Source organism: Oncorhynchus nerka, linkage group LG13 (assembly GCF_034236695.1).
Source record: "Oncorhynchus nerka isolate Pitt River linkage group LG13, Oner_Uvic_2.0, whole genome shotgun sequence".
Classification (NCBI taxonomy): domain Eukaryota; kingdom Metazoa; phylum Chordata; class Actinopteri; order Salmoniformes; family Salmonidae; genus Oncorhynchus; species Oncorhynchus nerka.
Window position 1 is genome coordinate 64,006,656 of NC_088408.1, and position 144,179 is coordinate 64,150,834.

Sequence of the window (144,179 nt, forward strand, 5' to 3'; positions counted from 1 at the left end):
AAACAATAGGCTACTGCTTTTTAAACGGTAGTTTAATTTGCACATATCCAGATTACATTGTGTTTCTGTATCCTGCAATTGATGATATTTCATTTTACCAAATAAGACGAGGATCCTTGGTCAGGTACATGATTGGAATGACAATTAGTGATAGTGCCTCCATATTTTCTATAGGTCTATATATTCTACAGATTCAAAGATCATTTATATGGTGAATTTAAATGGATTAATTGAGAACTGTTTTGAATGATGAGAGCAATTCGTTTTGAGACACACTTTGAGCCCTTGCAGTTGATTGTCCAAACGCAATTCTTGTGAAATTTAAAACACAACCCGAGAATTGTATCTGGACATCTGTTGCTGGGGGTTCCTTTCACACCAGTGTCGTAAATACAAGTCCTTAGTCTTGTAACCATAGTCGTGATATTTCTTTGTGGAAATCTGCCTTGAAGTGTTGATTATTCGATGTATTCATAATACCACCAATTATCCAAAACGGAGTCACTATTGGTCAAAAGCTTTAGACGATTATGTCAACTAAAAGTCATTGTATAGCCTGCAGTATAGCCTACACGTGTACATTCATTGCATTATAACATTATAAATCAACAATGCTTTATTTAGGACTAAGTAGGCCTACAGTTATTTTGAGAAGAGTTAGGTCCAATCCCCCGAAGAGAAGCTTTCAATGTTTTCCATTTCCCTCTTCCTACTTTCGATTGCCCCTAGGCAAGGATGGGTTTATTGCTGCTCTACTGGTGAGCTTTTGTTGTGGCTCCTAGTGCTGTTTTAGGATTACAATTTGCATAATTCTTAAGGAATGTATCATTTGAATTTTGCTTAACAAACCGTGACCTTTGCAACCTCTTTATAATTTTAAAACACCATTACAAGCCAATTAAGAGGGAATTCGTTTGTACTTATATTTCAAGGTATAGCTAGTTTTACATCATTAATAATACAATTATTAATCTAGGTTTATTCATTTTTTGTTTGTTTTTGTTGATCTTTTTGGAAATATCATTGTTTATGTGTTGTTGATTTCATACTGCATGTAAGCTTGAGTTGCACATGTGTGATATTGAAATATGATGCTTTAAAAAATAATAATAATAAAATTAAAACTTAAACATCATTTCATTATTTCTTGCTTTGACCAGTCATTGGTTTTAACTTAGCATGCAAATGTTTTTGTCACATAGACCTTTCAAATAATTTCTTAATTCAATTATTCCAGTATGTTTTTATGGATATGTGTAAACTCCTGTGTTTATGCCATTTAAACTCATCAACTGTATCAACCCATCATTGATATAAGTGTTGGTAATGGGGCAGACTGGTCAATGCTTTGAAAAACATTCTTGCCTTTTCTTTGCCATTCTTCTTTGGACATTTCCCTTTCAACCACTCATCTCTATACCATCTCATGATAAGGTCATATAGGAAGTTATGAATAACTGCATTATTAGTATGAACAGAAATCAAGTACTAACTATGAACTAAAACCATGAAAATGTCATATTGTTGCTCTAATCAGAGATGCCAGTATGGAATTCGTCCCAAGTCTCCAGTGTGGGATAAACAGACACGCTTTTGCCATCCTCGCTTGGTGATATATTTTGTTTTTTACATCACAATATCAACACAGTTTTGGTAACTACTGCTCTCAGTAATTCATTCATCAAACTCGTCTCTTGTTTCTCTTGTAAGCATGGAACGCAAATATGAGGATCTATTGGAAATGTGTCTCAGGTAAATGGGTGTGATTCAGCAAGGATATTTCTTTATTCAGTTTATACATGAAATAATAATAAAAAGTGGATTATTGCTTGAGACAGACATGTGTGTGGTCCTCTCACTCCCACCCAACACGCAAGCCTAAACACCTTCCACCAACAGCCTCAAATCTGAATCTTATACAACAGAGAGGATGTGACATAGAAACATTAAAGTACATATTTTGAGACATTATTATTATGATTATTTACCTGTATTTAACTAGGCAAGTCAGTTAAGAAGAAATTCTCATTTACAATGACGGCCTACATGGCCAATTCCAGACGACGCTGGGCCAATTGTGCGCCTCATTATGGGACTCCTAATGCAGCCTGGATTCGAACCAGGGTTTCTGTAGTGACATCTCAAGCACTGAGATGCAGTGCCTTAGACCGCTGCGCACTCGGGAGCCCAGTTAATTATATTGCACAGGCATTCTTAGTGATCAGTGTGTATTGATAAGAAATGGATTGATAATAGTCAATTAGTCTTTATGAGATCATGTAATGACTGGGATTATTATCTGATATACTGTACACTATTAGCATGTCTTTTGATGTGATTTATTTGATCTACAGTTCAACAGCAGTGTGTTTCGGATGTCTGAGCCCAGCCCTCTCTGTTGAACACGTTCTTGTAATGATAGAAATACACTTCAACATGAAACAGCTGCAAACTGCTCTGATTAAACAAGTCTTTCAACACCTTTATCAATATCCAACTAGGGTTTATATGCCAGAAAACAGCACTAATTTGACTTTGTATTCCGTATGCTGGTAGTACATTTAGAGGACGACGTACACATGGACAGGAAGTGTATTATTGTGAATGAAAATAAGATGATAAAAGATAAGGTTGGATGTGTTATTTATCTTTATCACAGTTTTACTGCTTTAAACCATGACCTCCTTTGCTGGATCACCATGTTCCATATACATTCAACACACACAGCTGATACTATAGCAGCCTTCATTGTGATCAGGGTCAGTCGCTTCTTTCCTTCCTTCCTCATGTCCCTTGGACACCCCAGTCACGTGACCAGGCTTCTGTGTCTTTGCGATGGGTGACACAACACCACTGTGTAAGAGCAGAGGATGGCGGAGAGGCGGAGGAGCATCACAGGGCTGCTGAGCTGACGTTACAGCCGAATAGCATTATCCACTGTCTGGTCACATAGACTAACTCCTGTGCTGGGTATGGTACAGCACGCCAGGGATAACCTGAAACCCCTCCAGGCTGTTCTTAGATCCTCAGTTATACTTCACATAGATAGTGACACAGTAACATATCTTGAGAGAGACCACCAGGTAATAACACTATGTGTGTGTACATTCCCCCCCGCCTGTTGCTTTCATATATCCCCTTACATCCTAACGTAGTCTGAGTTGCATACCACCACAGCTACCTAGTGATGGCAGAGCTGAGGGAGACAGGGACTGCAGATATCCATATGATGATGTACCACCCCCTTCCGCCTCACCATCCCTCCCTCCCCCCCCCCGGATATGTCATCACTAGCCGCCTATGCCGGATCCAGCCAGTTTTCTCTGTGGTGGTACGCTGTTGTTCTCAAACAGAGAAATTATAAAGAAGTCTTTAGTAAGCTTGCCTTGCATGTGGTTTGTAATATGCACCTATTGTATGCATGTGTGGTTGTGTCCATCCATATACATGTGTCATTGTGCGGTGCAGCTGTGCAGGCAAGCGCCACTAGCCCTTTCTTGGTCTTCCGTCCGTGGCAGCAGGCAGGCGTGTGAGTTCTGAGTGAGAGATGTCTGAGATGTCTGGAGCCATCACTGAGGCTGACTGACCACTCACAGAGCCAGAGCACTCTCAGTGTCCCCTACATCCCCTTTGTCCTCACCACCTCCATCACCACCCTTTGGTACCAAAGAGGAACCCTGCTTTGTTGTCTCTGAGAACAGTGACTCTCTACTCTCCCTGTCGCTTTCTCTCTCTTCACACTCCACCATTGTTCCACCTGTCCATGGAGTCACAGTTACAGACATACTCTGTTTATAGTACAGCTCTGACTGTATAGGAGAGGGATGACATCATTGATTAGAGACAATAACAGCCATGATGCTCTTTTTTTTTTGTTGTTGAGCGAAACCATTTGCCCAACCAGAGGGAGAGATTTTATATTGAGGGACAGAAAGTGAAGCAATCAGTTTTTATTGCCTGTGTCATCATCAATATCTCATCTAATCTTCAGAATTGTTTCAATATTATTACTAAAGGACATTGTAAATACTACAATGAACTTTAGTCAACATGCATAAAACCTTTAACACTTTAGCAGAGAGGATTTAAACCCTAAAGTGTGATGCAGATGTTTCTACTTTGGGTGGCATTAGTCCACAAACATGGCAGGTCCACAGTTGCACGTTCCTTGCAGCATTACCATGATGTGTCGGTGGGAATGGAGTCATTCATCAATCAACAGTGTTGGGAAAGAGACCATGTCAAAGGACAGGGTTGTGTTTGAGCAGCAGCAGGCCTATAGAGATCAGATGGGATGGTGTGTGGTGCGGTGGGGGGTTTGGGAAGGCTGGTTTGTGTGGAGAAAGAGGGGGTGAGGGGTTTGTGTTGTCATTAATCATTCCAGGTTTGAAGAGAATGAGAGGCATCGTGATATTATTCCTCTTCACTCCTCCTCATCCCTAAACCCACCAGGCCTGAGGCCCTCACACCCCATCTGACCACATAGAGGCCAAGGTCAGCCCCCTGCCCCCCCCGTCACCCCCTTTTACCCTGCGCCCCACATTCCCCCCACCGCTCCCCCTTTGTCCACCTGTTGTCGTGGAGACTATAACCACAGAGACCACGCCTTTGTTGTGTGCGAGGGTTTTTGTTGAGGTCAGAACAGAAGCTAAAATAACATATAAACCCACTCTACACTGACCAAGACATGACACCATGGTGGCCGTTCCACCACCCTCCTTCTCCTCCCTTGCACTCACTTGCAACATGCACCCACACAGGAAAAATCTGTGAGACCTTTTCTATCAACAAGGTGAGCAGGATATTTCGACACTAACTTTTACTCCCAAATTAAGTCTATCAACAGAAAAAACAGTCACTGTATCATGATTGAATAGCTAAATTAGTAATTGGTCGGAGTCACAACAGTATCATCCCAATAGTTTCAAATAAGGCCAATGGGATTTTTTAAATTACATGTTTTTATTTATTTAACTAGGCAAGTCAGTTAAAGAACAAATTCTTATTTACAATGACGGCCTACACTTGCCAAACCCAGACGATGCTGGGCTAATTTTGCTCCACCTATGGGACTCCCAACCCCAGCCGATTGTGATACAGACTGGATTCAAACCAGGGTGTCTGCAGTGATGCCTCTAGCACTGAGATGCAGTGCCTTAGACCACTGAGCCACTCGGGATCATGTTACACTCACACTCCATTGGTTTCAATGGTAGTGATATAGCAAGTGTCCATGAAAACCAAACCAAATGCTTGTCCTGTGTCTTGTCTCTGCTGCCTCTGCAATGTCTTGCTAGGAAGCTCACAGGAATGCAGGCAAGAGTTTGGTTGGCCAATCGTCCCAAATGATTGCACACAAAAAAAGGATTTAACTCTTTGTCGCAATTGTCCCTCCACTCTGGCCCACCCTCCTACCCACTGCATCCCTCTCCTCCCTTCCCCAACCCCTACCTTTCCTCTGACCCCGGCCGTGTGGATAAAAGACCCATCAGAAGTATCGCTGGCCACATTTACAAGTGAAAGAGGGACTATAATGGAGCGGTTAGGGGAAGAATAAGGAGACAGAGGGGCACTCACAGATGTGGTGGAGGAGGAGGGGGAGAAGAGGGGTTGGGGCGGCCCATTGTTGCCCAAGGAAGGGGGGGGGGGTGGTACAGTGCCTTTTTAAACCCGATTTGTGATGGAGGAGAGGAAGGGAGAGATAGCCATACAGAGGGTCTGGATAAAGGCTGGGACCCAGGCTGGTCCAGCTGTCCTAGGGGGAGCGTGTGAACGCAGGCCCTAACATGCCCAGAGGTCAGGCCAGGAGTGTTGGAGAGGGATGGGGGATGGGGGGGGGACGGGTCATCCTGGAATTATCTGTGCGTCTTTTTGTCTAGGGATGGTGATACAGAAAAGCCTTTCCTTTAGTCCGGCTGGGGTGAAGAGGCCACTCAGAGCAGTCACCCTTTAGGCCCCTCATCTTCATCACTGACAGGGGCTGGGGGTGGAGAGGGTAATGAAGTCATCACAGTAGGGCTGGGTGGAGAGAAGTGGCATATATGTGTGAGGAAGTCTGAAGAGTCTTAAGACAAGGGTCTCCAAATGTTGTAAGTAGAAACAAGTTGCTGGTTTTAGTGGCGAAGAGTTGAGCTCGACAAGAGAAACTCTAGTCGAGTCTAGTGGCAGTGCTTGTATTCTTCTCTGGTTTTTCTCATTCACACCATGCACGCAAGCACGCACACGCACGCACGCACGCACGCACACACGCACGCACGCACACACGCACACACACACACACACACACACACACACACACACACACACACACACACACACACACACAAACATAAACACAAACCCCAACAGAACCTTTGACACCTGTTAATTTCCTGTAGACAACCCATTCAGTTCCTGTTCTTTTTGATTCATTAGATAAAGGTGACCAGCAGCACTGTGCTCTCTCTTGCCTGAGGACCAGTCTATTTCTGCTCTCTTGCCAGCTCCTTATGGAATTATCATGTCATGTTTGGCATGACATAAGGAGTTGGCAAGAGAGCAGACTGGCTCTCAGGCTATGTGCTCTCACTCTCATTCATTCTCTACACAGTGGGGGGAATAAGGACCGTGCCACTCAGTGTGTGGACAAATGGACAATGAAATGGACTAGTCCCACTGGAGACAAAGACAGAACCATGAATGTAAGGGTCGTTTTTAAAGACTATAATTTCTTGATATCAGTTTCCAAGAACATGTATTTCTGTATAACATCCTTTATCTCAAATATACCCAGTGCTACATTATCCTCAAGAAGTGATCTACAAACCGGGGACCTGAATCAGTCAGAACCCTTTTGATTACATGGAGAGAATCTTTTCGAAAACATATGTGTTTTTTAAAGCAACGAGATGTTCATACACCAGAGATGAAGACCACAAGCGCTAGCTTGGCATTCTAGTGTGGGTATACTGTAATAAGGCATCCAATGTGGGTCCCAGTCTAATGTGGTGTAAGGAGGGGGGATATTGGGAAACATGTCAAATAACCCCAATGCATTCTGAGCAAACAGTGTTAGGGTTCAGACACACCAATAGTGTTTGCTGACCGAGAGAACTTAGCACCTCTGAACTGTGCCGGTGTTGTGCCGAAAATCTCCCCCCTGCCACATTTCACTGATCTTAGTAGCGGAAAGCATTATTATTTGTCCTTCAAGGCAGCTGTCAATGATCGTGTTAGGCTGTGTTTCATTTTTTTTTAATCGCTGGGGAGGCCTAGTAATGTCTGCAGTAATGTCTGCAGTTTGGCTATTTGTTTCAAGTGTATTCGTCTATAAATAAATCTCTTTGACAAAATGTGTCATCTCTCCCATGTCCTATTAGACTAATAGTTGCTCTGAAATTATTGTGGCTTGCCTACATTTTACTCCCTCCTCTATGTTTAATATAACACACCTCCATTGATGATTAATTTCGCTTGCCACAGAAAGTATTTGACTCTAGAGTCAATACTTTCAAATACTTTTGACTCTAGAGTCAATACTTTCTGTGGCACACATCAGAGTCAAATACTTTATATAGAACCAACTTCACGTTCAGGATATTGCAACCGACATGTTTAAACAGAGGGAGTCAAATGTAGGCAAGTAATAAACATTTCAGAACAACTACTAGTCGAATAAGACATGGGAGAGATGACGAATTTTGGCAAATAGATTTATTTATAGACTAATACACTTGAAACAAATATCCAAACCGAAAACTGCAGACATTACTACTACCTCCCCCGCGATCAAACCGATATAAAAAAATATGAAACGCAGCCTAACGTGATAATTGACAGCCGCCTTGAAGGACACAAATAATAATGATTTCTGCTACTAAAATGGGTGAAATGTAGGCTAAACTAACAACGGAGTGAAGAGCAGAAATCTCAACTAGAAAGCAAGTCGCAGCAATGAAGAAAGAATGAATGAAGGGAGGGGGGATTCTGGCAGGGGAAGATTTTGGGCACAACACCGGCCATAATTTGCGAACGGAGTGCGCATCGATTTGACATGTAGTGTTGAACGATCGGCAGACGAATGCTAGATCCACACACCGTGCAATGTGTGCAAGCCTTTAGAACGCGACATTACATGTCAGCAAGTCAGTTTATATTTGCAATGCTAGCCAGATCAAGTCATTCCTATCACTATGGGGTAGTATTCATAAAGCGTCTTCAGATCTAGGTTCAAGTTGCCCCCGTACGTACATATAATCTTATTCATTATGAACCAAAAGGCTAAACTGATCCTAGATAAGCACTCCTGCTCTGAGACTCACTGTGAATACTGGACCTGGTCTCGTCATAACATCCTGGAACCGTGTCCAGAAACGCATCTTACTTAGTTGATAAAGCCAGAGTCATGGTTAATGGAATGAATGAACGTTTAGCAAATTTACATTTATTGGGATGAGTTTTGTCCTGGAGGCAGAGCTGAGCAATTCCTGTTAGATGGGCCAGCTGAAAAGTCAAACTTGGCTTTATTGTAAAAATTCATGAAAACAGAAATGAGCTTTTCGGTATTAATTTAAGCTTAACAGTTAGGCATTAGGGTTAGCAGTGTGGTTAAGGTTATGTTAAAAATCAGATTTTATGACTTTGTGGCTGTGCCAGCTAGTGACCACTCTGCACAGCTGCCTTCAGAACAACGCTAGCCTGCGAAAATTGGAGGAGAACAATTTAGAATCCCACCCATAATCTAATCAAATATGTAAGAGACAAACGTTGAGGCTGGTTGACACAAGACACTAATTTGATCAAAGTTTCTCCCAAAAAGACCACAACAACAAAAGTATTTTCTAACGCATATAGGTGCTCTTTTATTTATTAAAATGCTGACACGTCTCGACCTCAAATCGGTCTTTGTCAATACGTGCTTTCTGGTCCTTGTCAAAACTTGCGTTTTCGCATTTCTGGACATGTGTGTATTTTGGAGCATAATGTCCATGTAGGATTAGACAAACAGTATTTTATTTAAAAATGTGCCTGTCACAAATATCCAGATAGAAAACTTATTTTGGACAAATGTTGGTTTAACAGTCAAAATCTATTTATGAAACGCAGCCTAACGTGATAATTGACAGCTGCCTAATGTTGTTGTAAAGCCTTCTCTGGAGGGAGAAAAATGGATGAAAGCAAAAATAAACTTAGGCTATTAACTTAGACAAATGTATTTGGTGGACCCTCAAAAACTAAAACTTGAAACAGTTTCATTTCCTGATAAATATACAGAGAAGATAGGGTTATGATGTGTTCAGTTTTGTTCTTAATACAGTAAAAATGATATAGTCAATAGTTCAAGTATAAAAATGGCAATGCTTTGACTATCCCACTTCAACTAGCAAACAATTATTGATGACCTACACACTACACAGCCTGCTGTTCAGAGATTACTATGAAAGGACAGACTCCCTCTATCCAATAGTAGTTTAGTAAATAAATAACACATTGCTAGATATACAATACATGTATGGATATCATCATTTATAAACCAACTTCTCGTTCATCTTTGTTTCTATTTTCATCATCAAATAATCAAACATATTCTTAAAAAACATAGTGATTTAAATAATAACAATGAATCTTAAATAATTCAAAAGCACCAACTCTTGAGATGCATTCCTCCTCTTGGCAATTCAAAGACCCTTTACTGCGTTCATTCTGGCAAGAGAAGCAGACTGTCGCTCAGCTTCTACTGGTTGTGGTCCTCTCATCACGATAAGGCTTGATCATTTGACTTTCAAGCAATAACAGATTTTGTTTCAATTTAACAAAACCTGGGCGTTAATGAAATGATACATCCTCTGCAATGCTTACATTAACATTACCTCTGACTTTCCCCTTAAAAGATGGCCTGACTTTTGGTCAGTATTACCTATTGAAGGAAGAGCACCACATTGAATGGTCTTAGATCACTGTTCCATTTTGACAAGATGTAGTGACCAGTCTCCTTTCAACCTGGGTTTAGCTAATAGCAATAATCAACATTCTGAAACCATGTTGCGTTACCCAATGGCCACACTCTGAACTCAATAATGCAATTTGCTGTTAAAAGCAAAGGTTGTTTTGGATTGGAGATAGAGGAGGGCCCTCGGTTCCTGAGCACAATTCATCCCTAAAGCCAACACCTCATTTGGCCGCCTTTCGTTCCAGTACTCTGCTGCCTGTGACTGGAACGAACTGCAAAAATCGCTGAAGTTGGAGACTTTTATCTCCCTCACCAACTTCAAACATCAGCTATCCGAGCAGCTAACCGATCGCTGCAGCTGTACATAGTCTATTGGTAAATAGCCCACCCATTTTCACCTACCTCATTCCCATACTGTTTTTATACTGTTTTTTTATTTATTTATTTACTTTTCTGCTCTTTTGCACACCAATATCTCTACCTGTACATGACCATCTGATCATTTATCACCCCAGTGTTAATCTGCAAAATTGTATTATTCGCCTACCTCCTCATGCCTTTTGCACACATTGTATATAGACTGCCCATTTTTTTCTACTGTGTTATTGACTTGTTAATTGTTTACTCCATGTGTAACTCTGTGTTGTCTGTTCACACTGCTATGCTTTATCTTGGCCAGGTCGCAGTTGCAAATGAGAACTTGTTCTCAACTAGCCTACCTGGTTAAATAAAGGTGAAATAAAAAAAATAAAAATAAAAATGAGGGGATGGACACTCCAGGAAATCTTTCCCACTGTTTTTTAACGGAATCCTGGCCAAGTTTATGCACATTGTTCAAGGGGATACGTCACTAGAGATGCACTGTTAACTCTGACCTTAAGTGCTCAGTGCAGATCACCTTAAAGGTCCTGTTTGAATCTTCTCCTCTCTTTGTAGTGTGGATATAGAGATGATCATCAGTCAGAAGCACAGTTTACCATCTGATCAAATCCAACCCAATCAATCAGTCTTTGAGGTTCAATTCCATCCTTCCCCTTCTTCTAGTTGGCCACAATTCTTTAATAATTTGAGCAATTAAAATGGCTTTCAGTTTATCTCATAGGAAGAGGTTGACTTTGGCTGTCAGACTTGAAGCCGGTGCAACAAAAGTGTTGTCCCTGCTCGGGCATGTAGACAATGGCTCCCCCTACTGCCTCCACAACGTCAGTGCGCTGGCACTCACTCCACTGGCAGAGTTCCCTGTGGGCACAGCGCGCCACGTGGCGCCGGCTCAGGAACAACTTCTCCTGGATTATACTGGAATGGAATAATCAATCTCTGGGAGAAGGGCAGGACTGGTTAGAACGGTTAAACATTAGAACGGTTGGATTCTAAGTGAAGGGGCTGTTGATTGCTAAGTGAATTAGGTTCTGACTTCTGCTGTTGTTGAACATGGCCTGTGAGATGGTGTCCTCCAGATCCACCAGTCTGATCTCCTTGCTCTCCCTGCCAGCCTGCCGAGTCTCCGGGGCCTCGTGGTTAATCATCTCCTACCCAATGGTGCTTCAACCACAAAATATAGCCAGAGTCAAAGCTGTTGGCTTTGAGTAAAGCCAGTGTGTCTATGTATGCGGATGACTCAACACTATACACATCAGCTACTACAGCGACTGAAATGACTGCAAAACTTAAAGAGCTGCAGTTAATTTCAGAATGGGTGGCAAGGAATGAGTTAGTCTTAAATATTTCAAAAACTAAAAGCATTGTATTTGGGAGAAATCTTTCACTAAACCATAAACCTCAACTAAATCTTGTAATGAATAATGTGGAAATTGAGCAAGTTGAGGTGACTAAACTGCTTGGAGTAACCCTGGATTGTACACTGTCATGGTCTAATATATTTATACAACAGTTGCCAAGATGGGGAGAATAAAGTGTTTTTCTGCCTTAACAGCACTTTCAACAAGGTATGTCCCACAGGCCCTAGTTCTATCGCACCTGGACTACTGTTCAGTTGTGTAGTCAGGTGCAACAGAAGGACTTAGGAAAATTGCAATTGTCTCAGAACAGGGCAGCACGGCTATCCCTTAGTTATACACAGAGAGCTAACATGAATAATATGCATGTCAATCTCTCCTGGCTCAAAGTGGAGGAGAGATTGACTTCATCACTACTTGTATTTATGAGAGGTATTGACATGTTGAATGCACCAAGCTGTCTGTTTGAACTACTGGCACACAGCTCAGACACCCATGCATACCCCACAAGACATGTCAGTAGAGGTCTCTTCACAGTTCCCAAGTCCAGAACAGACTATGGGAGGCACACAGTACTACATGGAGCTCTATTCCACATCAAGTAACTCATGCAAACAGTAAAATTAGACTCAAAATGCAATACAAATAAACACACTATAAGCACTTCAATTTCAGAACCACAGTGAATGCTAACTCATAACCTCATAGCAGGGGCTTTGTGAAACAAATCATTTTTACAAATAGTCCATGATATGCCCCTGTAGTTTAAAAAAAAACAACCAGAAGCCATCACACAGAATCACCCTCTCAAGGCACAAAATGAGCTGTACTAGACTGAGCGGCAGTAGTATTTCACTGGACAATAACAAGGAATACCGTACAGGGGATCTACTGAAAAGCACAATGATATTTCAACATCCAAGCCTTGAAAAAAAGGATATCTAGTACAAGTAAGACAGAGTCACAGGTCAGCCAGAAGATGATGAAGAACCAATTACTGGCAGGCCATCTGCATTAGCTACCCGACCAGACATGAACTAGGACTACAGCCACAGGAACACTACATGGGATCTACTGAAAAGCACAATGATAGTTCAACGTCCAAGCCTTCAAATGTTACAGTAACAGTGAGATAAATATTCAGAAAACAGCTTTATCTTCATCAGCCAGCCCCACTACCTGATGTTGAGTTTATATTTTTATTCAGTATACATGTAAGGTATTGGTCCCATGTTTCATGAGCTGAAATAAATTATCCCAGAAATGTTCCATACGCACAAAAAGTTTATTTCTCTAATATTTTGGGCACAAATTTGTTAACATCTCTGTTAGTGTGTCATGTATTCCCCTGGTACTGCTGCTCATTCCGTTCACCAGCTCTGGAGGTCTACGTCACCAGCCTTCTAGGTGTCACTGAATTGGATTAATTACCACCAACCCCGGACTGTCTTGTCTCATTACGCACACCTGGTTCCCATTCCCCCTGATTAGTATGTGTATATATGTGCCCTCTGTTCCCCATTGTCCTTGTTGATTATTGTTCCATGTCCCTTGGTCTTGTGAGTACCTGTGCTCTGTTGTGTCGGCTTACGTGTTAGTGTGCACTTGTTATTACGGGTCTCGTCCAGTGTATTGTTATTATGGGTCTCATCCCGTGTATTTATTAGAGGTTTACACCTCGCTCTTTGTTCGGATTACAGCCCTGTGTTATATAGAGTGGGGAGAACAAGTATTTGATACACTGCCGATTTGGCAGGTTTTCCTACTTACAAAGCATGTAGAGGTCTGTAATTTTTATCATAGGTACACTTCAAAAATCCAGAAAATCACATTGTATGATTTATTAAGTAATTAATTTGCATTTTATTGCATGACATAAGTATTTGATCACCGACCAACCAGAAAGAATTCCATCTCTCACAGACCTGTTCGTTTTTCTTTAAGAAGCCCTCCTGTTCTCCACTCATTACCTGTATTAACTGCACCTGTTTGAACTCGTTACCTGTATAAAAAACACCTGTCCACATGTTCAATCAAACAGACTCCAACCTCTCCACAATGGCCAAGACCAGAGAGCTGTGTAAGGACATCAGGGCTAAAATTGTAGACTTGCACAAGGCTGGTATGGGATACAGGACAATAGGCAAGCAGCTTGGTGAGAAGGCAACAACTGTTGGCACAATTATTAGAAAATGGAAGAAGTTCAAGATGACGGTCAATCCCCCTCGGTTTGGGGCTCCATGCAAGATCTCAACTCGTGGGGCATCAATGAGGAAGGTGAGGGATCAGCCCAGAACTACACGGCAGGACCTGGTCAATGACCTGAAGAGAGCTGGGACCACAGTCTCAAAGAAAACCATTATTAACACACTACGGATTAAAACCCTGCAGCGCACGCAAGGTCCCCCTGCTCAAGCCAGCGCATGTCCAGGCCCGTCTGAAGTTTGCCAATTTTTTTTTTTTTACCTTTATTTTACTAGGCAAGTCAGTTAAGAACAAATTCTTATTTTCAATGACGGCCTAGGAACAGTGGGTTAACTGCCTGTTCAGGGGCAGAACGACAGAACGACAGATTTTGTACCTTGTCAGCTCGGGGATCTGAACTTGCAACCTTTCGGTTACTAGTCCAATGCTCTAACCACTAGGCTACCCTGCTGCCCCAATGACCATCTGGATGTTCCAGAGGAGGAATGGGAGAAGGTCATATGGTCTGATGAGACAAAAATTGAGCTTTTTGGTCTAAACTCCACTCGCCATGTTTGGAGGAAGAAGGATGAGTACAACCCCAAGAACACCATCCCAACCTGTGAAGCATGGAGGTGGAAACATCATTCTTTAGGGATGCTTTTCTGCAAAGGGGACAGGACGACTGCACCGTATTGAGGGGAGGATGGATGGGGCCTTGTATCGTGAGATCTTGTCCAACAACCTCCTTCCCTCAGTAAGAGCATTGAAGATGGGTCGTGGCTGGGTCTTCCAGCATGACAACGACCCGAAACACACAGCCAGGGCAACTAAGGAGTGGCTCCGTAAGAAGCATCTCAAGGTCCTGTAGTGGCCTAGCCAGTCTCCAGACCTGAACCCAATAGAAAATCTTTGGAGGGAGCTGAAAGTCCGTATTGCCCAGCAACAGCCACGAAACCTGAAGGATCTGGAGAAGGTCTGTATGGAGGAGTGGGCCAAAATCCCTGCTGCAGTGTGTGCAAACCTGGTCAAGAACTACAGGAAACGTATGATCTCTGTAATTGCAAACAAAGGTTTCTGTACCAAATATTAAGTTATGCTTTTCTGATGTATCAAATACTTATGTCATGCAATCAAATGCAAATTAATTACTTAAAAATCATACAATGTGATTTTCTGGATTTTTGTTTTAGATTCTGTCTCTCACAGTTGAAGTGTACCTATGATAAAAATTACAGACCTCTACATGCTTTGTAAGTAGGAAACACTGCCGATTTTTCAGGTTATCAAATACTTGTTCTTCCCACTGTATCGACATGTTTGTTTTGGGCTTCGTCCCCGTCATGTTTATGATGTACTCTATTTTGGGGTAGAGAAAAAAAAAGATTTTGTATTCCTGTGCCTGTCTCCTATCATTATACAGCGTGACAGTGAGCATTTCTCCTTTGCCAAGATGATTCATCCATGTCCTACTCCCTTCACAGAATAGTGCAAACTGGCCCTAACCAGAATAGAAAGAGTGGGAGGCCCCGGTGCACAACTGAGCAAGAGGACAAGTACATTAGTGTCTAGTTTGAGAAACAGACACCTCACAAGTCCTCAACTGGCAGCTTCATTAAATAGTACCCGCAAAACACCAGTCTCAACGTCAACAGTGAGTTCCTATGTCAAGTGTGTGTTCTTTTGCCCGTCTTAATCTTTTCTTTTTATTGGCCAGTCTGAGATATGGCTTTTTCTTTGCAACTCTGCCTAGAAGGCCAGCATCCCGGAGTCGCACCTTCACTGTTGACGTGGAGACTGGTGTTTTGCGGGTACTATTTAATGAAGCTGCCAGTTGAGGACTTGTGAGGCGTCTGGTCACAGATGAGAGAAGGAATTAACAAGCAAAGTGATCATGGGGTGTATTCATCCTGCCCATTCTGTTGAAAAACGTTTCTTAAACGGAAGCAAACAGAATGAAATGGGGAGAAACATACCTGAATTTGTCCAATAGAAACTCTCATTTGCAACTGTTGGACTAATGATTACACCCTAAATCAACTGGATGCAGGCAAGAGTTTTCAAGGCGGTATTGAATGTGTCACTGTGTCACCTTGATTACTCAATCTTCTCTCAACCTGTGCACCTACGTTGTAAACTTTAATTCATAGGCTAGGTTGTAGCAACCTCATGATGGATATATGTATTAACCTAAACCTATCAATGTTACATTGAGTTGGGTGAATGGAATATGAGTCATCCAATATGCTGTAATAAAGGACATGCTCATAAGAAAAATAGTCTCCCTCATCTTAATCGGCACCGACCGCCACTGCAAGGTAAGCACATTATGATGACAATAAAATGTGACTGTTGGTGTGATAACTTCCTAACGTTGACTTCGTGTGACAAAGACGTGTTCCAACACCAATAAATGATTTTTATTAAATTATATTACATATGTCATATAGTCAGGTCAGTCACTATATCCATTGCATTTACGTTGAATACATGGACAAATAGGCTTAGATTCCAAACATTTCATTAAATAATTTGCACCTTTTGGAACTAAGATCAGTGCATTGTTTGATAACTGTTCTGATGTAGTACCAGTTGATCAAATTCGTGATAAAATACACTAATGCTAAACACACGTTAAAGACTCATTTTTGTGAATAGCACCAAAAGTAAATATGTATTGCATAGTGACGTATACAGTATCATACATGATTGAGTGGTTGGTTTTCTTGTCTCTCGTCACTGATCACAGAACTAGGACAACAACAAATACGAGTGGCATTATTCATTTGAACACTTTTGCTACATATATTACCAACGTATTGCCTTATAATAAGTTATAAGCAAGTAAATGTTCTGCTTAATGTCAGTAATGTTAGCGTATAAGTTAATGTACACACAACAGAGATGACTATGATGTGCTAAATAGGTTTTGAAATGCATGTGTTGATTGACCATGAATATTACCTGTCTGAAGTGCACTCTTCGTCCTCTGTGTACCATGGTTAATGTAACAGATACAATGCTACTGAGCAAAGAACAAAATTCCCTTCTTGTTATCAGCTAGTTAGTCTCGTAAGGCACAGCCTTCATAAGCAGGCTTATTATAACATACAAGAGCAACATTTATTGATCCTGGCAAAGGATTGACCAAATCTCCTTCAGATTATTCTGACACATAAGGCACAGCCTCATAGGCATTAAGGGAAGGGCAGTGAGACCTTTGCACTCTGTGCAAGGCTGGTCTTCACTTTTATAACAGTGGTATTTGATATCGAAAGGAGCAGCAACAACCCTGAACTGGCCATATGCTAACAGAGCATGATTCTCTGTTTACTATTTCACAGCACAAGTCTGTGTAGTGAAGCACGTTTTTATGTGAAATGATAAAGCAGCATTAGTAGCCTACCTTATTACCCAGAACCATGAATTTAAGCCATATCATAGCATCTCTCAAGAGAACCATAAAGGCAAAAAAAAAAATGTCCTGACTCAGTCTTGCTGGTACAGCCATGTCAGTTAACACGGAGTACTTGACTGGAGTTGCTTCTCATTTCAAGAGACAAAGGCAAGACAAAGACCCATTAAAGTCCAATGTGGGTTGGGGTTAAAGGTCACTGTGCCTAATGGGGGGGCTCCAGTTTGTTGGACAGGGCGGTCAACACCTGGTCAAACTTGGTGTATCGCTCTGCCTGGTTCTCCCCCGCCCCCCGACTCCCCCATAGCAATCTCATCTGGAACTCTGTGAGGAAGAGTTCTAGAACCTCAGCTTGCTCTTGGAAACCTGTATGAACACAACACACAACAACATAAAGAGATCACCATTGAAGCCTCACTAATACATATCTAATTTGTTCATATGTGGTAAATTGTGTTGGTGTCGTGGTGGCAAACTTTTACGAAATACTTAATTTCACAACACGGTTTTAGTCTGTATCTCAACATGTTTTTGGTCTGTATCAACATGATTGTGGTCTGTATCTCAACATGGATTTAGTCTGTATCTCAACATGGATTTAGTCTGTATCTCAACATGGATTTAGTCTGTATCTCAACATGGATTTAATTTGTATCTCAACATGGATTTAGTCTGTATCTCAACATGGATTTAATTTGTATCTCAACATGGATTTAGTCTGTATCTCAATATGGTTGTACTCTGCATCTCAACATGGATTTAGTCTATCTCAATAATTTAGTCTGTATCAACATGGTGTTGGTCTATATCTCAACATGGTTGTGGTCTGTATCAACATGGTTGTGGTCTGTATCTCAACATGGATTTAGTCTGTATCTCAACATGGATTTAGTCTGTATCTCAACATGGATTTAGTCTGTATCTCAACATGGATTTAGTCTGTATCATCATGGATTTAGTCTGTATCTCAACATGGTTGTAGTCTGTATCTCAACATGGTTGTGGTCTACATCTCAACATGGTTGTGGTCTGCATCTCAACATGGTTGTGGTCTACATCTCATCATGGTTGTGGTCTGCATCTCAACATGGCTGTGGTCTGCATCTCAACATGGTTGTGGTCTGCATCTCAACATGGCTGTGGTATGTATCTCAATATGGTTGTGGTCTGTATCTCAACATGGCTGTGGTCTGCATCTCAACATGGCTGTGGTCTGCATCTCATCATGGTTGTGGTCTGCAACTCAACATGGATGTGGTCTGTATGTCAACATGGATGTGGTATGTATCTCAATATGGTTGTGGTCTGTATCTCAACATGGTTGTGGTCTGCATCTCAACATGGTTGTGGTCTACATCTCATCATGGTTGTGGTCTGCATCTCAACATGGCTGTGGTCTGCATCTCAACATGGTTGTGGTCTGCATCTCAACATGGCTGTGGTATGTATCTCAATATGGTTGTGGTCTGTATCTCAACATGGCTGTGGTCTGCATCTCATCATGGTTGTGGTCTGCAACTCAACATGGATGTGGTCTGTATGTCAACATGGATGTGGTCTGTATGTCAACATGGATGTGGTCTGTATCTCAACATGGTTGTGGTCTGCATCTCAACATGGTTGTGGTCTGCATCTCAACATGGTTGTGGTCTGCATCTCAAAATGGTTGTGGTCTGTATGTCAACATGGATGTGGTATGTATCTCAATATGGTTGTGGTCTGTATCTCAACATGGTTGTGGTCTGCATCTCAACATGGTTGTGGTCTGCATCTCAACATGGTTGTGGTCTGCATCTCAACATGGTTGTGGTCTGCATCTCAACATGGTTGTGGACTGCATCTCAACATGGTTGTGGACTGCATCTCAACATGGTTGTGGACTGCATCTCAACATGGTTGTGGACTGCATCTCAACATGGTTGTGGACTGCATCTCAACATGGTTGTGGACTGCATCTCAACATGGTTGTGGACTGCATCTCAACATGGTTGTGGACTGCATCTCAATATGGTTGTGGTCTGTATCTCAACATGGTTTTGGTCTGTAACTCAATATGGTTTTGGTCTGTAACTCAATATGGTTTTGGTCTGTATCTCGATGTAGTTTTGGTCTGTATCTCGACGTAGTTTTGGTCTGTATCTCGACATGGTTTTGGTCTGTATCTCAATATAGTTTTGGTGAACATAGTACAAAGACTTCCTCCCACCCTGTAGCTTTTTCTCTGCGTTGGTGCAGTAGTTGCCCCCCAGCTGTGCCATGGTACGTGCCGCCGCCAGATGACTCATCACCACATCCATCCCCGCTTCCACCGTCTCCCAAGGCTCCGCCCCGTCCACCACCGCCACACTTTTCTCCAGGAGGGATAGGAGGGGCACCACGTGCGGGAAAGATGTGTTAGAGAATGCACAGCTCTCTTAGAAAGAGAGGAGAGGAAGAGGTCTATTAGGCATTGCATTTGACACACTGTATACTCTCACTAAGGTCAATATTTGCATTCACTGCTTTTAGGGGGTGAAACAATGCGTGTATCAAAAATGGCACCCTATTCGCTAGGCTCTAGTTAAAAGGAGACTATTTAGGGAATGTAGGCTGAATGTCTTTGGGGATAAATTAGGATGAAGTACCTTTCCCATCGTTCATGCGCTTCATGAAAGGCTTCAAGGTTTTTTCATAGAGGATAGCGCCCTCTGTGTGTCGCTGGCGTAACACCATCCACGTCTGCTCCAGACGGCAGATCTAAGAGGCAAAGAAGATCATTTCTCATAAATGCACTGATCAGTATAACTCATGCTTTACCTCCCCTAAATGTAACCTGCTCCACATACTAGTTACAGTAGTTATGTATGAGTAACTTTGCAGTTTCAATGCCCATATGTATGTGCTGTACCTGTGGCAGCTCTAAGGTTCTCATAATGGCGGCGAAGCCAAACATGTTTCCCAGGTTGCTCTTGAGCTCAGCAGCCATTTGGATGGTTTTGTGCAGTAGGGAAGCTCTCTCCTCAGTGCTGCCTGTACAGCCCAGCACCTCCACAGCTAGCATGATGGACATGGTCTGGAACCTGGATGATAGAGGGATAGTCGAGGCACAGAGAAAACAGAGACTTTACAAAGACATGAATTAAACTGGTGAACTTAGAAATACAAGGAAGCTGACACAGAAATACCCCAAAATCTGAAGAACCAAAAAGTGTGTGAAGTAATGTGAAAAGTAATGCCAGTCCTCACCTTTCCAGCAGGTCCAGACGGAGTTGGTGACCGTGTGGGAGGGTCAGTAGCTCCATCCCAGAACTTACACCCATCTTCCTCTGCATCTCCGGAGTCACGTTCAATATTCTGGCGACCTGAGGACCAGAGACATGGTAAGAAAAGGATCGGTTTGGGTTGTGCAATGAGGGAGTGTGTGTGTGTGTGTCAGTACCATGCAGTCAGCCTTGGTGATGTGTTTAGCCACTGTCTTGGCATCCACCTGAGCTAGCAGCTCCTTGACCCTCCTCAGCACCCCCACCTCCAGGGGCCTGTTCTCCTTGGGCATCAGTGGGGACTGGTACCTACTAGGCATGAAGGCAGAGGCTGTTTCCACTATAGGGACCTCATACACATTCTCCTCCTTCACAGGGTCTACAACACTCTGTCCCTCATCCTCCTCCTCCTCCGTACACAGCCGCTTCACATAACTCTGAGCTGGTGGGGTGGCAGGACAGAGCTGACTGTAGCTGCTGTCTGTGTCTGGAGTCAGATATATGTGGGTTGGTGAGGCCTGGGCTCTGGTGGTCTGTTGTGTGTTGTTGTTGGGTGAGGGTGAGGGTGAGGGTTGGGTGCTGCTGCTGTAGCATCTAGAGACAGATGGGGAGGGAGCCACCTCTGGCACTCGGATGACACGTGGACTCCTGGGCTGCTGGGTGACTTCAGATACAAGCAGAGGAAATTCACAATAATGAGTTACACAATGTCACACTCTGTCACACTTCATAAAATAAGGGTTGAAAATCAAATTCATATTGTCAGTCCTTTCCTATGGAAGTGTTTCATTTGAAACTTAAGTCACTGGGAAGCAACTGAAGAGTTTTTGTGTGGCACTCTCACAGTGCAGATATTTGATCATGTGCTTGTGATGCTTTGCTGTACAAAAAGAACCCCATACTCACTAAATGGTGAAGAGAGAAGGTTCTCTCCAATAGGTGAAGAGGGTTGATGGATTTTCTCAATCTGATCCATATTGAAGCTACAGCTCCTGACCGCCTCCCTGTGGTGAACAGTAGAAGGGCTGTGCGCACGCACACACACACACACACACACACACACACACACACACACACACACACACACACACACCTTTAGTCAAAATCAACAAGCTATATTTGAAGCACAGCAAAAAAGCACTGCTCACAGACAAACTGGTGTTGTAGTCAAAAGAGCAGAGGACCGTGCAGATGAGAACCAGTCTCACCTAAGCGGGCAGATCTTGTCCATCCCATTCCCACTCTGGGTCTTGACCAGAGCCCCTTTCTGACAGGAGGGAGAGTTCAGATAGCCCTTGTGGTTGGCCAGAGGGAAGGCTGCCTCCAAGTAGTGTAGTGGTAAAGTACGATTAACGGGACTGTGGATCTGAGCCCCACTCTGCTGAGTCAAAACCATCCTGTTCCCCACGTAGAAGTGAACCAAAGCAGGCACGGAGTCGAAGGCCTCTCCCTCCAGTGTGTACTGGACCCGGGTGTAGGTCTCACTGGTCTGAAGCAGGACCTTGCTTATTAGGAAGTGCAGGGTATGGTGGTTCCAGCGGTTGGTCAGCACATAGTCTTCCAGGCTGGAGAGAGAGTCTCGGATGAGGAAGTCCCCATGGTGCAACACCAGAGTCTCTGACACCTGCCAGTCAAAGGACACATCAGTTAAGTAGAGCTAGAGATTACTACGAATGTCATGCGTGTGTACGTGCGCATAAGTATGTCTAGATGTTTGAGGGAGCAGGGGAGCCTCACCTCCCAGGGGATGTGTCCATGGTACCAGCCATGGCTCAACAGGTTGCTGCTGCTTAGTTTCAGCTCTTCCTCCAGCTCCCTGCGCAGCTTCTCAGACGGGACGTCCAACCAGAACCTCTCCTTGGAGAACTTAAAAGACATAGGAAGCAAAGGTAAGACGTAGAGAAGAGTTGAAAATAAAATACATTTCAACTTCATAACCCCTGTGAAACAACAGTTACAGCATCTGCGTAGATTCAGCGGTGGAAACAAGTCACTTTGTTGCCTTTCCCCCGGTTAGTCTGTTGTGAAATTCAGTAGATGGAGTGAAGCAGGGAAGGTTAGAGAACAGAAGTCAGGCATTCCCACACTGGCATGTCACCAGAGAACAGTCTTGGGCAGGTTGTTGCGGTAACGTTATTGTGTAGCTTAGCCATTAGTCAGCCAAGCTGTCACCTATTTACACACAGTCTCCCAGACAAAGTAGATCAAGCACCCTGACCCTCCAATCACCACTTGTATAAATGTTTCTTGGAATTCATTTTAAATGGGCGGATCTGCTGGTCCTAACGACTGTTCCCTTCCCAAGCCTTCAACTACAGTAGGTGACATGTTGTTTTCTCAAACAACGTTTCCCTCTATTTAATGGTTTGTCCCATGGACTGATTGACACTGCTCCAAAAACACTTACAAAATGAAGAGGAGACCTACAGATCTCATGAATACTTTGGATTGAATTAATAACATACCGGTTTGTTGCATCAAGATAATTTAGCATTTCAAGGAGGGAAGTGTTAATTTGAAATACAAATTGAATGTTTGACAGTCAGATTGGGAATTTAGCCAGGACACCAGGCTTTAATACCCAACTCCTACAATAATGCCATGGGATCTTCAGTGACCACAGACAGTCAAGACACATGTTTAACATCCCATCTGAAAGACAACACCTTACATAGGACAATGTCCCCAATCACTGTCCTATAATTTTTTTTTAGACCAGAGGAAAGAGTGCCTCCTACTGGCCTTCCAACACCACTTCCAGCAGCATCTGGTCTCCCATCCAGGGACTGACTATGACCAACCCCACTCAGCTTCACAGGTAGGTCAGCAGTGGGATGCAGGGTGGTATGCTGCTGGCAAGTGGTCTTGCTTTTTGGAAAGTCACTTTTTTTTTGGGGGGGGGGGGGGGGCCTTAGATATATAATGTAATATATATTGATAAAATAAAGCATCAAATAAAGTTGATTTAAAATGTAGAATCAATTGTATGGTTGTAAAGTTAGAGAGGATCCAATGAATGAATGTATCTGAATTCCTTCAGTCTTTCCATCTGCACTAGGCATAACCAGTCATATCCAGATCAGGCTCAGTTGCCCACAGTTACACAGTCGTCTCTAAACTATTCCTCTGGAATGGGCAGGCTTCCCAACTCTTTTATGTCACCGAACCTAATTCAATTAGAGCTTGACCGCTGCGCACACTGTGATCCCCATCACAGTTCTCCTGGTTCCACCACAAACACAGCAAGAGAGAGACTTCTAAAAACAACACACTCTATAGGAAGAAGTAAACAAGTCTCCTTTTTGTTGTTTTGCAATGCTAAACAGGCACCTCAGAGTTGTTCGAGAGAACGTCTCAAAAGGACCACTTATTATGAATTGATCCATAATAGTAGTGAGGAGGAGGTAAAAGATCTTACCTTCACATATTCGCCTTTGCTTTCAATGGGATCCAATTGGCTGGAAGAGAGAGGGGGAAAACATCATGTTAGAATGGAAATGTATGTTCTTCATTGTGATGGCTCAACATTCAGGGCCTTGTCCTCTGTGTATGTACTTCTCTATGTGCCTCGGCTAGGGGGAAATAGGCCTATTGCATAACAGTCTAGTAGGAGTTCAAATCTGCAATACCTCCAAGATATGTACTAATATGACAACTCCAAGCAACAGCCGGTGACATTAAACAAAAACTATCGTGGAAGACGTGAGGCATGTCAGGAGCTTTTGAAAAGTGTTACTTTGGACTTTCTGTTGTTCCTCAGCCAGAACGTTTCCACAAGAGTACTGTCAAGAGACATGACCTCTTGTTCCCATGAACTCAATCTCTCTCACACACACACACACACATGCACGCAAGCACTCTCACAGCTGCTCCTCGTCCTCCCCAACATACCATTCTTCCCCCCAGTCCTTCCTTCCAGCTAAAGATACATTCACTAACAAACACACATAAATGGCCCACAGGGGTCCCAAACGACAATAACACAGACTGAGATAATGATGACAAAAACCAGCAGTAGAACTAGCTTTCATTATCTGACAAGAAGAAGAATCTCCAGACTCATTTCCCATGTTTCTATGATGCCTAATAAAGCCAAGCTCCTCTGACCGCCATTTCAGTTTGAGCTAAGGAGCCTCCCTATTCAGTACTTGGCCGGATGAGTTTCCCTAGATGAAGATCCATATTTACGGCATAAGCTAACATCATCAAACAGCCATGAGGCAGCTGTGTATGGGGGAGACACACACAAACACACAACCCCTTGAAGTGGGTGGTGGCTCAAAACAATAAGAAGAATCACATACAGTATGACCTGCAAACACTGAACATTGTACACTGCCCATCTACATAAGGAGGACACAGTAAGTAGTTTATGACACGGTTTATAATGGAGCAGTGTCATTGTCAGCAAAATCGAGGAAAGAGCGAGGTTTCACAGATCACACTCATGACTATGAAAGCTACATCCTCAGTGAGTCCTAGAGTTTAGAGCTTTACACTAAAGACCCTTGACCAGTGCCACCTCTGCCTATACGCAGACTACGCACTGAGCGCAAGGCCCCGTGGCCACTAGGGGACCCCGCCACCACTGTTTTCTGGGGGGGAACTCAGTCAGGGTCTCAACTTACTGTTGGGAGTATGAATAGTAGAATACACAAGGTAGTAATTATTAAATTTGGTAGTGCATCAGCAGTTTTCCTCTTGTTATGTCACTCACTGACAGTCACTCAATTAGCCCATGTCAGCTAATGTTTTATACACTGTAGATTGCTAGGTAACTTAGTCTGGCCAGCTATCTAAACCTTGTAGTAATCATGGCTGAATTACCGACCGGGCACAAAGGGCAGGGGCCCAGGGTTCCTGGCCTACAGTGGGTCCCCATTGATTTTGTAAGTCACCCAGATATCGTATGAACATCGCATAAGTCAAGGCAAAATGTGTGGAATTGCTGAAAATGTGCTTTAAAAAAATGCAAACGTTTCTCTACTCATGGCAAAATGTGTAGAATTGTTGGAAATGTATATGATATTTTTTTTCTGCTGATCAGGCAAAATGAATCACTACTGACAAGCTGTCTATTGACCTCAGCATAGAGTAAAATGACCCTTGATCTGAACTTCCAACCTTCACATTTTCACTTTCATCTATACCAGCGGCATTTCGCTCAATATTGTTTCCTCTCTTCTATAGACTAATATGTAGTATAATCCCGGTCTGCACATAATGTCTATAGGACAGGGTTCCCAAATATGCGGGTGATCCCCCAGGAGTGATGGTTGTTTTTGAACATTGCTGCAAAATCACCAGGAAATGAGCTCAAAGTGATTTTAATTGAGGAAATCTGTTCCAAAGTATTCCCACGCATAAATAGAGAGGCATATGTGATCGTATCGCAATGTGGTCAATGATTTAAATTATTATTGTCAAATACTATATCTGTTTGGGATTCTTGTGGTCAATTTGCAGTGTAAAAATGTTTTTAGAACTATATTCCAGACCCGACCATCCCGCTAAATGTAATTGGGGACCCCTGGCCTAGGGGAATGTCAGTGAACATAAGGTCAAGTTCAACTGGCTGAGAGATCAATTACTTCCACTAGCTGTTAGGACAATCAGAAGTCAGTCTCGGCCATAGACTGTATGGTCGCCATTCACTGGACAAAGAGCAGTAATAATGTCATCCTTTCGCTGAAATGAAAGAAAACGCCCAAATTCCTTAAGCAATAGACATTACATAACCCATATCCCAGGCTCCCCAAATGACAGACAGACACTATAGGCGAGGCTATTGTAGGACATTAAACCCAGAGCTCACTGTCCGAAGCTGAACATTTCATGCCAATTGGGTTTATTAATGTTTCATAAGAAAATAGATGTATTCATGTATATCAAGATATACTGTGTGGAAGTATGTCACTTCAGGACATCGTGCAGACAATGAATATAATTAACTAGGATGGATTAGTTGTTTGTGCAGTGTGCAGGCTGCAACTGCAAGATGTTACCATGTAAACACAATGACATTACCTGCAACATATGTGAATGTTACAATGTCCAAAACATAAAAACAGTTTTCAAACGAAAGTGCTCAGAGAGAACATGACTATGCAGTCCAGGCAATAAACAACCTACGAACTAGAACCTGAACTTATCCATCAAACGTACATCCACCATGAAGTGATGGTATTGTATTATCATAAGAAATATAGAAATCTGAAATCTCACCTTATTCCCATGGTAGTAAATACTCGAGACGGAATCGAACGGTAGCCTATATCATGACTTTCGCACATCTCTAGCAGTGTAACGATCTCAAGTCATAGCGCTGAGTTGAACTACAAGCGGAGCAAAGGGTGCTCTCGTCCACGCGCAAAAACCGTGCAGGGGAGGGACCTTCGGCACCAGGCATGTTATTGTCGGAGTCGAATTATCGTTTCACTATTCTACAAGACCTTTCAAATTCAGGTTTGTGAGAACATCCAATTTTAAAGACGAGTAATTAAGCGTCCTTAATGACCACATACACATTTCATATGGTCTAGTTATACTCCACATTGTGGTCAGAAAATCCTGGCTCATGGGCCACATCAAACACGTAATTCCTATTGGAATCCAGCCAAAGGGAGGATTTCTAAGAATTTGAATATTTTACCATCCACAACCTGCACACAGAATGACTGCTATTGTGCAGTATTTCAAAATCAAAACTAGCTAAACTAGAAAATCTAAACTGGAACAACCATCTCAGTAACAGGTGCAATAAGTAAAACCCCTTGCAGATTGGATTAGTTTAGAAAAATCTAAGTTATTTATCTTAGTATAGTATAAGATCAATTAATCAATTGATTAATGTGCATGAGAAAACACAGATATTAAAACAAACTATTCTAAAAATCAACCTGCAACAAAGCATGCTGGGAAATATGATAATCAGGCCACTCTTTTTCACTCAGAGTTAACTGAAATGAACTCAACACACCACGCGATGGAAAATATTTATTGAATCAAATGTCCTGTTCCGTTGTGCTGAATGTAGGTAAGGTGACAGACATTCCTAACACTGATCTGAATAAAAGGCATGGAATTTCTAATGACTAAATGCACTCTAAACAGAACGATGGGAAATTTAACACTAGTGTTTAAAATAGGTGTTTTCTTGGTTGGAAACTCACTGGAAAAAGCGGACTGTCATGTTTAGTCATTCTAAACGCCTGTGTTTAAGGTGAGAACACTTATTGAAAAATCGAAATGCCTGATGTTTAAGTTTAAAACACTAACGTTTAGGTTATAAGCATGTCACATGTTTCATGGTTTTACAGTGTAGGTTGGCTAATGCAACTTCACTTCAGAGCACTTTTGCAGGATAATATATGGCACTAGAGTTCATTCCGGACATTAAAACATATATCTGTCAGTTACAAATTCTTGAATTCAGAGATACAGATACAATTTTTGATATTTTGTTTGAAAAAAAATATATATAAAAGGTTACATAATGTATCAATTAATCTCACACACATATCATCCCTTGTGTTATGATAAATCAGTTTCTCACCAGTCAAATGTCCCCATCCTCTGTGAATCTCCCAGAGTCCTGCTTCCATCATCTTGTGTCTTCTCCTCTGTATCTCTGCGGACCGCCTGTGCTATAGGGTCCATCACCTCATACAAGTCCTTGGTAAGCGCTGTGGGTGACACTGGGTCAGAGTAGTACTGAGTGCTCTGGGAGGAAGGCATAGTGGCAGGGTCAGGCACACAAGCATTGGTCCTGGCTGCATTGACCCTTGAGTGGTCCTCACATGTCAATGGTGGATCTTGATTTCCTGAGGGTTTATTAAGTGCTGAGGACTTGGGTACTTCATGTGAGCCTTTACGGGATGGCAGTGTATCTGTGTCACAGCTGGGTGAGGGAGAGTGAGTGGGGGCCTGAACCACTGGCAGTGTTTTCCCTGTAAGGCCACCAGGCAATGACTTCTCTAAAGCTGAAAGATGGGTACTAGACAGGACACTCAGAAGAGGAGAATCTCGTACATAGTCCCCATCCTGACACTGGCTCTGCCCTCCACTGATCTGACCTTTGCTACTACTTTTTTTCTTTGACCCCTTGCTGCTTTTCTGCCTCTCCTTTCGAGCCACGGTACCTACGTGTGTGTACATGTCACTGGAGCGAGCATAGCCCGGGCTGTGTAAGCAGTTATCCATGTCATCAACTGAGCTGGCCCCCAAAGTTTTGTCACTGTGGCTCCCATCAGGCTTCGAGGTTATCTTGGGGTCTGACGAACGGCGGATGGAGAGATTGGAGAGACTTCCAAACCACTTGAGACCTGGGGAGAGAGCGCAAGATTTCCTTACTGTATCCACTGTTGCCATGGCTCATTTGATATCCTGATACATTGGTGTTCTATGGTAGAGTATGTGCTTTGAGTTGAGATTTCGCTCTTAATTCTTTATCATGTGAAAAATGTTATTTGTGTACTCTCTGCTCAGTCATGCCTGGAATGTTTTCACATGCAAGCCGAACATGCTGAATCCCTCACCGGATTAATTTCTGAACTGAGAGCTGAACTCTGTGGTTGTTTAATTATGTTTCTTCCCTGCGGACCCATTAGAGCATGAAAACTTGATTCAGACATATTGAATGCCTCTAGCCTGCTTCCAGCTAAATATGATTCCTCAGGGGCTGTTAAAAGGAGTGGGAGAGGGAGAAATTGAGGGAGACAATGGAGGAATACTATCATTTTCCTTACGCTAGTCTTTTATTTACTTTTCAGAGACACATTAGGCAAGAGGAGGGGTGTACTCTGGACCTGAACGGCTAGCTTTGTCACTGAGAGCATTATCTAGGGAGACTTGAGGAAGCAGAACTATTAACATGTTATTCTGTAACAGATGTAGGCTACTATCTGATCAGGATTTTAATCTTCAGCACAATATTAGAGGGATTTCCTTTACTCAAATTATTTTCAAATTATGTTTTTGATCCTGATGGTCAAGTTTAAATGACATAATGACCTACTGTCGTTATACACTTCAAACCACACACACACACACACACACACACAAAAATACATGACCTAATACCAACAAACATAACTTTGTTGTCTATAGCAGGCTGGCTTGTATTAGTAAGAGCTGTTTTTGTATTGTATGCCATGGTCAGTCTCCATTTAGTGCTCAGTTGAGATGCTATTTGAAACAAAACAATGAGCCATCTATGTTTTTGTTTACAATAGCATATAAACCTGAATAGTGTTTTTATAAGTGGAGCAACAGCAGACAATGAGTGAACTGACAAAGAAACAAGAGTCAATAGAACTCATTCATTACAAATAGTCACATTAAGAGATGAGGAGCCTCCTCCCTTTCCCTAACTCTGACTGAGCTCTAGGATTGTTGCATTCTGTGATCCTTCTTATTATATACTGTAGAATTGATTACGAATGAGACATTTACTAAGAAAAACAAAACTTACTCAGTTTTCGTTTGCTCATGGTTTGGGGGTAGGTTCAGACGTGTAAGGATACAGGTCCTATTATCATCCTTGCAGTGCCCACAGTGTGATGAACAGTATACATTTTTTTTTGCCCAACAGAGAAATGTTCTTCCTGTCGTCTTGAGAGAGCGGAATTGGCAAATCCATTTTTACGTCAGCAGTCATTTCTGCATTTGAAATACAGACATTCTAGTGAATCTATCAAACCAAAGTTTCCAATTAACATGACCTTTACCCTAATAAGTTAAAACATGTCAGTGTCACATACAGTTGTTGTGTTATTTCTACAGTTGTTATGTTTATTTTAAGGAGCTTTCAGCAAGGCTGAATATGATGTGATCTATTAATGTGCTTATAAATGATTGACAATCTATAGATGAAAAAATATTGATAAAGCAAAACAACAAAATAGTCCCACCGAAAAAATAAGTAAACCAAAACATCAGGAGGGCATCAGGAGGGAATTTGAGCTTCTCCTTTTTAAGGGGTGGGGTAGGATGGGTTTTTTGACTCAGATAGTGAGTAGTCACTCAGCACAAGTCTTGCATAATTTTCTCTGGGTTGCTAAATTTCCTATTGAGACTTCCTGTCATATGTAAAGAAATAAGCAATAGTAGGCAGTAAGCAGTACGGAGTAAGCAGTTTGTCTAGGCACAAAGAGCACCATGCTAGCTCGAAACAAGCTTTGACATTTTCACTAGCATTTAGTAAGACTTGGTATCTGACACAATTAGGCCTATACAGCCAACACAAGGATGACATTGTTAATGACAGCTGACTTGTCTATGAATCGGCCAGGGCCTGGCAAGTACCGTACAGGCCTATTCATACGGTTGCAAATCCTTTGTTACACGCAACAGAGATGTATTAATGAAACAGTATTCCAATAGAAGTTTAGTAGATCTGTGAAAAGGGAGAGAGGGGACAACGATTGTTGGCTTGTGGAATGTTAATTTAATTGACAAATATATACCATTTTATATGCCGTTTCTGTTTTGTGTGCATACTTGCAGTAATACATTCCCAAATATTTGTGCTTGAATGTCAAAGCCTTGGACCTTGCCCATGTCATCGATGTGCTTATATGAAAGAACAAGAGAACACCATGTACTACAATACTGTAATCAGAGTAGGTTCTATAGATTAACTAGGTAAACATGATCTATTGTAAATATCTGTTTGTTAAACTGATAGTATGGTAATACAGGAGCTGAACTGTCTGATGTTCCATTTCAGTGGGCAGACTGACATTCCAATTCAATGGCACCTGACGTCATTCCCTGGTAACAACGTGTGTTGTGGATGCCAGGAGTGGGAGAAGGGCCAGGAAAATGGCGGCGAGTAGTGTGTAACAAAATGGAAGAAATGGAGAGAAAGTTGGTGAAGCAACAGCTGTGCTTGGAATGCAATCAACATGGGTGTCAGTTCTGATCCTATGGAGCAGGAGGATGAGGGTCAAGGATCTGAATGGTCTATAGTGGAAAGACATAGGAAGAAGACAGATCCTGATACTGAAACAGTGGAGCATCTAGTATAGAAAGCAAAAAGAGCGCCAAGATAGGAAGCAATAGTAATAATGTGTCGGAGTGGAAAGATGGTTGATGAGCCCACAGGGCCTCATTTACACCCTATCCGACTAACCAATGCCGTAGAGAAAGAGAAGTTAAACTAGCCCGGTTAATTAAAAATTGTAGATTGCTAATATTTTGTGGTAGCCAGGCTCAGCAAGCGAAGATTCTGCAAATGGAAAAGCTTAATGGGAAGAATATTGAAAGCCACCTGGTGCTTATTCTAGGTTGTGGGGAGTCATCACTGGAGTCCCAATATATATGTCCACAGATGATATTAATGAAAATGTGAAGGGAAACAGAGTAGTGGAGGTCAAAAGGTTGATCAGTAAGAAAGAGGGACAATGAAGTGAAAGCTTATCAGTGATGCTGAGGTTTGAGAAAGTTTTGCCGGGAAAAGTACAGATAGGATTCTTTATGATCGAGAATTTCTCCCATATGCACTGCAGTGTTTTAAATGCCAAAGAATGGGACATGTGCTGCTCAGTGTAAAGGAAAGAACAGATGTGTCAAGTGTGGAGGGGAACACCTAATCAGTTGTACAACTGAATGGTGTCTCCCACATTTACCTCTAAATCAGAGAGGTGCGGGGGGCTGCCTTAATCAACATCCATGTCATCGGCGCCCGGGGAACAGTGGGTTAACAGCCTTTGCTCAGTTAACCCACTGGGTTACTGGCCCAATGCTCCTACTCACCAGGTTACCTGCCGCCCCATGATTAGGGTGAATGTCGGAGCAATGTGGAGGTTAAGTGCTGTAATTGTAGGGGAGACTACAGTGCAGCATTTGGTAGATGCCAGGTGCAGAGAGAGAGGCTAGAGAGGTTCAGAGATATAGAATCAGTCAGAGGTGGTAAGACAGATTGGTAAAACTACAGTCTGGACCCACGGAGCTTACATGGATGTACACTACCGTTCAGAAGTTTGGGTTCACTTAGAAATGTCCTTGTTTTTGAAAGAAAATTGAATTCTTTGTCCATCAAAATAACATCAAAAGGATTCCATGCGAGAAATTGCCCAGAAACTGAAGATATTGTACCATGCTGTGTACTACTCCATTCACAGAACAGTGCAAACTGGCTCTAAACAGAATAGAAAGAGGTGCACAACTGAGCAAGAGGACAAGTACATTTGAGTGCATTGTTTTAGAAACAGATGCCTCACAAGTCCTCAACTGGCAGCTTCTTTAAATAGTACCCGCAAAACACCAGTCTCAACGTCAACAGTGAAGAGGACTCTGGGATGCTGGCCTTCTAGGCAGAGTTGCAAAGAAAAAGACATCTCAGACTGGCCAATAAAAAGAAAAGATTAAGATGAGAAAAAGTACACAGACAATGGACAAAGGAACTCTGCCTAGAAAGCCAGCATCCCGGAGTCGCCTCTTCACTGTTGACGTTGAGAGTGGTGTTGGCCTTCTAGGCAGAGTTGACATTCAGACGGGATGGTGGCTTTAGAAGCTTCTGATAGGCTAATTGACATCATTTGAGTCAATTGGAGGTGTATCTGTGGATGTATTTCAAGGCCTACCTTCAAACTCAATGCCTTTGCTTGACATCATGGGAAAATCAAAAGAAATCAGCCAAGACCTCAGGAGAAAAAAATGTAGACCTCCACAAGTCTGGTTCATCCTTGGGAGCAATTTCCAAATGCCTGAAGGTACCACGTTCATCTGTACAAACAATAGTATGCAAGTATAAACACCATGGGACCATGCAGCCATCATACCGCTCAGGTAGGAGACGCGTTCTGTCTCCTAGAGATGAACGTACTTTGGAGCAAACAGTGCAAATCAATCCCAGAACAACAGCAAATGACCTTGTGAAGATGCTGGAGGAAACAGGTACAAAGGTATCTATATCCACAGTAAATTGTGTCCTATATCGACAGAATCTGAAAGGCCGCTCAGCAAGGAAGAAGCCACTGCTTCAAAGCCGCCATAAAACACCCAGAATACGCTTTGCAACTGCACATGGGAACAAAGATCGTACTTTTTGGAGAAATGTCCTCTGGTCTGATGAAAAGAAAAATGGCCATAATAGCCATAAAGACCATTGTTATGTTTGGAGGAAAAAGAGGGATGCCTGCAAGCCAAAGAACACCATCCCAACCATGAAGCACAGGGGTGGCAGCATCATGTTTTGCTGCAGGAGGGACTGGTGCACTTCACAAAATAGATGGCATCATGAGAAAGAAAAAATTATGCGGCTATATTGAAGCAACATCTCAACACATCAGTCAGGAAGTTAAAACTTGGTCGCAAATGGGTCTTCCAGATGGACAATGACCCCAAGCATACTTCCAAAGTTGTGGCAAAATGCCTTAAGGACAATGAAGTCAAGGTATTGGAGTGGCCATCACAAAGCCCTGACCTCAAACCTATAGAAACAAGTGTGTGTGTGAGCAAGGCCTACAAACCAGCCCTTTGGGCTGTCGATTATTCTTCCCAGGTCCGTTGGTCGTTTGAGTACCTATGCGTTGTCTCAGCCTGTGCTGCGGGTTTTACGGGTCTCATCCCGTGTCGTTCTCTGATGTTTACCCTTGCTCTTTTGTTTGGATACATCGCAATGTTTTGTATATGTGTTTGTTTTGGGTGTATTAAAAACCCAGATGATGTCCACGGTTCAGAAGGTTAATCCTGGTCGTGGATAGAACAGGAGGAGACTGGTCTGAGGGCTCTGTTGGGTGCTTCATTGTGTAGCAGTGGAGGCTGGTGGGAGGAGCTATAGGAGGACGTCACACATTGTAATGGCTGCAATGGGAGTTAAATGTGGTTTCCGTATGTTTGACGTGTTTGATTCCGTCCCAGCCATTAAAATGAGCCCATCCTATATTATGGGGGAGGGTGGAAGTGAGAGGATTCAGAAATTATTTTAGTATTGTATTGTAAAGTATTGTATTGTAATGCAATGTATTGTAAAGTATTGTATTGTAAAGTATTGTATTGTATTGTAATGTATTTTACTATAATGTGATGTATTGTAATGTAATGCATTGTAATTGATTGTATTGTAAAGTATTGTAGTGTAATATATTGTATTGTAAAGTATTGTATTGTAATGTATTGTATTGCATTGTAATGTATTGTATTGTAATATAGTGTATTGTAATGTATTGTAATGTAATGTATTGTATTGTATTGTAATGTAAAGGTGGGGTAATGTATTGTAATGTATTGTAAGGTATTGTAATGTAATGTATTGTATTGCAATGTATTGTATTGTATTGTAATGTATTGTAATGTAATGTATTATAATGTATTGTAATGCAATGTAATGTATTGCATTGTAATGTATTGTATTGTATAGTATTGTAATGTATTGTAATGTATTGTAATGTATTGTAATGTATTGTATTGTATTTTATTGCATTGTAATGTATTGTATTGTAATATAGTGTAATGTATTGTATTGTAATGTAATGTATTATAATGTAATGTATTGTAAAGTATTGTATTGCATTGTAATGTATTGTATTGTATTGTAATATAGTGTATTGTAATGTATTGTATTGTAATGTATTGTAATGTATTGTAAGCTATTGTAATGTAATGTATTGTATTGTAAGTCGCTCTGGATAAGAGCGTCTGCTAAATGACTTAAATGTAAATGTAAACGTATTGCTGTGCCTGTCTCCAAATCCTTTATACCAGCGTGACATCGATACAGTGGAAAATTAGTTTCTATTTCTTTCCCTTGGAAATTTGGTTTTGGGGAATTATTTTGTAGTACTAGTCTGTTCAACCTCTCTTTTGTATCGTCTGAGATTCCTAAAGATTTGAAAGCGGCCGGGGTCATCCCCCCTCTTCAAAGGGGAGACACTCTATACCCAAACTGTTACTGACCTATATCCATCATGCCTCTCTAAATTCTTCGAAAGCCAAGTGAACAAACAGATCCCCGACCATTTAAAATCCCACCGTACTTTCTCCGCTATGCAATCTGGTTTCCGAGCTGGTCTCGGGCGCACCACAGCCACGCTCAAGGTCCTAAACGATATCATAACCGCTATCAATAAAAGACAGTACTGTGCAGCCGTCTTCATCGACCTGGCCAAGGCTTTTGACTCTGTCAATCACTGTATTCTTATCGGCAGACTCAACAGCCTTGGTTTCTCTAATGACTGCCTCGCCTGGTTCACTAACTACTTCTCAGATAGAGTTCAGTGTGTCAAATCGGAGGGCCTGTTGTCCGGACCTCTGGCAGTTTCTATGGGGGTGCCAAAGGGATCAATTCTCGGGCCGACTCTTTTCTCTGTATATATATATCAATGATGTCGCTCTTGCTGCTGGTGATTCTTTTATCCACCTCTACACAGATGACACCATTCTGTATACCTCTGGCCCTTCTTTGGAAACTGTGTTAACATACCTACAAACGAGCTTCAACGCCATACAACACTCCTTCTGTGGCCTCCAACTGCTCTTAAATGCTCGTAAAACGAAATGCATGCTCTTCATCCGATCGCTGCCCACACCTGCCCGCCCGACTAGCATCACTACTCTGGACGGTTCTGACTTAGAATATGTGGACAACTATAAATACCTAGGTGTCTGGCTAGACTGTAAACTCTCCTTCCAGACTCACATTAAGCATCTTCAATCCAAAGTTAAATCTAGAATCGGCTTCCTATTTCGCATCAAATTCTCCTTCACTCATGCTGCCAAACATACCCCCGTAAAACGGACTATCCTGCCGATCCTTGACTTTAGTGATGTCATTTACAAAATAGCCTCCAACACTCTACTCAGCAAATTGGATGCAGTCTATCACAGTGCCATCCATTCTGTCACCAAAGCCCCATATACAACCCAACACTGCGACCTGTATGCTCTCATTTGCTGGTCCTCGCTACATATTCGTTGCCAAACCCACTGGCTCCAGGTCATCTATAAGTCTTTGCTAGGTAAAGCTCCACATTATCTCAGCTGTCACGTTCTGACCTTTATTTCCTTTGTTTTGTCATTATTTAGTATGGTCAGGGCGTGAGTTGGGGTAGGCAGTCTATGTTTGCTTTTCTATGATTTGGGTATTTCTATGTTTCGGCCTAGTATGGTTCTCAATCAGAGGCAGGTGTCATTAGTTGTCTCTGATTGAGAATCATACTTAGGTAGCCTGGGTTTCACTGTGTGTTTGTGGGTGATTGTTCCTGTCTCTGTGTTTGCACCAGATAGGGCTGTTTTAGGTTTTCACGTTTCTTGTTTTGTTAGTCTGTTCATGTATAGTTGTTTTTATTAAAGAACCATGAATAGAAACCACGCTGCGTTTTGGTCCGCCTCTCCTTCAAATCAAGAAAACCGTTACAGAATCACCCACCACAACAGGACCAAGCGGCATGGTAACGGGCAACAGCAACAGCGGCGCAAAGAGGAATGGACTTGGGACGATGTATTGGACGGCAAGGGTTGCTACACATGGGAGGAGATCCTGGCGGGAAAAGATCGCCTTCTATGGGAACAGGTGGAGGCAGCTAGGAGAGCAGAGGCAGCCGGAGAGAGGAGCCGGCGATATGAGGGAACACGGCTGGCAAGGAAGCCCGAGAGGCACCCCCCAAAATTTCTTGGAGGGGGGCACACAGGAGGTGTGGCGAAGCCAGGTAGGAGACCTGAGCCAACTTCCTGTGCTTACCGGAGGGCGAGAGAGACCGGGCAGGCACCGTGTTATACAGTGGAGCGCACGGTGTCCCCAGTGCGGGTGCATAGCCCGGTGCGGTACATTCCATTCTGCCCAGCGCCATCAGAGTCGCCAGTCTGCCCAGCGCCGCCTGAGCCACCCGTCTGCCCAGCGCCGCCAGTGCCGTCAGTCTGCCCAGTGCCACCAGTGCCGCCAGTCTGCAAGGAGCCGCCAGTGCCGCCAGTCTGCAAGGAGCCGCCAGTGCCGCCAGTCAGCCAGGGGCCGCCAGTGCCGCCAGTCAGCAACCCAGAGGCGCCAGAGCCCCTCAGCCCAGAGGCGCCAGAGCCGCTGCCCCTCTGTCCAGAGCCTCCGCCCCTCTGTCCAGAGCCGCCGCCCCTCTGTCCAGAGCTTCCGCCCCTCTGTCCAGAGCTTCCGCCCCTCTGTCCAGAGCTTCCGCCCCTTTGTCCCGAGCTGCCCCTCAGTCCAGTGGGGTCATTTAGTAGGGTCACCGTGGTTAGGAGGCCACGGAAGCGGACAAGAAGGCGGACTAAGACTATGGTGAAGTGGGGTCCGCGTCCTGCGCCAGAGCCGCCACCGCGGACAGACGCCCACCCAGACCCTCCCCTATAGGTTAAGGTTTTGCGGCCGGAGTCCGCACCTTTGGGGGGGGGTACTGTCACGTTCTGACCTTTATTTTCCTTTGTTTTGTCATTATTTAGTATGGTCAGGGCGTGAGTTGGGGTGGGCAGTCTATGTTTGTTTTTCTATGATTTGGGTATTCCTATGTTTCGGCCTAGTATGGTTCTCAATCAGAGGCAGGTGTCATTAGTTGTCTCTGATTGAGAATCATACTTAGGTAGCCTGGGTTTCACTGTGTGTTTGTGGGTGATTGTTCCTGTCTCTGTGTTTGCACCAGATAGGGCTGTTTTGGGTTTTCACGTTTCTTGTTTTGTTAGTCTGTTCATGTATAGTTGTCTTTATTAAAGAACCATGAATAGAAACCACGCTGCGTTTTGGTCCGCCTCTCCTTCAAATCAAGAAAACCGTTACATCAGCTCACTGGTCACCATAGCAACACCCACCCGTAGCACGCACTCCAGCAGGTGTATTTCACTGATCATCCCTAAAGCCAACACCTCATTGGCCGCCTTTCCTTCCAGTTCTCTGCTGCCTGTGACTGGAACGAATTGCAAAAGTCGCTGAAGTTGGAGACTTTTATCTCCCTCACCAACTTTAAACATCTGCTATCTGAGCAGCTAACCGATCGCTGCAGCTGTACATAGTCCATCGGTAAATAGCCCAGACCCTCAGTGCTTTGTTGAAGCAGTGATTCCAGCCTTAAGTCTTGGGTATGACGTTACAACCTTGGCACACCTGTATTTGGGGAGTTTCTGCCATTCTTCTCTGCAGATCCTCTCAAGCTCTGTCAGGTTGGATGGGGATTGTCGCTGCACAGCTATTTTTAGGTCTCTCCAGAGATGTTTGATCGGGTTCAAGTTGGGTCTATGGCTGGGCCACTCAAGGACATTCAGAGACTTGTCCCGAAGCCACTCCTGCGTGTCTTGGCTGTGTGCTTAGGATCATTGTCCTTTTGGATGGTGAACCTTCTCCCCAGTCTGAGGTCTTGAGAGCTCTGCAGCAGGTTTTCATCAAGGATCTCTGTATTTTGCTCCGTTAATCTTTCCCTCAGTCCTGACTAGTCTCCCTGCCTATGAAAAACATTCCATACAGCATGATGCTGGCACCACCATGCTTCACTGTAGGGATGGTGCCAGGTTTCCCCCAGAAATTACGCTTTGCATTCAGGCCAAAGAGTTCAATCTTGGTTTCATCAGACCAGAGAGTCCTTTAGGTGCCTTTTGGCAAACTCCAAGCGGGCTGTCATGTGCCTTTTTACTGAAGAGTGGTTTCTGTCTGGCCACTCTACCATAAAGGCCTGATTTGGTAGAGTGCTGCAGAGATGGTTGTCCTTCTGGAAGGTTCTCCCATCTCCACAGAGGGACTCTGGAGCTCTGTCCGAGTGGACATCGGGTTCTTGTTCACCGCTGCCCTTCTCCCCCGATTGCTCAATTTTGCCGGTTAGCCAGCTCTAGGAAGAGTTTTGGGTGGTTCCAAACATCTTCTATTTTATGATGGAGCCCACAGGGTTCTTGGGGACCTTCAGTGCTGCAGACATGTTTTGGTACCCTTCCCGAGATCTGTGCCTCGACACAATGCTGTCTCAGAGCTCTCCGGTCAATTCCTTCGACCCCAGGGCTTGGTTTTTGCTCTGACATGCACTGTCAACTGTGGAACTTTATATAGACAGGTGTGGGTCTTTCAAAATCATGTCCAATCAATTGATTTGACCACAGGTGGACTCCAAGTTGTAGAAACATCTCCAGGATGATCAATAGAAACAGGATGCACCTGACCTCAATTTCGAGTCTCATAGGAAAAGGGTTTGGATACTTATATAAATAAGGTATTTCTGTTCTTTAGCTTTTATAAATTTGCTAAAAAAAAAAATGTTTAAACTGCTTGCTTTGTCAGTATGGGGCATTGTGTGTAGATTGCTGAGATTGTTTATTTTTTAAATCCATTTTAGAATAAGGCTGTAACGTATTAAAATGTGGTAAAGTCAAGGGGTCTGAATACTTCTTGAATGCAATGTACATGCTCCAGAACATCAGGGCCTCTTTGTTCCTCCTCTTAAGGCCACCACCCACCTGTGTCACTTCAAGACAGGAGTCCTGGGCCTTATACCGTGTTGTACACCCAACTACAACCACATCCTGTCCAAGATGGGACCCCTCTCCAAGAGCACCTGCCTTCAACTTCATAGGTGATTGAGCTGCCTTTTATGCTGCTGTTTTTTATGCTTGTCAAAAATACTATTTATTTATTAGTAAATGCAATAAATGTACTCAGTGTATGTTGTAGCTTAGTTACAGTAGATACTGAGTAGGTGATTTTTGTTTTAATTCAAAGATAATATATATTTCCTTTTTTAAATGTAGTTTTTTTTGTCAATTTTGGTTTAATATATCAAATTTGTGTCAATGTCTTGTTAACCATAGCCTCTTTGTTCGTCTGGAAACCCTACTAGAAGAGGACTAGTCCGTCCAAACACTCTGGTCCAGAGTGCCTGGCTCCTCTGCTGGGTGACCCTTCCAGAGGGAGCCTGTTTACCCCCCACAGACCCACCCCAATCAGGGGTAGCCCCATTGAACCCATCCTCAGAGAGGCAGGACTGGGCTTCAAAACCCTTTAATGGGACATTTCCAACAGAAAATAAATGGTGCTACTTGGTTATGCAAAAAATATTGTCACTTATACATTTTATTTCTCAGCCACTAGGTGGCAGCAACTATACTTAGAATATGTCCTACTGAGTCCGACAAAGATCAGCCACTAGAAAGCTTTCTAGAGAAAGCAATCAAAAGCTCTGTTATTTTGTGTTATTAGTTTTTTAAAGACTGTATCCAAAAAATAAACATCAGGAATGTATACTCAAAAGATTAAGGCATACTGTAGCACAGCCATTGTCCACATACTAAATCCAATACAGTGGGGCAAAAAAGTATTTTGTCAGCCACCAATTGTGCAAGTTCTCCCACTTAAAAAGATGAGAGGCCTGTAATTTTCATCATAGGTACACTTCAACTATGACAGACAAAAATGTGGGGAAAAATCCAGAAAATCACATTGTAGGATTTTTAATGAATTTATTTGCAAATTATGGTGGAAAATAAGTATTTGGTCACCTACAAACAAGCAAGATTTCTGGCTCTCACAGACCTGTAACTTCTTCTTTAAGAGGCTCCTCTATCCTCCACTCGTTACCTGTATTAATGGCACCTGTTTGAACTTGTTATCAGTATAAAAGACATCTGTCCACAACCTCAAATAGTCACACTCCAAACTCCACTATGGCCTAGACCAGGGGTGTCAAAGTCAAATGGACGGAGGGCCAAATAAAAAAATCAGCTACAAGACGAGGGCCGGACTGTTCGAATGTTCATTGAAAAATTTTTAAATGACGCATATAGTCTAGTGAACCTAATTGAACCTACTGAAAACCTAACAAATATATTACAATATGATCAGATAAATAAAGCAATATTTTCTTATGGCTCTGTCAGTAATCTTTAATTTTCAACAGACACAAAAGACAAATTTCCTTTATATAAATATCCCCATAACATGAACATTAAATGAAAGAAACCGGTATTCAAGGCACCATCAGTAGACTATATTTTCTATTTTAGCAAAAGTGGGCTAAATTTACTTCAAAGAAAAAACAATAATAGCAATTTTCTATCATCCACTCAACTGAAATATTTTTAAAATATAATTGGATTGAAATACAAAAAATAAAGTGCAAAAATCTATTAATCAAAAACAACACTTTGTTTAAGGAGAAGTAACATGCAGTGAAAACAAATATTAAATTTTAACTTTTAAACTTGAACTGAGTAAAAACTCTAAATATGTGATTGCACAGTAATGTTCACTTGTTTGAGGTTGAGGGTGATACTTGGTGGTGTCCCATCTTTTCCACAAGTTCATCAATGTTCGGGGTAAGGCTCTGAGCTGAAGAAATCCTCAGAATTGAGTGGAGGTGTTCAGCAGTAAGTCGACTTCTGTGTGATGTTTTGTTCAGGTTCATCAAAGAAAACAGTTGTTCACACAGGTATGTGCTGCCAAACATAGACAACGTTTGAGCAGCCTGGATGCGCAGCTGGGGCATTGTGCCGGGGAGGAAACGGGCGAACTCCGCAGCACCCACTGCCGCATATTTTGCCCTCAGTGCATCATTGCATTGGAGGTCAATCAACTCCATTTGGAGGTTTGGTGGTGAGCTTTCCACGTCAACAGCAAATGGGTTACCGAGCAGTTCCAACCTGCTTTTTTGTGCTTCAAAGTCAGCAAATCGGCGTCGAAAGTCAGCGGCAAGCATACCTATTTTATCAGCCAACTGTGTGCTCGGGAACGCACTGGTAGAGAGCTTCTCTTTCATGGTCTGGCAGCTGGGAAAGTGGCTCAAATTTTCTTTCCGCATCTGCGTCTCCCACAGAGTCAGTTTGGTTTTAAATGCCTTCACTGTACTGTACATATCAGAGATGACACGATCCCGACCCTGCAGCTGCAAGTTTATTGCATTCAGATGACTCGTAATGTCACACAGAAAAGCCATTTCACACAGAAACATTTCGTCTCGGAGTTGTGTTGTGTCTTTCCCTTTGCTGTCCAAGAACAGACAAATCTCCTCACGAAGCTCGAAACATCTTTGAAGCACCTTTCCCTGGCTTAGCCATCGCACCTCTGTGTGATAAGGCAAATCACCATGCTCCGTTTCTAACTCCGTCAGAAATGCCTTGAACTGGCGGTGATTCAAACCTTTGGCTCTGATAAAGTTAACTGTGCGCGTGATGATGCTCATTACATGCTCCATTTTCAAGGCTTTACCGCACAACGCTTCCTGGTGTATGATACAATGATAAGCTGTCAGCTCACCTGTCGCGTTTTCCTCTTGCATCTTTTCCCGTATCTTCGCCACCAGTCCGCTCCTGTGTCCACACATCGCAGGTGCTCCGTCGGTTGTCAAACCCACGAGTTTTTCCCAAGGCAGCTCCATCTCATTTACACATCTTGACACCTCTTCATACAAATCATGCCCCGTAGTTGTGCCATGCATAGGACGTAAAGCCAAAAACTCCTCTGTCACGCTTAGGTTGGAGTCCACTCCGCGGATGAAAATTGACAACTGGGCAATGTCAGAAATGTCGGTGCTCTCATCCACAGCCAAGGAATATGCAATAAAATCTTTTCCTTTTTCACAAGCTGCTCTTTTAGATTGATGGACAACTGGTCTACTCTCTCGGCAATGGTGTTTCTGCTCAGACTCACATTTAAAAAGAGTTGCCTTTTTCTGGGCAAACTTCGTCACAAACTTTAATCATGCAGTTTTTGATGAAATCCCCTCCGTAAATGGCCGGGCTGATTTAGCGATCTCTTCTGCCAAAATAAAACTGGCCTTGACAGCAGCCTGGCCTTGTGATTTGGCTTTTTTGAACAGAGCCTGTCGAGATTTGAGGCCTCGTTTTAATTCCTCTGCCTTTTGTAGCCTTTGTTCCATGTCCATATTCTTGTTTTTGTCCGCGTGTTTCGTTTCATAATGTCGTCTCAGATTATACTCTTTCAGTACCGCCACACTTTCTCCACACAGAAGACACACAGGTTTTCCAGCTACCTTCGTGAACATATACTCCGACTCCCACCTTGTTTGAAACCCCCGGTTCTCAGTATCCACCTTCCGTTTTGCCATTTTTGATGGGTATCTGAAAGTTAATTTTACTGTGATGCTGACGACTGCTGTGCCAATAAATATTGAAATGAAGCAGCCTACTGCTCGGTGCGTCACCTTTGCATTGTGGGAAATGTAGTATTGGTGCGTGTAAAAGATCTGCGGGCTGCCGGCTTGCTGCGGGCCGGTTCTAATAATAAATCAAGATCATCCCAGGGGCCGTAAAAAACCTTCTTGCGGGCCGGATGTGGCCCGCGGGCCTTGACTCTGACATATGTGGCCTAGACCAAAGAGCTGTCAAAGGACACCAGAAACAAAATTGTAGACCTGCACCAGGCCTGTCATGCTTCAATTCTGTACGTGTTCAGTATTGATGATACTTGTATGATGCATGAGTTCAGTGCAGATATTGATTGAATGGATCAGGTGACTCAGTCAATTGAAAATGTTCCAATGATCAATGCGTTAGGGTAAGAGCATGGTGCTTGTAGCCTTAGGGTTGCGAGTTCAAATCTCATTAACCAGCTTTTCATCTAACCATTTCATGAAGATGAATTACCTGACGCATGACAATATATTGATATTGATATAATTACCATCATAATGAAGTAAACTTGGAGTAACTCAATGATATGTTGTGTACGACTCGGGGAAACCATGCAGTTTATTAAGGTATGGGTGAAATAAATTATGAACTTCACAGAGTGGTGAAAGTGAATGTGATGAGTTTGATACTCTTTTCCAATAAATATCGAAGGTTTTATTCTGGTGACATGATGATTGATGTGGTTTTCGGTAAACTTTCCAAATGTCGACAAAACAAAATACGCTAGACAAGGTGGGATCTTTTTGTGTCAGTAAAATGAATTATGCAAGAAATGTCGGTGGAAATGCTTTTATGCGCAAATATTGTTATAATAACCATCATATGGAAGTAAACGTGGAGTCACGCGATGACATGTTGGGTGGTCCACCCACTACAAATCGAGAAAGCGTGCAGATTATTAGCCTACAAATAAATTATAATGAACTTCACAGGCTGGTAAAAGTGCACAATGAACTTGATGCACATTTCCAATAACTGTCGAGGGTTTTATTCTGGTGACATGACAAATAAAAATAATTGTCAATCATAATCTCATAAAGGTAGCAGTCCAAACACTTAAAAGACACACCCTATCCCCTCTGCCCTCAAATTAAGTGGACACTTCTGATGACGTATCATGACGTCTGACGAGTATACACTTGCAGGACGAGGGAGGAAGGATTTACAGTAATGAGCGTAATGTCATTGTAACTGACCACAAGACAAATAAAGTGACCAAAGGGGTCACATTCCGAGTGTAGAATATTACCACCAAAGGTATTTTTCATTGTAGTGACACCAGCAGAGCGTTCAGATCCATGGGAAAGCCAAATATCGTTGCCCCACTGTGACCTCCAGAAGTTGGCATCAGCCAAAATTGAGTGAGACCCTTGAAAAAAGCAAATATCTGTTCGAAATTGTTTAGCAAATAAAAATAAGGCCTTGCGCTTGACATTGTCTCGTAACCCCCTAGCATTAAGAGATAATATAGACTGTTATGCAGGTGAGTGAGGACCCAAAAGCGGTTTAACAGAAACAGAGTCCTTTAATGTCAAAACACAGGGAAGACATAGATCCTCTTCAGATGTATTGAATGGCAAAATAGACAACCCGCAGAGAGGGTGACAAATAAATCATAAAGTCCTTCTGATATTACAGAAGAGTCCCCTTCTTAGCAGCAGAGGAGAATAGCAGGGTTAGCGGCGACACACTGCTGGTCTCTCTGGGTAGGCGCGGGTTGTAGAGGACAGAGGTACCTGATCACACGTAGCATCAGAAGAACAGGCAGATTCCGACAGGACGAGACAAGGGTGAAGCAAACGAGACGATAGTTTGGTTCTGGCATGAGAAACTCAAACGAGAATCTGACAAAGACAGAAGCAGGAACAGAGAGAGAAATGGAGAACTAATCAGAGGGAAAAAATGGAACAGGTGGGAAAAGGGTGAACGAGGTAGTTAGAGAAGATGAGGAACAGCTGGGGGAAGGAAAGGAAGAGAAGGTAACCTAATACGACCAGCAGGGGGAAACGGAGTGAAGAGAAAGAACAGGAACAAGACATAACATGACAATACATGACAGTACCCCCCCACTCACCGAGCGCCTCCTGGCGCACTCGAGGAGGAAACCTGGCGGCAACGGAGGAAATCATCGATCAGCGAACGGTCCAGCACGTCCCGAGAGGGAACCCAACTCCTTTCCTCAGGACCGTACCCCTCCAGAATCCACTAGGTACTGATGACCACGGCCCCGAGGACGCATGTCCAAAATCTTACGGACCCTGTAGATAGGTGCGCCGACAAGGATGGGGGAAGACGAGCGGGGGCGCGAAGTACGGGCTTAATACAGGAGACATGGAAGACCGGGTGGACGCGACGAAGATATCGCGGGAGAAGAAGTCGCACTGCGACAGGATTAATGATCTGAGAAATACGGAACGGACCAATGAACCGCGGGGTCAACTTGCGAGAAGCTGTCTTAAGGGGAAGGTTTTGGGTGGAGAGCCATACTCTCTGACCGCGACAATATCTAGGACTCTTAGTTCTACGCTTATTAGCGGCTCTCACAGTCTGCGCCCTATAACGGCAAAGTGCAGACCTGACCCTCTTCCAGGTGCGCTCACAACGTTGGACAAACGCCTGAGCAGAGGGGACGCTGGACTCGGCGAGCTGAGACGAGAACAGCGAAGGCTGGTACCCGAGGCTACTCTGAAAAGGAGATAGCCCGGTCGCAGACGAAGGAAGCGAGTTGTGGGCGTATTCTGCCCAGGGAAGCTGTTCCGACCAAGATGCAGGGTTACGAAAAGAAAGACTGCGTAAGATGCGACCTATAGTCTGATTGGCCCGTTCTGCTTGACCGTTAGACTGGGGGTGAAAGCCGGAAGAGAGACTGACGGAAGCCCCAATCAAATTGAGACGTGAATTGCGGACCCCTGTCCGAAACGACGTCTGACGGAAGGCCATGAATTCTGAAAACATTCTCGATGATGATTTGTGCCGTCTCTTTAGCAGAAGGGAGCTTAGCGAGGGGAATAAAATGAGCCGCCTTAGAGAACCTATCGACAACCGTAAGAATAACAGTCTTCCCCGCTGACGAAGGCAGTCCGGTGATAAAGTCTAAGGCGATGTGAGACCACGGTCGAGAGGGAATGGGAAGCGGTCTGAGACGGCCGGCAGGAGGAGAGTTACCGGACTTAGTCTGCGCGCAGACCGAACAAGCAGCCACGAAACGACGCGTGTCACGCTCCCGAGTGGGCCACCAAAAACGCTGGCGAATGGAAGCAAGCGTACCCCGAACGCCGGGGTGGCCGGCTAACTTGGCAGAGTGAGCCCAGTGAAGAACGGCCGGACGAGTAGGAACGGGAACGAAAAGAAGGTTCCTAGGACAAGCGCGCGGCGACGGAGTGTGAGTGAGAGCTTGCTTTACCTGCCTCTCAATTCCCCAGACAGTCAACCCGACAACACGCCCCTCAGGGAGAATCCCCTCGGGGTCGGTGGAGGCTACTGAAGAACTGAAGAGACGAGATAAAGCATCAGGCTTGGTGTTCTTAGAGCCCGGACGATAAGAAATTACGAACTCGAAACGAGCGAAAAACAGCGCCCAACGAGCCTGACGCGCATTAAGTCGTTTGGCAGAACGGATGTACTCAAGGTTCCTATGGTCAGTCCAAACGACAAAAGGAACGGTCGCCCTCCAACCACTGTCGCCATTCGCCTAGGGCTAAGCGGATGGCGAGCAGTTCGCGGTTTCCCACATCATAGTTACGTTCCGACGGCGACAGGCGATGAGAAAAATACGCGCATGGGTGGACCTTGTCGTCAGAAAGGGAGCGCTGAGAAAGAATGGCTCCCACGCCCACCTCTGACGCGTCAACCTCGACAACGAACTGTCTAGAGACGTCAGGTGTAACAAGGATAGGTGCGGATGTAAACCGATTCTTGAGGAGATCAAAAGCTCCTGGGCGGAAACGGACCACTTAAAGCACGTCTTGACAGAAGTAAGGGCTGTGAGAGGAGCTGCCACCTGACCGAAATTACGGATGAAACGACGATAGAAATTCGCGAAGCCGAGAAAGCGCTGCAGCTCGACGCGTGACTTAGGGGCGGGCCAATCGATGACAGCTTGGACCTTAGCGGGATCCATCTTAATGCCTTCAGCGGAAATAACAGAACCGAGAAATGTGACGGAGGAGGCATGAAAAGAGCACTTCTCAGCCTTCACATAAAGACAATTCTCTAAAAGGCGCTGGAGGACACGTCGAACGTGCTGAACATGAATCTGGAGTGACGGTGAAAAAAATCTGGATATCGTCAAGGTAAACGAAAACAAAGATGTTCAGCATGTCTCTCAGGACGTCATTCACTAATGCCTGAAAGACAGCTGGAGCGTTAGCGAGGCCGAAAGGAAGAACCCGGTATTCAAAGTGCCCTAACGGAGGGTTAAACGCCGTTTTCCACTCGTCCCCCTCCCTGATGCGCACGAGATGGTAAGCGTTACGAAGGTCCAACTTAGTGAAAAACCTGGCTCCCTGCAGGATCTCGAAGGCTGAAGACATAAGAGGAAGCGGATAACGATTCTTAACTGTTATGTCATTCAGCCCTCGATAATCCACGCAGGGACGCAGGGACCCGTCCTTCTTCTTAACAAAAAAAAAACCCGCTCCGGCGGGAGAGGAGGGGACTATGGTACCAGCGTCGAGAGCTACAGACAACCTTACGTTCGGGAGCCGACAGAGAGTATAGTCTACCCCGGGGGGGGAGTGGTTCCCGGAAGGAGATCAATACTACAATCATACGACCGGTGCGGAGGAAGAGAGGTGGCCCTGGACCGACTGAACACCGTGCGCAGATCGTGATATTCCTCCGGCACCCCCGTCAAATCACCAGGCTCCTCCTGTGAAGAAGAGACAGAGGAAACAGGAGGGATAGCAGACATTAAACATTTCACATGACAAGAGACATTCCAGGAGAGGATAGAATTACTAGACCAATTAATAGAAGGATTATGACAAACTAGCCAGGGATGGCCCAAAACAACAGGTGTAAAAGGTGAACGAAAAATTTAAAAAGAAATGGTTTCGCTATGATTACCAGAGACAGTGAGGGTTAAAGGTAGCGTTTCACGCTGAATCCTGGGGAGAGGACTACCATCCAAAGCGAACAAGGTCGTGGGCTCCCCTAACTGTCTGAGAGGAATGTCATGTTCCCGAGCCCAGGTTTCGTCCATAAAACAGCCCTCCGCCCCAGAGTCTATCAAGGCACTGCAGGAAGCTGACGAACCGGTCCAGCGTAGATGGACCGACAAGGTAGTGCAGGATCTTGAAGGAGAGACCAGAGTAGTAGCGCTCACCAGTAGCCCTCCGCTTACTGATGAGCTCTGGCTTTTACTGGACATGAAGTGACAAACTGACCAGCGGAACCGCAATAGAGACAGAGGCGGTTGGTGATTCTCCGTTCCCTCTCCTTAGTCGAGATGCGGATACCCCCCAGCTGCATAGGCTCAGCACCCGAGCCGGCGGAGGAAGATGGTAGTGATGCGGAGAGGGGGGCAACGGATAACGCGAGCTCCTTTCCACGAGCTCGGTGACGAAGATCAACCCGTCGTTCTATGCGAATAGCGAGTTCAATCAAGGAATCCACGCTGGAAGGAACCTCCCGGGAGAGAATCTCATCCTTTACCTCCGCGCGGAGACCCTCCAGAAAACGAGCGAGCAAAGCCGGCTCGTTCCAGTCACTGGAGGCAGCAAGAGTGCGAAACTCAATAGAGTAATCTGTTATGGATTGATTACCTTGACATAGGGAAGACAGGGCCCTGGAAGCTTCCTCCCCAAAAACAGAACGATCAAAAACCCGTATCATCTCCTCCTTAAAGTCCTGATACTGGTTAGTACACTCAGCCCTCGCCTCCCAGATTTCCGTGCCCCACTCACGAGCCCGTCCAGTAAGGAGAGATATGACGTAGGCGATACGAGCTGTGCTCCTGGAGTAAGTGTTGGGCTGGAGAGAAAACACAATATCACACTGGGTGAGGAACGAGCGGCATTCAGTGGGCTCCCCAGAGTAACACGGCGGGTTATTGATTCTGGGCTCCGGAGATTCGGAAGCCCTGGAAGTGGCCGGTGGATTGAGGCGGAGATGGTGAATCTGTTTCGAGAGGTCGGAGACTTGGGCGGCCAGGGTCTCAACGGCATGTCGAGCAGCAGACAATTCCTGCTCGTGTCTGCCTAGCATCGCTCCCTGGATCTCGACGGCTGAGTGGAGAGGATCCGAAGTCGCTGGGTCCATTCTTGGTCAGATTCTTCTGTTATGCAGGTGAGTGAGGACCCAAAAGTGGTTTAACAGAAACAGAGTCCTTTAATGTCAAAACACAGGGAAGACATAGATCCTCTTCAGATGTATTGAATGGCAAAATAGACAACCCGCAGAGAGGGCGACAAATAAATCATAAAGTCCTTCTGATATTACAGAAGAGTCCCCTTCTTAGCAGCAGAGGAGAATAGCAGGGTTAGCGGCGACAGACTGCTGGTCTCTCTGGGTAGGCGCGGGTTGTAGAGGACAGAGGTACCTGATCACACGTAGCATCAGAAGAACATGCAGATTCCGACAGGACGAGACAAGGGTGAAGCAAACGAGACGATAGTTTGGTTCTGGCATGAGAAACTCAAACGAGAATCTGACAAAGACAGAAGCAGGAACAGAGAGAGAAATAGAGAACTAATCAGAGGGAAAAAAGGAACAGGTGGGAAAAGGGTGAACGAGGTAGTTAGAGAAGATGAGGAACAGCTGGGGGAAGGAAAGGAAGAGAAGGTAACCTAATACGACCAGCAGGGGGAAACGGAGTGAAGAGAAAGAACAGGAACAAGACATAACATGACAATACATGACATAGACAAAGACAAAACAACAAAGATTATATAAAAGTATAAACTGTAGTAGGATGAGTCAAAGACGTAGGAGCATATTCAAATAATTGAATAACAAAATGTTTTACATATAAACATTCCTAAGACCTTTTTTGGAAATAAGTATTAATAACTAAATAGAACAATAACCGTGTAAAGTCAGAGAAGACCTGTATGCCCTTTAAAACAGTATCTTAGTTACTGTATACATAAAACATAAATACAGCTTTCAATCTTCTTCGTAAGTGTGTAAACAAAATAGGTCTTCTGGTCATACAAGAACAAACTAATAAATTGAAATACCTGAGTATTCCTGAAAAGTAGTCACCTGATGCTTGTTAGGTAAACAACATAAGGAAAATGAGAATACCATGGCTGAAACCATCAACCTGTTCCTTCTGGTGACATTTTAGGGAGGAATATGGATTTCTGAACCGTTGATGAAACCTCCACCTCCGACGAAGTAAGCAGCCTTCCCCTCACTTCGTGCTATCTTGATCGTTGGCCACAACTTGTTCCTTCTTTCTATGTCTTCCGGGCTGAGAAGCTCGGCGAAACGCATACCATGGCTCTGAAGGAAGGGGTTCTTCCTAGCAGATTTCCAGACAGCATCCCTGTAGAATCTGGTAGTGAATAGGATGATGATACCCCTGGGTCTTGAATCGTTTTGCTGTTGCTTCTTGCCAAGGCGATGCACAACGTCGATGGTATCACCAACTTTGTTCTTCTCTGCAGGCATAACTTCTTGGCAGATGCGGATAGCCTCTCCTCGCACATCTTCATTCTCCACCTCTGGCCAGCTGTAGAGTCTTAGGTTCCATTTTCTTGTGTATTGTTCAGTGAGACATCTATGGTAGACATTGTTATTCTTTTCCACCCTTTTCACATTTTTTTCAACTTTTGCCACTCTCGTTTTCACATTCACCACATGCAAACTCCACAGTCTTTTTCAAGCCTTCGATAACCATGGTGTTCGCGCCTACCATTTTCCCAATGGCGTCACACCTGGAGTTGATGAGTAAGGAGAGGGTAGCCACGATGTCAGAGTTCATGTTGGGTTTTTTGGATGGTGGAGGTTTGCAAGGAGTAACCGGTAAAGAGGGGAATTCGTCATCTTCAACAGCATTCGAAAACATGATATTATCCATAGGCCAAGCGTAGTTATGACAGTTGTCTATAAGCACGTTTCTCTCTTGTTGATTAGCAATAGAACGGCTAACTTCTTCCTTTCTTTTTTTGTCACGACTTTGCATGGACATGCTGAAATAAATGATCCAATTATCATTCCAGTCACAGGAAAGGTCTTATATCTTGAACAAATAAAAATAGTAATGACTGTAAACTTTTTTTTTTTTTTTCATAATCTTTCTGAAGTTTGGTACGGAGCTTGATAAAAAAAAGTCTGTTCAAGCCGCCATCTTGGCACCTACATAGATTACAAACAATGGACAATCGGGCTAGGGGGTACAAAATCACATTACAATTACACAAGGATCGGGACATGTATATACTTACAATTCTAACAGCTTTTTTGTTAGTAGAGCATTTAACCGTCTTAAAATACAGTTCAATTTATTTTTGTAGGGTAAGAAAATGTGGTTTTCTGTTTGTACATTTGTGTATATGAAATTTGGCCAAAAGAATAATGAAATTAATTACATAAAAATGTTTCAGCTTATTTCTATTGTTTGTAAAGAATCCAAACAGTACATCTCTCCACAATAGTGTAAAATCTTCATAAATGTGTACTCGTCAGACGTCACGATACGTCATCAGAAGTGTCCACTTAATTTGAGGACTGAGGGGATAGGGTTTATCTTTGAAGTGTTTGGAAAGCAACCTGTATGTGCACTCTATATGCGCACTCTGTATGCGCAGCTGCGTGCTGTTGGCTACTATATAAAAAAAATGTAAGAAAACCACCAGTGGAGTTGGAAACCCATTTAACTTGCATTTTTTATTCGGTACATGGGAATTTAACTGCAAAAGGTATTTTTATGTGAACTACGTCATCACGCACAGTCTTTATTTCTGTAACAAGTCAATTTGATTCAAACACATTTCTGATGTAAAATGTACATATTATTTTTATGCAGATTTGAGAATATTTGCATAAAAATCTGTTGCCAATTGGATGATAACCTAGCTACTGTCAATGTTTCCATTACGGTACTTTGCTTTTGATAAAAGTGCCCATAATGATAGGATTACGATATTGTTGTCAGCTGAACAGCAGTGATGCATCCATCTTCTCTCCCTCCCTACAGTAGCAGCAGGTAGTTCCTCTTAATCTTGACCTTGAATGCCCATGAAGCAGCAGAGACATTGTGAACATGCAGAAACTCATCAAATATTTATACCCAGATCTAATTCAGGACTTCATGTGATTTTCCTTGGCTTTGGGGCCAGGGTCTGTGTTCCTAGAACATATTGAATCTGTTCTTTAAAGGTTCCCAGAATGTTTAATTTGGTTGTGGGAACAGTCCGATGAGAACCTTGTGAGGACATCGCAAAAGATATGTTCCTAAAACCCAAAAACTGTCCAATTGTGCGGATGATTATACAATTTCTTTTAGGGTGCAAAACCATTCACCTGATGTTACAAGAACGTTCCCAGAACACATTTTAATCTTCTCTTTAAAGGTTCCCAGAATGTTTCATACGTAGTGGGAACATTGTGGGGATATGACAAGAGATAGGTTCCCAAAACACTAGAACTGTCCAGTTGTGCTGACATTCAGATATTGTTTGTATCGGTTCTTTAAAGGTTCCCAGAACATTTAATTAGATTGTGGGAACAGTGTGGATACATTAGAAAAGATAGGTTCCCAAAACACAAAATATACTCAATTGTGATGACATTCATACAATGTTTGAGTTAGATTGCACAGGACGTTCGTATAATGTTGTAAGACTGTTGGAAAAACACCTGGTCTAAGTTCTTTAAAGGTTACAAGAACATTTAATTAAGTTATGTGAGTTGTCTGGGATGCAAAAATATTGTTCTGGTGATGTGGGGAAGCAGGTAGCCTAGTCGTTAATGACGCTTAATTAAAAGATGTGAATGACATTTGAGAGCAAAGCCATTTAAGTAGGAAATGCGTAAACATACATTTTGCATACATACTGAACTCTCTAGGGCAAAGAAGGCATCCATGACCTATAAAGTCAAATATAATTGTGTTAATATATTTGATATAAGGTTACAGCAGACCTGTAGTATTTTGAAACATCAATAGCATTTTTGCGCAGGTCTGCTCAATAGTTTACCACAAGTCATCTGTAAAGAGAACATTACCTCATCCGGTACTTGTTTGGTCCCATTAAGGCCCTGAAAGCTGTTAAAATAGAGATTGTGTGCCCCGAATTTCCCGACGAGGCTGCCAGGCACAGACACCCCCATGAACTACGGGAATTCTGTTTGAAAAGGGTATACAGTAGTTAGTTATTTCCCACAGCAGAACATCATTATTAGATTATGATTTGTCTCTCTCTACAGTACCTGATGATATCTGATGAACACAAATTATTAGAGGCATTTTCATTCAATAAGAGCGGACATGAAAAAAGGGAAATAACATAATCTCTGCCCCATTTGAACTGTTTGTCCAGTGCGCACATACTACTCACCTGTTACACCTATTTAGGGCAGCAGATAATCTAGCAGTTGAAGCGTAGGGCCAACAAGGTGAAAAATCTGTTCCCTTGAGCAATGCATTTAACCCTAATTGCTCCAAGGGGGATTTAACGAGAATGGGATATGCAAAATACATTTCTAATTCATACATGTGTTGAAAATGCATAATACACACGTGTACATGTCTGAAATTGGACAAATATAAGCATGCATCAAATTAGTATTAATATTACCACGCCAAACAGAATACCATCTTTAACTATGAGAAACAATAGGTCTTTCTAATGGCTAATGATTAAAAAAGTCTGCACATTGTCCCCCCTGTCCTCCAATTCCATCATCACCTTTGTAGGCAACCACCACGGATTTGCCTGTTCCTTAGATCCAGCATAATTTCAGGAATAAAATTGGTTGTATTTATTATGTAGAACAATCCATAACCTGTTTTTTTTGTAATGGACAAATACATAATGAATACAGAAGGATAATTGTCCTTCTACACTACTCACTTAGTATTTGTCTGCAATTTTACATTGAATGCAATTGCTAAATATTATAATGCCTGTGATAACGGATAGGCTACAGTAACAGGCTAGAATCAGTATGGGATTTGTGAAAGATACTGTACAGGGGGGATCAATTAATAGCCTCTATGCGGTAAGTTATACAACTTTAAGAAATGATTGGAAGCTTTATCTGCTGGTATAATTGACAGAAATCCCCACCACATTTGCCACGGCAAATCGCTCTCTGTCTATAGTAGGCAGCAGTTTTCTTATGCTTTAAGTTTGTGATAGTGATTCATGTATTTTGGCCAACAATTTCAATGGCTTACTGGCTCACTGGGCACAGCAAATTTTTCAAATCCCCTTTCAAATCACATATAAAACCTCCCACTCACCATTTAAGCATATACAATTATTACTTCTTGTCATACCAGCAGACATCTGGATGGTGAACTACAAAAAAAAGACCATGTTTAAATGAGCTGAGAAGCAACACAAATGATTGCATTTGTCCAAAACATTTAGTTAGGTTCCCAAAACATCGGAACAGTCAGAATGTCAGTTACTTGAAATGCACAGGCAGGTAGTATAAACTTTATAGGATGAATTGTGTTGCAAGCAACAGTAACATCTATTGATGTGAGGCAGAATAGCTGCTCCAGCAAAGCGGTCAGTATAAAAGTAGCTAGCTTGCTAGTTAGCTATCTTATACTATTTTGTGCAATGGTCTGTGATAGAGAACTTGTTTTTTTCACTATCTAGCTGCTAAAAATAACAATTTGTTTAGAAACATGTTCACAGAACTAGCTAGCCAAACAGTTAACTTCATTACAGCCCTGCAATGTGTCCCTGTCACTTACTGTTTCCATCATAACATGCTACTTCTAGCTATCTTATTCTATTTAGATTAAATTATAGCATGTTAGCTGGCCAGATAAAAAATATATATTATTGAACAAAAACCTTGCTAGCTTGTTAGTTCGCTAGCTAACATAGCAAGATGCCCAAAGTAGCCTTGTCGTATGTTATAAACCACGCTCCCTTTTAGATACATAGGCTATTAAAATAAGTAATAGGCCCAATTAAATGAGAGATGCTCATGGTAGAGGTCGACCGATTATGATTTTTCCCAAAAAAGATGATACAGATTAATCGGCCGATTTATTTTACTTTTATTTGTAATAATGACAATTACAACAATACTGAATGAACACTTATTTTAACTTAATATAATACATCAATAAAATAAATTTAGCCTCAAATAAATAATGAAACATGTTCAATTTGGTTTAAATAATACAAAAACAAAGTGTTGGAGAAGAAAGTACAAGTGCAATATGTGTCATGTAAAAAAGCTAACGCTTAAGTTTCTTGCTCAGAACATGAGAACATATGAAAGCTGGTGGTTCCTTTTAACATGAGTCTTCAATATTCCCAGGTAAGAAGTTTTAGGTTGTAGTTATTATAGGAATTATAGGACTATTTCTCTCTATACCATTTGTATTTCATATACCTTTGACTATTGGATGTTCTTATAGGCACTTTAGTATTGCCAGTGTAACATTATAGCTTCCGTCCCTCTCCTCGCCCCTACCTGGGCTCAAACCAGGAACACATCGACAACAGCCACCCTCGAAGCATCGTTACCCATCGCTCCACAAAAGCCGTGGCCCTTGCAGAGCAAGAGGAACAACTACTCCAAGTCTCAGAGTGAGTGACATCACCGATTGAAACGCTATTAGCGCGCACCCCGCTAACTAGCTAGCCATTTCACATCGGTTACACCAGCCTAATCTCGGGAGTTGATAGGCTTGAAGTCATAAACAGCTCAATGCTTGAAGCATTGCGAAGTGTAGGAGCCTGCTGCTGCCTACCATCGCTCAGTCAGACTGCTCTATCAAATATCAAATCATAGAGTTAAGTAGAACATAATAACACATAGAAATACAAGCCTTTGGTCATTAATATGGTCGAATCCGGAAACTATCATTTCGCAAACAAAACGTTTATTCTTTCAGTGAAATACAGAACCGTTCCGTATTTTATTTAAAGAGTGGCATCCATAAGTCTAAATATTCCTGTTACATTGCACAACCTTCAATGTTATGTCATAATTATGTAAAATTCTGCCAAATTAGTTCGCAACGAGTCAGGCGGCCCAAACTGTTGCATATACCCTGACTCTGCATGCAATGAACGCAAGAGAAGTGACACAATTTCACCTGGTTAATATTGCCTGCTAACCTGGATTTCTTTTAGCTAAATGTGCAGGTTTAAAAATATATACTTCTGTGTATTGATTTTAAGAAAGGCATTGATGTTTATGGTTAGGTACAGTCGTGCAACGATTGTGCTTTTTTCGCAAATGCGCTTTTTTCGGAAGAAATAGTCTTCACACAGTTCGCAACGAGCCAGGCGGCCCAAACTGCTGCATATACCCTGACTCTGTTGCAAGAGAAGTGTCACAATTTCCCTAGTAAAAATAAATTCATTTTAGCAGGCAATATTAACTAAATATGCAGGTTTAAAAATATATACTTGTGTATTGATTTTAAGAAAGGCATTGATGTTTATGGTTAGGTACACGTTGGAGCAACGACAGTCCTTTTTAGCGAATGCGCACCGCATCGATTATATGCAACGCAGGACACGCTAGATAAACTAGTAATATCATCAACCATGTGTAGTTAACTAGTGATTATGATTGATTGATTGTTTTTCATAAGATAAGTTTTATGCTAGCTAGCAACTTACCTTGGCTTCTTACTGCATTCGTGTTACAGGCAGGCTCCTCGTGGAGAGCAATTTAAGGCAGGTGGTTAGAGCGTTGGACGAGTTAACCGTAAGTTTGCAAGATTGCATCCCTGAGCTGACAAGGTAAAAATCTGTCCATCTGCCCCTGAACAAGGCAGTTAAACCACCGTTCCTAGGCCGTCATTGACAATAAGAATGTGTTCTTAACTGACTTGCCTAGTTAAATAAAGGTGTAAAAAAAAATCGGTGTACTGATTTCCGATTGTTATGAAAACTTGAAATCGGCCCTAATTAATCGGCCATTCCGATTAATCGGCCGACCTCTAGCTCATGGTAATTTGTTGTATGGCTACTTCGGGAATATGGACTCAGAACAGAAAAGGTGCAATGGTTATGATACATGTATTTTGTTTATAAATGAAATATTATCAAGGCTACTCAACAAATGTAACATTACAGTATTCAGACGTAGACAAACCAATGGGTACCAGAAAAGATGAGGAATGTATCTGCAATGATCATGGGAATGAAATAAATCATTGGAAATAGATTTCTAATTAATTTAGAATGCAAAGATTTTTGCTCTTCTCACTAACAGCATCTTGGTATTCTATTTAGCTACATGTTTTTTGTTATGAATAAGTCCTCATGTATTCCTCATTTGCATAGGGCTACTAGGCTACGTTTGCCTTCTTGCAATACAATACTTCTACCACAAGAAACTGTGCGTAGGCATAGTCTAAGGTTTACTGAAGGATAATGAAGCACATTCTCATGTCAAGTTAAGTTTTTATAAATGCCAACTTTTGCGTGAAAACTGGTGCAGGAATGTTTTGGGGCTCCTACCAATGTTGATAAATGAGGCTCCTGCCGTGGTCGATTTGTGTTGTCTCACGTAAACCACGCCTCTTGACACTTTTTGCAGCAATCAACGATAAGTTTCTGTTCCGAAAAATAGAGTTTGCTACACTTTATGTCCACATAATGATAGCCTACTTTGTAGGCTTTAGCTACATTGGAGATATGTAATTTTTGCCAATTGTTCTATGAGAAGTTTGAATGAAGAGTCGTTTGGAAGACAAATGAGCCGGGTCTTTTCTGTGAACGGAGCCAAATGCCCATCACCAGTGGAAGATGATTACACTTGGGGAAGATGATTACATTTGGGGAAGATGATTACACTTGGGGAAGATGATTACACCTGGGGAAGATGATTACACTTGGGGAAGATGATTACACTTGGGGAAGATGATTACATTTGGGGAAGATGATTACACTTGGGGAAGATGATTACACTTGGGGAAGATGATTACATTTGGGGAAGATGATTACACTTGGGGAAGATGATTACATTTGGGGTTGGCAAAAACAGTAGCTAGCATCGTAATGCGCGTGCGCAACTGTCCGGCTCTTCATTGAGGGGTTCGATTAATCTGGTCCTGCGGTACACTGAGCTATCGCCTGTCACTTCATTGGGCGAAAGCGGAGAGGGAGGAGTGCTTTATCAAATTAACACGCATCTGCACCGCTGGTTATGTTGTCAACAAGGCAGCATATAGTGCATTGCCCAGAAACATACAACATCTATTTTCCATTAAATACACTAGTTTTCATTGGGAAGGCACATAAAGCATTTTTATCAAAAGCACTCACCTTTGCATGTGAAAACAGAATCCTATGGAAGTCTAGAGAGGACATCAGAATAAACAAAAGAATTCCCACCTTATGTGAGATCCATCTTATTTATCGCATGATCAATAGATAACAAAAGTTGTTTTGTCAAGATCACAAGATAATCAAAAGTACCACGCATCATCCATTAATTTGTTCAGATGCACAATAACCACCTCATCAAGGAGCCCTGTGGCTAGGCTGCATGCCGCCCAGTGGTGGAAAGTATTTAAGTTAAAAATACTTTAAAGTACTACTTAAATCGTTTTGGGGGGTATCTGTACTTTACTATTTATATTTTTGACAACTTTTACTTTTACTCCACTACGTCCCTAAAGAAAATAATGTACTTTTTACTCCATACATTTTCCCTGACACCCAAAAGTACTCATTACATTTTGTCTAATTCACACACTTATCAAGAGAACATTCCTGGTCATCCCTACTGCCTCTGATCTGGCGGACTCACTAAACACAAATGCTTCATTTGTAAAATTGATGTCTAAGTGTTGGAGTGTGCCCCTGGCTATCTGTAGATTAAAAAAACAAGAAAATCATGTCATCTGGTTTGCTTAATATAAGGAATGTGAAATGATTCATACTTTTACTTTATATACTTAAGTATATTTATGGTGACGCCTCCAAGATCACAGCCAATCACATGCAAGGAACAACAATTTAGCTAGCTAGCAATACTTTTGTCACTAATCCATGATTTTGTCACTTCAAGATTAGACTACTGCAATGCTCTACTCTCCGGCTACCCGGACAAAGCACTAAATAAACTTCAGTTTGTACTAAATATGACTAGAACCCAACATTTGTATCACATTTCTCCAGTGCTAGCCTCTACACTGGCTTCCTGTCAAGGCTAAGGCAGATTTCAAGGTTTTACTGCTAACCTACAAAGCATTTCTTGGGCTTGCTCCTACCTATCTCTATGATTTGGTCTTGCCGCACATACCTGCATGTACGCTACGGTCACAAGACACAGGTCTCCTTATTGTTCCTATAATAACTAAGTAAACAGCTGGAGGCATGGCTTTCTCTTACAGAGCTCCATTTTTCAGGAATGGTCTGCCTATCCATGTGAGAGACGCAGACTGGGTATCGACCTTTAAGTCTTTACTGAAGACTCATCTCTTCAGTAGGTCCTATGATTGAGTGTAGTCTGGCCCAGGGTTGTGAAGGTGGCCGGCTCCCCTCTCTCCACTGGGATTCTCTGCCTCTGACCCTATTACGGGGGCCGAGTCACAGGCTTTGTAGTGCTCTCCCCTGCAGTCCCTAGGAGGGGTGCATCATGCGTGCCAGGCTTTTTTCCGCTATACTCTACTTGAGTGTGCTGAGTCACTGACATGATGTTCCTGTCCGGTTTTGCACTTCCTCTGGCTTGTGTGGTGGAGATCTTCATGGGCTAACATATAGGGGATTTCAGAAACACTTAAAACGAGGGGTGTGTTTTTTGTGTAGGCTTACCCTGGCATGACGTTTTGATAACTGTGTAAATCTCTCTAGGACAAGATTACTTTATCTATATAATCACATGTATTTACCCCACAAAATGAAATGCTAAGGTTAGCCTGCACGAAATACACCCCTTATATTAAGTGTTTCTAAAATCCCCTATGTGAAAATTAATGGTGGAAAAAAGATTGGCACCATTTCCCTGTTTGACTGCTAGGTTTTATGGGTATTATGACACCTCCACTGTGAAGCTCTATTATGCCACTTCCAAAACAACTGTGAAATCTGAAAAATACAAGGTAAAATGATGACACCAGTGATCTTCAGGTCGGAAAGTCGGAGCTCTAAAAAGAGGCCAGAGTTCCCGAGTTGGAATTCTGAGGGCTTGCCTGTTTTGCATGTTATTTTGGTATTAATATGTGTCAAATATCAGTTTGCAAACAATGTCAAAAATAATATATACAGTGGGGCAAAAAAGTATTTAGTCAGCCACCAATTGTGCAAGTTCTCCCACTTAAAAAGATGAGAGAGGCCTGTAATTTTCATCATAGGTACACTTCAACTATGATAGACAAAATGAAAAAAAAATCCAGAAAATCACATTGTCACAATTTATTTGCAAATTATGGTGGAACAGGTCAGGGTTCCATAGCCGCAGGCAGAATAGTTGAAACTGGAGCAGCAGCATGACCAGGTGGACTGGGGACAGCAAGGAGTCATCAGGCAAGGTAGTCCTGAGGCATGGTCCTAGGGCTCAGGTCCTCCAAGAGAGAGAAAGAAAGAAGGAGAGAAAGAAAGAGAGATAATTAGAGAGAGCATACTTAAGTTCACACAGGACACCGGATAAGACAGGAGAAATACTCCAGATCTTACAGACTGACCCTAGCCCCCCGACACAAACTATTGCAGCATAAATACTGGAGGCTGAGACAGGAGGGGTCGGGAGACACTGTGGCCCCATCCGACGATACCCCTGGACAGGGCCAAACAGGCAGGATATAACCCCACCCACTTTGCCAAAGCACAGCCCCCACACCACTAGAGGAATATCTTCAACCACCAATTTACCATCCTGAGACTAGGCAGAGTATAGCCCACAAAGATCTCCCCCATGGCACAACCCAAAGGGGGGCGCTAACCCGGAGTTAACAGTTGTCAACCTCATACTTTCATAATCTTAGCTAGCAGTCATCATTGTGAATCAAGTCAACAATCTACTGGCAGATCCTTTTCAATACTTGTCATATGAAGAGAAATAATGAAGATAATTTATAGATAAAACGTATCAATGCTCATCGGCCATTGGACATAAACATTACACAACAAGTTGGAAATCGCAAATTCAACAAGTGGTTTGGAAGGAATCAGGGGGCTATTTTCCAAGTTTAAAATGATAAACATTCAACATTGGCCATGCTGTCAATGAAGCGTGATTTGTGCCGCGCTCAAAACAACTGTTAACTCCGAACTGCGAAAACTTGACTTCAGTGAGTTCAAGATAACTGGAAAGTCAGGCATAAATGAGCTCCGACTGGGAAAATAGGTTTTGAACGGTGATCCAACTCGGAATTGTATATCCGGCCTCCAGTTGTTTTGAAAGCACCACTTCTAGCGACTTCTAGCGACTTTTGGGACAGCCAATAGCTACTTTCCTTACTGGGGAGTTGGCAACACTGAATGTGACCCCACTGTGGAAAGGGGAGATTATCATGAATACAATGGTGTTCTCCGTTTTGCCCACATGTGTTACGGAACTCGTTTGAAGGTAACCAGTTTTAAAAAACGAATGGGATTATGAGAAATGAATGGAAGTATGAAGGTCGTTTAGTGCCTACCCTAAAAAAGGGGTTAAATACAGTAGGGCCTATGTGTAAAATATATATATATATTTCCTGAGCAGCTTTCTTATATCTTCTAGATATAGGACAAACACTTCAAAACCTTGTTTCTTATCACTTATGTTTTGCCTGTCTTTTTTGCCATTTATTAATGTGTTATTCAGTCCGTTTCTCTGAGCTACAGGAGTAAAGGACAAATTCAATATTTTACCAAATATATATATATATTATGCCTAAAGGGGTCCTACATTCAAAACCAGATAGCTAAATGATCCATAGAATGACCATCTTAAAACAATAACATATATCAGCTTAGAACCGCTTTGTTTGAGCCGACTTCGCCGTCAGACAGAGCGCGGCACCTGTTTCACACTCTGGAGGCAGCCCTGTTCCAAATCGAATGCAATCATTTTCAGCCGGCGCAAACATGTCTACACGGGCGTCCGGGCGAGATTAATCGAGTCCCCTCATTGCTACCACTGTGCGTGCCCTAACAGTTGTGATCAAAACATAAGCGAGTGCTGGTGGGTGCTGAGACTACGTTGTCCCAAACCGAGAGGAAAACGGAGTTGTTTGTGCAAACACGAAGTCCTACCAGTGAAGTTATACCCTTGACAGATTTGGGATACCTTGATTCAAGTACTGCAACTCTGTAAGTATTTCCTCAATGACAATTGCGCAAGAAAGGATGCATATACACACTAGCCTGCTGCACTGTTGGTCAGCGGTGGGGCTAGAAACTTCTCACAGCTGCACATCTCTGAACATTTTCTGATAACACGTTGAGGGAAATGATCAAGTATAATGCTTCCCCCAACGTATTATACCTACTATGCACAGTCTTAAAAATATACATTGTTTTATTTTCTAGTGACATTTCGCTAGCTAGCTATTTAGTTATATCAATCTATCTAACGTCTGGGAAGACATGCCATTGAGTTAGCTACTATAACTAGTTAACGTTATAGCTACCCAGCTAGTTAATGTTGTCACAATGTTGTCCCAGATTGTCACAAAACAAGTGGAAAAACAGAGGACGACATGTACTTTGACGTTGGTTCGAGCTTTTGCATAGTTAATATTCACTTTAGCTTGTTTAATATATCTGTACTCTTGTGAAAGAAGAGTTACCATTTACATTGTCAACGCAAGTATTTTGATATTCAATTACGTCCCCTTATAATTTAATGTAATTTTTAGTATCAAAATACATATAATGATGACATCAATTTAAATTGGGAATCTTCTTTCTCTAACTAGCTAATTTAACAGGTGTGAATGTCATAAAATAAAATAAGGCAGACAACGCAAAATAAAGGCTCTTTTAGGTGCTTTGCATCAGCTCTCTCCTGGTTCAACACTCAACAGCTGAAAAACATCCTCATGGTGTTGCTGTTTCGGGTTGACTGGGTTGGTGTGCAGTACTCAATACAGCAGAGTAAGCAGCAGAGTGCAAAGACTAGCAGGTACTGGTCCCTGCCTATGGAATGTTATTGGAAAGGTTAACAGGAGCCTAATTTCCCAAGGCTCCATGGCCCCAGCCAGGACTAGATATCGCGTTGATGGGCATGGGCAGCAAAGCTTTTAAATGAGGATCAAGTGTGTATGACATTTTGTTTTGTAATCAGTGTTACAAATGCCTCTTGTGTAAGGGCAATTGACGCTCAGATTTTTCCCTTAACAATTTATCTCAAACAACAAACCATACCACTCTATGCACAATGACTACTTTTAACAATTTCACACAGAAATCGGCACTGTTCTTCAAGTAAATGTGTTTTTGTAAAATATTCTGTGGAAATGGTTAAAAGTATTTTGAATTTTGAAAGCATTCATTCCCCATCAACATGTTCCGGTTTTCCATGACCAAGACTCCTCTGCTCAGAGAGGGTTGTTTTGGAATTCAGTCGCTTCATAAGTGTCATAGCTGAAACCATGTCTGCCGTAGCTCAGGTTTTTGGCACTGAGTAAATCCAATCAAGCTATAATAGTTGAGATGTTCTCTCCCTCTCAGACTTGACCGGTAAGACGTCTGAGGATATTATTGCTGTTTTGTATAACGTCTTACACGCACCCACACACTGCACACACACACACAATCTTTGAAGAGTCTTATTAGCTTATTCTTGGGTGTCTGAATCTGTCAAATCTAATACAGTATCCCATAAAATTTTAGTCACCGGTATAGATGTGATCTTATAGAAATATGACCGTCACGTCACCATATTATTTAGGCCATATGCTGAAGTCAATGGATTGTCTCGTCAGTGATTTGAAGAAACTGCAAAACACCAATGACAGCAGCAACTGCGAACAGATGCCGAAGTAAAGATGTGAAACATGAGCAGCTGAGTATTACCCTGCCCGTTCCCATCAGCCCACATATCCATCTCTCATTTCAACTCAATTTCACCCCCCTCTTTTCTATGCCACACCAGGGAGGAGGACTGTCTGAATCAAGTGCATATTGTGTCGCAGTCCTGTGGAATTAGAGAAGGTTAATTTAGAACACTGATGATGAAAGAAACAAATCCAGAGGCTTCTACATTTAGCCATGTCTGAAATAAGTGCTTTACCCAGAGAGAGTGCAGAATTGAATGTCCTCTGGGCTTCTTTCTTCCTCAACCATTTGATGTGCTATGAAAATAATTTGAGCGTGGGTGGGCAGATTTTTGCTGCCCCGTAAGAGGTTTACAGTGCATTTATCATGCTTAGGTTGTACAGTAAGCTAATAGCCAGTAGCCACATTGTTTACCAAATTCCCAAATGAGTTCCATATAAAGGCCATAAATCAATTTGCCTCTGGTCATTTCCATATTAAAGGACCCATGAGCACCAACTTGAAGCTCATAGGAGCATATCAAATGAAAGCTAAGAGTCTAAATGTACATTTTCCAACCGTTTTCCGTACTAAAAAAGAGGAATAAGCAAAGGCTTTGATTTCTGCTCAAACCGATGGAAAAGAGGTCTTAGAAAACATCTACCACGAAAAAGTCTTAAGGTATTAGGAACACATCAAAACTCTGAAGTAAAGACCCTTACCAACTAATATTAACACTTATATTTAGTTTTGGATAAATTATTTGTCTTCTCTAAGTTTAAGAAACATTGCCTTGTGCCTGTTGCATATCTTTAAGATATTTAACATTTCTCTCCCCCATGAGGATAATGAAGTTATAAGTAAAGTTAGACCTATCAATTAGTTAATGTTTTTACTGATATCATATTAATAACCCATGCTAGTTGATGCATCTTTAGATCTCCCTTTTACAATTTTAACGGATATTTTCATCTCTGTCACATGCTCTCAAAAGCACTGTTGAGAGCAATGTTTTCCCGCTAATTGCATTTTGGAACATTTGCGCATAGCCTACAGCCATGTGCACATTGTTGAGCTTAAAATATGAAGAAAAACAACTATCAACATTTTTATTTAAGCTAAACGGTCTGATCTGATGCATCAGCCTTATTGCTTTTTTAATAAGGCTTCATGAATTTTGTATCTGTCGTCCCAAAACTGTCCAAGAGTCTATTTTGAACCATACACATTTTTTTATTTTCCCAGGGTTGACTGGACACCGTAAATGTAATTTTTTTAATGACATAGGTATTTGGTTGTAATTGTAATGTTTTATAGACTACCAAGAGTGGCCAACCATCCAACAGGAGAGCCTTAAAGGGTAGTGTTGTATTTTGAGACAGGCTTGAATATGCAAAGAAGCCACTAGGCAGTGTAGGCAACATTTTGTCTGATTCTCTATGGTAAAAAGAAAAGCAAAGTGCAGTTGTAGAGGTTAGTACAGTACACAGTAGAGCACACTAAAGTTGAGTACTGTTCTTCTGACCTTTACTGTACGGAACTGTACTGTGCTGTACTATACTGAGCTCTACTATGCTGTACTTTGATGTCCAAACGTGTGAAACACAGACGTCTGTGATTCGTTCAGATTTGGTCCGAACCAACCAAATTTGGTCTTGTTTGGGGTCAGAGCTCATTAAAATAATAGCCAGTGTAGACAAATATGCAAAGGAGGATATTGCGTATTTATGCCTTTTGTGTACCTATTTAGGATACATTGCTATGAAGAGAATGACATTCATATCCATAATTCTGCATTTCTGTGTAGTACAGATCAGGGACCCATGAGGAAATTCTGTTACTTCGATTTCATTACCAGGTGTAAATCCACTTCACTTACTGCACTTAAATAACAAAAAGAGATTTGTTCAATGTCCATGTGTCATGTCATAGCTGACTCCCCATTATTTTCAGCGCAATCCCGTTACTGTGGAATTGAACCTCTATAGTTGTTGTTAGTGTCACAGCAGGCTAGGTTTGGAGCAGGTGTGGGCATAAATAGGTCTACCTCCTGAGATGAATACCAGCTATCTACACTTTTATTTTCTTTGCTACTCTATATTCTTCAGCCCTCAACTGTATGGCTCATTGAAGTCAGCCTCTTACAGTTTTCAGCCTTACTGAAATAGACCATCAGAGCCAGAGAGGCTTTTTTGTATTGACTGTTTTACCGGGACTGAAATATTCATGCCCATGTTTTTGAACAGGCACCACTAGGGTTGCACATTTTGGGGAATATTCAGAGGTGGAAACTTTCCGTGGAAATTAACGGGAATAAGTGGGAATTAACAGAAATGTATGCAATTAATACCATTTAAATGTAGATGTTTTTTTTGCATGGGATATATTTACCATATCATATAGAGACATAAAGAAACATAAACCTTTTACCTTATCAAATCAAATGTATTTATATAGCCCTTCTTACATCAGCTGATATCTCAAAGTACTGTACAGAAACCCAGCCCAAAACCCCAGACAGCAAGCAATGCAGGTGTAGAAGCACGATGGCTAGGAAAAACTCCCTAGAAAGGCCAAAACCTAGGAAGAAATCTAGAGAGGAACCAGGCTGTGAGGGGTGGCCAGTCCTCTTCTTGCTGTGCCAGGTAGATATTATAACAGAACATGGCCAAGATATTCAAATGTTCATAAATGACCAGCATGGTCAAATAATAATAATCACAGTGGTTGTCGAGGGTGCAGCAAGTCAGCACCTCAGGAGTAAATGTCAGTTGGCTTTTCATACCCGATCATTAAGAGTATCTCTACCTTATCATAAGTATACATAATTGCAAATTATTAAATCCTTCCAATAGATATATAAAATGTAGTTATGAATTTAACTTTAATTAAATGAGTTGATTCTTCACATGGGATGATTTCACTGAACAGCAAAATAAAGGGAATATCCATTGCGTCTCCCAAAAACGTTTTCAACATCTCTGTAAAATGATAGTCTAGAAACTAAAGCTTTGGTGGTCTTCCTCTCAGGCTTCCATGTCTTCTCCCTGGACCACCTCAATGTCTACCTCTTGAACATCAGGCTCTGAGGCCTCATCTTCACTGTCACTTTCTGACCTTGTTGAGGATGGCTCATTGTCAGGCTCAAAAAGCCTCAAATTTGCCCGGATGGCCACCAATGTTTCAACCCCTGTGTTGGTCAGCCTGTTGCGTGCTTTGATGTGTGTGTGTGTGTACCTAAAAGATGACCAGTTGCACTCTGAGGAAACTGATGTTGGTGGGAATTGGAGGATGATGGAGGCAAAAGTGGAAAGAGCTTCAGATCCACAAAGTTCCTTCCACCAAGTGGCTGATGAGATACATTGGCACGACTGCCATATTGCATCTCCATCCCAAAGCCCTTGCTTGGAAGTGTCCTTTGCCAGACTGGCAAGAACCTTGCCCTCATTTAGTCCAAGGTGGCAAGACATGGTAGTGATGACACCATAGGCCTTGTTGATCTCTGCACCAGACAGGATGCTCTTGCCAGCATACTTGGCGTCCAACATGTACACTACGGCGTGTATGAGCTTCAGGCAGTAGCCTTCACACTTTGTGATATATTTCAGAACTGCAGTTTCCTCTGCTTGGAGCAACAGTTAAGTGGGCAGGGCAGTACGGATTTCTTCTCTGTCTGAGCATCAGACAGGATGGCATTGTCCCCCTCAATCCATGCAATGGCTACTGCTATAGGTTTCAGGAGTTTCAGGCTGCTCACCACTCTCTCTCCCAAAATACATCATCCAGGAGGATCCTCTTGATGGGGCTGTCCATATTGGCAGACTGTGATATGGCCATTTCTTGGAGAGACTCCTTCCAATCCAGGAGACTGTCTAATATGATGACAACACCACCCCAACGGGTGATGCTGGGCAGCTTCAATGTGGTGCTCTTATTCTTCTCACTTTGCTTGGTGAAGTAGATTGCTGCTATAACTTGATGACCCTTCGCATACCTAACCATTTCCTTGGCTCCCTTGTAGAGTGTATCCATTGTTTTCAGTGCCATGCTGTCCTTGAGGAGAGAATTCAATGCATTAGCAGCACAGCCAATGGGTGTGATGTGAGGGTAGGACTCCTCCACTTTAGACCAAGCAGCGTTCATGTTCGCAGCATTGTCTGTCACCAGTGCAAATACCTTCTGTGGTCCAAGGTCATTGATGACTGCCTTCAGCTCATCTGCAATGTAGAGACCGGTGTGTCTGTGCACTTGTAGAATACTGGTTGAGGGGTGGAGATGATGTAGTTAATTATTCCTTGCCCACGAACATTCAACCTCCCATCAGAGATGATTGCAATACAGTCTGCTTTCTCTATGATTTGCTTGACCTTCACTTGAACTCTGTTGAATTCTGCATCCAGCAAATGAGTAGATAAAGCATGTCTGGTTGGAGGGGTGTATGCTGGGCGAAGAACATTCAGAAATGTTTTCCAATACACATTGCCCGTGAACATTAGAGGTGAACCAGTTGCATACACAGCTCGAGCAAGACATTCATCAGCATATCTCTGACTACGTTCCTCCATTGAGTCAAAAAACAACTTCTGATTCCAGGAGGACCATGAGCTGTTGCTATCGATAAGGTGTCAGATTCATAATTTTCACGTCAAATAGAAGTAGAGGGACTTTTGTCAGATGTTGTGAGAGCTGAGGGAACTTTATGCACTTGGCCAGATGATTCTGCATCTTTGTTGCGTTCTTTACATTAGCTGCAGTGAAATGTCTCAACACTTCAGATAGTGCCCATTGCATTTTCCTGTAAAGATTAGAAAAAAATGAGTAAAAAAAAATATATACAATTCCATGTACAGGCAAATAGTTAAGCAGTTAGATTAAACAACTCCTTTGTAGGATAAATGTTTCAAATGAAACAGGTGAATTAACACTCCTCCGTTAGCTGGCTCAAGCGAGCTAAAACCCAAATGATAGCAAAAACTAACTAGCAGTAATTGTTAACAAGTTAGAAATAATTTAAACACTTTGCTGTAGGCTACTATTTACTAGTTAACAAAAAATCATGCATGTCATGTAAAATATATATATATTAGCATATAAATATATATAGCATATATAGCATCTCATTAGTGTGCAAGATCTTGAGAATCAGCTGGAAGAGTGCACTGTACATGGGATGGAAGAATGCACTGCATGCACAGGGTTGCAATTCCATTGAATTGTGGATAGTTTAACCAAAATATGCCACAAGACCTAGAATTGCCTTATGTGTATCCCACAAAAGGTTCACTGTTATAAGCTAACTTTTTTTTGATACATTTAATAAAAATCCCCTAAATTCCAGGGCTTATCTTCCCATGGAACATTTCTGAAAAACCCTTTGCAACCCTAGGCACCACATTCTCTTATTTCACTGTGTGTTGAGCAAGCATCAAGAGGCTCTCTTCTTTCAGACACATTTAGCTATTCTTCGGCTCCCCCAAGAAGGACTTGCTAGGTCCCTTGGGGTAGTCGCTGGTTGCTGCAGGCTAGTTAGTTGACAATATGGTGGTAATGGTGACCGTGGTTGAGTCTTTCACCTCAGCACCAGTTCAGTTCAGTGGTAAGGCCTATGTGATCAGTGGTTTAGAGACACATGCACAAAATCCAGAGGTTTTGTTGTTGCGATATCCCCCAAGGCTGGCCTGCTGCTAGTCCAATGGACCTGGGGTGTACGATAGTATCACTGATTGTGGATTTGAATTGGCTGCTATCTGGAGGTCTACTAGCCTATATGACTAGAGCCCCACTAGTTTGTGTTTTTGGAAGCTGTGCAGATTGTGTCCACTTTATCTGCATGAAAGTTGTGTGTTTATAAGCACAGATTCAGCTACGTTAGTCTATCTGCCTTGTCCAGGTTGTCCTACTTGCAAAGTGTGCTGCCATTTACTCTCTGGCCTCCCCCATTACTGTCATCAGAGCCCCTGTGGCTCTGTCTGATGGGTTTAGAGGATGGGACTGTGATTGCAGCTGCTCAGTGCTCACTCATGCATGGGAACATGATGCGTCCTTTACCTCTCCGGGCAGAGGCACTCTACTGCAGCTGCTATACACTCACAGACCCAAATCCAACCTGGTTTCAGTGAGGACATTCTTATTTCTTACTGTGTTTTGTGTGTGTATAGGAAATCAGCTAGGCCTGCACACACACGAGCCCAGTTGAAAAAATGATTGGCCAATATTAGCCTTTCGAAATATTTATTGGTCTTTATTCCACAGATAAAGTGCCAATAATATAAACAAATGTCTGTGGTAATTTTCTGACGTTTTTCAGTAATTTCCTGAAAAAGGCACTTTACGAGCTGCTCGTTGAACGTCATTCAGCTCTAGGTCACAACGTGAGAGAGTAGTAATGGTGGTTTGATGAGGAGTACCTTGCCACAGGCAGCGTATTTGAACTGTAGTTGCTTATTTTCCCAGTATTTTACAAATTTTCCATCCCGAGAATTGATCACTTTTCTCCCGGGTAACCCAGTATTTCCTGCAAAAAATGGAAGTGTCATTCAAAATCATTATAAAGCATGTAAATAGGCCTATGTCTGGATTTCATTAGAGCTTTGATCGAAAATTCAAAACTGATGCAACCTGAGCCTGATTTAAATACATTTTATGACCACTACATTAAAGACATTTAATGAGCCCCAGCCCAAATGATTGTGCAGTTATCCAATACATACAGTGCCTTTGGAAAGTATTCAGACCCCTTGACATTTTCCACACTTTAAGTTACAGTCTTATTCTAAAATGTGTGTATGTATCTATATATATATATATATATATATATATATATATATATATATATATATATATATATATATATATAATGACAAAGTAATGACATAATGACAAAGTGAAAACATGTTTTTAGAAATCGTTGCAAATGTATTAAATTAAAAACAGAAATACCTTATTTAAATAAGTATTCAGACCCTTTGCTATGAGACTTGAAATTGATCTCGGGTGCATCCTGTTTTCATTGATCATCCATGATGTTTCTTCAACTTGATTGGAGTCAACCTGTGGCAATTTCAATTCATTGGACATGATTTGGAATGGCACACACATGTCTATATAAGGTCCCACAGTTGACAGTACATGTCAGAGCAAAAACCAAGCCACGAGGTTGAAGGAATTGTCCGTAGAACTCCAAGACAGGATTTTGTCAAGGCACAGATCTGGAGAAGGGTACCAAAAGATGTCTGCATCATTGAAGGTCCCCAAGAACACAGTGGCCTCCATCATTTGGGGACAAGACCTTAGTCAGGGAGGTGACCAAGAACCTGACGGTCACTCTGACAGAGCTCCAGAGTTCCTCTGTGGAGATGGGAGAACCTTCCAAAAGGACAACCATCTCTGCAGCCCTCTACCATTCAGGCCTTTATGGTAGTGGCCAGACGGAAGCCACCCTTTAATAAAAGGCACGACTGCCTGCTTGGAGTTTGCCAAAAGGCACGTAAAGACTCTCAGACCACAATAAACAAGATTGAACTCTTTGGCTTGAATGCCAAGTGTCAAATCTGGAGGACACCTGGCACCATCCCTATGGTGAAGCATGGTGGTGGCAGCATCATGCGGTGGGGATGTTTTAAGAGGCAGGGACTGGGAGACTAGTCTGGGTCAAGGGGAAAGAGGAAGGTTCACCTTCCAACAGGACAATGACCCTAAGCACACAGCCAAGACACGCAGAAGTGGCTTCGGTACAAGTCTCGGGAATGTCCTTGAGTGGCCCAGCCAGAGCCCGGACTTGAACCTGATCATACATCTCTGGAGAGACCTGAAAATAGTTGTGCAGGAGTAACACTCCCCATCCAACCTGACAGAGTTTACATAAAATACACTAAGTTGACTGTGCCTTTAAGCAGCTTGGAAAATTCTGGAAAATTCTGTCATGGCTTTAGAAGCTTCTGATAGGCTAATTGACCTCATTTGAGTCAATTGGAGGTGTACCTGTGGATGTATTTCAAGGCCTACCTTCAAACTCAGTGCCTGATTGCTTGACATCATTGGGAAATCTAAATAAATCAGCCAAGACCTCCAGAAAATAAATTGTAGACCTCCACAAGTCTGGTTCATCCTTGGGAGCAATTTCCAAACGCCTGAAGGTACCACGTTCATCTGTACAAACAATAGCACGCAAGTATAAACACCATGGTCCCACGCAGCTGCCATACCGCTCAGGAATTGGTGCGAAAAGTGTAAATCAATCCCAGAACAATAGCAAAGGACTTTGGGAAGATGCTGGAGGAAACCAGTACAAAAGTATCTATATCCACAGTAAGATTAGTCCTATATCGACATAACCTGAAAGGCTGCTCAGCAAGGAAGAAGCCACTGCTCCAAAACCCCTATTAAAATGCCAGACTATGGTTTGCAACTGCACATGGGAACAAATGTCATACTTTTTGGAGAAATGTTCTCTGGTCTGATGAAACAAAAATATAACTTCTTGGACATAATGACCATCATTATGTTTGGAGGAAAAAGGGGCAGGCTTGGAAGCCGAAGAACACCATCCCAACTGATGTACGGGGGTGACAACATCATGTTGTGGGGGTGCTTTGCTGCAGGAGGGACTGGTGCACTTCACAAAATAGATGGCATCATTAGGATATATTGAAGCAACATCTCAAGGTTGCATTTCGGTCTTCCAAATGGACAATGACCCCAAGCATACTTCCAAAGTTGTGGCAAAATGGCTTAAGGACAACCAAGTCAAGATATTGGAGTGGTCATCACAAAGCCCTGACCTCAATCCTATAGAAAATTTGTGGGCAGAACCAAAAACGTGTTTGCGAGCAAGGAGGCCTACAAACCTCACTCAGTTACACCAGCTCTGTCAGGAGGAATGGGCCAAAATGTAACCAACTTATTGTGGGAAGCTTGTAGACGTCTTTGTCCATCCAATGTAGAACACCTTGCACTGTGGACATTCCAATCTGTAGATGACATGAGTGGTTTTGCAGTTAATGAAATGCTTGACTTGATACTTTTAGAAGCTGTGTCAACAAAATACTTTTCCTATGCAATATTTCTGCAATGGTTGCACTGATTGCCCTTGGGTTTGTGGTCCAGACAAGTTTTTTTTGAGTCGCTAGGAAGATGGCTGTGGACAAATTTGTCATTTAGGGTAGAACATCTCGTAAAGCTTATGACTGGTGGCTCTGGGAAGACTTTGCGTAGTAGCGTGTCACTTTGGATGATTCCCCAATTCTTTTAAATAATTATTTTAATGTCCTCTGCTTCAGTGCTATATTTTGTAACAAAGTACCCTCTCTCTGATACTACCCTTCACAACAAGTTCTCTCTGTCAAGTCATCTGGCTCTTCTACCTGCGCTGTAGCCCTGATTTTCAAGAAGCGATTCTCTAATTCAGCAGATGTGACACTGTAGTCTGTTTCCTGATCACAAATTCTTCTGACTCTTTGGAATTGTCCATATAGAATGTTCTCTCTTAGCCATTTTGGGTGGACGCTATCTGCCCTCAGAATGGTATTCCCATCTCTAGGCTTCCTAAAGATTGTGTGCAAACAACCATTGTCATTTTTACTGATGTCAAGGTCCAGAAAATGAATGTTATCCTTGTTGTACTCCATAGTTAGTTTGATGTTAGGGTTAATGCTCTTAATGTATTGGTGGAAGGAAATAAGTTCATATTCTGAGCCAGACCAGAACAGGCAAACATCATCAATATCCAGTCAAATAATTGGGTTTTAGAATGATCCAAATTGAAGTAATTTTCCCATTTACCTAAGTCCAAACCAGGGTTGGAAGGGCTATAGCAAGCTCCCATGGAACATCCTTTTACCTGTTGGTCCTAAATTGGGTTGCAGAATTGCCGCAACTTTCAATAAATTCCTTGGTTTTCCAGAAATCCTGGTTAGAGGATCCAGATTCACTGCTTACTCCCTCCTGATTCCGGGAATCCTCCAACCGGGATTTTGGGCAAAGCAGGGAATTTATTGAAAGTTCCTGAAAGACAAAGATGTTGTTATTATTAGGAGTCCATTCATTCTGTGGGAGGCATCTCAGTCTCAGGCCGGGTACTCAAGAAATGGTGCTTAGCTGCCAATCCTTGTTCATGTTCAATGGTGGTGTGTAGAGACTCCACATCCACGGTGACCAAAAAGGAAGCTGTATCTATATTGTTCAGTTGCTTAATTTTGTTTAACACAGCTGTGGTATTTTGAAGGGCAGAAATAAATGATTTCTCACCTTTCCTGTCACGAGGTCCCGTTGCTGTTATCTAGTGGACATTTTGCTCTATTGCCCTCAGCTATGTTTTGACTGTTGTGGTTTATGTTTGCTTTGTTCTAGTGTACTATAAAATAGATGGCTCTCCTATTCTTAACACTTTGCCCAGTCATATTCAATGTTAGAACTACCTCTTTAAGGGTTCTGATGCTTCTAGCCTTGAGATGCATTTTTAATAACATAGCTACATTATTTAATTTTTTTATGTGTTTAGTGTTGCTTACTCTGTGTGGTCCAATGAATTCTGTAACCACTCCCTCTTCAACTCAGGGTTGATTCGAAAAAGCTGTTCAAAAGAGGATGTTATATTATCATATCTTTGTACTCCCTGACGAAGGCCATTCAGCTGAAACGCGTCAGTTTTTAAACTTTGTTACCATTGAACATGCCATACAAATAAAGGCATTTTAATTAATTAAATGAAGAGTGCCTTGGTGTTTTTAAACTCTGCAGCTACAAAACAATAAACGTTACAATTAAAAAATTAGGTGACCTCCGGAAGCCAGATAGAGATGTGTAAATTAGACGCACATTCAGTCTTTTATATTAATGTAGCATAGGCTATGCTGCAATAAATGTAGGTCTACCTGTCACAATAAAAAATGATTACCATGAGATGGGTCTACATACAGAGATGGGCTGAGCGTTGATGATTCATCATGCAGTGACCAGAAAGAAGGCCATAGAGAATCCAGATTTAGACATTGCATACAATTTTAACAGTTACATTTCACGTCATGCTGTTGGTATAAATCATTTATTTGTTTCTTAATAGTTTCTCAGTTATTTATGCCGGGAAAAGGGAGTGGTTTGGGCGGTAAATCTCTGTAATTGGGTTCCCACCATTCAACCCTAATTTTATTAAGTAAATATTAAAAAGTACACTTCAAGTAAGCAGCTCTGTCCTCACATTCTCACTTAGATAATGTTAGTAGCCAGCTAGGTAGTTAGCTTAGCTAGCAATCTGTGATACTTATGTGTGAACACTGGACTGGCGCCAAAGTGAACACTCGTCCTTGATACAAAAACAATACTGTTACTGTCTGGGCCTATTATTGTAGCTAGTGTGCTTACTTAGTTAGTTTTCTGAAATACGGAATCTGCAAAAAGCAAGACAATTGGTGCAGAGCTATCATTCAGGCCATGTGCTTGCATGATGAGCTAAGTAGCTAATGTTAGCTCGCTAGTTAAATTAGAAGCTGTGACTCAAACCAGTGCGGCAACCATTTGCCTGCATAAACGTTTAAAGTCATCAGCGCATGCCATTTTCAGTTGAAATCTATAGCCAATACATTTTGTATTGAATAACTGTAATATGGCTTTTGTGTGTCGTGGTAATTCTACACAGGGACACTCAAAGTCGATCTTAAATGAATAAATGTTTATTATTAGCATGCTGGAAAGGTCACAGTCAAACTACCGGTACCGGTCTGAAGTGAGCTCCACTGGGGCAGTTCCGTTAGTTCTCTTATATTCTGCTTACACAGACAGACAAGTTATATTTGCATGATTTAGCTTATTCATAGTTAATTCATCATTAACGTTTGGTTCATGCATGTGACTGACCAATACCTCACAAAGCTTCTTCCCTCCAAGCTGAGACCTTGAAACTGAGAGATCCTTTCATTCTCAAAACAAGGTTCTGGGCTTACTGCCAAATTGAAGATACTGATAGTGAGGATTCGTTCAGTCACTTACATGAACACAGAAATTGGTTATTAGAAAAGTACAAACATAACAATTTCCATCACATGAGGTTGCCATAAAGTGTTTGTTTACCTTTGACTGTTGCAAACACTGTAGTAAATCTACACAAGACAAAATGCTGACGACACATGGTGGTGACATTAGGAACGGCATTTCAATGCTTATTTGTGAACTTGCGAACAGTTCAGTTTCAGATTTACTTTGAGACAAAGTTTAATTAATTCAGCCAGCACACTCCCCAATGGGGTGGTTTAGCACAATGTTGCATACTTCTTATCCACTGCCATAGACACATCTTTAAGGTGTACCTAAGAAGGTAAACTAAACAAGTTTTGTATTTACTGTCGTATTCAGAGAATATAGTTGCCTTTTGGTGGATATCCTGTAATCTACAAATAAAATGTTCTTAATGTTAATTTTAATATTTTGTTAAATCATCATTTAGAGTATCTTTTAAGAAATCATCATATAGAGTATCTGTAGCACAAGTTGTATAAAAGAAAGGTATGTTTTTCATTCCACCCCCTAAAAATAAAAATAAACATATCGGTGACTTTTGCCTTCATAAAATCGGTATCGGACCCAAAAATCCCATATTGGTCGGGGTCGCTCTTTCTCACACACATTTGTTTTACCATCCTTGTGGGGACCAAACAATTGATTCCCATTCAAAATCCTATTTTCCCTAACCCGATCTCCTAAACCTACCCCCTAACCTTAATCCTAATCCTAACCCTATACCTAACCCTCCTACGCCTAAAAAAGTATTTGTCCTTGTGTGGGGGCAGTATTGAGTAGCTTGGATGAATAAGGTGCCCAGAGTAAATTGCCTGCTACTCAGGCCCAGTTGCTAATATATGCATATTATTAGTATATGTGGATAGAAAACAACACTCCAAAGTTTATAAAACTGTTTGAATGATGTCTGTGAGTATAACAGAACTCATATGGCAGGCAAAAACCCGAGACAAAATCCAACCAGGAAGTGGGAAATCTGAGGTTTGTAGTTTTTCAACTCTTTGCCTATCGAATATACAGTGTCTATGGGGTCAAATTACACTTCCTAAGGCTTCCACTAGATGTCAACAGTCTTTAAAATCTTGTTTGATGCTTCTACTGTAAAGGAGGGGGGAATGGGAGCTGAATGAGTCAGTGGTCTGGCAGAGTGCCACGAGCTGATCACGCTTGTTCACATGAGAGTTAGCTTGCGTTCCTTTGCATTTCTGAAGACAAAGGAATTCTCCGGTTGGAACATTATTGAAGATTTATGATAAAAACATCCTAAAGATTGATTCTATACTTCGTTTGACTGTTAAATTATTTTTCGTCTGAACTTTTGCCTGGACCTGCCTGCGCGTTGTGAGTTTAGATTGTGAACTGAACGTGTGAACCGAAAGGAGTTATTTGGACATAAATTATGGACTTTATGGAACAAATCAAACATTTATTGTGGAACTGGGATTCCTGGGAGTGTATTCTGATGAAGATCATCAAAGGTAAGTGAATATTTATAATGCTATTTCTGACTTCTGTTGACTCCAACATGGTGGATATCTTTTGGGGTTGTGTTGGTTCTCTGAGCGCTGTACTCAGATTATTGCATGGTTTGCTTTTTCCTTAAAGTTTTAAAAATCTGACACAGCGGTTGCATTAAGGAGAAGTGTATCTTTAATTCTGTGAATAACACTTGTATCTTTTATCAATGTTTATTATGAATGTTTCTGTAAATTGAAGTGGCTCTGCAAATTCACGGGATGTTTTTGAGGCAAAGCCAAATGTAAACTGAGGTTTTTGGATATAAATACGAACTTGATCGAACAAAACATACATGTATTGTGTAACATTTTGTCCCGGGAGTGTCATCTGATGAAGAATATCAAAGGTTAGTGATTCATTTTATCTCTATTTCTGCTTTTTGTGACTCGTCTCTTTGCTTGGAAAATCACTGTATGCTTTCTGTGACTAGTTGCTGACCTAACATAATGATATGTTTCTCCAAAAAGCTTTTTTGAAATTGGACACTGGTTGGATTAATGAGAATTTTATCTTTAAAATGGTGTCTAATACTTGTATGTGTGAGAAATTTGAATTATGAGATTTCTGTTGATTGAATTTGGCACCCTGCAATTTCATTGGCTGTTGGCGAGGGGTTCCTAGACAGGTTAAGGAATAATTTCCCCTTATCCAAGGGAATTGTTTAAAGGTGTTGCATAGAGCCTTTGTATCCATGGATTGTGAACCTTCCATTGTTTAGCAAAGTAGCTTGCCAGCTACCTAGCTAGCCGGTGGATGTTTTCCTTTTGAAACCAGGGCAGAGAAAAGCGACATTAATTTCCACAAATGCTGTTTACATTGATATCCATACTGAATGAAGCACTTAAGGGACCATGGGTGCTCTTAACTTTTTCACTTAATATAAAAGAGGGAAATTAGTTTTGTGCAACACACTTAAAGATAAGGGGAAATTAACTTAAGTTGTTTTATGCAACCGGGCCCTGTTCTAAAAATATTTATTGAAATCCAACTGTCAAATCATCTGGACTAGTGGACTAGTCAAATTCCGGGACTTGAGATTGCAGCTAAGGTCCTAATGCATGTTCATGAAACCATTTTTTTTTACGTCTCTTGATGTAGCCTAGCCTAACTCAGTGCAATTTTAGTACAGGGGAGAAGCTTTAATCTAGGTCTGTGAAATTGGCCCTAATTTATGTAACAAAGACACAGCTGTCAGAAATTGGCTGCTTAAAAAAAAAAGATTAGGCTAAATGGTACACACAATTTGAGCATCGAGCAAAGGGATAGGGCTCTCTGTTTTGGTTAGCTAACAACTGCTTTTATTCTACAAGATTGATAAAGCAGTGTAAAGTGTCTTGATGGAGTGATACAGGAGGCCTCAGGCTCCACGGGCTAAACCATCTTTCCAAGGAATCTCCAGTCCGCTCAGTTACAGGCAATTTGAGGACAGTTTTACAGCAATTTAACAGCCATTTGTGTGTTCATTTGAATGCAACAACTGGCCTACATGATGTTGTGGTTCCCTCAAATATTGTGGTTCCCTCAAGTGTTTGTGGTGTCCTGCTGTGTCAGGCAAGCTGGGCATTGCGTCCCTGATGGGGATTACAAACGCAGCTGGATTTGTAATGAAACATCAGTTTAAGGGAAACCCTTACTTGAGGCATTAAGATGTTTTATGCAACTCGTCCCAGTTCTTAACTTTATAGGTGGATGGTGTCGGCATCATTTGATTTTCATTCATTTTGGAGTAGAATTTCCAATGACGGCAAGCTTTACACCACTCCAACCAACGCTTGGCATTGTGCATGGTGATCTTAGGCTTGTGTGCGGCCGCTCGGACATGGAAACCCATTTCATGACCCTCCCGACGAACCCTTCTTGTGCTAATGTTGCTTCCAGAGGCAGTTTGGAACTCTGCAGTGTGTGTTGCAACTGAGGACAGACTATTTTTATGCCCTTCAGCACTCGGTGGTCCTGTTCTGTGAGCTTTTGTGGCCTAAATGACTGAATCCACTAATTTGAAAAGTTTTTACATATATATACATATACACACCCTATGTTTGAATAAAATCAACTGTACTGTATGTAGGCTACTGAGCTTGTCTGGTTCTTTTTAAACACTAAAATAAAAAATGTAAGACACAAATTACTGAAGAGGGAGCCAGAGATTATAGCCTAACTAGAAGGAAATAATACCTGTTCCCGACCCTCCTGCTGCTGACCTAATGCCATTATGCTTCTGAAGTTACCAGTAATAGGCTACACCAGCTGTCGGCAACCTTTTCTTTCCTTTTGGAGTGCCAAGTTATCCTACCATTTCAGCTGATCTGTGTGCAAGTTTATGATTTTCATATACAAAGTTTCATTTCATTTATAATAAAGTCTTTACCTCAAAATCAATGTCATGTGGTTAATCAAAAATGATATCGAAATGATAGAAACCTAAAAGTAACTTCTGTTGCCATAGCCAATATGTAAGTCTAGCCTACATAAAGCCAACAAATAAAAACAATGCAGCCTTCAGGTAGAAAATATCCTGATTTTAAAAATAAATATCCTATAAATCACATTGGCTATGCATGGCCTGTCTGCAAAGAACTTAAAACATTGTATCAACTATTAATTTGGTCCGGCCTGATGCTCTTGCTAGCAAACTTGCAACATTGTCTAAAAAATTCTGAGCCCTCAGTTGTCCTTGCCAGTGAACTCCGGACAGATCAACACATCTGTAGGCTACTTGCGCAAATCAGGTAGGCCTTTTTTTATGATGTTTCCACCAGATCAGAGCATTATATATTTTTTTCTTCCCCTTTCAGCTGAGTGGTAATGGGAAGGGAGAGAGCTGGAAAGATTCTTCAAATAGACTACATTGAGGAACTATAGTCATTCTCAATGGATGTAAAAACAGCCAGCCTGCCTATTTACTATGTGAGTTTTTACATTCGTAACTTCAGTCAGAACATAACCTTACATTTTTTAAAAGAGGGTTGTGTCAGCCTCTGTGTCTCCCCCTTTGTCTCATGCTGTGCTAACCATCTGCTGGTGCAGAGGTTTTCAAAGTGCTTAAAAAGTCATCAGTGTGGCTTACTTTTAATTATCCCTAATAAAATCACCTTCTCCATTCAGGTTGAGATAATGACACTCATAATGTGATCGCGGATCTAAATTGAAAATGTTAAACAGGAATGTTCTGATGAATAGAGGTGCATAGCTTGTATTCTAGATATTGGGTCAAGGTCAGAATATCAGATATCTATGATGACATTTTTGTTACCCATAATAACAAATAAATAACTCACTATCTTTCTTTTTGGAGTAATACCAAGGCTATACAGTATATTCGGAAAGTATCCAGGCCCCTTCCTTTTTTCAACATTTAATTTAATATCAGTTTTTAACATTTTTAATAAATTTGCAGAAATGTCTAAAAACCTGTTTTTGTTTGTTAGTATGGGGTATTGTGTGTAGATTGAGGGGGAAAAAACTATTTAATCCATTTTAGAATAAGGCTGTAATGTAACAACATTTGGAAAAAGTCAAGGGGTCTGAATACTTGCCGAATGCACTGTACACTTGGTTGCCAATGATTGCATACATCCGCTTGTTTGGTTGATGTGGGTTGTTTGTAGTTATGGCATATACCAGTGTGCTAAATGCTCATAATTTGTATCCCACCTCCTTTTTTCCTCCCACAGCTGTGCTGATTTACCTGTATCTCTGCCACGTGGGACAGAAGGGCTAGCTGATGGGTCAGAGGTGACTGCATGAGGAGACCCTGGTCTGAACTTAGACCAAACCCAGTCACACTCCTAGACCAGAGAGGTCTGTTGACCTTGCCTCTCCTCTAGAGATGGTGAGATGTGTGTGTCTGTGAGAGAGAGAGAGAATCTGCCTGGCTGAGTGCGAGGATGTCTGTCTGAGTAGGCTATGTTTCTGTGGCTATAATGTATGTTCAGGTCTGACTGTCTGTTTTTATGCGTCTGTATGTCACATCTTGAATAAAGACGGGTTGTTTGAGAGGAGGAAGATAAATATAGGAGATGTACTGTATGTGTTGTTGATGTGCTCCGCTCTCTTTTGATATAGAGGTGTGAATGCCCTGGTGGTACTGAAAGAGATTAGCTAGGTCGTGGTAAATGACCCACCTCGCCACCTCCACCTCTGAGGACTTGAGCCTCCCCTCCCCAGTCTCCACACTATAGCCTATGAATTATTCAACCCTCTCATAAATAACCCACTGTAATGTGCCTACACACTGCAGACAGAGAGGGATGGAGCGACGGGAGAGAGATGGAGAAAGAGAGGGATGGAAAGTGGAACATGGTCTCCACGCGCCACATGGTGTTCTCCCTGTACTGTGTGCAGTTGGGCTTGCAAAACGGCACACATTTGCTGATTTCTAGGAAAGCACACACTGACTTCGTAAGTAGGATAAATGGAAATTGGCAGCAGCACCAGTTGCTAGGAGGTGTCACTGTCAAATATATGCGGCGTAAGATGACATGTCTGGGCACCCAGAAAACACCTTACTGTAACTGGCCAACTCATTTGTCTTCAGAATATTGATAAAGGATCACATGTTTTGAATGACTCGTTTTTTATTTGTTTTTCCTTCCTCTCAGAGGTCCATCCGATCGTTCGCCAACGACGACTGCCACGTCATGGCCAAGCATGTCGACATCTACCCTTCGCCAGAGGAGCTGGAGGCTGTCCAGAAGCTGGTGTCCACTGTGGAATGTGCCCTCAAACAGGTGTCGGACTGGATGGACAACCTCAACGCCTCCCTAAGCAAGGCCCCAACCATCACCACCACCGTTGACATCAAGGCTGCTGGAGACTCTACAGGCACCCACGGCAGCACAAAGTGAGTTCTCTTCTACAATTTCAGGCGTGAGGTACTTTTACATTTGAGTGTTTCTTAATCCTGGTCCTGGGGACCCAAAAGGGTGCACATTTTTGTTTTTGGCCTAGCACTATCCACCTGATTCCATTGCTCTACATAGTAGGTTTTAATAAAGCAGTTATGTAGTTATTTCTTCCTCTGTTTTGGTGAAAATGTGTAGACTACATAAATGTAACATTGACATATGACAAGTGTCTGAAAACAAAAACATTTTAGTTTATAACTCTTCAGTCCTTTCTTAATGGCGTCCTTAGAAACTATGGTGTAATGTGGCTGATTACTGCACTGCTCTGTCTTCACCAGGACCCAGAGTGTGTCGATCCTGTGTGGGGTGATGCGGGTGGGTCTTGTGGCTAAGGGCCTCCTGGTTAAAGGAGACATGGATTTGGAGCTGGTCCTGATGTGCAGAGACAAACCCACCAAATTACTTCTGTACACTGTTAGTGCCAACCTGCCCTTGCAACTACAGGTCCGTTTGTACTCAAACATTTTACATTAGCAAACTAACCATAACATTTTAAAATGAATGGGATGTCACATTATTCAACTGTGAGTTTCGAATACCACTCCTTTCTGTAACGTAATGCAGACTAGAGGTTGACACGAGAGAGAAAATTAATTCCTGTCCTGTCCTGATCCCGCAACAGTTCTTCTATAACCCCTGAACTGTCCTGTCCTGATAAAAATCACTCCTGTCCTGTGCTAATTTTTAGGCGCAGAAATCAGAAATAACTTCCCCCGTTAGCTGCTTGTCTGTCTGTCCCCCACTCTGCATGCAGAATTGCATTAGTGAAAACCGAGACTGTTCTTAGGGCAGGCCTGGTTGTAGCTAGGTGTGTCGAGGGCCAATTTTAGCTAACTCTAACCCTTTTCCTAACCTTAACCTAATTATCCTAACATGCTTGGTAAGTTCTCCTAACATGCTAGAAAAAGTCACTGCTAGTCAAAACCTGCCCTGAGACCAGTCTGAGTATCCACTAATGCGTTGCCAATAGCAAATGCTCCGTTTGGCTGCTGCTCCATGCTCACGAGACAGTTGCCTGCGCAGTGCACAAACAGCTTCTGAGGTAAAGTAGGGATCAGCTACGACTGGAGCGAGGCGTGCTAGTGTGAGTCGACGGAAGGGGAGAGGATGAAATACGGTTATTTTTATGAAATGCTCCACACGTTACATATTTCTATCCCTCCCCTCCCCCAAACCTCAGTTTATAACTATTATTGTACTGCCTGTTCCTGTGGACTGTAGATCCTTTCCTGAACTTGACTTCAGAACTTGAATCCCATTCTTGCCAGAATCCCGTGGGAGTTCTGTTCCCGTGTCAACCTCTAGTGCAGACCTGAGCATACCACCACTCTTTTCTGTAGTGTAGTGCGGACGTGACTACATCCACCACTGCTTTCTGTAGTGTAGTGCGGACGTGACTACATCCTCCACTGCTTTCTGTAGTGTAGTGCGGACGTGACTACATCTACCACTGCTTTCTGTAGTGTAGTGCAGATGTGACTACATCAAACCACTGCTTTCTGTAGTGTAGTGCGGACGTGACTACATCTACCACTGCTTTCTGTAGTGTAGTGCAGATGTGACTACATCAAACCACTGCTTTCTGTAGTGCAGTGCAGACGTGACTACATCTACCACTGCTTTTCTGTAGTGCAGTGCGGACGTGACTACATCCACCACTGCTTTCTGTAGTGCAGTGTGGACGTGACTACATCCACCACTGCTTTCTGTAGTGCAGTGTGGACGTGACTACATCCACCACTGCTTTCTGTAGTGCAGTGCAGACATGACTACATCTACCACTGCTTTCTGTAGTGCAGTGCAGACGTGACTACATCCACCACTGCTTTCTGTAGTGCAGTGCGGACGTGACTACATCCACCACTGCTTTCTGTAGTGCAGTGCGGACGTGACTACATCCACCACTGCTTTCTGTAGTGCAGTGCGGACGTGACTACATCCACCACTGCTTTCTGTAGTGCAGTGCGGACGTGACTACATCTACCACTGCTTTCTGTAGTGCAGTGCGGACATGACTACATCTACCACTGCTTTCTGTAGTGCAGTGCGGACATGACTACATCTACCACTCTTTTCTGTAGTGCAGTGCAGACGTGACTACATCCACCACTGCTTTCTGTAGTGCAGTGCAGACGTGACTACATCCACCACTCTTTTCTGTAGTGTAGTGCGGACGTGACTACATCTACCACTGCTTTCTGTAGTGCAGTGCAGAGCTGACTACTGTACATGGTCTCCCTGTGCTTCCTCGCTCCCTCCTTATCACCCAGTTAATTACCGATCCAGTCTGCTGTGCAGGTTATCATCAAGGGACGATTCCATTTGCACCTCTCGGCTTTTCAGCAAAGGAAGTGGAGTGAGGTTGACACAAGGAGAGACATTATGCATTCTTCGAAGGAACTAGCTACTAGACGAGATAATACACATTTCTCCTTGTGAACATAATCACTACAAAATGATGTATTGGAAATGGAATTGGAAGTTTTGTTATGCCTATGACGTTCAAACATGTTCTGATAATTTTAAATTGTAATAATATAATAGTGTGTAATGGGAATATGTTGAACATATTGTGTACATGCCAGAGCTGCCTCAACCCTAGTTGGTTTTGCCCTTACAGACGCTGACGGAGGACAAGTACGAAGTGCGGTCCAGCCTGTCGCAGTCCGCCATCTGGGTGGTCAACATCAACGACCCCAAATTCTCCCTGAAGGTCACCCTGTCCTCACTGGCCATGAGAGATGAACACACTGCCAAAGACCAAGGTATTTACCCCTTTGTCCGTCCTCTAATAAGATTTGTTTTTAATGTAATTATTTGAATGTATGATTTTATCTGAAAAATTCAAATAAACATAAAGCTGTTCCAGCTGGAGCCAATATAACTTTTAAAATCTATCAACATGTAAAACCTGAACTGTTATTTTCATTGAGAAAAGGACAATTTTAGGAGAGGTTGAGGGAATGAGGGATGTACAAAGCAGAGGTTAAAGATGACAAGAATGGGGTGTGGAGAAAAGAGGTAATGGAGAAGGGTGATAAAGGGATAAAGGAGGGTCGAAAGCTGACCGGAGGTGGTCTGTTGTGAAAATAGCCGTCTGTCTCCGGTTTCTCCGTACAGCGCTCTCTCATTATTTTTGTCTAACAGAGTGTCAGGGTGCTTATCCTATCGTTGCCCAACATCCAGTTAGTGGGAAACTGCAAAATGCACCGTTGGAGACTGAGAGGAGTGCTTATGCTGTGCTTTTTAAAAAGAGAATGAAAATAAAATTATTTCAAGGATGGGAAGAGCAGCAATTACGTAAAACCTATTGTAGTGTGTCAACCCTTCTAGGGGAGACCTGAAATAAAATATTTTCAGCATTCTATACAAAAGGTCCTCGCAGCATAAATGTTGCATTGAGTGTTGGTTGTGAAACACTAGGGCTTCCCGAGTGGCGCAGCGGTCTAAGGCACTGCATCGCAGTGACCCAGGTTTTAATCCCAGGTTGTGTCACAGCCGGCCGTGACCGGGAGACCCATGAGGCGGCGCACAACTGGCCCAGCGTCGTCTGGGTTAGGGGAGGGTTTGGCCGGCCTGGATTTCCTTGTCCCATCGCGCTCTAGCGACTCCTTGTGGCGGGCCGGATGCCTGCAAGCTGACTTCGGTTGCCAGCTGGGCGGTGTTTCCTCCGACACATTTGCGGATAAGCGTGCAGTGCGGCTTGACAGGGTCGTGTTTCGGAGGACGCATTGCTCTCGGCCTTTGCCTCTCCCAAGTCCATAGGGGAGTTGCAGCGATGGGACAAGACTGTAACTTACAATTTGATATCACGAAATTGGGGCAAAATGAGCAGATGAATGCTAGGAGAGAAAGATTTTGCCCTCAGCCTCTAAATATTCTACACGGTTTCATTTTAATTGTGTAATCAACACAATGTCACTTCAGCACAAGCTCTCAAGCAACCTCTAGTTCTGGGGAACAACATGAGTAGAACACTGACTATACTGAAGTTTGTTCTATCCATATAATCTATTTCTTACCACAGCATCCTCAACCCTGAGGAAGACACATTGCCCGGAAACGGTTCTCTCCATAGAATGTTTGGGAGTATTATATAGTGTGCAAATGTCTTTATTTTACCACAGCACCCCAGCCCAGTGTTTGTGGATTATCAACCAGCCAGCATAGGGACGAGACCCAGCGCAGGACGCCCGGGTACAAGGGGCTCCCCTTATCAAACCATTCTCTGCCTAGCCCTAGACGTCGCTCCTCTTCCCCACTCTGTTCAATGTACTTTTCTTCTCTGGGTTACTCTACACCAGGGCTGTTCAATTCCAGTCCTAGAGGGCCGAAACCTTTCTGTTTTTTGTTTCTACTTCGTAGGTTAATTGCACTCACCAGCTGTCCCAGGTCTGAATTAGTAGAAGGAGACGATGAAAACCAGAAGTATTTTCACCTGCCAGGGCCAACATTGAACAGCCCTGCTGTACACCATGAAATTCTGGTCGCTTGTACACCATGAAGTTCTGGTCAATGTCCAATTGAGAGCCGACAGAAGACAGGCAACTGGTATCCAACTGCCTTCTTGATTGCCGATATTCAACATATTTGATATTTTGTTGAAGACTTCTTTGCCCATTGATATTTGACGACTCTAACTTCACTGTTGATTTGCTCAGAATGACATACCATAATTTCATGTTGTAAAACCAGTTGTATTTGTATTTATTATGGATCCCCATTAGCTGCTGCCAAGATATTAATACGTGTTATTAATTGTCTTCGTTTTGTGGTCACTAATCAAAGTCTAAGCTGATGACGCAGAGAGCTCTAATTGGGGTTGTCTTTTTAGAATGTGTTCCTTGTGATTGATGGCTTCGTCATGACCTGCAGCTGGTGGAAACTGGGGAGACAATTCTGCGTAGGAAGGGCTCTTGAGGCTCCAATCGCCTGTTTTTTTTTCATCAAAATCATTGCATGTTGCCTCTCAAATTGCTGGAATTGCCGCAGCAAAATCAATATTTTTTACCTGTAAATATCACAAAAAATCCCTGCGAAATCCTGGAGGGACTGAGACATATAGTGGAAAGAAAAAGTATGAACCCTTTAGAATGACCTGGATTTCTGCATAAATTGGTCATGACAAAAGACAGTCTGTTTCAACTAATATCACACAAAATATGATCATTTTTCATGTCTTTATCGAACACTGTGTAAACATTCACTGTGCAGGTTGGAGAAAGTATGTGAACCCTTGGATTTAATAACAGGTTTGACCCTCTTTTGGCAGCAGTAACCTCAACCAAATGTTTTCTGTAGTTGCGGATCAGACCTGCACAACAGTCAGGAGGAATTTTGGACTATTTCTCTTTACAAAACTGTTTCAGTTCCACATTATTCTTGGGATGTCTGGTGTGAATCGCTCTCTTGAGGTCATGCCACAGCATCTCAATCGGTTTGAGGTCAGGACTGACTGGGCCACTCGAGAAGGCGTACTTTCTTCTGTTGAGCTTCAATTGGCAGACAGAGACAGCCTTACATTCTCCTGCGAAATGTCTTGAATTCATTTTTCCGTCTGATAGCAAGCTGTCCGGAGGCGAGGCAGCAAAGCGGCCCCAAACCATGTTGCTTCCTCTACCATAGTTTACAGTTATGAGGTTTTGATGTTGCTGTGCTGTGCCTTTTTTTCACCAGACATAGTGTTGTGTGTTCTTTCCAAACAACACAACTTTCATCTGTCCACAGAATATTTTGCCAGTAGCGTTGTGGAACATCCAGATGCTCTTCCATGGTGTCCTCCATGAACACTATTCTTGTTTAGTGTTTTACATATTGTAGACTCATCAACAGAGATGTTAGCATCTTCCAGAGATTTCTGTAAGTCTTTTGCTGACAGTGTAGGATTCTTCTTAAACCTTCTGAGCATTCTGCGCTGGGCTCTTGCAGTCGTCTTTGCAGGATGGTCACTCCAAGGGAGAGTAGCAACGGTGCTGGAATTTCACCATTTATAGACAATTTGTCTTAACGTGGACTGACTTTTAGAGATACTTTTATAACCCTTTCCATCTTTATGCAAGGCAACAATTCTTAATCTTAGGTCTTCTGAGATCTCGTTTGTTCGAAGCATGGTTCTCATCAGGCAATGCTTCTTGTGAATAGCAAACTCAAATTTTGTGAGTTTTTTTTTTATGGGGCAGGGCAGCTCTAACCAAATCTCATTGATTCGACTCCAGGCTAGTTGACTCCTGAGTCCAATTAGCTTTTGGAGAAGTCATTAGCGTAGTGGTTCACATACTTCTCCCAACCTACACTATGAATGTTTATTGCATTAAGAAAAATTCAATAAGTTGAGTTATTAGTTTAAGCACACTGTCTATTGTTGTGACTTAGATGAAGATCAGATCAAATTTTATGTCAAATTCATGCAGAAGTCCAGGTAATTCCAAAGGGTTCACATACTATTTCTTGCCACTGTAGTGTATATTCTGTGCCACTATGGTTCTATTTAAGTCTTTGCATTCCCTGGGCCAAGATCCTTAGCAGATAACTGTACTTTATTTTTCCCAGGTCTCCCCTGGGGCAGACCATGAAGGCCCTCAGTCTAGCATTAGGAAGTGTGACATGGGTTAACCCATTCGCATCATTTTCTCACCTTGTTTGTGTTCCAACTCTTCCATAATGTCCAGCGTTCACAATGGTCTCTATGGCAAAGATCTGCAAAACCACACATAGACTGCTCTTACTATCCCCTCCGTAAATACAGTATGCTGCTGCACATGGCTAATATCCTTACATTTGAAATGGCCAGTGTGACCACTAAATTCAAAAGCGAATAATCTTAGACCAAGAATTTGCAATTGAAGAAATCATAAAATCAATTTTATTTCCAAACTCGCTCAATAAACCAAGCCAGGAATTAACATTTAAAACCTAAAAATAAGTGGATATGACTATCCAATGTGGTTAGTCGATGGTAATATAAATATTTGAGTGAAAAACCTGTCCCAACAGTTGGAGCCATTTATTCATCACATAATACAATTACCGATTCTAAAATAAGCGGTACTCGCGATTATAATTCATGCCAAAAAAAGGCATTCGATTGTACGGAGCGGGGTTATCTTTTTGTAACTTTGAAATATCCATAATCGGTTGTGGTTCTAGCTGTAAGCCTATATACAGTAGATGTTGTAATTTAATGTTGGTTCCATTGCCAATTTTCCACATTTAATTATTTGTAGGGGATGAAGAGGATATCTCTTTTACTAAGCCCAGAGTTCTTTAGTGTGGTCTGCTCTGGGATGAGAAAACATTCACCCCGTAGCTGCTCCCGGGAAGCTGAGTCTTCACTTTCTTTCCATGGTGGCGTCCTCACACTCTGATGTTTGTTCTACTGTTGTTTTTTATTTTCTCCCATGGCTCAGTTCCAGCCATGACAGGGCAGGTTTGATCCCACAGTAATAAGCCTGTGTGATTTAGTAACCATAAACATCTGATTGACCTGCAAGACAGAAAATACCAGCATGGGGTCCTACTACGATGCCTGACAAACAAATTGAATTATGACTCAATTAAATTTTTTCAACTTCACAATACCAATGCTTTCCCACTACTTCTCTAAACGTCCTTGAGATCCTCAAGACAGTAGTCACAGAAATAATCTCCAGACATTATCACCTTCCATTTTTAAAATATTATCAGACCAGTAGGAAGCTAATTATAGCCAGCCACCCTACTTGCCTGTGTGTCTATGGGTACGTCCTAAATAGGCACCCTATTCCCTAAAGTGCACTCCTTTTGACCACCACCTGCATAGGGAATAGGGTACCATTTCAGATGCAGCCTGTGTTTGTGCTGCAGTCTGTCTGAAGGCCCCCTGGGCAATGCAATCTGTGTCCTCATCCTGTCCCTCTTTCCAGAGGAAGGTGTGGAGGTGGAGGGGCTTGATGAGGTGCTGGACGGGCGGTGGTGCCAGGCTGCCCTGGCAACGCTCAGACACACCAAATGGTTCCAGGTGGGACATCTGTTCTGATTTCACATGCCTCATTCAGAACTGTTTGCTCCCTAGAGGGATATTTGGGGAACATTTAAATCGTTTAATATCCTTTGTATGACTGAAGAATTGAGCAATCCTGATGGTGGACTGTACATGTGTTTTATCATCACTAGACTCTAATTGTGAGTCTGTTCACATTGTCTGTTCACATTGTAGGCCAGAGTGACGGATCTGAAGTCGTGTGTCATCGTCATGCGTATTTTCAGAGACATGTGCAACAGACTAACTGTGTGGGAGCCTCTCAAAGGATGGGTAAGTGGTCCAGGGAGAGGAGGAAGAGGTGTATATTTGTGTATGCACATCATGTACAGTGCATTCGTAAGGTATTCAGACCCCTTCCCCTTTTCCACATTTTGTTATGTTACAGCCTGATTTTAAAATGGATTAAATAAAAACATTTTATATATATTTTACATTTTATATAAAAAACAAATACCTTATTTACATTTGTATTCAGACGATTTGCTATGAGACTCGAAATTGAGCTCAGGTGCATCCTGTTTCCATTGATCATCCTTGATGTCCTTGAGATGTTTCAGCAATTTGTGATAGGCCACCTGTGATAAATTCAATTGATTGGACATGATTTGGAAAGGCACACACCTGTCTATATCAAGTCCCACTGTTGACAGTGCAGGGCAGAGTAAAAACCAAGCCACGAGGTCGACGGAATTTCCCCTAGGGCTCCAAAACAGGATTGTGGAGAGGTACATATCTCGGAAAGGGTACCAAAAGACGTCTGACTCATTGAAGGTTCCCCAAAAACACAGTGGCCTCCATCATTCTTAAATGGAAGAAGTTTGGAACCACCAAGACGTTTCCTAGAACTGTCAGCCCGGCCAAACTGAGCAATCGGGGGAGAAGAGCCTTGGTCAGGGAGGTGACCAAGAACACGACGGCCTGCTTGGAGTTTGCCAAAAGACACCTAAAGGACTCTCCCTACGGTGAAGCATGGTGGCAGCATCATGCTGTGGGGATATTTTTCAGTGGCAGGGATGGGAAACTAGTCCGGATCAAGAGAAAGATGAACAGAGTAAAGTACAGAGAGATCCTGAAAACCTGGTCCAGAGTGCTCAAGACATCAGACTGGGGTGAAGATTCGCCTTCCAATAGGACAGCGACCCTAAAAACACAGCCAAGACACACAGGAGTGGCTTCGGGACAAGTCTCTGAATGTCCTTGAGTGGCCCAACCAGAGCCCGGACTTGAACCCGATCTAACATCTCTGGAGAAACCTGAAAATAGATTTGCAGCGACGCTCCCCATCCAACCTGACAGAGCTTGAGAGGATCCCCAGAGAAGAATAACAGTAACTCCCCAAATACAGATGTGCCAAGCTTGTAGCGTCATTGACTCTAGGCTGTAATCGCTGCCAAAGGTGTTTCAACAAAGTACTGAGTGAAGGGTCTGAATTTTTTTTAAATCTTTTTTTTATTTCACCTTTATTTAACCAGGTAGGCTAGTTGAGAACAAGTTCTCATTTACAACTGCGACCTGGCCAAGATAAAGCATAGCAGTGTGAACAGACAACACCGAGTTACACATGGAGTAAACAATTAACAAGTCAATAACACAGTAGAAAAAAAGAGTCTATATACATTGTGTGCAAAAGGCATGAGGAGGTAGGCGAATAATTACAATTTTGCAGATTAACACTGGAGTGATAAATGATCAGATGGTCATGTACAGGTAGAGATACTGGTGTGCGAAAGAGCAGAAAAGTAAATAAATATAAACAGTAAAATATAAATATAAATGAGGTAGGTAGGTAAATTGGGTGGGCTATTTACCGATAGACTATGTACAGCTGCAGCTATCGGTTAGCTGCTCAGATAGCAGATGTTTGAATACTTAATACATTTGCAAAGCTTTGTCATAATCGGGTATTGTGTGTAGATTGAGGGAAAAAACAATTGAATCCATTTTAGAATAAGTCTTGCGTAACAAAATGTGGAAGAAATTCAAGGGGTTTGATTACTTTAGGAATGCACTGTATATTTGGTGCTGTTGAGTTAAGATATCCTCTGTGTGTGGTGTGGTCCCTCTCAAGGTAGCTTTATTCACGTCGGGAATTTACCTGAGTGCGCGAGACGCTATTCTGTTCATGGTTGCTGCGTTTGCCTTAGGGGAACGTAGCAGGAGTGATACTTTGGTGCAACTCCATACGATTCAAGGTTGCTGCGTGAAATGTGGCTCTGTTCACGGTGTAACTGAGCAGGAGTTAATGACTTCCGTGAAACTCCTCGTGATTATTGCAATTTCTCTTTTGTGTGTTGTGCTTGCGTTCACTAGTGTCTATGAATAACATGATTGTGCATAGTGTTGACGTCAAATGGAAAAATCACAGATTGTTCTTGATGTTGTGAGATTCTCTCCTGGTGTTCACAGAACTGGTGCTGTGAGATTCAGATATCAGGACCTGCTTAGACAAAGCAATTTTCTAAGCAGTAAAGTAGAACAAAAGGGAGCAATGGGTTATAAAATATTGGAAAATGCAGTATTGTTGTTGTAATGAGTACATAATGCATGGGATGCTAAGGCATACATGTACGAAAGCGTGTATTTGTATTGTAAATGTATGTAGTTCTGTCCTTTTGTGATTTACTTGACTATTAAGGTTATTTAATGTTTTGTGTGGGCCCCGGGAAGAGTGGATACAGCTTTAGAAGTAGCAAATGGGGATCCTAATAAAATACCTAATATTCTCTCCCCCCCAGCCCCTAGAGCTGATCTGTGAGAAGGCCATAGCAACCTGTAACTGACCTCTGGGGCCCGGAGAGGCCCTGCGCAGGGTCATGGAGTGCATCGCCTCAGGGATCCTCCTCCCAGGTCAGTCACAGGGACTATGAGGTTTTCTATCCAGGTATCCCCTGGGAAAGTGGTCTGCTGACCTCAATGGGGCTTACTGTGCCCATTCACTAGGGGTGGATGGGCTGAGTTAGCCCAGTAAGCCCATATAATGTATGTGGATTTTTACTGCGGTTCCAGATGGGCCGGGAGTTCACGACCCCTGTGAGAAGGAGCCAACAGACACCTTGTCAGTGATCACAGGCCAACAGGCTCAGGCTATCACTCACAATGCACAGGTGAGGCACTTAAATACATCAGTTACATACCTACAATACATACAGTTGAAGTCGGAAGTTTACATACACTTAGGTAGAAGTCATTAAAACTCGTTTTTCAACCACTCCACAAATGTCTTTTTTTTTTAACAAACTATAGTTTTGGCAAGTCAGTTAGGACATCTACTTTGTGCATGACACAAGTAATTTTTCCAACAATTGTTTACAGACAGATTATTTCACTTATAATTCACTGTATCACAATTCCAGTGGGTCAGATGTTTACATACACTAAGTTGACTGTGCCTTTAAACAGCCCTGGAAAATTCCAGAAAATGTCATGGCTTTAGAAGCTTCTGATAGGTTAATTGACATAATTTGAGTCACTTGGAGGTGTACCTGTGGATGTATTTCAAGGCCTACCTTCAAACTAAGTGCCTCTTTGCTTGACATCATGGGAAAATCCAAAGAAGTCAACCAAGACCTCAGAAAAACAATTGTAGACCTCCACAAGTCTGGTTCATCCTTGGGAGCAATTTCCAAATGCCTGAAGGTACCATGTTCGTCTGTACGTTCATCTGTACAAACAAAGTATAAACACCAAGGGACCACACAGCTGTCATACCGCTCAGGAAGGAGACGCGTTTTGTCTCCTAGAGATGAACGTACTCTGGTACGAAAAGTGCCAATCAATCCCAGAACAACAGCAAAGGACCTTGTGAAGATGCTGGAGGAAACCGGTAGAAAAGTATTTATATCCACAGTAAAACGAGTCCTATATCTACATAACCTGGAAGGCCGCTCAGCAAGAAGCCACTGCTCCAAAACCGCCATAAAAAAAGCCAGACTACAGTTTGCAACTGCACATGGGGACAAATATTGTACTTTTTGGAGAAATGTTCTCTCGTCTGATGAAACAAAAATATAACTTTTTGGCCATAATGACCATTGTTATATTTGGAGGAAAAAAGGGGAGGCTTGCAAGCCGAAGAACACCATCCCAACCGTGAAGCATGGGGGTGGCAGCATCATGTTGTGGGGGTGCTTTGCTGCAGGAGGGTCTGGTGCACTTCCCAAAATAGTTGGTATCATAAGGATGGAAAATGATGTGGATATATTGAAGCAACATCTCAAGACATCAGTCATGAAGTTAAATCTTGGTCACAGATGGGTCTTCAAAATGGACAATGAGCCCAAGCATACTTCCAAAGTTGTGTCAAAATGGCTTAAGGACAACGAAGTCAAGGTATTGAGTGGCCATCACAAAGCGGCCATCACAAAGCCCTGACCTCAATCCCATAGAAATTTGTGGGCAGAACTGAAAAAGCGTGTGTGAGCAAGGAGGCCTACAAACCTGACTCTGTTACAACAGCTCTGAGGAATGGGCCAAAATTCACCCAATTTATTGTGGAACGCTTGCAGAAGGCTACCTGAAACATTTGACCCAAGTTAAACAATTTAAAGGCAATGCTACCAAATACTAATTGAGTGTATGTAAACTTCTGACCCACTGATAATGAAATAAAAGCTGAAATAAATTATTCTCTCTACTCTTATTCTGACATTTCACATTCTTAAAATAAAGTGGTGATTGACCACTCTAACTGACCTTAGACAGGGAATTTTTACTAGGATTAAATGGCAGGAATTGTGAAAAACTGAGTTTAAATGTAGTTGGCTAAGGTGTATGTACACTTCCAACTTCAACTGTATATTACATACCTACAATGCTGTAAAGTCAGACTTGTATACATCAGGAAAGAAATGACGTTATAGTACCTTCTCCCTCACTTTGATTGGATGATGAGGTTTATTTAAAGTGGCCCCAAGGCCACTCCAGAGGCCCAGTCAATGTCTATAGTTAAATCAGTGCTGCTACAGCACCCCAGACTCGACCTCTACAGCCCCTTGGAGCTGAGGACACTCATGATGGAGGCCTAATTAGCCCACTAACGAGCGTGGGAAAGCATTCCCACCGCACTAGCACTGCTTAGTGCTGCTAACATAAAACACTTCTAGACTGCCCCTGTCCCTGAGCAGAATGCAGTGTAATACTATTGGGAGGGTAGAGGAAGGTGAGGAGGATCTCTCGGTTTCTCGCTCCAGGTAGGAGGAAATCTGTTCTGTCCATGCACTGTACAGTAAGTCATGGTTGTTGCAATTGTGTATATGTTCCCAATGTAACAACTCTTTCCAAGATCTCTTACTGAATAATGTGGTGATTGAGAAAGTTAAAACTGCTGGGGGTAAAAGCCTAGATAGCAAGCTGTTATGGTCAAAACATGGAGACTCTATGGTTGTTAAAATGGGAAGAGGTCAAATCAAATTCGATTTGTCACATGCGCCAAATACAAGTGTAGACCTTACCGTGAAAGGCTTAGTTACAAGCCCTTAACCAACAATGCAGTTCAAGAAATAGAGTTAAGAAAATATTTACTAAAAAAAACTGAAGTAAAATATATATATTTTTTAAAGTAACACAATAAAGAGGCTATACATGGGGTAGCGGTACCGAGTCAATGTGCTGTGGTACTGATTAGTCGAGGTAATTTGTACATGTAGGTAGGGGTAAAGTGACTATGCATAGATAATAAACGGGGAGTAGCAGCAGTGTAAAAGCAAAGCGGGGGTCGTCAATGTAAATAGTCCGGTTGGCCATTTTATGAATTGTTCATCAGTCTTATGGTTTGGGGGTAGAAGCTTTTAAGGAGCCTTTTAGTCCTAGACTTGGCGCTGCGGTATCGCTTGCCGTACGGTAGCAGAGGAACAGTCTATGACTTGGGTGACTGGAGTCTTTGACAGTTTTTTGGGCCTTCCTCTGACACCGCCTAGTATATGGGTCCTGGATGGCAGAAAGCTTGGCTCCAGTGATGTACTGGGCCATACACACTCCTCTGTAGCCAGATACCGAGCAGTTACCATACCAGGCAGTGATGCAATCGGTCAGGATGCTCTTGATGGTGCCGCTGTAGAACTTTTTGGGGATCTGGGGACCCATGCCAAATCTACTGAACTGGTACTGAAGCAGTTTACACACAGTTCAGATACTCATCGGTACCTCACAAGACATGCAGCCAGAGGTCTCTTCACATTCCCCAGGTCCAGAACAGAGGCTGGGAAATGCACAGTATTAAAGACTCATTTTTTATATTTTTTGTATAACATGATTAATTGTAGTGTTATGTATTTTGTTTGTTTTGTTTCCTATTTGGACACTAGGAAGAGCTAATTGGGGATCCTAGTAAAATAGTAATCAAATAAATTAATGGGTACTGCTAGATTTTGGCATAGCAATGCCTGTACAATTCCAGTCATTGCGCTAGCGCATGCTAGCATTGGCTTGTGAAAGTACTGCTAACTTCCTTCATTATAGACTTAAATAGCAGAATCTCGCAGTATAATATTAAATACATGCTATTGATCGATAGTTCCATTTTTAATTCACCCATTGATTACGTTCTAGTAGGTATTTCTAGCATCACTCATTTCTATAGGGCTTGTGGTTGTTATTTACTCTTGTTTTGTGCCCTCATTCTGTCTGGTTTCATACGGTGTCTGTCTGTTTCAGCATGCGCTACGCCTCCTAGCCTTTGGACAGCTTTATAAGGTCCTGAATATGAATCCTCTCACTCCAACCAAACCGTCACACAGACTCTCGGGGTTGGACAAAGGTATGTGTGTGTGTGTGTGTGTGTGTGTGTGTGTGTGTGTGTGTGTGTGTGCGCTCGAGATCTCAGGTTGTCTCTGTTCTCTTGAAGGTGAAACCATCATTTGTATTACACAGGAACCTGTCGTAAAAGGCAGCATGAAGACCGACGCACTTACGACAGACAGCTCTTCAAGAGGATGAAACACAACCTGATGAGAGGTCAGATTCACTGCTGCTCTGGCTAAATCCTTCCTGAGTGTAGGGAAATCCCTTTCCTCTCCGTTCAGCCTAGAAAATTACTTGATGTAGTGTAGATGCGTAGACTTTCTGTAGATCAGCCTATGCCAATTGCCCTTATAAGAACTCTATAATAGAATACGGGTACATTCCAGAATGTCAATACTCAAAAATAGCATTCTGAGTGGGGTATTAATCCCATACCATCTCTCATCTACCCCTCATGGCTAGTAAAGGCTGTCTGTCACAGTAATTAAATTTCCCCTCACTGTGACTCCAATCCCACAGGACTTTGATCTTCCACAGTTCAAAGCAGGTGACTGACAGATAGGGGGTTGAAATGGACTGGGGATTAATCACCCTCCAGGCAGTCTCTCACACAATTCTCTTTCTACACCTCGCCACCTCTCACAGGACACTTACCTACACTATAGGACGCTGTCCTTGTATTAGCACCACCACGTTCTCCCACTATCTGACACACCTGCTCCCTTCCTCAATGTCACTCCTTGTCTGCCTGGGCATTTAGATTAGACATGCCTTGACACCTGCCATGCTAACCTAGTTCAGAATCCACTGTATAGAACTAGACCTAAACTCAGCAAAAAAAAGAAATGTCCTCTCACTGTCAACTGCGTTTATTTTCAGCAAACTTAACATGTGTAAATATTTGTATGAACATAACAAGACTCAACAACTGAGACATAAACTGAACAAGTTCCACAGACGTGACTAACAGAAATGTTACTGAACAAAGGGGGGGGTCAAAATCTAAAGTAACAGTCAGCATCTGGTGTGGCCACCAGCTGCATTAAGTACTGCAGTGCATCTCCTCCTCATGGACTGCACTATATTTTCCACTTCTTGCTGTGAGATGTTACCCTACTCTGCCACCAAGGCACCTGCAAGTTCCTGGACATTTATGTGGGTAATGGCTCTAGCCCTCACCCTAAGATCCAACAGGTCCCAGACATGCTGTGTCTGGACCATGACGGACCCTCCACCTCCAAATTGATCCCTTACAGGCCTCGGTGTAACGCTCATTCCTTAATACATTTGAATCTGACCATCACCCCTGGTGAGACAAAACTGCGACTCGTCAGTGAAGAGCACTTTTTGCCAGTCCTGTCTGGTCCAGGGACGGTGGGTTTGTGCCCATAGGCGACGTTGTTGCCGGTGATGTCTGGTGAGGACCTGCCTTACAACAGTCCTACAAGCCCTCAGTCCAGCCTCCCTCAGCCTATTGCGGACAGTCTGAGCACTGATGGAGGGATTCGGGCTGTTGTTGCCATCCTGTACCTGTCCCGCAGGTGTGATGTTCGGATGTACCCATCCTGTGCAGGTGTTGTTACATTTGGTCTGCCACTGCGAGGACGATCAGCTGTCCGTTCTGTCTCCCTGTAGCGCCGTCTTAGGTGTCTCACAGTATGGACATTGCAATTTATTGCCCTGGCCACATCAGTAGTCATCATGCCTCCTAGCAGCATGCCTAAGACACGTTCACGTTTGGTGTTTTTCAGAGTCAGTAGAAAGGCTTCTTCAGTGTCCTAAGTTTCATAACTGTGACCTTAATTGCCTACCGTCTAAGTGTCTTATCGACCGTTCCACAGGTGCATGTTCATTAATTGTTTATGGTTCATTGAACAAGCATGGGAAACAGTGTTTTAAACCCTTTACAATGAAGATCTGTGAAGTAATTTGGATTTTTATAAATTATCTTTGAAAGACGGTCCTGAAAAGAGGGACTTTTTTGTTGTTGTTGCAGAGTTTATAAAGTACTGTTCAAAATCACAATCTATCTCCTATACTTTTAATTTATGTAATTGAAACCCTGTATGGTATCCATGTTTCCTCCTAGTTCTGGACAGTAACAGGATGGACCCCAACCACTCCATGAACGCCGTGATAAAACTGAACCAGGTCCACCCGGGGCTGCAGTACAAGCTGTTGTCCCTGTCCGGCCCAGTCCACGCTCCAGTCTTCACCATGTCTGTGGACATCCACGGCACTGTCTACGAGGCTTCTGGCGCCTCCAAGAAGACGGCCAAACTACAAGTAGCACTTAAGGTACCCAACAAACCTATTTCAGTAAATGGCATGGGAAGAATACATGGAGGGATGCATGTTACGACATGATGAAGACTAGCAGTTAGGACAGGCAGAGGCCAGTACCATGAGAGAAGCATTGTATTGGATTGATGGAGAAGAGTGGATTTTTAAGAAAGATGATGTAGAATAATCTGTACATGTATTGTAGAACTGTGACACAGACACTATTATTACATTGATACATTGTAGATATGACACAACTATTGGGTGCACTCTACCATGACAACACACAGTGTCCAAGGAAGTGCTCTTCCTCTTGATCTTATATATTATTTTACTATCTTTGTTCCTCTTGCTCCTGTTCTCCAGGTCCTACAGGCACTAGGTTACCCAGCTGACTTCGATGTGGACCTGGACTCCCTGAGTGCTGACGAGAGGTCTGACGGCGAGGGACGCAACCATAGAAGTGACAGAAATGACAGGATGTCCACCAGCTCCAGCAGAAACTCTGTCACCTCCTCCACAGACGCACACGAGGTAACTACACAACAGTCACACTCCCAACACAACATGACCGTCACACGAACACTAGCTAACCACACAACCATCACACTGACCACATGATGTTACCACACAACTGGCACACTAACATGGAAACCTATTATAAATCTTTCATTGTGATTGCTTACAGTATATGCGATAGTTGTTAAACTGGTGTACATCCATAATGGATATGTTTTGTGTGATTCACCGACTGAACCCCATCTCTTACAATTCTAGAGAGGTAGTGATTTCATTCTATTATTATCCCTAGTCCCGCACCCCAGGCCCTCTCCTTACGGCTGGGGGCAAGAACCCAGTGATGGAGCTGAATGAGAAACGCAGAGGCCTGAAGTACGAACTCCTATCAGAGACCGGCGGCAGCTGCGACAAACGCTTCATCATGGAGGCAAGTCTTTATACACACTTACACGCTTAAGCTGCTTTTTGTTGCGCAAAATGCTTCTGGGAGGGCCCAACGCTGCGTACAGAGCCCTCAGCGCACTCGCACTATAGGCTACAAATCCTTGAGTTTCCCTGTATTTCGTTGGGAAGCAGCTGTGAAGCGAGCTGTAGCCTATTGCGTGTTTGTGTTTGAGTCTTATTAAAGAATGTGAAAAAAAAATGTTTGCTGATTTTCTTTAAATCATGTATGGTTATTTTTTGGCATAAATTAAACTAGTTCATATGGGCCGAATATCTTTGTGTATGTTATATATATGTATATATACCTTGGGGAGAACAAGTATTTGAAATACTGCCGATTTTGCAGGTTTTCCTACTTACAAAGCATGTAGAGGTCTGTAATTGTTATCATAGGTACACTTAAACTGTGAGAGACGGAATCTAAAACAAAAATCCAGAAAATTACATTGTATGATTTAAGTAATTAATTTGCATTTTATTGCAGGGCATAAGTATTTGATACATCAGAAAAGCAGAACTTAATATTTGGTACAGAAACCTTTGTTTGCAATTACAGAGATCATACGTTTCCTGAAGTTCTTGACCAGGTTTGCACACACTGCAGCAGGGTTTTTGGCCCACTCCTCCATACACACCTTCTCCAGATCCTTCAGGTTTCGGGGCTTTCGCTGGGCAATATGGACTTTCAGCTCACTCCAAAGATTTTCTATTGGGTTCAGGTCTGGAGACTGGCTAAGCCACTCCAGGACCTTGAGAAGCTTCTTACGGAGACACTCCTTAGTTGCCCTGGCTGTGTGTTTCGGGTCGTTGTCATGCTGGAAGACCCAGCCACGACCCATCTTCAATGCTCTTACTGAGGGAAGGAGGTTGTTGGCCAAGATCTCGCGATATATGGCCCCATCCATCCTCCCCTCAATACGGTACAGTCGTCCTGTCCCCTTTGCAGAAAAGCATTTATTTATTTATTTTTTCACCTTTATTTAACCAGGTAGGCTAGTTGAGAACAAGTTCTCATTTACAACTGCAACCTGGCCAAGATAAAGCATAGCAGTGTGAACAGACAACAACACAGAGTTACACATGGAGTAAACAATAAACAAGTCAATAACACAGTAGGAAAAAAAAGTCTATATACATTGTGTGCAAAAGGCATGAGGAGGTTGGCAAATAATTGCAATTTTGCAGATTAACACTGGAGTGATAAATGATCAGATGGTCATGTGCAGGTAGAGATACTGGTGTGCAAAAGAGCAGAAAAGTAAATAAATAAAAACAGTATGGGGATGAGGTAGGTAAATTGGGTGGGCTATTTACTGATGGACTATGTACAGCTGCAGCGATAGGTTAGCTGCTCAGATAGCAGATGTTTAAAGTTGGTGAGGGAGATAAAAGTCTCCAACAGCGATTTTTGCAATTGGTTCCAGTCACAGGCAGCAGGGAACTGGAAGGAAAGGTAGCCAAATGAGGTGTTGGCTTTAGGGATGATCAGTGAAATACACCTGCTGGAGCGCGTGCTACGGGTGGGTGTTGCCATCGTGACCAGTGAACTGAGATAAGGCGGAGCTTTACCTAACATGGACTTGTAGATGACCTGGAGCCAGTGGGTCTGGCGACAAATATGTAGCGAGGGCCAGCCGACTAGAGCATACAGGTCGCAGTGGTGGGTGGTATAAGGTGCTTTAGTAACAAAACGGATGGCACTGTGATAAACTGCATCCAGTTTGCTTAGTAGAGTATTGGAAGCTATTTTGTAGATGACTTCGCCGAAGTCGAGGATTGGTAGGATAGTCCGTTTTACTAGGGTAAGTTTGGCGTCGTGAGTGAAGGAGGCTTTGTTGCGGAATAGAAAGCCGACTCTAGATTTGATTTTAGATTGGATTTAGATGTTTGATATGAGTCTGGAAGGAGAGTTTACACTCTAGCCAGACACCTAGGTACTTATAGATGTCCACATATTCTAGGTCGGAACCATCCAGGGTGGGGATGCTAGTCGGGCGTGCGGGTGCAGGCAGTGAACGGTTGAAAAGCACGCATTTGGTTTTACTAGCGTTAAAGAGCAGTTGGAGGCCACGGAAGGAGTGTTGTATGGCATTGAAGTTCGTTTGGAGGTTAGATAGCACAGTGTCCAAGGAAGGGCCAGAAGTATACAGAATGGTGTCGTCTGTGTAGAGGTGGATCAGGGAATCGCCCGCAGCAAGAGCAACATCATTGATATACAGTGGGGCAAAAAAGTATTTAGTCAGCCACCAATTGTGCAAGTTCTCTGACTTAAAAAGATGAGAGGCCTGTAATTTTCATCATAGGTACACTTCAACTATGACAGACAAAATGAGGAAAATCTTTTATGAATTTATTTGCAAATGATGGTGGAAAATAAGTATTTGGTCAATAACAAAATCTCAATACTTTGTTATATACCCTTTGTTGGCAATGACAGAGGTCAAACGTTTTCTGTAAGTCTTCACAAGGTTTTCACACACTGTTGCTGGTATTTTGGCCCATTCCTCCATGCAGATCTAGAGCAGTGATGTTTTGGGGCTGTTGCTGGGCAACAGACTTTCAACTCCCTCCAAAGATTTTCTATGGGGTTGAGATCTGGAGACTGGCTAGGCCACTCCAGGACCTTGAAGTGCTTCTTACGAAGCCACTCCTTCATTGCCCGGGCAGTGTGTTTGGGATCATTGTCATGCTGAAAGACCCAGCCACGTTTCATCTTCAATGCCCTTGCTGATGGAAGGAGGTTTTCACTCAAAATCTCACGATACATGGCCCCATTCATTCTTTCCTTTACACGGATCAGTCGTCCTGGTCCCTTTGCAGAAAAACAGCCCCAAAGCATGATGTTTCCACCCCCATGCTTCACAGTAGGTATGGTGTTCTTTGGATCCAACTCAGCATTCTTTGTCCTCCAAACACGACGAGTTGAGTTTTTACCAAAAAGTTATATTTTGGTTTCATCTGACCATGTGACATTCTCCCAATTTTCTTCTGGATCATCCAAATGCTCTCTAGCAAACTTCAGACGGGCCTGGACATGTACTGGCTTAAGCAGGGGGACACGTCTGGCACTGCAGGATTTGAGTATCTGGCGGCGTAGTGTGTTACTGATGGTAGGCTTTGTTACTTTGGTCCCAGCTCTCTGCAGGTCATTCACTAGGGCCCCCTGTGTGGTTCTGGGATTTTTGCTCACCGTTCTTGTGATCATTTTGACCCCACGGGGTGAGATCTTGCGTGGAGCCCCAGATTGAGGGAGATTATCAGTGGTCTTGTATGTCTTCCATTTCCTAATAATTGCTCCCACAGTTGATTTCTTCAAACCAAGCTGCTTACCTATTGCAGATTCAGTCTTCCCAGCCTGGTGCAGGTCTACAATTGTGTTTCTAGTGTCCTTTGACAGCTCTTTGGTCTTGGCCATAGTGGAGTTTGGAGTGTGACTGTTTGAGGTTGTGGACAGGTGTCTTTCATACTGATAACAAGTTCAAACAGGTGCCATTAATACAGGTAACGAGTGGAGGACAGAGGAGCCTCTTAAAGAAGAAGTTACAGGTCTGTGAGAGCCAGAAATCTTGCTTGTTTGTAGGTGACCAAATACTAATTTTCTAACATAATTTGTAAATAAATTCATTAAAAATCCTACAATGTGATTTTCTGGATTTTGTTTTCTCATTTTGTCTGTCATAGTTGAAGTGTACCTATGATGAAAATTACAGGCCTCTCTCATCTTTTTAAGTGGGAGAGCTTGCACAATTGGTGGCTGACTAAATACTTTTTTGCCCCACTGTATTTGGTACAGAAACCTTTGTTTGCAAGTGTCTTCACTGACATTTTCAACCCCTCTGTAATACCAACATGTTTCACGCTGACCAGCATAGTCCCTGTGCCCAAGAAGACTAAGGTAATTTGCCAAAATGACTACCAACCTGTAGCACTCATGTCTGCCATCCAGGACCTCTATACACCAGGCGGTGTCAGAGGAAGGCCCTAAAAATTGTCAAAGACTCCAGCCACCCTAGTCATAGACTGTTCTTTCTGCTACCGCACGGCAAGCGGTACCGGAGCGCCAAGTCTAGGTCCAAGAGGCTTCTAAACATCTTCTACCCCCAAGCCATAAGACTCCTGAACATCTAATCAAATGGCTACCCAGACTATTTGCATTGCCCCTCCCCCCTTTACACTGCTGCTACTCTCTGTTGTTATCTATGCATAGTCACTTTAATAACTCTACCTACATGTACATATTACCTCAATTACCTCCACTAACTGGTTCCCCCGCACATTCACTCTGTACTGGTACCTCATGTATATAGTCACGCTATTGTTATTTTACTGCTGCTCTTTAATTACTTGTTCCTTTTATTTCTTATTCGTATTTTTTAAACTGCATTGTTGGTTATGGCCTTGTAAGTAAGCATTTCACTGTAAGTATTTGACTAATAAGATTTGATCTCAGACAAAGCAAGAATTATTGTCCTGCTGTTGGCCCATTGGCTGTTGATGGGGCTCGTAAATGATTCAGGTGATTGATTAGAATGAATCCTTCAGAACATTCACATCTAGCCTACTAGTCATCCAGCACACGATCGTCTGGATACTTTCCTAGGTCAAGTCAGTCACATTTTTTTGCTGTTAGCCTATTGGCCCAGCGTCCTCCGGGTTAGGGGAGGGTTTAGCCGGGCTAGACCGTCATTGTAAATAAGAATTTGTTCTTATCGGACTTGCCTAGTTAAATAAAGGTTAAATAAAAGAAAAATGAATAGGCTTCAGTCAGACTTGACATATTGGTGCCAATAGCCTAATACTCCTCCAATCGATGGAGAGATTCTGTGTGCTGCTGATAAGTTTGAGGGGATCTGCCAGAACAAGCCGCTGTGCAGTATCTCTAATAAAGGCAATTTCATATGCTGTTTGAATTAAAATTTCATGGAAATATTTTAGACCTAGTTTTATTATTAATGTAATTAGATTCTGGAGAAAATTGAGTTTATTTGTTTCTTCTGGGCTATTGAACATGTGCACATTTTTAATTTATCAATACAGGAATTAGTAGTCTAATGGATTAGGTGTTACTTTTTTAAAGTAATCTCTTTTATTCTAACAAGGAAGGCAACAAAAGTGCATGCTTCCTGGAACTTGTTCAATCACATGCAGCTCAGATGTATTATAGACAAAGACAGTCAGCCAGCTGTGTGTGTGCGGGCGCGGTGCACCAGACATTTGGGGCGCGCCAGCCGTGTGGGTGTGGACAAAAGAGTCGCCTACGAAGGATTTAGCTTCTTCTGCAGCATTCGTTGTAAAATATAACTCTGTGGCGGTGCTTCACACACACACACACACACACAGACTTTGCCACACACCCAGCAGCCTAGCACCTGCTTGACTTTTATTTAAATCTTTTGACCTGACCAAGAGAAACTAAACTAGAGCCCAGTAGGTCAGGGCAAGTGGCCCTAGTGTAGTTTTGAATGATTGAGTGTCTGTACTGTACTGTAGGTGGAGGTTGATAAACAGAAGTTCCGAGGCTCGGGGCCCAATAAGAAAGCGGCGAAGGCTTGCGCTGCCCTGGCTGCTCTGGAGAGACTATTCTCTGACTCCAAAGACCCCCGCAACAAAAAGAGGAGACCCACCACACTGGTGGGTGGACAAAGATCACTTTCAGCCCATGCATAGAATTCAAATGAGCCTATCATTATTAGTTGTGCAACATACGTCCAAAAGTATGGAAATGTATGCAAAGGTGACGCTATAACCGTAAAGAATGTGTGTGTTTGTTTGCAGGTGAAAAGAACTGTGTCATCAACTGTGACTATCCCAGCCCATGCCCATTCCAGGCCTAGAACAAGGCCAGTGATGCATAGAGCAGCCTACATCAGCGCTCCCCCCACCCATGGCTACCTCCCAATAGGTAAGACCTGGGGCTTGGTGTTTGTAAATGTGTGTGTTCGTTAGGTTGTCGCTATGTAAGCACTGCTCCTGTAGCTAAAGTTCCCTGACCTTTCTTTCCAGGCTATGGAGCACCATATGGTTATGGTACTGCAGCTTCCCTCCCTGCCTATGGTAAGCACATTGTTCATACCAGAGCCAGGGCCAGCAGCTACTAGACAGTGTCACACATGCATGCGTTTTAAAAAATATTTTTTGTATTTTATCCTAATCTTTCTCCCCAATTTTCGTGATCTCCAATCGCAATCTTGTCTTATCGCTGCAACTCCCCAATGGGCTCGGGAGAGGCGAAGGTCGAGTCATCCTTCCTCCGAAATATGCCCGCCAAACCACGATTCGAAATAATTTATTGGGGCTGAGATCCCGCTAACGGGATCTATATGACAACAGCCAGTGAAAGTGCAGGGCGCCAAATTCAAAACAACAGAAATCCCATAATTAAAATTCCTCAAACATAGAAGTATTTCACACCATTTTAAAGATACACTTCTTGTTAATCCCACCACAGTGTCCGATTTCAAATAGGCTTTACGGCGAAAGCACCACAAACAATTATGTTAGGTCAGAGCCAAGTCACAGAAAAACACAGCCATTTTTCCAGCCAAAGAGAGGAGTCACAAAAATCAGAAATAGAGATAAAATTAATCACTAACCTTTGATCTTCATCAGATAACACTCATAGGACTTCATGTTACACAATACATATATGTTTTGTTCGATAAAGTTCATATTTATATAAAAAAATCTCAGTATACATTGGCGTGTTATGTTTAGTACTTCCAAAACATCCGGTGATTTTGCAGAGAGCCACATCAATTTACAGAAATACTCATTATAAATGTTGATGAAAATACAAGTCTTATGCATGGAACTTTAGATACACTTCTCCTTAAAACATGTTGTGCCTATAGATTCCCATGCGGGAACTACACCCGTGCCGTTCAGCTGAAACGGTGGCGCAGGGAATGCAAAAATATTCTTAGAAATGTTTAACCTCCGCACAGTAACAAGTCCAACACCTCAAATGAAAGATAAACATCTTGTTCATCTACCCAGCGTGTCAGATGTTTTAAATGTTTTACGGCGAAAACATAGCACATATTTATGTTAGACCACCACAAAAACACAGACAATATGCAGCCATTTTGTAGAACAAAAGATACAATCACAAAAGCAGGATTAAAAGAAAAATCATTCACTAACCTTTTGAAAATCTTCATCAGATGACAGTAATATGACATGTTACACAGTACATTTATGTTTTGTTCGATAATATGCATTTTATATCCATAAATCTTGTTTACATTGACGCCATGTTCAGAAAATTCTCCAAAATGTCCGGAGAAATTATAAAAAGCTACGCTAGATAACAGAAATACTCATCATAAACTTTGACTAAAGATACATGTTCTACATATAATTAGAAAGATACACTGGTTCTTAATGCAACCGCTGTGTCACATTTTTTTTTAACGTTACGGAATTAGTTTACCATGCAATAATCTGAGACGGCGCTCAGACGTAACAATATTTCTCCGCTATGTTGGAGTCAACAGAAATACAAAATTACAACATAAATATTCCCTTACCTTTGATGGTCTTCGATCAGAATGTAGTGGAAGGAGTCCTACTTCAACGATAAAATCGTTTTGTTTCATAATGTTCAATTCTAGTGTCCATGTAGTAGCATCTGCTAACACTATCAGCTCAAATGCCCAAAAAATTACTTCTGGTCCAGAATAATTGTGCATCAAAACTTCCAAATTACATATTACAGGTCGACGAAACTGGTCAAACTAAGTGCAGAATCAATCTTTAGGATGTTATAATCATACAGATCGAATATCTTTCCAACCGGGACATCCATGTTCGTCTGAGGCTGATTGAAACAAAGGAAGCACTCTTTCCCAAGCGCGCCTTTCACGCACATGAAAATCCTTGCGACACTCACAACTTTTCACCCCATTAGGTCAAAGTTCACAGCATATGCTCCATTCCACGTTCTACTGAATGAGGACATCTAGTGGAAGACATAGGAAGTGTTTCCAGATCCATAACTTGTTGGGAAGGGAGGGGGCGATGACGTCAAAGTTGCCCCAACTTTCAGGACCACAAAACTAGTTTGGAAGATTGCCTGCCCTGTGAGTTCTGTTATACTCACAGACATAATTCAAACGGTTTTAGAAGCTGCAGAGTGTTTTCTATCCAATAATAATAATAATATGCATATATTAGCAATTTAGGACAGATTTTTATGCAGTTCACTATGGGTACGCAATTCATCCAAAGGGGAAATACCGCCCCCTATCCTTAACAAGTGCAACCGCTGTGTCAGATTTCAAAAAAGCTTTACGGAAAAAGCAAACCATGCTATAATCTGAGTACAGCTCTCAGAGACCAAACAACCCAAAAAGATATCCGCCATATTGTGCAGTCAATAGAAGTCAGAAATAGCATTATAAATATTCACTTACCTTTGATGATCTTCATCAGAATGCACTTCTAGGAATCCCAGTTCCACAATAAATGTTTGTTTTGTTCGAGAATGTCCATAATTTATGTCAAAATAGCTACTTTTGTTAGCGCGTTTTGAAAACAAATCCAAAGTCACGAAGCGCGTTCACTAGTTGCAGACGAAATGTCAAAAATGTTCGTTACAGTCCGTAGAAACATGTCAAACAATGTATAGACTCAATCTTTAGGATGTTTTTAACATAAATCTTCAATAATGTTCCAACCGGAGAATTCCTTTGTCTTCAGAAAAGCAATGGAACGGGAGCTACCTCTCACGTGAACGAGCATCACGAGTTTGTGGCAATCTGCCAGGCCACTGACTCAAAGAGCCCTTATGAGCCCGTCCTTTACAGTAGAAGCCTCAAACAAGTTTCTAAAGACGGTTGACATCTAATGGTAGCCTTAGGAAGTGCAACATGACCAATGTCCCACTATCTTCAATAGGGAATGAGTTGAAAATCGACCAACCCCAGCTTTCCCACATCCTGGTTGGGTTTTGTCTCAGGTTTTTGCCTTCCATATGAGTTCTGTTATTACTCACAGACATCATTCAAACAGTTTTAGAAACTTCAGAGTGTTTTCTATCCAAATATACTAATAATATGCATATATTAGCAACTGGGACTGAGGAGCAGGCAGTTTACTCTGGACACCTTATTCATCCAAGCTACTCAATACTGCCCCCAGCCACCATCCCGCTTAACCCGGAAGCCAGTTGCACCAATGTGTTGGAGGAAACACCGTTTAACTGACAACCAAAGTCAGCCTGCAGGCACCTGGCCCACCACCAGGAGTCACTAGAGCGCGATGAGCAAAGTATTCCCCCCCGGCCAAACTCTCCCCTAACCCGGACGACGCTGGGCCAATTGTGGGCCGCTCTATGGATTCCCAGTCAGAGCCAGTTGTGAGACAGCCTGGGATCGAACCTGGGTCTGTAGTGATGCCTCAAGCACTGTGTTGTAGTGCCTTAGACCGCTGTGCCACTCGGGAGGCCCCGTATGCGCTAACATTTCCAACTCACCTTGCCATTTTCTGCTTTCCTGATTCTTAGCGAGGGTGCTCAGATGCCGAACAGTCAAATGTGAGTGCCTTCAGAAAGTATTCACACCCCTTGACTTTTTTTCACATTTTGTTACATTACAAAGTGGGATTAAATGTATGTAATTGGCATTTTTTTTTTTTATCAACAATCTATACAAAATACTCTGTCAAAGTGGAGGAAAAATGTGTATTCAACCCCCTGGGGTCTCGAAGTCTGAGCTTTGCAAACCTGGATTCTTCAAGCTCTGTCAAGTTGGTCATTTATCATTGCTAGACAGCCATTTTCAAGCTGTGCCATAGATTTTCAAGCCGATTTTAAATCAACTGTAACTAGGCTTCTCAGGAACATTCAGTGTTCAAACTCCCTAGTCCTTGCCAATGACAAGCATACCCATAAGAGGATGCAGCCACCACCATGCTTGAAAATATGAAGAGTGGTACTCAGTGATGTGTTTAGTTGGATTTGCCCTAAACATAATGCTTTGTATTCAGGATTCTCTCCAAGATGGCGTAGCAGTGCAGACGTGTCTTTTTCGCCCTCTCGTGTACTTTTGTATTTTTGTCCTTTTTGTATATATTTCAATTTTATTTTCAATTTTATTTTCAATCTCTTTTCCATTTTAAATCAATTATACCTTCCGGTAACCTTCCTCACCCAATGTGATACGGAACATTGGCTAACCAGCTAATTAGCTACAAGCTATTTAGTCATTGTCAGCAACGGTTAGCAGCCTTTACCTTCTGCACAGAGACCAGCCCTTTTTTTTGCCTGGATAATACTTGCCAGCCTACCAGTATCGGACTGTTTCTCCACTACAACGCCGGATTCCTGCCGTAATCCCTGGACCATTTCTCCTGATCTTCACAGCTAGATAGCTGCCACTGAGTGACCCACTACCGAAGCTAGCCCTGAGGCAGGCCATGCCCCACCTCCCGGCCTACTCAGTTGTTCACCCGGACTCCACCCAAACACGGCTAGAATCCACTACTCCACCGGATCCTTGGCGTAAGCTCTGGACCTTGGCACCGGATCACCGCTGCTACCGAGTGGCTATAGTGGCTAACGCCCCTGCCCCGAAGCTAGCTCCAGTTATCCGTGAGCCAGGCGCATCTCCTTGCTAGCAAACTACAACTAGAATACCTCTTTCACCACCTGGCTTGGATCCTTTGTCGATACAGTGCCCCGCCGCACCACCATGACTGGTCTGCCGACGAATACTCCATCCTCCATTATCTGCCAACCCCAGCCGCGAACTCAGGCTCTGTGTGTAGTTAACCGACCCTCTATCCCCATTCATTGCCATTTTACCTGTTGTTGTTTTAGCTGATTAGCTGTTGTTGTCTTACCCGTTGTTGTCTTGGCTAGCTCTCCCAATCAACACCTGTGATTGCTTTATGCATCGCTTTATGTCTCTCTCAAATGTCAATATGCATTGTATACTGTTGTTTAGGTTAGTTATCATTGTTTTAGTTTACAATGGAGGCCCTAGTTCCACTTATACCTCTGATACCTCCTTTGTCCCACCTCCCACACATGCAGTGACCTCACCCATTATAACCAGCATGTCCAGAGATGCAACCTCTCTTATCATCACTCAGTGCCTGGGCTTACCTCCCCTGTACCCGCACCCCACCATAACCCTGTCTGCACATTATGCCCTGAATATATTCTACCACGCCCATAAATCTGCTCCTTTTATTCTTTGTCCCCAACGCTCGAGACGACCAGTTTTGATAGCCTTTAGCCGTACCACCATCCTACTCCTCCTCTGTTCCTCGGGTGATGTGGAGGTAAACCCAGGCCCTGTGTTGTTGTCTGTGACACTGCTTTGCTTTATCTTGGCCAGGTCGCAGTTGTAAATGAGAACTTGTTCTCAACTAGCCTACCTGGTTAAATAAAGGAGAAATAAAATAAATAAATAAAAGGACAAAAAGTTAATTTCTTTGCAGTATTGTTCTGTACAGGCTTACTTTTTACTCTGTCATTTGGGTTAGTATTGTGGAGTATTGTTGATCCATCCTTAGTATTATCCTATCACACCCATTTAACTCTGTAATAACTGTTTTAAAATCACCATTGGTATCATGGTGAAATCCCTCAGCAGTTTCCTTCCTCTCTGTCAACTCAGCGATTCGATCTAGCAACCTTTCGGTTACTGGCCCAACGCTCTAAACACTTGGCTACCTGCCGCCCCAAATGAGGGACTTTACAGAAAATTGTGCATGTGGGGTACAGCAATGGGGTAGTCATTCAAAAATCATATTAAACACCATTATTGTACACAGTTAGTTCATGAAACCTTTCTGGTTGCTACAGTTGAAGTCAGAAGTTTACATACACTTAGGGTTCTTGCATACACTCCACAAATTTCTTGTTAACAAACCTATAGTTTTGGCAAGTCTGATAGGACATCTACTTTGTGCATGACATTTTTCCAACAGTTGTTTACAGACAGATTATTTAACTTATAATTCACTGTATCACAATTCCAGTGGGTCAGAAGTTTACATACACTAAGTTGACTGTGCCTTTAAACAGCTTGGAAAATTCCAGAAAATGTCATGGCTTTAGAAGCTTCTGATAGGCTAATTGACATCATTTGAGTCAATTGGAGGTGTACCTGTGGATGTATTTCAAGGCCTACCTTCAAACTCAGTGCCTCTTTGCTTGACATCATGGGAAAATCAAAAGAAATCTGATTTGTAGACCTCCACAAGTCTGGTTCATCCTTGGGTGCAATTTCCAAACGCCTGAAGGTACCACGTTCATCTGTACAAACAACAGTACACAAGAATAAACACCAATGGACAACCCAGCTGTCATACCGCTCAGGAAGGAGACGTCTTCTGTCTCTTAGAGATCAGCAAGGAAGAAGCCACTGCTCCAAAACCGCCATAAGAAAAAACAGATTACGGTTTGCAACTGCACATGGGGACAAAGATCGTACATTTTGGAGAAATGTCCTCTGGTTTGATGAAGCAAAAATATAACTTTTTGGCCATAATGACCATCGTTATGTTTGGAGGAAAAAGGGGGGAGGGACACCATCCCAACCATGAAGCACGGGGGTGGCAGCATCATGTTGTGGGGGTACTTTGCTGCAGGAGGGACTGGTGACTTCACAAAATAGATGGCATCATGAGAGAGGAAAATTATGTCGATATATTGAAGCAACATCTCAAGACATCAGTCAGGAAGTGAAATGCTTGGTCACAAATGGGTCTTCCAAATGGACAATGACCTTAAGGACAATGAAGTCAAGGTATTGGAGTGGCCATCACAAAGCCCTGACCTCAAACCTATAGACAATTTGTGGGCAGAACTGAAAAAGCGTGTGCGAGCAAGGAGGCCGACAATCCTAACTCAGTTACACCAGCTCTGTCAGGAGGAATGGGCCAGAATTCACCCAACTTATTGTGGGAAGCTTGTGGAAGGCTACCCAAAACTTTTGACCCAAGTTAAGCAATTTAAAGGCAATGCTACCAAATACTAATTGAGTGTATGTAAACTTCTGAACCACTGGGAATGTGATGAAAGAAATAAAAGCTGAAATATATGATTCGCTCTACTATTTTTCTGACATTTCACATTCTTAAAATAAAGTGTTGATCCTAACTGACCTAAAACAGGGAATATTTACTCGGATTAAATGTCAGGAATTTAGAAAAACGGAGTTTAAATGTATTTGGCTAAGGTGTATGTAAAAAATAAAATAAATAAAAAATAAATGTAAACTTCCGACTTCAACTGTACATGATCCCATATGTGTTATTTGATAGGTTTGATTATTTCTATTATTCTACAATGTTGAAAATAAAGAAAAACCCTTGAATGAGTAGATGAGTATGCTTTTGACTGGTACTGTATGTTCTAAGTTTCATTTGAATGGATAGACTACAATTTGTTTATTGTCTTTGTAGGTTTTCTCTCGAGGATGCCTTCAGTAATGTTCCCTGTCATGAGATTGTCCCCAGCCTCTCCTGTTTTCTGCCACTACTACCCATTTTAAGATCGGTGTTCACCCCCATGTGTACAACTCAGACAGGGAACTTTTAGAAATATATATAATTTATTTTAGTTTTCTATGATGTATATTTTTATAGGTACAAAAATGGTTGAATGCATAGTGACATTAATCTTGTTCATCGGATATTGATTGTCCACAAATGTTTGTTATAGATTAAGAACTAAATACTTAAGTTTAATTGGTTACTTGATTTGTTTGAGACTTATTTTGAGATATATGTTTAGAAATTATACAATGTGTCATATATTATTCATCAGTTGAGTACCAGTACTTGACTTGCATACCATTCTGAAATTCACAGCTAGACCCAAGTCACCAATTTTCATATCCACCACAATCCTCTACCACTCTTCACCTAATCAAACACACGATTTTTCCATAATCAAACCCCATCATTATCAAAATGTGCCTTTTTGTTTATGTAACACTGCCTCCTATAGGCCACAGCTGTAACCACAGTTTCTCTGCTCCCTCCACTTCTTTCTCCCTCTCTCTTTAGGCGGCCTGTACATTGACAGTGCCTTTTACCAGCCACGGCCTATTGCCACTCCTATTATAATTCACCTGGGTCCTCAGGATCTCTTCTGATCTCAACAGCCAGCATGGGATCTAATTTGACCTCTGCTCTCTAGAGCCATCAGGGGACGACTAAGTTTTGACTTAGCTTCCAGTTTCCTGTCTGACCAGGCTCTCATTACCTTATTAAAGGGATACTTCAGAATTTTTGCAATGTGGGCTTTTATGTACTTTGTGTATACCATTTTTATGTGTCCAGTATGAACGTCTAGTAACCCAAAGGTTGCAATTATTTTTCAAATCTCATCACAAACAACTTTAGCGTTTTTGTAAATTAGCAACTTTTCAACTACAAATATGTTGCAATTGTACACTAGGTCGGAAAATCGGGACCCATCTCTGAGCAGACATCAATCCAAGAAGAAGCAATACATCATCAGAGTTGGAATTATTTCCCAATATGTTGCAATACTTGACTTTAGCTTCAAATCTACTTGGAAATAGTGGAAATGGATTGGCACAACACTGCAATATTCATGTGATATACACTGAGTATACCAAACATTAAGAACACCTTCCTAATATTGAGTTGCATCCTCCCCTTTTGCCCTCAGAACAGCCTCAGTTCGTCAGGGCATGGACTCTACAAGTTGTATAAAGCATTCCACATGGATGCTGGCCCATATTGACTCCAATGCTTCCCACTGTTGTCAAATTAGCTGGATGTTCTTTGGGTGGTGGACCAATCTTGATACACACGAGAAACTGTTTAGCGTGAAAACCTCAGCAGGTTTGCAGTTCTTGACACAAACCAGTGTGCCTGGCACCTACTACCATACCCTGTTCAAAGGCACTTAAATCTTTTGTCTTGCCCAATTACTTATTATTTATTATTATTATTACTATTATTATTACTTAAAAATCATACAATGTGATTTTCTGTGATTTTCAGATTTTCTCTCAGTTAGTATACCTATGATCAGATTTACAGACCTCTACATGCTTTGTAAGTGGGAAAACCTGCAAAATTGGCAGTGTATCAAATACTTGTTCTCCCCACTGTATATACAATATTTGTGTAATTATGGGTGTGTGTGTTTGAGTATGTTTAACCCAATAAGGATACGATTTGTATTTATTTATAATACTTGTCAATTAATGCCTATTTTACCACAATGTAAATGCATTTATATCAAGCACCTTTGTATACAATATACACAACAGTGTATATATAGAAGTTAATTTGCATGTATCATTTGTACGTACTGTACAGTAGAAACAAGTCTGTTTTGTATTTAATTCCAAATTTAACGGTGTAAACAGAGAGTAGACTCATCCTAGTCCAATGTAATGTTTTCAAAATCTATTAGCAGCAGTTAATAGCAGTACTCCATTTAGGGCAGCACATTGACATCTGGAATTATGTCTACAACCCAGAAATTAATAGCGCTCTCAATTTCTCTCTGTTTCCAACACACACATACACACATAATCTTGTAACAGTGTGCAAGACATGAATGTAACTTTCAACTTTTCTCATATCCAAATCAAAGTTTATTGGTCGCGTACACAGATTTGCAGATGTTATTGCAGGTGCAGCGAAATGCTTGTGTTTCTTGCTCCAACAGTGCGGTAATGCTATTATTAATACACACATAATTAAGAAATGTCAGAAACCGGAATCTAAATATGTACGTACAGTGCATTTGTGAAAGTATTCAGACCCCTTTACTTTTTCCACATTTTGTTACGTTACAGCCTTAATCAAAGATGTATTAAATCATTTTCCCCCCTCATCAATCTACACACAATACCCCATAATGACGAAGCAAAAACAGTTTTTTAGAATTTAAGAATTTATTTTTAAAAAACAGATACCTTATTTACGTAAGTATTCAGACCCTTTGCTATGAGACTCGAAATTGAGCTCGGGTGCATATTGTTTCCATTTATCTTCCTTGATGTTTATACAACTTGATTGGAGTCCACCTGTGGTAAATTCAATTGATTGGACATGATTTGGAAAGGCACACACCTGTCCCACAGTTGACAGTGCATTTCAGAGCAAAAACCAAGCCATGAGATTGAAGGAATTGTCTGTAGAGCTCCTAGACAGGATTGTGTCGAGGCACAGATCTGGGGAAGGATACCAAAAAATGTCTCCAGCATTGAAGGTCCCCAAGAAAACAGTGGCCTCCATCATTCTTAAATGGAAGAAGTTTTGAAACACAGAGACTTCCTAGAGCTGGCTGCCCGGCCAAACTGAGCACTTGGGGAGAAGGGCCTTGGTCAGGGAGGTGACCAACAATCCAATGGTCACCCTTTCAAAGTTCCTCTGTGGAGATGGGAGAAGCTTCCAGAAGTTCAACCATCTCTGCAGCCCTCTACCAATCAGGCCTTTATGGTAGAGTGGCCAGACGGAGGCCACTCCTCAGTTAAAGGCATATGACAGCCAGCTTGGAGTTTGCCAAAAGGCACCTTAAGGACTCTCAGACCATGAGAAACAAGAATCTCTGCTCTGATGAAACCAAGATGGAACTTTTTGGCCTATATGCCAAGTGTCACGTCTGGAGGAACCCAGGCACCATCCCTACGAACAAGTCCTTGAGTGGCCCAGCCAGAGCCCGGCTTGAACCCTATCGAACATCTCTGGAAAGAGCTGAAAATAGCTGTGCCGCAACGCTCCCCATCCAACCTGACAGAGCTTGAGAGGTTCTGCAGAGAAGAATGGGAGAAACTCCCCAAACACAGATGTGCCTAGCTTGTAACATCATACCCAAGAAGACTTGCTGTAATCGCTGCCAAACGTGCTTCAACTGAGTAAATGAGTAAATGGTCTGAATACTTACGTAAAAGTGTTATTTCCTTTTTTAGAAACTTTAGCAAATGTCTTTAAAAATATATTTTTTGCTTTGTTATTATGGGATATTGTGTGTAGGTTGATAATAAAACATTTAATCAATGTTTAACAAATCAAGGGGTCTGAATACTTTCCGAATGCACTATATTTAAAGTGTATATCAGTGGAGGCTGCTGAGGGGAGGACAGCTCATGAGAATGGCTGGAATAGAGTGAATGGTATGAAAAAAAACATGGTTATGTTTATGTTTGATATCATTCCATTCACTCCATTCCAGCCAATATTATGAGCTGTCCTCCCCTCAGCAGCCTCCACTGAAGTATGTAAATATATATACATATAATGGTGTGTAAGGACAGTATTACATTTACATTACATTTAAGTCATTTAGCAGACGCTCTTATCCAGAGCGACTTACAAATTGGTGCGTTCACCTTATGACATCCAGTGGAACAGCCACTTTACAATAGTGCATCTAAATCTTTTAAGGGGGGGGGGGGTGAGAAGGATTACTTTATCCTATCCTAGGTATTCCTTAAAGAGGTGGGGTTTCAGGTGTCTCCGGAAGGTGGTGATTGACTCCGCTGTCCTGGCGTCGTGAGGGAGTTTGTTCCACCATTGGGGGGCAGTGGAGTTGTCAACCGTGATGGCGAGATCATGGAACGGGCAGTCCTTCCCCGGGAGGAAGAGCAGCTCCGTCTTGCCGAGGTTCAGCTTGAGGTGGTGATCCGTCATCCACACTGATATGTCTGCCAGACATGCAGAGATGCGATTCGCCACCTGGTCATCAGAAGGGGGAAAGGAGAAGATTAATTGTGTGTCGTCTGCATAGCAATGATAGGAGAGACCATGTGAGGTTATGACAGAGCCAAGTGACTTGGTGTATAGCGAGAATAGGAGAGGGCCTAGAACAGAGCCCTGGGGGACGCCAGTGGTGAGAGCGCGTGGTGAGGAGACAGATTCTCGCCACGCCACCTGGTAGGAGCGACCTGTCAGGTAGGACGCAATCCAAGCGTGGGCCGCGCCGGAGATGCCCAACTCGGAGAGGGTGGAGAGGAGGATCTGATGGTTCACAGTATCGAAGGCAGCCGATAGGTCTAGAAGGATGAGAGCAGAGGAGAGAGAGTTAGCTTTAGCAGTGCGGAGCGCCTCCGTGATACAGAGAAGAGCAGTCTCAGTTGAATGACTAGTCTTGAAACCTGACTGATTTGGATCAAGAAGGTCATTCTGAGAGAGATAGCGGGAGAGCTGGCCAAGGACGGCACGTTCAAGAGTTTTGGACAGTATATGAATAGGAAAGGTGTGTACAGCAGTAGTTATATAGGATGAGCCATGACTAGAATACAGTATATACATATAAAGTGTAAAAACAGTATGTAAACATTATTAAAGTGACCAGTGTTAAATGACTAGAATGCAGTATTATTAAAGTGACCACTTTTCAATGACTCTATTTACATGGGGCAATATTCTCTAAGGTTCAGGGCCAACTAGTTTAACAGTCTGATGGCCTGGAGATGGAAGCTGTTTTTCAACTGTTTTGAAGCAGCTATACTATCTCCACCTTTTTTCTTTTTTTTCTCCCTTTTTCTCCCCAATTTTGGGATATTCAATTAGTAGTTATAGTCTTGTCCCATCACTGCAACCCCCGTACGGACTCGGGAGAGGCAAAGTTCGAGAGCCATGCGTCCTCCGAAACACAACCCTTCCAAGCCACACTGCTTATTGACACACTGCTCGCTTAACTGGAAGCCAGCCGCACCAATGTATCAGAGGAAACACCATTCAACTGGAGACCATGTCGGCATACCTGGCCCGCCACAGGAGTCGCTAGAGCGCCATGGGACGAGGACATCCCGGCCAGCCAAAACCTTCCCTTACTCGGACAACGCTTGGCCAATTGTGCATCGCCTCATGGGTCTCCAGGTTGCTGTCGGCTGCGACACAGCCTGGGATCGAACTCAGATCTGTGGTGACGCCTCAAGCACTGCAGTGCCTTAGACCGCTGCGCCACTGGTGAGGCCCTATCTCCACCTTCAAGATGGTAGCGCGATGAACAGGCCGTGGCTCGGGCAGGTGAGGTCCTTGATGATCTTCTTGGCCTTCCTGTGACACAGGGTGCTGCAGATGTCCTGGAGGGCAGGCAGTGTCTGCAAGTAATGCATCTTTCGCCAGAGAGTCTTAGATCCTGTTTGTTGTGGTTTATGGCAATGCCTGAACTTGATTAAATGCTGCTGCTATTGAATATACAATTCTGGGTAGAATGTATAAATGTATAACCAAAGTTTGTTTTACATATGCACACACATCTATCTAGTGTGCTTATGGTATTACACATTCGATTCATTATTTTCTTTGAGCAATATTCAGATGGACTTAAGATTGATTTTTGTTTACGTTTTCTCTTTATCTCTGTAGGAATCTCTTTGTAAAGCACAACACAACTATTTCCGAAACCTGAACATTCCTTCACAATGGCAGCTTTCTGTTATACCCACTCATTTTCTGGACATTCTCCATTCTGACCTTTTTGTGAATGTGTCTTATTGCACTCAACTATGTCTACAGTCTTATGAGTGTCAGCTCAATCTGTTAATTAATAAAGGGATGACTATACCTGTTATTTAGTGATTACTGCTCTTGGACTTGAATCCATTCATCCAAATGTCTGTTTTATAGGCCTCTTATCATCTAGAGTCGAGCTCTCCACAGTAGCAACTAGAGCCCGTTGCTTCCAGCCTTACCCACTTTAACCTTTCAGGGCCACATGATCCCCTTTGGGATCAAGCCCCACCCCCCCTGAGCTGTAATGTGGCGCAGGGAACGCAATAAATAATCCTAAAAATATTTAACCTCCACAGAATCGCTTGAAAAATGGCTCAAATGAAAGATAAAGAAGTTATTTATCTACCCAGCAAGTCAGATTTCTAAAATGTTTTACGGCGAAAACATAGCACATATTTATGTCCAACCACCACTGCATACATACCTCATTAGCTTAGCCAAGTAGGAAAAAATATGCAATCAACAAACGCAGGATTAAAAGAAAAATCATTTCACTAACCTTTTGAAATCTTCATCAGATGACAGTAATATAACATGTTACACAGTACATTCATTTTTTTTTCAATAATATGCAATATATATCCATAAATCTCTGTTTACAATTATGCATCGTTCAAAAATGCTACTGCAATGTCAGGAGAAATAAATAGCTCCGGCAGATAACGTCAGCTAACAAGGAATACACATCATAAACTTTGACTAAATATGCATGTTTTACATATGTATGGCAAGATAAACTTCTTCTAAATGCAATTGCTATGTTACAATTATTTTTAACGTTACATTTGGTGTTTACTAGGCTATAATAGAGAGTCGGCGCTCTCATTTAGCATACTGACTCCTCTATCATGGAGTCGACAGAAACCCAAAATGAAGACGTAAATATTCCCTTACCATGGCTGTTCTTGCTTCAGAAGACGTGGAAGGGTTAATACTCACCAAGTTAGCGTTCAGTTTTCAAGTCTGTGTCTTTCCGTTCTCAAACTAGACACTTTTCGGTCGAAATGTATGCAAATTTCAAGTGGATGCGCACCAAAACGTCGAAAGTATACATTATATTTCGAGTAAACTTGTCAAACTATGTTTATAATTAAGCCTTAGCATGTTATAAAGGTCTACAGCAATCGTGAGGGCTAACAGATAAGCACACGTTGTTCAGTCCGTCCTGAGAGAAAGAGAGAGAAATTTCCCAGCTCCCATTGGTGAAACTTTTTTTTTGCGTCACCGGGACGTTTGGGCACGCTGAACGGTCTCGTGAGCGCGTGATTCTCACAGTTACACGCCTCATCGAAAGCAGGCTTCACGCTGAAGACGTAGAAACTGTTTCCATGGTTATAGCTGTTTGGGAAGTGTGTATACGATGACGTCAAAGTGATGGCAACTTTTCCCATTACAAGAGAGACTTTGGGAGAATGCATGCCCTGAGACTTCTGCTTTAGCTAGAGACAAAATTTAAACGGTTTTATAAGCTTTAGAGTGTTTCCTATTCGATAACAATTTTTATATGCATATATTAGCAACTTTTGACAAAAATTTATCATGGTTTATATGGGTGCCGAATTCCTCCAGAAGGGGCAGTATTCAGGCCTGTCCCTAAGATTAAAAGCTTGTCCTGACGTTCACCCCGAATGGGAAACAAAATAAGCTTTAGTTTCATCAGCAACGACTGGACTGACAAGCGACTGCCTGACACGGAGGAATGGTAAACTCATTCGATCCTACACATCCTACCTTCTCGATCCTTTGCCATCCTACCTTCTCCCTGTGACTCTGTCCCAATAAAATATATAATTTTTGGTCTGTGACTACTGATGATATAGACTGGATAGAGGAAAGTACATTTTGGTGCACCAGTTGGGTATGCTGTACATATCCATTCCTTTAAGATCAGTGGTCTCAAAATAGTCTGACCATAACTAGATGGGTATACAGTGTAAATATACATTTACATATGTAAATAAGTTATTTCAGATTTGTATTTTTAATACATTTTAATACAAACAATGCTTTGTCATTATGGAGTATTTCTGTGTTGATTGATGAGGAGGAAAAAACTATTTAAACACTTTTAGAATAAGGCTGTAATGTAACAAGGTGGGAAAAGTAAAGGGGTCTGAAAACTTTCCAAAGGCACTGTGTGTGTATAATATATATACAGTACCAGTCAAAAGTTTGGACACACCTACTCATTTAAGGGTTTTCCTTTATTCGTACTATTTTCTACGTTGTAGAATAGTGAATACATCAAAACTATGAAATAACACATATGGAATCATGGAGTAACCAAAAAAGTGTCGAACCAGTCCAAATATATTTTATATTTGAGATTCTTGAAAGTAGCCACCCTTTGCCTTGATGACAGCTTTGCACACTCTTGACATTCTCTCAACCAGCTTCATGAGGAATGCATTTAAACATGTTCCCATGTATGCTGAGCCCTGTCTCTGCGGTCTAACTCATCCCAAACCATCTCAATTGGGTTAAGGATGGGTGATTGTGGAGGTCATCTGATGCAGCACTCCATCACTTTCCTTGGTCAAATAGCCCTTACATGGCCTGGAGGTGTGTTTTGGGTCGTTGTCCTGTTGAAAAATAAATGATAGTCCCACTAAGTCCAAACCAGATGGGATGGTGTATCACTGCAGAATGCTGTGGTTAAGTGTGCCTTGAATTCTAAATAAATCAGACAGTGTCACCAGCATAGCACCCCCACACCATCACAACTCCTCTTCCATGCTTCATGGTGGGAACCACACATGTGGAGATCATACTGCATGTGGAGTTCACCTGCTCTGCATCTCACAAAGACAGCGGTTTGAACCAAGAATCTCAAACATGGACTCATCAGACCAAAGGACAGATTTCCACCGGTCTAATGTTCATTGCTCGTGTTTCTTGGCCCAAGTAAGTCCCTTTCTTATTGGTGTCCCTTAGTAGTGGTTTCTTTCGACCATGAAGGCCTGATTCTCGCAGTCTCCCCTGAAATGTTACTTGAACTCTGTGAAGCATTTATTTGGGCTGCAACCAGAGACTGGTAACTCTAATGAACGTATCCTCTGCAGCAGAGGTAACTCTGGGTCATGAGTGCCAGTTCCATCATAGCGCTTGATGGTTTTTGCGACTACACATTTTGAAAAGTTGTTAATTTTCCGGATTGACTGACCTTCTGGTCATAAAGTAATGATGGACTGTCGTTTCTCAGCTTATTTGAGCTGTTCTTGCCATAATATGGACTTGGTCTTTTACCAAATAGGGCAATCTTCTGTACACCACCCCTACCTTGTCACAACACAACTGACTGGCACAAACATATTAAGAAGGAAAGAAATTCCACAAATGAACTTTTAACAAGGCACACCTGTTAATTGAAAAGCATTACATTTTTGATTTGTTTAACACTTTTTTGGTTACTACATGATTCCATATGTGTAATTTCATAGTTTTGATGTCTTCACTATTATCTTACAATATAGAAAATAGTACAAATAAAGAAAAGCCCAGGAATGAGTAGGTGTGTCCAAACTCTTCACTGATACTGTACACACATACAGGTGAAGTCGGAAGTTTACATACACTTAGGTTGGGGTCATTAAAACTAGTTTGTCAACCACTCCACAAATTTCTTGTTAACAAACTATAGTTTTGGCAAGTCAGTTAGGACATCTACTTTGTGCATGAAACAAGTCATTTTTCCAACAATTGTTTACAGACAGATTATTTCACTTATAATTCACTGTATCACAAATCCAGTGGGTCAGGAGTTGACTGTGCCTTTTAAACAGCTTGGAAAATTCCAGAAAATGTCATGGCTTTAGATGCTTCTGATAGGCTAATTGACATCATTTGAGTCACTTGGAGGTGTACCTGTGGATGTATTTCAAGGCCTACCTTCAAACTCAGTGCCTTTTTGCTTGACATCATGGGAAAATCAAAAGAAAAGACCTCAGAAAAAAAATTGGAGTCTCTGGTTCATCCTTGGGAGTAATTTCCAAATGCCCGAAGGTACCACGTTCATCTATACAAACAACAGTACGCAAGTATAAACACCATGGGACCACACAGCTGTCATACCGCTCAGGAAGGCGACGCCTTCTGTCTCCTAGAGAGGAACGTACTTTGGTGCGAAAAGTGCAAATCAATCCCAGAACAACAGCAAAGGACCTTGTGAAGATGCTGGAGGAAACAGGTACAAAGTATCTATATCCACAGTAAAATGAGTCCTATATCAACATAACCTGAAAGGCTGCTCAGCAAGGAAGAAGCCACTGCTCCAAAACCGCCATAAGAAAGCCAGACTACGGTTTGCAACGGCACATGGGGACAAAGCTCATACTTTTTGGGGAAGTATCCTCTGGTCTGATGAAACAAAAATATAACTTTTTGTCCATAATGACCATCGTTATGTTTGGAGGAAAAAGGGGGAGGCTTGCAAGCCGAAGAACACCATCCCAACCGTGAAGTGCGGGGGTGGCAGCATCATGTTGTGGGGGTGCTTTGCTGCAGGAGAGACTAGTGCACTTCACTAGATGACATCATGAGGAGAGAAAATTACGTGGATTTATTGATGCAACATCTCAAGAGATCAGTCAGGAAGTTAAAGCTTGGTCGCAAATCGGTCTTTCAAATGGACAATGACCCCAAGCAAATTTCCAAAGTTGTGGCAAAATGGCTTAAGGACAACAAAGTCAAGGTATTGGAGTGGCCATCACAAAGCCCTGACCTCAAACCTTTAGAAAATGTATGGGCCGAACTGAAAAAGCATGTGCGAGCAAGGAGGCCTACAAACCTGACTCAGTTACACCAGCTCTGTCAGGAGATTTGGGCCGAAATTCACCCAACTTATTGTGGGAAGCTTGTGGAAGGTTACCCGAAACGTTTGACCCAAGTTAAACAATTTAAAGGCAATGCTACCAAATACTAATTGAGTGTATGTAAACTTCTGACCCACTGGGAATGTGATGACAGAAATAAATGCTGAAATAAATCATTCTCTCTCCTATTATTCTGACATTTCACATTCTTAAAATAAAGTGGTGATCCTAACTGTATACTGTATATGGCTCTAGTGGAGATGAGTTACTGTATGGAAGTCATTATTGAATAGGCCTATTTAGAGTGTTTACCAGTTTAAATAATTATTTCTGGAGTTAAAGGTCAATGAAGAAGATGCTCGGCTATCAGTTTCTCGGGGCCTCATCGCAGTCCACCTGTTAGCCAGTGGCCCTTAGTGTAACAGGATACTGAAGGGCCAGGTTCTGTTCTGTTTTTAGCATGTGAAAGAGTTGCATCATAGCACTCCCAAGCCAAAGCCTTTAACAGTGTTTTGTAAATATACACTCTGCTCCAAACCACTGAGAACAGATTACTGAAAGGGCCCCAAAGGGACGGTTTGGGAACAATCCTTATGAGTTATGGCACAGTCAGCATCTCCATCCCCTTACAACTCTATGATCACGTAGGCAACTGCCTTTTGGTTGGTCTTTTTTTTCTGCTAAAGTGGCCGACCAAAGTCAATTAATCCCAATGCATCCTGGACCCAGATTAACACTGGTCCTGGATCAAATTGTTCTCAATAGATTCATCTCTGTCTGAGAAAGTAGTCCATAGTCTGTACAGGCCCACACATTCATTTCTACTGTTGAGAGGCAGAGGGAGTAACAAGACTTGTCAATTATTTTATTCCAGTCCAGACCAGCAGTGGTCTCCAATCCACGTAACAGCTCTCATGAGAACTCTCCGGACTCCATCAGCAGATTTGTAATTACAAACATGACCTCAGAGGTTACCTAAAAAATTTGCATTCAATCTCAATTAATTAGCACAGCAACACACTCGATTCAACTAATGTCAACTTGTCAAGGGCTTGACGACAAACTGAATTCTTCTGCTGCAGTTTTCAGGCCAGTATCCTCCCCTTGTCACCCCTGGGCTAGGGTAAGGGTAACAGTGCAAAGCATTTGGTTTAGTATTGGTTGCAGTCAGAGAGCAGTGAGCGGATGTAGTATCTTGTGTTTTTTAAGGATTGTCTACATATAACTTTGCATTCTGCCTAATTCATTCTTGTTGGCTGCGAGAATGAATGAAATAAATCACAATGTGCATATTTAACTGGAGGTGGGCTGCATACCAAGGCACGTACTGTACAGTAGTGCATACTGGAAATGTGTGATACATTTTTTCCGTTTTCTTATGGTATCTAGTTAAAAAAAAGAATAAGATTCACCTCATTGTATCCTGAAAATATGTAGTAGGCTACAGTGGGTTCATGCCACAGTAATACATCATATCCACTAGATGGCTCTGGTTTTCTCCAGTTCTTATCAACTGTTAAACATTTAAATAGTTAAACAGTTTTTTATGCCTCTGTGATAAAAAAAAAGTTGTACGATACACAGTACAATGCATGATCCTATCATCCCCTTTTCAATGGATAGCATACAAAGTCTATTCAAATCTTACTCTGATAATGTTACTGTGGTAACATAGAGTCAGCAGGGAGTGAATGGGCTGCTTTGTTTTGCTCTATAAATCACTTGCACTGTGATGAGTTTATAAGAAGTCCTTTTAAAGTAACTGTCCAGTGAAAATCTCACTTTTCATATTCTGTTAACACCCAAATAATGTTGTTGACTCATCCTAAACTTTTATTTGTAGCCACATTTAAGAACACGTAAAGCTGCAATATGTAACTTTTTGGGTGACCCAACCACATTCACATAGAAATGTGTGTTATTAGTCAGTCATTCTCATTGAAAGCAAGTCTAAGAAGCGGTAGATCTGTTCTATGTGCACTATTTCTATGCTTCCCGTTCGAAAGTTTAGTTTTTGTGTCATTTTCATTCGGTTTTATACACCAGCTTCAAACAGCTGAAAATACAATATGTTTGGTTATTGAAAATATATTTCCCAGTGGATTAGATGGTACAATGATTCTCTACACTTTGTGCTTGTATTGCTTGTTTTTTCACATAAACTGAAATTAGGCGAACCAGGATTTTAGCAACCAGGAAATGGCAGAGCAATTTCTGCATTTTGCACCTTTCAAGGGGAACTGCCTCCTAGAACCAACTTCTCTGGTTATAAACGGCCTATACGGCATCGATTTTTAATTATAGTGTCAAAATTGACCAAATACTGTAATTGGATAACTTTGGTCATAATGTCAGTCTCGTCCCAAACAAGATTTGTAAGTGAGTGTGTCACGACGTGTATGGATGGGTTGGGTATGGATTATTTCCCAGGCCACATTTGTCCAATAGCCCCAAGACAACAAGGTGTGGTCCGCACCCAGCTGCCATGTGTTGGGAACATGTTGTCAAGTCTGGAATGCATGCACACTTGCTCGGCATAGGAGTGAAAATGGGCTTCCATAAAGTTTGTGCAAACATCTAATGCTTTCATAATATTGCTCAAGATGGCAAGGAATGGATTACATACAACAAACGTACGACATGATGGCTGTGACTGGTGTGTGGTGAGCAGCTAGCTAGCCAGCTACGATACTGTGATGTAACTAGCTAAATATATAGCCTCTCCCTAGTGTGTAATGTCCTAGAAAGGAAGATTTCTATAGCTAACGTTGCACCTGACAATAAGATTTGATAGGATGTGGTTACGATGTGGTTTCAACTCAAACTTGCTAGATAAAAAGATCAAATTCAATTTTATTGGTCACATACATGTTTAGATCCCTCCTAGCTATCTAGCCAATTCATTTAAACTCAGACAAAAGATTGATAACTAACATGAATTTGCAAGTTAGATAGCTATCTACTTTTATGAGAATAGGCATGTTGTTTGGGTTATCACTTGCTCTTGATAACTCAGGCTTGACGGCATTCTGCATTTACTATAATGGGACTTGGAGTCATGATATAGAATGGTGCTGGAGGGAATAGCAGCCGTTTTAAGGGATCCTGACCAATTATGCTATTTTGTGTGGTTTTTTTCCCACTGATCTTAACTTTTTTTGTACATAATGTTTCTGCCATCATTTCCTATTACCGAAAAATGCTCCTGGATATCAGAACAGTGATCAGTAACCTCGATTTGGATGAGGATTTCTACTTCAACGAGTCGGTGGGCAAAGAACATACTGCTCATCCCGGACCAGGCCCAAATCCCCGATACTCAAAAAGGGTAGTGGCGGCGTTATAGAGGCCGGCGTGCGGGATCCCTGATGAGACAACATCGGAGAGTGGATAAACTAGAGGTGAAAAAACTCTAGATCACCTTTACCCCACACACAGAGACACATACAAAGCTCTCCTTCACCCTCCATTTGGCAAATCTGACCATAACTCTAGCCTCCTGATTCCTGCTTACAAGCAAAAACTCAAACAGGAAGTACCAGTGATTCGCCCAATACAGAAGTGGTCCGATGAAGCGGATGCTAAACTACAGGACTGTTTCACCAGCAGTGTCTGGAATATGTTTTGGGATTCAAGTGATCGCCTTCAGGAGTTTACAACATCAGTCACCGGCTTCATTAATAAGTGCATTGGCAACATCATCCCCACAGTCTCCGTACGTACATATCCCAACCTGAAGCCATGGATTACAGGCAGAATTACTTTCCCAATGTTCCTCAAAAATGCAGTGTATGATGTACGATTTTGTAGCTCTGAGTCTCTACTTTTATCACAATATCACATTTTTCGACACAAGACCGAATCCAGGTGATGACTCACATTTACATGTCGGAGGTCCAGACGGATTACCATGACGCGTACTCAGAGTATTCACTGACCAGCTGGCAAGTGTCTTCACTGACATTTTCAACCTCTCCCTGACCCCGTCTGTAGTGTCTACATGATTCAAGCAGACCACCATAGTCCCTGTGCCCAAGAATGCCTAGGTAACCTGTCTAAATGGCTATCTCCCAGTGGCACTCATATCTGTAGTCATTAATTATTATTTTAATTTTATTTTTATTTCACCTTTATTTAAACAGGTAGGCTAGTTGAGAACAAGTTCTCATTTGCAACTGCGACCTGGCCAAGATAAAGCAAAGCAGTGTGACACAGACAACAACACAGAGTTACACATGGATACATCCGCCACGCTAACCCTCAACACTTTGGCTCCTTTAGGGGTGTGTGTTTAGTTCCCTCCTGCATTTCCTGTTCTTATTTTTATTCATCATTTTTGGGGGGTACTTTTTACCCCTTTTTTCTCCCAATTTTGTGATATCCAATTGGTAGTTACAGTCTTTTCGCTGCAACTCCCATGCGGACTCGGGAGAAGCGAAGGTCGAGAGCCATGCGTCTGCCGAAACACGACCCCACCAAGACACACTGCTCTCTTAACCCAAATGCCAGCCGCACCAATGTGTCGGAGGAAGCTGACAACCTGAAATCAGCGTGCCCGGCCTCCAGAAGGAGTCGCTAGAGCGTGATGGGATAAGGACACTCCAGCCGGCCAAACCCTTCCCTGACCCAGACAATGCTGGACTAATTGTGCGCCGCCTCATGGGTCTCCCATGAGGAGACAGCCCGGGATCAAACCCGGATCTGTAGTGACGCCTCTAGCACTGCAATGCAGGGCCCTAGACCACTGCACCACTCGGGATGCCTGCACTCCCTGTTCACCCACGACTGCGTGGCTGCGCACAACTCCAAAACCATCATTAGGTTTGCTGACGACACAATGGTGGTAGGCTTGATCACAGACTGGCTATAGAGAGGAGGTCAGTGACCTGGCAGTGTGGTGCCAGGACAACAACCTCTCTCTCAATGTCAGAAAGACAAAAGAGCTGATCGTGGATTACACATTTACGGTGCTGTGGTGGAGCCGGTCGAAAGTTTCTAGTTCCTAAGTGTCCACATCACTAAGGAATTAACATGGTCCACACATACCAACACAGTCGTGAAGAAGGCACAACAATGCCACTTCCCCCTCAGGAGCCTGAAAAGATTTGGCATGGGCTCTCAGATCCTCAAAAAGTTCTACAGCTGCATCATTGAGAGTATTTTGACTTTCTGCATCACCACTTGGTATGGCAACTGCTTGGCATCCGACCACAGGGCGCTACAGAGGGTAGTGCATATGGCTCAGTACACCACTGGGGCCAAGCTCTCTGCCATCCAGGACCTCTGTACAAGGTGGTGTCAGAGGAATGCCCTAAAAATTGTCAAAGACTCCAGCCACCCAAGTCATAGACTGTTCTCTCTGATATCGCACGGCAAGCGGTACCGGTGCACCAAGTCTGGAACCAACAGGACCCTGAACAGCTTCTATCCCCGAGCCACAAATGCTATCTGGACTATCTGCATTGACCCTATTTGCAACTATGTTGAGTCATTACATACGCTGTTGCTACTGTTTATTATCTATCATGTTGCCTAGTCACTTTACCCTTACCTACAGTTGAAGTTGGAAGTCAGAAGTTTACATACACTCAATTAGTATTTGGTAGCATTGCCTTTAAATTGTTTAACTTGGGTCAAACGTTTTGGGTAGCATTCCACAAGCTTCCCACAATAAATTGGGTGAATTTTGGCCCATTCCTCCTGACAGAGCTGGTGTAACTGAGTGAGGTTTGTAGGCCTCCTTGCTCACGCACGCTTTTTCAGTTCTGCCCACAAATGTTCTATGGGATTGAGGTCAGGGCTTTGTGATGGCCACTCCAATACCTTGACTTTGTTGTCCTTAAGCCATTTCGCCACAACTTTGGAAGTATGCTTGGGGTCATTGTCCATTTGGAAGACCTGCGACCAAGCTTTAACTTCCTGACTTGAGATGTTGCTTCAATATATCCACATCCTTGTCCTACCTCATGATGCCATCTATTTTGTGAAGTGCACCAGTCCCTCCTGCAGCAAAGCACCCCCACAACATGATGATTTTCACTTTTCGTACCAAAGTATGTTCATCTCTAGGAGACAGGACGCATCTCCTTCCTGAGCGGTATGATGGCTGCGTGGTCCCATGATGTTTATACTTGCGTGCTATTGTTTGTACAGATGAACGTGGTACCTTCAGGTGTTTGGAAATTGCTCCCAAGGATGAACCAGACTTGTGGAGGTCTCCAATTTTTTTTCTGAGGTCTTGGCTGATTTCATTTGATTTTCCCATGATGTCAAGCAAAGAGGCACTGAGTTTGAATGTAGCCCTTGAAATACGTCCACAGGTACACCTCCAATTGACTCAAATTAGGTCAATTAGCCTATCAGAAGCTTCTGATAGCCATGACATCATTTTCTGGAATGTTCCAAGCTGTTTAAAGGCACAGTCAACTTCGTGTATGTTAACTTTTGTGATACAGTGAATTATAAGTGAAATAATCTGTCTGTAAACAATTGTTGGAAAAATGATTTGTGTCATGCACAAAGTAGATGAACTAACTGACTTGCCAAAACTAGTTTGTAAACAAGAACTTTGTGGAGTGGTTGAAAGATGAGTGTATATAAACGTCCGACCTCAACTGTATATGTACATTTCTTCCCCAATTACCTCGTACCCCTACACATTGATTTGGTACTGGTACCCCATGTATACAGTGGCAAGAAAAAGTAGGTGAACCCTTTGGAATTATCTGAATTTTTACATTATTTTGTCATAAAATTAGATCTGCTCTTCATCTAAGTCACAACAACAGACAAACACAGTCTGCTTAAACTAATAACACAAATTATTGAAATGTTCTTGTCTATATTGAAAACATAATTTACACATTCACAGTGTAGGTTGGAAAAAGTATGTGAACCCCTAGGCTAATGACTCCAAAAGCTAATTGGAGTCAGGATTCAGCTAACCTGGATTTCGATCAATGAGCCGAGATTAGAGATGTTGGTTAGAGCTGCCCTGCCTCATAAAATTTGAGTTTGCCATTCACAAGAAACATCGCCCAATGTGAAACATTCCTCGAACAAAAGAGATCTAAGAATACCCAAGATTAAGAATTGTTGACTTGCATAAAGCTGGAAATGGTTACAAAAGTATCTCTAAAAGCCTTGATGTTCATCAGTCCACGGTAAGACAATTTGTCTATAAATGCAGAAAGTTCAGCACTGTTGCTAGTCTCCCTAGGAGTCGCTGTCCTGCAAAGATGACTGCAAGAGCACAGAACAGAATGCTCAGTGAGGTTAAGAAGAATCCTAGAGTGTCAGCTAAAGACTTACAGAAATCTCTGGAACTTGCTAACATCTCTGTTGACGAGTCTACGATACGTGAAACACTAAACAAGATTGGTGTTCATGGGAGGACACCATGGAAGAAGACATTTTGCAGGAGAATCTAAGGCTCTCTGTCCACCAATTGAAGCCCAACAGAAGTTGGTGATGCAACAGGACAACGACCCAAAACACAGAAATAAATCAACAACAGAATGGCTTCAAGAGAAGAAAATATGCCTTCTGGAGTGGCCCAGTTAGAGTCCTGACCTCAACTCAAATGAGATGCTGTGGCATGACCTCAAGAGAGCAGTTCACACCAGACATCCTAAGAATATTGATGAACTGAAACAGTTTTGTAAAGAGGAATGGTCCAAATTTCCTCCTGAACATTGTGCAGGTCTGATCCGCAACTACAGAACACATTTGATTGAGGTTATTGCTGCCAAAGGAGGGTCAACCAGTTATTAAATCCAAGGGTTCACATTCTTTTAACACCCTGCACTGTGAATGTTTACAACGTGTGTTCAATAAAGATATGAACACATGTCATTTTTGTGTGTTATTAGTTTAAGCAGACTGTGTTTGTCTATTGTTGTGAATTAGATGAAGATTAGATCAAATTATATGACCAATTTATGCAGAAGCACAGGTAATTCCAAAGGGTTCACTTTTTCTTACCACTGTATATCCAAGTTGTCGTTACTCATTGTGTATTTATTCCTTGTGTTGTAATTTTTTCTTTAACTATGCCTATCACTGTTACTTCGTAAACAACAGGTTTAGACTGTGACAAATAAAATGTGATTTAATTTGATTTAAGAGATATGGAACTATTGATCTGTAGAATCTCATTATGGATGGAGGTAGTATGTCAGGTATCCAGACTTGTTTTAACCTTTACTGGTTTTGGGCTCAGAAAAGGTTATTTGCCAGGTTTAGATTAGACCACATTGTGGGTGATAGTGATGCGTGGGTTGACTCATAACCCACAGACCCCGCGGTTATATCTGTGGGGTGGGTGGGGTTTCAGTCATAAAATATTGTGTGGCTGTATGGTGTCATAACTCTCCTGTGATGATCTGAAGGATCAGGCTACAGCGGGTCCACTCTACAGCGTGCTCTCTCTCGTAGAGGGGGAGAGCGGGAAGTTGGCCGTTTTATGACTGTCGTAAAATACGCTGCCTCTAAGTGTTCGAGATTGGAATGTACGAATGTGGAATGTAAACTGTGGAACACAGAGAGACACTTGGACAATCAAAAGTTTGAATAATTATACAATATTTCTATTTTTGAGAATGTGGGAATGGTCCGTGGGTATTTAAAGAACAATCCTGTCAAAGTTGTTTCATTTGGTGACCTCATGAATGACAGGAGACCCACATTACTGTATCTCTGTTTGTGTACACGTTTCAATGATCAGATTTACATCTAGATGTTGAATAAAATGAATGAGTAAATATGAAACTAGTTGTGAGAAGATGTACTGTGATGTTGGCCTTCTAAATAAGATACTTGTTAAGTTTTATCTAGTCAGTGGCGACACCCACATGAGCATAGACTTGGTTGGCGTCATGGAACGCCCCCTTCTTCCACTGAGTATAAAACCCACTTCCATGAAAATGCACATTAGACTAGAAAACACGCAGCTGACGCTACATGTGAAATGGTTAAGAACTACAACTCTAAAGGCCACGGAGACCGTACAGTGTGTTGCGTTGGTTACACAGCTAGAAATGGTTAAGCGCTAAAACTTTGCCACAGAAGGAGCAAATCTTAGGAGAGGCCTTTTCAGTCTGCAGCTGGAAATGTACATAGCCTAGGACGAAGAACACGGACAACCGCCAAAACATCTATTCTATGCGACAACATGATTGACCGGCGACCACAGAGAGGGACAACAAGATATACATTCGTAAATATGTCAATTGCAATTTATTCTCGAATGAGCGGTTGTTCATGTAAAGTATTAGCAATTTCTATGAGTGTAGTTATCAGCTATGAGTTTCCCGCTCTTGAGCGGTCCCTACCCCTTTTCCTTTGTCTACCAAGTCGTCATATTGGTTTGTCCACTAGGGACTTTTTCTTTTAATCATGTAATACCTCATGTATGAACTAATTGTGTGTGTGATTATGTAATTATGTGATTGATTAAGTTTGTTAGTAAAAAAGATAATTTAACCAATTTGTATATCGCTGATTCATGATTTAGGCTAGGGTTCGTGCAGATATCCAAGGGTTTGCAGTAATGAAACTGGTAATAATAATACATTAATACAAGAATGTACTCGATAAGATATGAAAATATCTGAAGAGTTATATTCAGGAATTGAAACTCTATAAACAACATATTCCCGTCGTGCCCCAACTTCCTAGTTAATTAAAGTTACATGATTAGTTTAATCGTGTAATTAAATTACACAGAGAATTGATTTGATAAGATACAGTCTTCACATTTAATGATAGTCAATGACACGACCTATGGTGCCACGTGTGAGGCATCTAAGATAGAATGAGATTGATTTGGATTCAGCCTATATAAAATTGAAAAGCAGATTGCATTATACACCCAGATAATGCTATACAGCAGGGGAGTTGTAGACAGGAATTATTGGTTTTGTGTGTTTGCCCATAGAACTTGTTCCGGTGTCGCGTATCTGATGACATCAGGGTGTCGTATGAGTTGGTAAAGTTAGTGAATCAATTTCTAGTGCTTGGATAACAATTCAGCTAATTATAGAAATGTGAGAAATAGACGCGTTGGGCCAAATGTGCTATTTCTGTCTCCCGAATTTCAGTTATTATTAATTTCTCGAGCGAGGACACAGAGCCAGCCGATTGAAATTTGAGGAGATATTAGCTTGACAAAGCGATAATTCTCTGTCCCTCGCGGTTTCATTAGCTTGAGTAGACTCTGTGTATTTCTTTGTTTACCGCGCATTCTGGTTAAAACATTGCGAAAATAACTCAGAAAAAAGTTTGAATCTAAGACGTTATTAGCAAAACCATTCCTTTGTTTAAAGGGATCCTATGCTATGCTTGAAAGTATACAAAGTAGGATTAGCTTGCACGAGATGCTACAGCTAACAAAGGGAGAGCAACCATTTAGTTTTTTTCCTGTGTCACGTTGAAATTCTTCCTATTGGGCGACGGAAGTCCCGCCCTTTGTACTCCCGTTTGATTTTAGCTTTCTGTGATCAGTGATCAGTGATTTATTTATGTTTTATTTGTGACACCAAATGTGTATCATGTTTATATCAAGTGGTTACTTATGATATCCAGCCAATCTTAAGGGATTGGATATCATTGTCTCATACAAATTAACTAAAATAAAATTGCCAGACTTACCTTTTTCAAATGGACATTTTAAATAATATCCAAATTGATTGGTTTCTACAAATGAGACAATTTAAACTTTTCCACATTAATTAACCTTGATACAGCTACGCTTTCAGGTTAGTTAAAGTTGAATTCCCAAATAGCCTATACAGGTTTGATTAATTATTATCATTGATTAATCAATTCAATTTGTTTTTGCAAATTCATTCACGTCCAACTCTTATATTACTGATACAGTACTGATGGTTCATTAACGTTTATAAATATATTAAAATTGTCTTTGTAGCTTCCAACAAATTCCAAACCCAAACTTTGAAAAAAATAGGAACATTTTTTCAAATAATGAGTGGTCCCCACTCCCCAGCTAATTAGTGAACTCTCACCCATAAAAGGACTGATCTCTGACCTCAGCAGCTATACCAATCCTAATTATGCCATTAGCGGAAAAACAGCAGAAATTGCGAACAACGCTCTCCAAAATCAAACATTGAACGCATGCTTTGTAACAGTTCTCTCCACTTTAGCCCTTATGTATCGCCATCAAAGGTTGGCATCGGTCCAGTACCGCAGTGCTTAGCAGAAGCACGTGAAAGACATGGCTGACATGAAGGGATAGGTGGAGAGAATCGAGCAACTATTGACAAAAGCAGGAAATGAAAATATTTTTATCGCCGAGGAACTGCGTTTGAAATCTGAACAATTAAAAGTAATTGCAAATACTTATGACGATGAACGAGCACAAACTCTTCAGCAAAATCAGTTTACTACAGGAACAATTCAATTTAGCCAAAACTAAATACGATGTCGTCCACACCAAACTAGATAAATCTGTCAAGTAATCTACAAACAGGAGCGTGCAATTTGATAACATACAAGCAGTTTTGTTGAACGTTACTCAAAGTAGCAATGTTCTACTCCTAATGCTGCAGACCAAAGACGATCAGTTAATGAACACAATGACTAAGTTGGATGACAAATCAGCAGAACTCATTGAAGTTGCTGACCAAATTAATGATGAGAGAACTCAAGTGATATTAATTTCTAAGCAAAGGGAGGAAATCTCATCATTGAATCTCTTGCTCCCGTACTCAAGACCACTATCTGCAAACCATGATATAAGTATGAGACCGAAAGGAGCAAGTGTGATACTCACGTGTCCAAAATCAGAGGTGGACTCTACAATGCAGCAGAATACCACCCGTAGGTACAATCTGGTGGAATTCCAGAAAGGTCACATGCTGCAGAGCGACTACCCAACCAAGCAACCGGAGCCAGTACTCAAAGGAGTGAAGATGATAGAAGGTTTCAGACTTTGCCTCCCTCATGTGTCTCTCAGTTTTCTCCTCTTGGCCATTCGGCACTGAGGACTGAGGAATTCCGCGCCAACAAAGCCAAAGCTTGGCTTCTGCTCTTGGCCTGACAACTCGGTTTTGAAGTTTGACCAGGAGCACTCACTCCAGTTATAGGGTGCATTATCAGGTATTGGAGCGTTGCGAGATTACGCACAACGGTTTCTACCATGAAACCACGAATCCAATGACCACCGCTGTCGAAATAACTGTAAAGTACTTCGCCATCGAAACGGCTACCGCTACAATTGACCTGTTCGCTACGTTCCTGCACCCAACCCACACAGTGTCAGAGCACAAGGGTAACAAAGGGTTAAAGGACGATCAAACCGTAGACCAATGCTCTCTAGAAGTTCCACTGCGTGAAGAACTAAAGCGAGAATCATTTGAGAAAAGGGTAAAAGATCATTCACAAAGACTAGACAGGGAATTGCTGGACACCAGGTCCACAGGAATTAACACCCATAGCAAGGACATTAAAAATCGAATTTCTCCTGCTCTCACTTAAAACCCTATAGAGGGCCCGCTCGATCAAGAAACAAGCCCACAGGCCTTGTCTATAGACTCTGATACAAAGGTTGCAAAGAAAAAGGTTAAAAAAGCTCAGTTGAAGCCAAGTCCACTCAAAATCCGAAAAGTCCATCTGCCTACACCTTGAACAGAAATGGCACATCACGTCGTCGTTGTGAACGCCCACTCCACTTTGTGGGGAATATGTCCACTAAACGCAACCCTCCATAGAACAAGAACATAGAACCCGCCATTCAGGAGGAAAGTTATTAGAAGTCATGAACTATGATCACAACGACTGTTTCAGTGCTTAGAGAGTACTTCCGTCGTGAGGTTAGCTCCTCCGTGGATAACATAGCTATGAAATAGACTCCTTCATTCCTATCACCTCTACAATGGCGTAAGACACATTGAAGTGTAGTAAAACTACCCCATGTCCCCTTAACATATGTCTTGAGGTGGACATAAATTCTTACTGACCTGGAAATGATCTCATTGACCTGGAAATGATCTGATGACGTCCGACTCATTCTGAACTGGTTGCAACCTACCAGGATACTTGGTTCTTTCCCTTGGCATGTGCGCTTATATAAGCATTAACGCACACGTACGACGGAACATATAATGAGGATTTTTTGCTCTGATCACTTAAGGGTGTTCTGTTTCCATTGGACCTGTTATGACATGTTTTATCCGACATGCACTTTACTCGCATAAAAAAGGTTGGATGGAGACCTGGTTAGTGATTAAAAAAAACATTTTGATATGCATCTACCATTTGGCATGTATCTTATGATGTGGTTCACAGCACCACTAATGGATGTGTTGACTTGACAAGTGCTTTGGAGTTTTGAATGAACCTTCCCCCCTTTTGTTCCATGCTGGCCGAAGACCTAGCTAGCCAGTAACTAGCTAACATCAAACGCAGATGAAAAGGGAAACATATAAGTATCTTTGCCATGGATGAATAGTGTAAGCTTTGAATGATATTTGCCGACACCTTACAGTAAAATGTTGGCACCAGTAGAATAGCTGTCTAGTTATATAAAGCACTCCCCTCTGCAAACTCCTTCCACGATGTTGGTTGCAAGGCGGTATTTATTTAAATTAGGTAACAGAATATCTTGTTACCATTGGTGCATAAAAAACACTTTTCCAACAAGTCAGTTTGTCAAATTTCTGCCCTGATAGAGATGCCACGGGTCAACTGTAAATGCTGTTATTGTGAAGTGGAAAAGTGTAGTAGCAACAACTGTACGCCACACAAGCTCACAGAACAGGACCGTCCGAGTGCTGAAGCGGCTAGCGAGAAAAACTTCTCTCCTTGGTGGCAACAACACTCACTACTGAGTTCCAAACTGCCTCTGGAAACAATGTCAGCACAAGAACTGTTCATCCGGAGCTAGATGAAATTAATTTCCATGGCCGAGCAGCACACATTTTGTTGTAGCCCCGGACAAACACACCTGATTCAACTCATCGAAGGGTTGATTAGTTGATGAGTTGAATCAGGTGTGCTTGTCCAGGGCATACATTTAAATGTGTATTGTTGGGAGTATTCAAGGACTGGAGTTGGAAACACTATTCTAGGGCAACAAGTAATGACAGGAGAGAAGAGAAACTGCATGTACAGTGGGGCAAAAAAGTATTTAGTCAGCCACCAATTGTGCAAGTTCTCCCACTTAAAAAGATGAGAGAGGCCTGTAATTTTCATCATAGGTACACTTCAACTATGACAGACAAAATGAGAAAACAAAATCCAGAAAATCACTACATTGTAGGATTTTTAATGACTTTATTTGCAAATTATGGTGGAAAATAAGTATTGGGTCACCTACAAACAAGCAGGATTTCTGGCTCTCACAGACCTGTAACTTCTTCTTTAAGAGGCTCCTCTGTCCTCCACTCGTTACCTGTATTAATGGCACCTGTTTGAACTTGTTATCAGTATAAAAGACACCTGTCCACAAACTCAAACAGTCACACTCCAAACTCCACTATGGCCAAGACCAAAGAGCTGTCAAAGGACACCAGAAACAAAATTGTAGACCTGCACCAGGCTGGTAAGACTGAATCTGCAATAGGTAAGCAGCTTGGTTTGAAGAAATCAACTGTGGGAGCAATTATTAGGAAATGGAAGACATACAAGACCACTGATAATCTGCCTCGATCTGGGGCTCCACGCAAGATCTCACCCCGTGGGGTCAAAATGATCACAAGAATGGTGAGCAAAAATCCCAGAACCACACGGGGGGACCTAGTGAATGACCTGCAGAGAGCTGGGACCAAAGTAACAAAGCCTACCATAAGTAACACACTATGCCGCCAGGGACTCAAATCCTGCAGTGCCAGGCGTGTCCCCCTGCTTAAGCCAGTACATGTCCAGGCCCGTCTGAAGTTTGCTAGAGAGCATTTGGATGATCCAGAAGAAGATTGGGAGAATGTCATATGGTCAGATGAAACCAAAATATAATTTTTTGGTAAAAACTCAACTCGTCGTGTTTGGAGGACAAAGAATGCTGAGTTGCATCCAAAGAACACCATACCCACTGTGAAGCATGGGGGTGGAAACATCATGCTTTGGGGCTGTTTTTCTGCAAAGGGACCAGGACGACTGATCCGTGTAAAGGAAAGAATGAATGGGGTCATGTATCGTGATATTTTGAGTGAAAACCTCCTTCCTTCAGCAAGGGCATTGAAGATGAAACGTGGCTGGGTCTTTCAGCATGACAATGATCCCAAACACACCGCCCGGGCAACGAAGGAGTGGCTTCGTAAGAACCATTTCAAGGTCCTGGAGTGGCCTAGCCAGTCTCCAGATCTCAACCCCATAGAAAATCTTTGGAGGGAGTTGAAAGTCTGTGTTGCCCAGCAACAGCCCCAAAACATCACTGTTCTAGAGGAGATCTGCATGGAGGAATGGGCCAAAATACCAGCAACATTGTGTGAAAACCTTGTGAAGACTTACAGAAAACGTTTGACCTCTGTCATTGCCAACAAAGTGTATATAACAAAGTATTGAGATTTTGTTATTGACCAAATACTTATTTTCCACCATAATTTGCAAATAAATTCATTAAAAATCCTACAATGTGATTTTCTGGATTTTTTTTCTTCTCATTTTGTTTGTCATAGTTGAAGTGTACCTATGAAGAAAATTATAGGCCTGTCTAATCTTTTTAAGTGGGAGAACTTGCACAATTGGTGGCTGACTAAATACTTTTTTGCCCCACTGTAACTAATTCTAGACAAGAAATTATAAACAGAAACCGGGATATCTAGAATTGAAAAAATAATGATTCTGCATCCACTGTCAAAAAATCGTCACCCCTTCTCTGACTGTACAGTGCATTGTCTATATTTGCAGGTTAGAGATGGGTGCAGGCATCAGATTTTCACTTTACCACATATTGTAGGGCGGTTGAGGATGGGTTATTAGCAATTGCGGGCCGGTGCAGGTGAACAAACAGCTGACCCAGCTCATCATTAGTATGTACCGGTATACAGTGCAGTTGGAAAGTATTCAGACCCCTTTACTTTTTTCACATTTTGTTAAGTTATAGCCTTATTATAAAATGTATTAAATATTTTTTTCCCTCATCAATCTACACACAATACACCATCATGATAAAGCAAGAACAGGTGGACTCCAATCAAGTTGTAGAAAAATCTCAAGGATGATCATTCGAAACAGGATGCACTTGAACTCAATTTCGAGTCTTATAGCAAAGGGTCTGAATACTACTTATGTAAATAAGGTAAGGTTCGTTTTTTTTTTTTTTTTTGCTTTGTCATTATGGGGTATTGTGTGTAGATTGACAAGAGGAAAAAGTAACTTAATGACATTTTAGAAACAGGCTGTAACGTAACAAAATGTGGGAAAAGGTCAGGCGTCTGAATACTTTCCGAATGCATTGAATATGTATTTATATGCGGGCACACATGCATGAAATATGTTCCAATCCACATTGGAAATCAACACTTCCCTACTATACACTGAGTATACCAAACATTAGGAACACCTTCCAAATATTGAGTTTCACCCTCCCTTTTGCCCTCAGAACAGCCTCAGTTCGTCAGGGCATAGACTCTTCAAGGTGTCAAAAGCATTCCACAGGGACGCTGGCCCATGATATCTCCAACGCTTCCCACAGTTGTGTCAAGTTGACTGGACATTCTTTGGGTGGTGGATCATTCTTGATACACATGGGAAACTGTTGAGCGTGAAAAACCCAGCAGTGTGGCAGTTCTTGATACAAACCCTTGTGTCTGGCGCCAACCACCATACCCCGTTCAAAGGCACTTAAATATTTTGTCTTGCCCATTCACCCACTGAATGGGACACATGCACAATCAATGTGTCAATTGTCTCAAGGCTTAAAAATCCTAATTTAACCTTAAATCATGATTTAACCCATCTCCTCCCCTTCATCTACACTGCTTTGATGTGGATTTAACAAGTAACATCAATAAGGGATCACAGCTTTTAACTGGAGTCACCAGGTTAGTATATGTCATGGAAAGAGCAGGTGTCCTTCATGTTTTGTACCCTTGTACACAGGTTACTGTTCACTGAGAGTGAGTTCCCCTTCCTGGATGTCTACAGGTTTACTATGATAAACCCCTGTTCTCATCCCACTCTACTCCATTGAGTTACAGCACCAAGGCTTCAGAAGAACGACATTGCCTGCCAAATGTTATAGTCTGGTCTACAGTAAAGGATAATATCTTGCGTAATGGCATTCCATAGCATGATGCCATTTCACATTTCTATAGGCTCCCACAGCATGAATCCATCATGACATGTGATGTGGGAGGGAGATGAGCTGATGCAAAGACTACAGTATTTTACAGGGCCTGTCTTCTGGCTCCCACACCCACACATTCTACCATCTACGATAGTGTCAGATAGATTATGCTGCTCTTTCAATGATTAATTTGTGATGTTCTGACCAGCAATGCCTCTTTGAATAATAGTTGGGTCTGTCTCCATCTTGTGCAGCAACTCTGGGTTGATCAAAGCGAGAGGAGAGAGGATCCAGAGTGTTAAGGCTAAAGTTCAACACCTCTCATTTCTTATCCTACACTCAGACTTCACGTCATATTTACTTTCCGGCTTAAGGAGGGATTCCTTCACTTGAATTTTTACATTTTTTACATCTGTGACTGTTTGCATTTGGGAGATAAAACCGTCTTGGTTGGCAGGGTTCCCTGACAGACTGGGCTGAGACACACACCAACAGTGTTTGCTGGCCGAGAGTACTTAGCACCTCTGAACGTAATTTGAGAATTTGTGCGCACCGTTTTTACATATTGAATCAGCGTGAAAAATGTCTGCAGTCAGACGTCTACAGCGGGTGGTAATAATACTATTCTACTTTCTTATTCCTTTTCATTTAATCTCAAAAGGACACCTTCACTCAATAATCAACCCCCTATGATGGCACCTAACATGCTTGTTTGCCATATCAAGCGTCTTCAGAACTGTAAAAAGAAATGTCATGTGAGTTTGCCCTGTCATTCCACATTAATAAGAAACGGTGTATATGGGTCAGCCTGCGGTAGGAGGGCTATTGTAACTGTAGTTTGCATGTAGTCATGCAGCCTCCAGAAGAATGCACTGCACTGCACAGACTTACCTTAGATTCTCTCTCTCTCTCTCTCTCTCTCTCTCTCTCTCTCTCTCTCTCTCTCTTCAATTCAATTCAAGGGGCTTTATTGGCATGGGAAACATATGTTGACATTGCCGAAGCAAGTGAAATGGATAAACAAAATTGAAATAAACAATAAAAAGTGAACAGTAAATATTAGTCATAGAAGTTCCAGAAATAATAAAGACTTTTCAAATGTCATTGTCTATATACAGTGTTGTAATGATGTACAAATAGTCTCTCGTTCTCTCTCTCCTCTCTCTCAGCTGCCAGAACCTCAGTTCCCTTTTAGATGAGATAAAGGGTAAAACCAACAAGAAAGAAAGCAAGAAAAGAATGCCAGGAAGAAAGGGTAATAAACAACGAACTGCCTGTACTACAGAAGGAAGCTGAAGGAATTCACATTTTCCATATTGGAGGTTCCCACCGACCACAGCCCGTCCCTTCAATGGGTCGTGGCTCAGGCATGGATCAGGTTGGATAATCATCAATGTTTATGTTCCCTCTATTTCTAGCCTGGGTTATCAGGGGCTGACACACACTCCAACATAGTTACCTCACAATGATTAGTGTGCCACTGTACCTCTATATCAACACACTGCGTGCGTGTAAGAGAGAAACACTCCAGGTAGCTGTGTGTGTGCGTGCGTGTATGTGTGTGTGGTCAGGTGAGCCTGATAA

At 42.2% G+C, this 144,179-nt stretch overlaps 1 protein-coding gene, 1 long non-coding RNA gene and 1 pseudogene across 3 annotated transcripts; 2 read left to right on the forward strand and 1 right to left on the reverse strand.

Annotated features, from left to right (window-relative positions):
• Window positions 1-16,246: 16,246 nt before the first annotated feature.
• LOC115139849 (SH2 domain-containing protein 3C-like) lies at window positions 16,247-30,100 on the reverse strand. Its single transcript, XM_029677677.2, is given in 13 exon segments — window positions 16,247-17,479; window positions 17,481-17,629; window positions 19,470-19,676; window positions 19,888-19,999; window positions 20,151-20,322; window positions 20,489-20,604; window positions 20,682-21,166; window positions 21,409-21,527; window positions 21,711-22,126; window positions 22,240-22,368; window positions 23,921-23,960; window positions 28,058-28,826; window positions 29,975-30,100. Coding segments are annotated over 13 exon segments (2,760 nt in total). The 5' UTR covers window positions 29,994-30,100; the 3' UTR covers window positions 16,247-17,452.
• On the forward strand, window positions 26,878-40,762 carry LOC115139850 (uncharacterized). Of its 2 annotated transcripts, none has more exons than XR_003865172.2 (3): window positions 26,878-27,538; window positions 39,868-39,995; window positions 40,231-40,762. It is a non-coding gene; the product is annotated as an uncharacterized LOC115139850 (long non-coding RNA). The 2 variants fall into 2 exon arrangements; XR_003865171.2 differs by having other exon boundaries at window positions 26,885-26,967.
• Window positions 40,763-62,725: 21,963 nt separating this feature from the next.
• LOC115139851 (spermatid perinuclear RNA-binding protein-like) lies at window positions 62,726-118,138 on the forward strand (annotated as a pseudogene).
• The last annotated feature ends 26,041 nt before the right edge of the window (window positions 118,139-144,179 follow it).